This window comes from Balearica regulorum, chromosome 13 (genome assembly GCF_011004875.1).
Source record: "Balearica regulorum gibbericeps isolate bBalReg1 chromosome 13, bBalReg1.pri, whole genome shotgun sequence".
NCBI classification, from domain to species: domain Eukaryota; kingdom Metazoa; phylum Chordata; class Aves; order Gruiformes; family Gruidae; genus Balearica; species Balearica regulorum.
This window is the reverse complement of record NC_046196.1, coordinates 2,635,645-2,743,569: the sequence shown is the minus strand read 5'-3', so window position 1 is coordinate 2,743,569 and position 107,925 is coordinate 2,635,645. Positions and strand designations below refer to the sequence as shown.

The 107,925-nt window shown below is 50.5% G+C and overlaps 2 protein-coding genes across 6 annotated transcripts; one reads left to right on the top strand and one right to left on the bottom strand.

The window, feature by feature from the left end:
* Positions 1–8,400: 8,400 nt before the first annotated feature.
* JPH3 (junctophilin 3) lies at positions 8,401–66,748 on the top strand. Of its 4 annotated transcripts, XM_075765688.1 has the most exons (6): positions 8,403–8,879; positions 9,436–10,047; positions 26,228–27,005; positions 47,637–47,761; positions 52,775–53,694; positions 65,167–66,748. In XM_075765688.1, the coding sequence occupies exons 2-6, from the start codon at positions 9,666–9,668 to the stop codon at positions 65,245–65,247; spliced, it is 2,286 nt and encodes a 761-aa protein (XP_075621803.1). In that variant the 5' UTR covers positions 8,403–8,879; positions 9,436–9,665; the 3' UTR covers positions 65,248–66,748. The 4 variants fall into 4 exon arrangements, 3 of the variants coding, with proteins under 3 accessions (XP_075621804.1, XP_075621803.1, XP_075621802.1); XM_075765687.1 differs by having other exon boundaries at positions 8,403–10,047; XR_012837606.1 differs by lacking the exons at positions 26,228–27,005; positions 47,637–47,761; positions 52,775–53,694; positions 65,167–66,748 and adding exons at positions 11,072–11,238; positions 11,338–11,434 and having other exon boundaries at positions 8,403–10,047.
* A 6,644-nt stretch (positions 66,749–73,392) lies between these two features.
* Positions 73,393–101,630, bottom strand: KLHDC4 (kelch domain containing 4). Of its 2 annotated transcripts, XM_075765325.1 has the most exons (12): positions 101,393–101,630; positions 99,883–99,974; positions 98,784–98,862; positions 97,715–97,813; positions 94,499–94,635; positions 87,078–87,170; positions 85,993–86,152; positions 79,232–79,313; positions 77,294–77,502; positions 75,530–75,932; positions 74,278–74,394; positions 73,393–73,967 (listed from the first exon to the last, which is right to left on the bottom strand). In XM_075765325.1, exons 1-12 carry the CDS (start codon positions 101,489–101,491, stop codon positions 73,792–73,794), a joined length of 1,746 nt encoding a protein of 581 aa, XP_075621440.1. In that variant the 5' UTR covers positions 101,492–101,630; the 3' UTR covers positions 73,393–73,791. The 2 variants fall into 2 exon arrangements, with proteins under 2 accessions (XP_075621440.1, XP_075621442.1); XM_075765327.1 differs by lacking the exons at positions 94,499–94,635; positions 98,784–98,862; positions 99,883–99,974; positions 101,393–101,630 and having other exon boundaries at positions 97,715–97,818.
* Between the last annotated feature and the right edge of the window lie 6,295 nt (positions 101,631–107,925).

Here is a 107,925-nt window from a genome sequence, read left to right as displayed (position 1 = left end):
ATCTCTATTGCTACAGTCCCAACAATTCTGGGAACTACCACCACTGACTTTCTGAACACAGGAAAATGCCCTGTCCTTACCATTTGCAATGCTCAAAGCATTTTCCAAACATTCATTATTCACATAGAAATTCATGCATCAGCATCTCCATTAAAGCGAAAACGTAATCTAATCAGGTCCAAACTACTTTGTTACTTGGTTGATTCCTGAGTGTTCACGGTTTTAAGCTTAATGTTTGGCTTTGCTGAGGCTGGAGAGCCGCAGGCGATCCTGCGGAGAGGACAAACCTGCCTAAAATTGCCATGGTCCGAGCTGGCGACAGGAGTGGCTGCACCGATGCACGATGAGCTGCAGAGCACCGACAATCTTCTGTTCTCCTGAAAACTGGGAAAGGGCCTTATTTCTTCCATCAAGAGCAAATCCTGATCCCGGCGGTCAGAAGCGGCATCTCTTCCAAAGGGGCAGAGCAGAGGAGCGAGCGTTTCTGACCGTGACTGTGTGGCAGCGGCGGTACCGCCTTTCTGTGGGTCCTTTGCAAAACACATATCTGCCTCAGTTTCCCCATTGGCAAAGTCAGATATTGGTATTCAGTCCACTGGGAGCTTGAGAAAAAAAAAACCAGGAAAGCCATTTTGGCCAATGCTTGCAGCCTTCAGCTCTAGAAGTCCTGGAGTTCTTATGAGAGCTTTCTGAATTACAAAAGGTGACTTTCTGTGGCTGTTAAGAAAAGCTGGAAAAAAACAAGCTCTTTCCAGAAAACACCCCAAATGTCCCCAAAACAAAAAAACCCACCACCCTCCGAATTGTTTATTTTTTTTAATAATTCTTTCAACGCAGGTTGAAGCCCGTCTCAAGCCTGAGGTGGGACAGACGGAGCAGATGTGGCTTTTGCTGCGAGGTTGGGCAAAGCTTTGGGAGGTAGCTCGTCCCGGGTGGGCAGGCTGACGAGCCCCCGGCCCTTTCCACCATCGGCGGGCGGGAGCAGCTTTTGCACGTGGCAGCGATGAACATGGAAACCGGCATGCCAAGTCATTTTCCAAAGCAGGTTTCTTCTCTTCACATTATGTCAGCCGCATTTCCTGACAAAACCAGCAGGAACACGCGGGTGACAGATGTCCCTTAATTATCGGCAGCGTTCCCGCTCCTTGGTCTCAGACATAAAATTCAGAGGCTTGAAATGAAGGCCGTGTTTTGTTTGGTTAAGACTGGCTACCTCGGTTTTATTTACAAGCATCTTTCAGCGATGGAAAATGAGTCGCCTTGGGTTTTCTGCCGTGCCAAGGCGTATGCCAGACCTCCAGGAGAGCGGCGGGCAGGCTGGCAGGGTGGAAAACAGGGGGAGATGTGGGTGGCTGGGGAAGCCAAGTCCCTTCAAATAAATTACGGTACTGTATTGCCCATTGCAGAGGTTTGCCACCTGGGATGAGAAGGGCAAAGCAGGGCCGCTCTGCATGGCAGGCTGTGTCTTGGAGAGCCATCACCGTGAGAAGGATCTGGGTTTTATCATGAACAAACAGCTCGACACACATTTATTGTAGGCCAATCCAGTAAAATAAAAGGGCAAATGAGACATCTTGGGGGGGGGAAATCACATTGTTTTCCTTTGGCTTTATTCTTTGGCTTCCAAGATCACGGTGGGCACAAGCTACCTCCGTCCTTCAGCAAACATCGCAGAGGGATGGAGGGAGGGAAGGAGGATGAGACGCCACCGCCTGCGGAGCCACGTACTGCTCCTTTCTCCTTGTACGACATTTGCTCCGCGGGCCTTTACACAGGATAGCAGGTTGATTTTACCAAATACAGTTGCTGAGTATGTTCCGCAGCACGTAGGAACTCAAATCTGGCCACCATCCATCTACCAATTTATCTAAACCTGCAGCAACATGTTTTTTCCCGCAGCCTGAATGCCAGATGACCCATATTAGCTGCTCATCTTTATTGCAAAATACCTCCTGCACACCTCTGCCTCCTCTGCATCCGTCCCGACTTGTTTGTCCCTTCCAGCTGATTGCAGCCCTACTCCTTCGCTCCTGAAAGTGCACGAAAGGAGGAGGTCCCTGCCTGCCTGCCTGCCTGCCTGCCTGCCTGCGGTTCCCACACTCCCCAGCTCCTTCCTTCAGGCTGCCTGATGGGTGCTGGGGAGAATATAGGCCTGGGGGAAAAGATCCATCTGGCCATAAGGAAGAAAGCATCATAACACATTCCATGCTCCCAGCATTGCAAATCTCCCCTCCCATGTGCTCGGTTGATCAGGATCAGCTTCTTTGCTGCTGTTTTTGTGCCTCTTGATTTCCACACGGAAACTGGCTCTATTTTTACCCAGCTAAAGCTGATTAGATTTGCAGTAATTGGCAGGATAAACAGACACATACTGTATGCAGCAGGTTAATGCGATACATTCAGTGACCAGTAAATGCACTTAGCCCATGCCCAGCACAGAGAAGCCAATCAAGGTAATTTATTGTACACATGCCTGTAACATGCCCATTAGCCGTCCCCGTCCTTCCTCTCTCTGCAAACCCATTTCCCCTCTGAGCCAATGAGGGTTATTGCAGAATGCAAAACATTTCATCGTTTTCTCCTAAGCTCTTCGCAAACCGGTATTAAACCCAAGGACGGGCAGGAGTTTCTCTTTCTGGTTAACCCAGGTCTTGACTTTTGTTGACCTGTGAGAGATTATTAGCCTTGAAGCAGCCACATATTAAAAAAGAAAAATGCTACTTACAACTCAAAGGCTGACCTCCTTCAAGTAATGTAATTTCCAACCATTTCAATCACTTTCATAAGCTACAATCTACCGGAAGATTAGCAGTAGTCCTGCTTGCTGCAATATCATTCTGTTCTTTAATTGGTTTTGGGGGTAATTTAGCTAGAGACCAAGTAGATAAGAGAAAACTTGGGGACAACACCAGGTGATTGTATTCTCCTGGAATTCAGTTTACTGGGGGGGAGGAAATAAGCGGGAAGCAAAAATGAAAATCATTCCGGTTTCCAAAGCTGCGTATTTCAATCCAACGTCGTTAGACCTGGGGAATACTCTGCCTGTCGTCCTTGGCGGTGGTGGCAAGGTGGCGGCTGTCCCACTCAAGCCCGGGAGAGACACGCGAGACGAGCAAGCCTTAGAAAAGTTTTAATCTATTTAATGCAGGCCCCGTTGAGTTTGTATTGTCTCCCGATCAATCCGTCGCGTGGGACCAAGCCAAGGGCTGTGCAGAAAGCTGCGGATATTGCATCGGTGTGGTTATCTCTACCTAACACCCTTGTAACCTCATCGGTGAAAGACGGTGGGCTCACCACTGCCTAATTTCCCTCAAACTCCTGTTTGCCATTCATTACATCACCCTCTTTTAATTCTCTATCTATTAAGTTCAGTGTTAGTGGCTCCATTAATTGTCCAAGAACCCTCCCAGGCTTAAAAGCTTAAAATCAGCTTCATCCTGTTCACTCCTTCAAGTGTGGGCACGGCGCTGGCTTTTTCCCAGTCCTCTAGTACTTTCAACGACCGTTCCAAGACCTATTGAAAATCACCATTAACTATCCAGACAGCTCCTTGGCCACCTCCTTTACTGCTCTTGCAAGTTATTCAGATCTGCTGGTTTAAAAATATCGAGCTCCATCAGCTTGCTGTTCAGCGTACCTCCTATGTACTCTTGGAAAGTATTTCATTAGCACGTTGTCTTTTTTTCCACCAGATACCAGGAAGAAGCCTGCACCGAGCATTTCTGCCTGTTCTCTGTTATTGATAAATCTCCCATTTCTCGGCCCACTGCTAACGCAAGGCTCCTTTTCTTGAAAATCTTGGAAAATATCCTTCTGTCTTTAATTTCCCCAGCTTCTGAGGTCTATTAATTACTACCAGTTTCCCTTTTCTTCTTTTTGTGTGTTTATATTTTATGTGTTAGTCTTGGCGGCTCTTTCACTTCCTTTCCAAGCCACGTTGGTTTTTTTAACAAAGATTTCTGTCTGCGTTGCTGCTTTTGGGGTAAAATATTCTTAAAGGCTTCTCCCTTTTCAACACATTTTTCGTTTAAATTCTTTCTCCAAATTGATCTGACTTGTAACTATTTTCTGCTTTGTGAAACAGGGCCTTTTAAAGTGCCAAGTATATATATGTATTACTGCTTTGAGCTTTACTTCATTTGCACATAACAAATGTAATCAAGCCATGATCGCTTGTGCCTAGCACAGTGAGAAATTCATCTTCACCTGCCAGTATGAGGTCGAATGTGGAATTCCCTCATGTTGGAGGCAATATTTTTTTGCATTAGGAAATTCTCTTTTTTTTATTCCCCTAGAAATTCTAAGGATATTTTAATACCGGCAGCTCGAGACCTCCAGCATCCGTCGCTCAGTCTGAAGTCTCCAGTGATCACAAGATTTTTATTTGATGTTATGCACGTGGCTGCTTAAAGAAGCAGATTGTGTCAAGTCCCTGCTGCAGCGTAGCGGTCTGCTGCAGACCCTTCTTGCTTCATAATATATTTCCCGGGATACTGATCCAGAAACACTCTGGATCATTTATTTCCATGTTGCTAATGACTTGGAACCAGCCTGGGACTGCCGGCGCTCAGGAGAAGGAGTTTGTCTGCTCTCAAACCAGTCCCGGCGGGATACGGATCAGGACCAGCAGATCGAGATGTCCAAGCACGAGTGGAAATCAAATGGAGAAGGTGGCTCTACCACAGGGCTGCAATACTCCGGCCAGGGAGGTCTCCCCGCCACCCTGCGGCGTTGGCAGCGGGGCTGTGGTGTGTATTCAGGAATTCCACCTCGTGCCGGTGGTTTTTGCCGCTGCAGTTAATTCTCTTTGCGTCCTGTGATTTCCCAATTGTATTTTTTTTTCGGAGCGAGCGTGGAGCGGTGCCCCCGTTCCTCCTCCGTTACGTTATCACGCCAACGTGCCCCTGGCTTGGCTGGCCAGAGTAACCCCAGGAGCTTTTCCCTTTGAGATGGAGGTCAGATGAGCTCTGCAGCCCCACCACGGATGGACTCACCCTGGGAAAACACAAACCTCCCTACACGGCTTAAACAACCTGGTATTTAATTCCACATTTAGCTGCCTTTTTCCTTTCTTTCCCTGTGAAATAGGGGTGATTTTTTTTTTAAGATTGCTTTGATGTGCTTCCCCTTCAGCATCATTCGGGCATCCCCAGGAGCTGCCTGCAATTTGTGAGGTCCTGCGAAGCCCTGCTGCTAGTGCCAAAAACCCATCCTCCCCCGCGGATGGTGGCCCACTGAGTTGAGAAGCCTTCGAATCGCACCTCGCGGCTGGGCTCGGGGAGGCCGGCACGCCGGCCCTCCTCCTCCTCTCCCCATCCTCTGTTGTGCTTCACAGGATCAAATTCCCAGAAAAAGCTGCCCGCCGCCTTGGGATGCTGGAGATGTTTTTCTGGGCAGCTGGACTTTTAGAGATATATCCCGCTGTTCTCACATGGAGGATGCAGTAGGAGCATGGATTCCTCCAGCTAATCCTCCCTCTCCCTTTGCTCTGTGGCAGGTTTTTTCTGTCTTAAGCATAGCCAAACTTTCCAGCAGGTTTTCTGCGAAGGCTGGGTCTCCCTGATACCCTTGTTTTTCTGAACCACTTTGTACATCAAAACCCATCGCCTGCATCCCCATCGCTCCCTGAGCTGCTCCCTTGGGCTGTGCCCCGCTCTTTGCAGGGCCAGGCGGGTTTCTGCACACAAGGGCAGGATGGGATCCACCGGAGAGCTGCGCCTTTCCACCAGCGTTTGGGGTTTTTTTGTCTGCAAGGCACACCAGGAATAGGCAGATGCTAATTTTATTCTCTATATTTTGCCTCTGTCCCGCTGCCCAATGCTATTTTGTATTCCCCCATCCACGCTTGGTTACTTATCATAAGCTGATTTGCTTTTTATTGTATTTTTCATCATTGTTCTTTTATCCCAAACGTCATCTCACTCCCCTCATCCACACATGTACCAGGTTATTAAAAAACCCCAACTTGACAGCCTTATCTAACACCATCTGTCCCCTTCGAGGACATGTCTCCAGAGTTAGTTAAATGTCCTGGAGAAATCCCACTGCGGTTTGAGGGCAGCCCAGCTCCAGCTCCGGCACGGCAGCGTCTGCGGAGGTCAACTGGTGCTCGCCGGCAGCAAGAGCATCTTCCAGAGGGAAAAGCCCGCTGGTATTCAGGGCTGGTGTGAAATCTAATCTGGAATTTCCTCTCCCTCAGCCTCCCGCACATCAGCAGCACCAAGGAAATATGAACTGGTCTGGAAAGAACTCCCCAAGGCAGTAGGGACTGCAGACGATCGGGGCGTGAGTATTTCTTTTAAACTAAATCCTGACCTTTAGATAAAGTCTGGGAAAACCAGATTTATTTGGGGATAGGCTCAGGGACAGCAGCGTGGCTGTGTCGGGGCTGGCCACGCGCCACGATCGCCTTGGTGTCTGTCATCCTCCATCCAGCCCCTTCCTCTGGTGTTCCCACGATCTTCCTTTATCTGGCAATTTTCAGAGCCTCCTGAAGCCCATCTTAAACCCTTTAATAATCAAGATGGTCCTTTCTGACCAAACCCTCCACTCCAGCCACAGGGCAGCAAGACAGGCTACGGGCGCACCACAAAACCTAAATCAGGTCATCAGCAGAAGATGAAACACGTGGCTGCATATTTAGCGTAGAAACCGCTCCCTCGTAGGACACAGAGCTGCTGTTCCCCAAGTAATACTCATTTCAACCCAAGAACCATCCTGTACTTGTCACTAGTAAATCTCATTCCTCTCTCAGCTTCCTCAGCAGGTTGTTATTAGTGATTTCTTGTTCACCAGGTACCATTAAACATGCTGTTACTTTAAACACCTATTTTATTAGGAGCAGCATCCCGCGTTGGTCAGCGGCGTATCGCACCTTGGTGCGTGCACGGGCATGAGCCTCTGGTCTCTGTACCCCACTGGACTCCACAGAAAGAATAGCTGGCCATTAATTAACATGCCAATTAACATGGAAAACTACTTTAACTGCGTAAAACTACTGAGAAAACAAGAGAAGGGGGCTGGAGTTTCTTTTTTTCTCTGCCAAAAATTTTATATGTGTTTAAGCAGCTTCAGTTGTAGTGTTTTTCTTGGAAAGTTTGGGGGTTTCCACCCAAAGTCTCTCTCCATGTAAAAAAAAAAAATGGGAGTTTGTGGTTGCCAAAAAATGCAGTACCTGAAGCGTGGGATTTTTAGAAAAGAAAAAAAAAAAAAAACAAAACCCAACAAAAAACCCCAATGTATAATGTTCTTGCATTCACAAAGGACTCGGTATAGTTTGAAAAGACATTTTCAACTGAAAAAAATGCTTCAGTGGGAAAATTTCCACCCACTCTGGTTGCATCTCTTCCCTCCAGCTCTGAGAGAGAGGAAGGTTTTCTTCCAGACGAGGGTGGTGATGTGTTTCAATGGATGGACAAGAAAATGCGTCGATATAGGAAAAAAAAAAAAACAACCTGAGTGGGAAGACACAGTCTGAAACTTCCTACTAGGTGGGCAACCGAGGCAGGTACTGAGCGTAACCATCCCTTCCAGTGGGGATGCACGTGCCTAAATCCCGCAGATTTCCATCGCCAGGGTTTACACAGCTCATTTTTTTTTTTTTTTTCCCTTGGCGTCCTGGCTGAGCCGAGTCTCCAATCCGAGTGGACAGTCTTGGCTAAAAACAAGCACTCCAGTAACGCCGGTGGCGATGGCAGGATGCAAATACGAGCTGGTGTGCCTGGCACTCCTACCGGAGATTTTCCGGAAGAGCTGTGTTTTCATACATTGCCCAGATTTTGCTTTATAGGAACTTGTGAGCATCTTTTTAATTTTTCTTAAACAGAGCTCCCCCTTTAATACTTGTGTATTGATACACCCGTGTGTTAATACAGATATATACATATGCACGCGCACAGACCCGCAGAGACGCCCCGATACTGCAAATATTTGGCACGCTTAGAAGCCGGGGGGGGTGCATCCCAGGACCAGGACCCCGCGTGCTCCAGAGGCACGAAGCGAGCTGTCGCTGCTGCCAGGGGATGATTTCACATCTTCAGCAATCCCAGGGGGAAAAAAAAAAAAAATATATATATATATAATCTGCGGACAGGACTGGCGAGGGCCTCCTGCTGTTTCGGCCCTTCCCGATGGATTGGAAGGACCGCGATGAGATGCTCACAGCGTTGAAGGGAGGGGACCGAGGTGCGCAGCAGCCGGGAGGGGACCCAGCCCCGGACCGCTGCCATAAACCCCGAGCGACAGCACGGCCTTTTCATGAATAAATAATTTGTGTTGCAGTCGCAGTGTACTGGACCAGGCACGGAGCAAAGCCTGCCCAGAGACTTGGCGTTGGCGGCGCCGAACGAGGCGTTTGGCCCTTTCTCGTTGTCCTCCCCCCACCCCAGCCATCCACCTGCAAACGGGGACCCCCGGGTCTGGCGGGGGACGGCCACCCCCTCGTCGCATGGAAGAAGCAGCGGGAGAGCGGCGGGAGCTGGGCAGGGGAGAGATGAAGGGATAAATAAAAACCGGGGAGCATCCCGCAGCCGCGGCGGGGTCTTGGGGGGCTGCGGGGGGCCGCGGCCCTGCTGGGGCGGGAGGCGACGGCGACGCAGTTCCTGTCCCTTTAAATCCACCCTGAGCCGGGAGATGAGGCAGAGCAGAAAGCTCAGGATCCCTGCTCATTAATAAGCAGGATTTATCCCCGTAGGGAACCGGGAAGGTGGGGGGAGGCCGTGGGGAGAGCGGGGCGAGCGGAGGCCCTCTGCCCCCCCCACCCCCCCACTCCCTCCCCCGACCCCCAGCCCCTCACCCCGGCATCCAACCTCTCTCCGAGCATCCTCCGGCCAAGATGTGGGATCCGCCGGGCGAGGCGAGCGGGTACCCCCGGGAGTGAGGTTTGCTGGGGGCGGGTTGGGGAAAGAGGCGGGGGGGGGGGGGGGGGGGGAGAGAGAAGGAGGAGGATAACGGAGGCGATGGCGGGTTTTTAGGGCGCTGGGGTGCGTGCGCGTTGCGAGGGCCGGAGCGGGAGAGGCTGGGGGAGCCGAGCGGGAGGGCGGCAGAGGCACCGCATTGCTGCTGAGCCGCCCCGCCGCCGCCGCGCCCGGCCCCGCCATGCCGCCGCTCCCGCCGCTCCCCCCGGCCCTGCGCCGGAGCCAGGCTGGGCGGCCGGGCAGCCCGAGGTGGAGGTCACAGCGGGGGCTGTGAGGCGTCCTCCCGTCGGGGTGCGCTGGGCTGCGGAGCGCCGGTTTGGGTTTATTTTTCCTTTTCCTTCTCTTGGCATTTGGCCTCTTTTTTTTTTTTTTTTTTTTTTTTTTTCCTTCCCCCCCACCCCCGTTCCCTGCCTTGGATGGTTTTTAGGTGGAGTCGTTTGCACCAAAACCCAATAGCTGCTGCTGTTCTTGCTGCTATTTTTTTTTTTTTTTTTTTTTTTTAATGATACTGTTTCCACAGCAGGGGAAGAGAGAACTGATCCTGAACATACTCCCAGAGAATGAATAATCACAAGAAACTGGCTTAAGCAGCTCCCTGGATCTGGTGCATGATTTCGATTGAGTTTGATTTGATTTGATTTTTTTTTTTGATTTTTTTTTTCCCCAAGTCATCGTTCGCATTTTATTTTCTGCCTTTTTTTTTTTTTTTTTTTTTCACCTTTTGGGGGATTTGCAAACCGAATTACATGCATGTCCAGTGGGGGAAGGTTTAATTTTGACGATGGAGGGTCGTACTGTGGAGGCTGGGAGGACGGAAAGGCTCATGGCCACGGAATCTGTACCGGCCCGAAGGGTCAAGGTGAATATTCGGGCTCCTGGAGTCACGGCTTTGAGGTGCTGGGGGTCTACACTTGGCCCAGCGGCAACACTTACCAGGGCACCTGGGCGCAGGGCAAGCGCCATGGCATTGGCATGGAGAGCAAGGGGAAGTGGGTGTACAAAGGAGAGTGGACCCACGGATTTAAGGGACGATACGGGGTCCGAGAATGCACTGGAAATGGGGCCAAGTACGAAGGCACCTGGAGCAATGGATTACAGGATGGCTACGGGACAGAGACCTACTCGGATGGAGGTAGGTGCTGCATCGATACCTTCCCGGCCGGGGCGGGCGGTGGTGTGTGGGTACAAACCTCGGAACGGGGAGCCTGGCTTTGGGCTGGAGTCTGTGAGTTTGCAACCCGCTAGCTTGGAGCGAGGGATGCTCATACCCTGCCGGAGAGGAGGAACCAGCTCAGCACGGCATCGGCCCAGCTCTTTGCCACAGGTAGCCCCATATGTTCAGTGGGTCTCTGGGCACCGGGTCCTCCCCCTGGCTCTCCTCGACCAGGCTTTTTGGGGCCGGGAACCGGCTGCGCTGGTGGGGGGGGGTGCCCAGCTCTCTCCCCGGGGCGGGGGGGGGGGTGTGGGAGGACGGGGTGGGCCAAGCCGTGGGGAGACGACCCGAGTTGCACATGGGATTGGCAGTTCTGACTGCACCACTGGAACCTGTAGGATTTGCGTTGAAGCAACCCGGGGCAGAGGGGAGGCGAGCGTGCGGGGGGGATCCAGGACAGATGGGTGCAGCCCTGGCGCCGCAAAGGCTTCCAGCGAGGGGCTGGGGGGTCTTTGCACACCCTGCAGCCCCTCCAAACGCAGCCCCACGCTTAATAATACCAGGCAAAAGACTTTAATTCAGACAAGAGTCTTACATTCCTAGTTTACGGCTTAATGCTTAGCATAGGGGCTCAGAGGGATCACCAAAGCTATTCTCTGCCGTCAACACGGCTTAACGAGATGTTGAGGGGAAACTAGGATTAAATTAAAAACAAGAAAACCCAACTGGAGCGATCAAAAAAAAAAAAATTTTGCTGGACTAACAAGCTTTAAGGCTGAACTAGGAGAAACAGCTGGTGCTGTGCTGTAAGTGGCTGTATCATCCTCTCTCATGTTTTGTGGCTACTTCCATCTAAATTGCCACCATAATACAAGGCAGGCCTACCTGCCGGCACCCAGGGGCGTTCGGCAACGCTGCCCCGTTGTTTTGCTGGCAAACATGTCCATCTAGGCTCTCTTTTATTTTATTTTATTTTATTTTTAAAGATGTTATCGTTTTCCAGGACTGCTACATTAAGGAGATTGCAGTGTTGATCAGCTCCATCGCAGCCTTCCCGAAAGGTGCTGCAAGACCTTTCTCTAGAAAACCCAGTTTGCTGCTTTGTGATTGTACAGGGAGGCAAGATGAAACGTTACCTGCAGCTGCTCTTTTGTGCTCTCAAAGGGAGAGGTGGAATGATCTCTTGATTTTTTTTTTTTTTTTTTAATGACAATTTTGTGCTGGTGGCTTTCTCCTAAACGAAAATATAGCTGCAACCTTTTGTTTCAGCTGCCTGGAATAATGCTGGGGTCTGAGCTGGAATCTGCCGGGTGTGTGTTTGCAAGCCGTCGATAAATCCCAGGAGTCCTTCAGTTGAGAATAAAGCTTGGTCAGAGATTAATCGCGGTCTCCCACGTTCAAAGCGGTCAGGAGGGGATGCTGGTGGCGGGGCGGGGGGGGGGGGATTCTGCGTGCTCCCAACGCGAGTGCCGTCGCCCTGCTCCCCTCCTGGCACCCAGCCCCTGCCGGGGAGGTTTGCAGGAAGGCAGACAGAAGTCTCCACAAACTACAGGTCTCGGAGGGCTGGGTGTTGCAGAGCTGGCCCCGTCCCCGGGCACGCACGTGCCCGCACCCCGGCACGCTTCCCCCTCAACTGCAGCGCAGCGGTTTTTGGGGAAACCTGGGGAGCATCTCCAGATCGGGGTGGCTTATCAGCAGTTTCATCGTTTCTGAGAACCTACCAGAAGCAAAGAGCTTTTTCTTCCATCTTGGCAGGCCAGCCCGGCTTCTCGGTGTTTGGGGACCGAAAAGCTATACTGCACGGTTGTCATTTTAGGAGGAGGGAAGAGGATCAGGGGGAGAAAAGGGCAGAGTCTGTAGCAAAATGCTCCCCCCCAGGGACTCTGCAGACCCTCCTAGGAGGAGGGGACGGCCATGCTGGGAAGATGCAGAGCGCTGGTACGTGTGGCCAAGCCCACCCTGCTGCCGGGAGCAGGGACAGCCCGTGCACGCCCCGACCGGGCTCCTGCACCCCGGCTTCCCCCCGTTTGGGCTGAGCAGTCACCGCAGAGCGACTGACCCCAGCCAAAACTGCACTTTCACCAACTCGGTGGCAAGTACCCAGAGGCCACGGGCCTTTCCCAGTTATCTGTCTGCATTCTGGGTGGAAAACACCAGAGTTTGGCATCTCCAGCCTTTCGGACACCGAACCTTAATGAACTTTGCGCGTTTGGATGCAAGAAGCTGGTGTGCGCGGGAGCTCTGCTGGAAGGGTGACTGCGTAGCTGTGGCACAGGGGAGGCAACTGTTGGGAAGGATGTTTCTCATTAATCTATTCAAGTTATTACCTTCATCAAACTGAAGTATCCTAGAATCCTCGCCCCAGCATCTGTCACTTGCCACCCACAGATAAATATTCATCCCTTGCATATTTTTTATTTTTTTTTAGCACATCAACCAGGGCTAGGGGATGGGTCCCTAAATGCGCAGCGAGGCTCAGGAAGTGAGGTGCCCCAGAATTCATGGGTTTCACTCCAATTTTACCATTTCCTTGCACAATAGTGGGTAAGGGCGAATCTCGACGCTCCGCCAACCATTGCCAGCGCCGTCTTGGGGAGCGATATTTTGCATGACTGATGCACACGTGTTGATGCGTTGGGCTTGGACGTAGGGTACGGCATGCGGTGGCCTGAGCCGCGTCGCCACCCCCTCCCCGCCACCACCGTCCCGGCTCTCCTCATCGCCCCGGGTACCGTTCCCCCCCCGCTGCCCAGCCCCACGCCGGGTGCTCACGCCTGCCACGCACACACGTATGCACGCTTCCCCCACATGCAGCTTGCAGATCTCGCACCTCCCACGTGGACACACTCATCGCCATGCACACACGCCTCTCCTCCCCACGCCGAGACGCCGCTTCGCCCCTCCGCTTGCATACCCACACGCACGTGGTCTGCCCCCAGCCCGGCACCAGCGCTCTCTGACCCGTGCACGCGCCGGATGAATGCAAACAGCGTTCCCTGCGCCGCGTCCGTCAATGCAAACCTATCGCGCAGAGCCCAAATAAGCAAATACGGCCTCGCTGTTCCCCTGGGAGCCCACGCTTTGCCGAATCTCCCTGGCACCGCTGCACGCCCGACCCACGTTCTTGCACCTGCGGCACACGCGTACACCATCCTGGCTTTCCCGTGCGTGCGTGCGCTCACTCGGACTCCCCCCAAACCACGATACTGCTGACAAATCCTTATCCTTCTGCCAAAAATCCCTGCCCCCTCCTGCCCCCATCCAGAAGCACCCTGATATTACATAAACCAGGCTTCTGAGGACCGCTTCACTCGGGTGCTGGAGTTGCACCGCTCGTTTGCTGGGCCCGATTCAGCCCGGCTCCAGAGCAGGAGCAGGATTGTACCCTTGCTTGAGGTGAAAGGGGCTGCATCCACCTGGATCAGCACCGATGTGAGCCGGGGCCGCTGCCGTCGCCCTTGCTGGAACTGGTGGAACCTCTGGAGCAGAGGGTTGGAGACCTTCTCCCGTTGGAGACCTTTTCCTGAGCAGGTCTGGAGACATCTCAGCTGGTTCCTGCCTTTCTGTAACTCCTCGGACACTTTGGAAATACTCAGTGATTTTACCCTGGGGACAGTTTGAGTTGTAACTGCAGCCTTGCTGTGGAAATCCTGGGCTTCTGCATTGGGTTTGGGTTTAGCTGCTGCAACCATGGCCGTGGGAGCGGATGACATGGGGTGGATGAAGAAAGCCCCAAATCTGCTTTCACCCTTTCGGTCCCTACCAAAGCTGTTTTTCTCCTCCCTCCACCTCTGCCCAGCTGAGCATTTGGGATCCAACACCGGACAGGGGCTCGGGGAGGGGATCAGCCCCTCGCTCGGGTCCCCGCTGCCCGGCCAGCCCTCGGGGAACGGCTCGCAGCGGTTCCCGGGTCTGGAGGTGTCCGCGGTGCATCGGGGCCGTGCCGGGTCCCTCCTGCCGCCGCCCCCTCACCCCATCCCAGGTGACCACGTGCTCCACACAGCCTTGTTTCTCGGGAGGGCTACCCCAAAACGGACGGGCGGTCGCATCGTGGTGTTCATCTTGTGTAATCCTCCGTGCCCACTCACCTAAATGAATCATCCCTTTGATAGGTGAGTGAAATATAATTAGTGTTTTCATTGTTAGCACCGTGTGAGTAGGCAAGTGGGTTTTCTTGGCCCGGGCTGGGAAATTTTTGTGCTTTGCAAACGACGGGGAGAGGGAAGCAGTGCGGTGGGAGCTGTCGGCGTGGGCTCTCTCGCAGCCTGTCCTGCCCGGGCAGGAGCCGTGGCAGGTCCGTGCCCCACTTTCCCTACCTCACAGTGGCACCGGTGACACCTCCAGCCGGTGGTGTCTCTTAGCAGGTGCACCAGGAGCCACCAACCAAATGGCTTTGAAGTGGTTGAGGAGATGAAAAACAGGAAATATTTTGCAAAAGCAGGTCCCTTGCCAGTGTAAAGGGTCTCTCCGGGGGAGGGGGAATGGACCGGGAGATGCCGCAGGGGGACCTGCCAGTTCGGGAAGGGGCCGCAGCTCCCTCACCTGAGCCAAGAAGTAGTTTTGGATGAACCACCACCGGCCGGTGCCGCCGAGGGCAGGGGCATCACCAAGGGCTGCTCATGCCTCTCTCCTTACCGGGGTTTTTCACAGGTTCCTCTACAGCTGCAGGGAACCAACTGGGGAGGGCAAATTTCCATGCGATCTATTCATAGCGCAGATGTCAGAATTACCTTAAAAGTATCAGCTCTCGTCTTATTTTGCTGCCGGGAAGGAATTGTTGATGCGCTTTAAATAGTGGGTGGAAACAAGCAAATACAAACGTGCCCTGATCCCCCGGTCCTCCCGGTTCCTGCAGAATCCAGGCACAGCCCTAGCGGGTGCTAATAACCCCCCTAAGAACCTGCTAATTAAAAAAAAACCCAACAACTATGAACTTAATTTGTGAAGCATCTTGCTGTTTAGATTTGGTACAGAAGATGCTGGCAGTGCAACGGTGGTTACAGGAGAGCAATAACTGAAACGTCGGGACACGCCGAACATAGAGAAATGAATCAAAATACTAAATGAAGATTCTGACCAGTGTCATTAAAAATAAATGATATGAAGTCATGGTAATTACTTATCTCACTGGAACATGCTGCTTAGTTTCAGGTACAGCTCAGGACAGAGGAAGAAGGATTTTGGCCCCGGGGAAAAGTACAGGAGATGATAGAAATTGCCAGACAGGCTTAGACCCCAGCTCCACCTTCTCGAGGATTTTGTCCGGTGCGTGATGCTCCAGGGGATGGCGGGGGACCCCCACCTTGGGGCAATCTGACCCCCTTTCCCTGCCTCTCCCTGACCCATAATAGAGGGTGACTTAAGTCCTGAAGCACAATTTTAATATCCTTTGACTGGGGATGCTGGGATGGGTTACCCCAGGGTTTCTCGCAGCTTTTAATGCAAATCTCAGGATATTTGATTTGATATCCCATGGGGCTCCTCGTGGTCGGGTGACATCTGCTCCTGTAGCTGAACATTTTTTTTCCTTGAAGCTCCAGCTTGTGGAATCATGTGATTCTGCAAGATTTTCAGCTTCATTTTTTAAAGCAAGGTTTCCACCCAGACTATTGCAGAAAAGTCATTCTTATAGGCTTGGAAACCAGCAGACGAGAGCTAAAAATGCCTTCTGTTTAAAAATGCCTTGATTTTAAAATGAACCCGATTCATTTTGAATGCTCTGAGTCAGGTAAGGCTGATGTAGATGAATGATCTGTATTAATGTAGGCATGACTTGAAGATACAGAAGCCGGGCAGGATGGGGTTGGTGATCATCTTATAGGGGGCAACGCTGTGGTTTAGCATCTGTCCTGTGAGATTTTGCAGTTTTGACCTGTTGGGGGTCTGGGTTTGGCATTGACTGAAATCCTGACCAAGAAAGGGTATTTTTGCAAGGGTTTGCAATAGTTACAGGAGACCCTTGATACTAGTTTCCCCTGCAATAAGCTGTTTAACATAGAATTAGCTTATTTGACTGTTAACAGAAAAGGGGAACTTGGAGAAAAAAACCTACTTGGATGGCAAGTGTTTATATTTTGGGGTTTGATATTGGCTTTTCACAGACAGATTCTGGCCTTTGAATCAAAAAAATCCTTAAAAATTGCAATCGATGCATGAGCATTCCCTTAGAACAGTCACTCCCAATATTATTCCCTGAAGAGGTTCCACTTACTCTTAGCATACAGCAGAGCATCATGAATTTTCATGAATGAGTGAACAGCCAGAGCAAGATCCCAAAGTCTGCAGATATTCGCACCATGATGATCACTAGAATGATATGATTTCCTGCTCAGGGCATCACTTTTTGGGTCTGCAAGGTGTTTCCCTGGACTCAACAAGGGATTGATCAGTTATTTCTCAGGAAATAAATAAACCCTGCTCTCGCCTTATCCCGTCCTGTGCCGTCCCCGCTCCTGGTGCAGCCTCGTGTCCCTAATCCGTGGGGAGCTCAGCCTCATCCCATGCGGCTGAGCATCTCCCACACCTCGCAACGGATGCAGCCCTCCAAAACCCGGTGCCGGCACGCAGCGCCGTTTGTGAGCGTCGGAGAATTAGCCTTTACTCCCGTGAGCTCTGCTGAGAAATGGGGTGAGATCACAGAGTTTGCGATGAGGATTAGAGCGCTGGAGGATTAACGGACTAAGCATTAGCCCGATTTCACTCTGCTTTGTGAGAGGAGCACATTAGCTGTAATAAAGGTGCTGAGTGATATGTTAATGTGTTTCGCATCCCTCGTGCTAAAGCCTCATCCTGGTTTTGGACCCAGTCGGTGGTCCAAAATCCACACGGATTCAGCTGCCCTGGGCAAAACTATGGGCCCCATTTCACCAGGGGATGATGCTCCCTTGATTTTCCCTGCCTCTGGCAAACCCAGAACTTTCCACTCCCAGGAAGACTAGAAATTTCTTTCTTTAGTTCTTTTCTTTTGAAAAGCTCTATTTCCCCTGACTCCAGGACCTGGCGCTTTAAGAAAAATCATGACTGGCCTGAGACGCATTATGAGCTCCTTCAGAATTAGCGATGCTGAGATTTGATCATCATTATAATGGTTTGAAGCATCTCTCCAAATGCTGGCTGGAGAAGGCAATCACTAACGAATGCAAACGGGCTCGGGGAAGCAGGCGCTACAGAAACAAGGAGAGGGAAGAGGGAGGGGATGCTCGGGACGGACTTGTGTTTTCCTGCAAATGGAGAGCAAATTGAGTTTTTTCCCCCCTCGAAGCAAATAATAGCCAAAATGCCTCAGAATCCATGGTCGGGCAAGCCCGAACGTAGTTGCGGGTCTGGGGGGATGCTCCTCTCGCAGATGTTATCTGAGCTGAATTTCCATATGTGATTTTTTTCCTGGGGTTGCTTCTCCTTAACATTATACGGGCACGTATTCGTCACTGGCCAGTCCCTGTGGAAAATGGCTTAATTCCCGCAGCTGGGGTTATCTTCAGAGGGAGGACATCAACTCGGGGCTTTGCCCCGTTCCCTGCCCTGCCGCAGTTTTGCTGTAGGCTGTGCAAAGCCACTTTGTGCCCGCAGTGGGAGCGTTTTGGTGGAGGAGCTCATCCTCCGTCTCGCTCTGTGCCTCAGTTTCCCCTCTGTAAGTGCAAATACCAGCAGTCTTTGTGATACCATGACGCACATTAATGTTTACCAGTGAGGAATGTAGCTTCGTTCTGCTGATCTCCTGACTGCAAAGTGTCTTTGGGGCAGGCATCGTGGCAATGCGAATATAAAGGACTCCCCACGTGGCATTCTTGCCACATCCGAACCTGCCTTTCAGATGATTTTCCCTATGGAGAACGGTTAAGCAATCCCTGATCTGTGGCATTTCAGCCAGAGAGTAACTGAAATTAGGTTGTGATTTGCATCCCCAGAGGAGGAGGCAGGTTCCCTGGCTGTGGCATGAGGCTCTATAAATCCCTCTCCTCTCTCCAGCCCCCAGCTCCTGCTCCTGCAGAGGTGCCCAGCGAGGTGCTGGCTCTGCCAGCCCCGCACCCATCTCTACCTGCTTGCCAAGTGATCTCCTGCGGTCCATCGTCCAAACCCAACAACTCCACTGGTTCGTTTCCTTAGGTGGAGCGTCCCTGCCATTTAGCTTTAAAAAGTGCAAGCTAACCGTGCTGATAGGAGCTGCAGACGTGTAATGATTTATTATTTCTTGAGCCTCAGCAACAGCCTTAATGCTACCCAGCACCCAGGCAGTAGCAAAGCAGCCCGTGACAGCTCTGCTGTAGCCCTCTCTGCTCTGCTCTTCTTCCTTCTCCTTTCTCTCTTCCCCTTCTCTCTTCCAAGGATGCCTAGACCTCGCCGTGCCCATCGTGTATGTATGTATCCAGCCTCACATTAAGCAATATGACTAACATCCATCACGTGTTTGTGCCTGCAGATTATATTTGCATACTCAAAAATCCATACTTTATTTCTTCCCCTGTGTAAGCAGTTACCAGAGCATATTTTTGGCAAATTAGCAGCCACAGCAGAAGCATCTGACTGTGCTTTTAGCATGCCTTGGTGATGGTCAGAGGCATGGAGAGCCTTGGCAGGGCTGAGGGGGGAAGATAATTTGCTGCTGATGCCGTATCCGTGCGGCGTCGCCCACATGCACCAGCACCGATTCCCACCTTTCGCGGTGGGCAATGCAGGTGGCAAGTCCTAGCCCTCCATATCATGCCAGAGCAGGATACAGGTGACCATCTGGGGGACGACTGCTGCTCTCCGACCATCAGCTGGGGACGGGGCAGGGAATGCAAGTCACCCAGTGCAACGCCTTGTCCTGCTGCCAGGAGTGGTAGTGCAGAAGGACGGCTCGTGGGGTGTCTTGGCAGCAAACGTGCCCCCCTGTGCATGCTCAGGAGGACCCATACATGCAGGCAGCACTTTTGGGGGTCACATTTTTACCAGCGAGGTCCCCTGACTGCTGGGCATCAGCCGGGGTGACCGACAAGGATGTCCCCGTTATCTCACCATCAGGACCGAGGCTGAATTCGCATCCTCCCCTCCTCTCTTTTCTCTCATTCATCTTCTCTTTGGGATGGATGTTTCTGAGATGCTAAACATGATTTCTGCATGAATCCTCCCTGGGCCTTTCTGATATCGAATAGCTGGAAAGGGATATCTGTAAAACTTGCTCCTTGTATCATAATTCAAGAGACTGGCCCAATTATTGCCATCAGACATCTTTAATTACTATGCTGCAGAGTTCAGAGATAAGAGGGGCGGTGAGCATACCAGGAAGGATCCTTCACGAGATAAACTAGCAATTTGCAAGGTCTGATGACTTCTGCTCGGTTTTGAAAAGTGGACGGGCACTTCGGACAACTCAGACCCCGTTCCCAAATTTCACTGAGTGGCGAAAGCGAGCTGGGAGGTTTGGAACGCTGCCGTCGCCGAACACAGTCACCGTAACAGGCGGATCTGGCTGTGCATCAAGGGTGGGACAGAGGCTACAGAGAAACCTGCACCCGCGCCCGTGTCACCGGTTATTTTAGCTCACCTGGAAATACCTTGCGTTGACCTATGACAGTGGGTTATTGGTGGGGTTTTTAACTCGGTGTTACTGATGGGTAAGGAATAGTTTTCTAAGCATTTGACTTTTTCCGAGGTCACGTTGTGATAATAATATGTATGTGTCCGCGGGCCTCAAAATGCTTTGCAACATCCTAAATAACTGCTTGAATTTCTCCGTGTGAGAAACTGAAGCGGAGCAAGGCAGGGCAGGTCTGTGCAAATCTCCCCATGTGCTTTACCCCGTGTGCTTGCGGAGGGCTTCGTCCTGCAGGACACCGAACCGGCCGTCTCGGTGCGGGAAAAGCCTGCGAGCAGCCTTCAGTCCGTAACGCTTGTACTTAATGGTGTTCCTGGACTGGGGCCAGAGGGCTCAGCAGCCTGAAAAATGCCAAATCCTTGGGTATGGGGAGAGGGAGGAAAGAAAATGCAGCCATTCCAACCCAAAAAATCCTGACTTTTGTCTCCTTCCAACACCATGGTGAAGATGGGTCAGGTTTATATCCAAGCGCATGATCCCACCTTGGGCCGAGGGAAGCCCCACGTACGTTGCGGGGCTGTGAGCAGCCCATCATCCTGCCTTGGGGCTTCCCCCCCATATTGTTCAAAATCCGCCTATTGCTCCAGCGTGCCCTAAGGAAACTCCTGGTGCTGCTTATTTGTCTGACAGCCAGATTGCCCCGGGCATCGTTGTTGGTCTTCACCATCTCTCTGTAAGCAGGAGAGGACCGTGGGTGCCAGGCAGACCCTCAGCAAGCGGCAAAGCCGGGTGCTTCCACCCTCCAGCATTTCTCATCGTTACCTGCTGAGTGCAATGCTGTAGGCAACCTCCGTCCGGGCCAGAAAGGCCGTATTTTCTAGATGTTTCAGGTCTTCTTTCCCTCTGCATCGCTTTCTTATGTGCAAAAGGCACCTGGTATGGAGGCAAATGGCATCAATGAAGTGACTCTTCTTCTTGCCTGAGGTTTCAGCCCAGTGTGCTGCATGTGGGAAGAGCAAGCCAAGAGTTGGTTGCCTCTTCCCTGCCATGGTGGAGACCTCATCTGCAAGAAGGAGCAGCTCCCTCCACAGTCCTGGACCCACGAACACCCATGCAAGCCCCGCTGCAGTGGCTGTACCCCAGGGAGATGAGCTGGAGATGGAGACTGGTCTCCTCCTTCCCCACTCCCCAGGAAAATCCCCAAAAACTCCTTGGCAAAGCCAAGGAAATGAACAGAAACCCATTGTTCTTCCTGGTGTCTGTGATGCCTCAGATCCTCCCGGAGCACTTTGCAAACTGGAGCCAATTAGTCTTCCCAATACCCAGCTGAATTGCCGGAGTGCTGCTGCGTTATCCCCGTTTCCAACAGGGAACGCGAGGCACAGAGGTTGCACCCAGCCATCTCACCACCGGCTTTGCACGGGGTCTCACTCACCTCCCCGTTTCTGCAAGGTGCAAACCAGGGCGAACCCTGATTTCAGGGATTTTGGCATTATGGGGACAACAGGAGCAGCCCTGCAGACTCTGCTTTCTTCCCAGAATGAATTTTAACCTCCTGAGCCAAATGCTGAGAAAGCGCTGAATAACTGCAACAAATTAGATTACTTTTTGGTACGTGTCGTTTCTCAAAACGTATGATTTTCTGCTGGAGCATCAGGAATGATGCTTTGGAGGCCAGTGACTTCCCGCTTTCTGCTTTCAGCCTGGCTGGCTCCAGCCAGGGATGGGGCTCCGCACAGTCCTCAAGGCAATGGAAATTCCTGCAGGAGTTTTAAAAGCCATTTGGAAACAACCCAACCTTGCTTCAAGAGGAGCCAGACAAAAAAATTCCCCAAACCCAGGCTTAAAAGCACAAATGGCCAACAACCCCATTGCCCATTTTCTTCCCTCCATGTTTCCTTCCCATCCTGACTTTCCTCATCGTTCTTGCTAGCCCGTTCCCTTTCTCACGCCCCATCTGCTGTTTCCAAAAGAGGAATATTCTCACCGATCCATCTTTCAGGATGACTTCAGTTATTTCCTCCCAGCCTCAGGTTATGCCCTCTCCTTATCTCTGCTCCATACGTGTGCCATACATGTGGCCACATCCCCACCCTTCTTGGCATCACCTTTTATCTTGGCCAAATCCTGCTGGAGTGATTACACCAGGAGTCAAGAAGTCTTCCCCGGGATAAAACCGCAGCAAACAAGAGCACAACCTGCTTATCCCCTCGGGTCTGATCTTGCTGCCATTACAAAGAATGGCAAAATTCCCATTCCCAGGGCAGGATCAGACCTTCTTTTCAGCAGGATGGTAGTGGTGGCTGAGATTTCTTTGCCTGGCTCTCCAGCTCTCTCCTGTCGTGCATCTGTCCACGATTCCCACCCAGCCCTAGCCCTGGCCACACAGCTCGGCTGCCTACAGCTGCCTGCACAATGCTGCCCTGGCCACGGAATGGATGCCGCATTTTCCCCAGTGCAATCACTCCATTAATCTCATGCAATTAATGCTTTGGGAAGCATTTTGCAAATATTGATAGTAAGGAAAGAGCTACAACACAGAAATGGTTGCTGCTTCAGTTGTATTGCCATAGTAAGGCACAAATTACCTCGCTCGGGAGGATTTTCTTTCCATCTCCAAGACTTTCTCGGCTGCTCTTTGTCCTTTTTGCCTAGTGCAAAAGGGCCACACGGAAGTGGGATGGATATTTGTGGCATCTTGGAGTCATCCATGAGAGTGACCTGCATGGCTGGAGGGAAGACGTTGGCACATTTTCCTCCCCAGCAATTCTCCTCCATCACGGTGGCTTTGCTTCTTTTCCACGGTGCCCTGGCTTGGGCAAAGCAATCAGCCTGTGGCCAGGATTGCAGTAGTGTTGGCTTGCTCCCCGCTTCCCATCCCAACGGAGGAATAGTCCGCTCTTACCCACAGGTAAAGAGGGCATCTGCTCTTCTGCCCTGACCCTGGGAGGTGCTCAGCTCTCCACATTTGCACTGAAGTCCTTGAGGACCTCTGTTCAGCACCTCAGCAGATCAGTCTGGGGACTTTTTGCATCACACGTGCTTGTCCTGTTACACCCAGCCCCGTCCCACACTCCCCGCTGCACGGGCTTCCCGTTGCCCGCTCCCTGCTCACCTCCCTGGCTCTGACACAGCCGTAGCTGGTCCATCCTGGCACGTAAAGTGGAAAACCATAAAATCCTGTTTCCTCTGCAGGGAGGAAGAGTCTCCCGGCTCCTTGTGAGATTAAGCTTTGTGCATATATCTGCAAATGTTCGGGGGCAGAGGTTAAGCTGAGCAGTGCAAGGGGAGGAGGTGACAGTGCTTAGCAATGCAGATCAGATGGCTCTGAGACCTTCCAGCATTCGTGGCCAAATCCTGGGATATTTAAGGGTTTAAAACGTAATCAAGTCAGATGAAGGAAGGAGTGCTGTTTGGGTGAGGGAGAACGGATGAAATCAGCTCCTTGGAAGGAAGCGCTTTGATCTGCTAGTGGCCATGAAGGTGGCCAGATGTCTCACTGGCCATCGGGGAGGTGACTCTGGCCTCCTAGGCAATCCCCAGAGGCAACCCATGCTGCTGCCTCCAGCGGGGAAGCAATCAGGAGAGCAACGGTATCTATGAAAACAGACTTGGGGTTCGGGTTTTGCTCTCTGCTGGGAGTTGCTCCGTGATGCTGGGAGGGGAGAAGCAGGACGGGCCAGCTGGATGGGATGGCTCCTCAAGTCCTTGCATCCTCTGCCTCGAAAAATCAGCCTTGCCAAGGAGATGCAGCAATTGCTCCTGGCAGCCGTGCAATTCTAGGAGCAGGTTTTAAGGCCATGCAAAGATGACAGCTTCCAGGGCACCTCTGCCTTGCTGGAGATACGCACAGGCGCTCGCTGCAGCTGTAACCTGCTGTGACCAATTTGCCGCCTCTGCTCCAGCTGAGACGCGCTGTCACGCCTGCTCCAAGAGCGCTTTGTTCTGCTCTTTGCTGCTGCCTCTGGTTTTCAGCAAAGGGCCGTGCTTGCTTTACGGTGCTTCAGTTTAATCCGTTGGGGTTTTTTTTCAGCTGCAGATTTGCTAGGGGACACGGAGGTCAAGGGACCTGCCTGGGGCCAGGGGCCAAGTCAAAGGATTCAGCCAAGGGAAAGGGAGGACAGGACGTGGTCAGGGCAGGCTCTGACGGATCTCATGCAGGACCTTTTCTCCCTGTCCCCTTGCCCACACTGGCATCTTTCCCTGAAACCCGTTGAATCCATCTCCAGGGGAAATGGGATGGTGAGCACGGTGCGAAGAGATCCCAAGCCATGCGGGGGTCTGCCTTCGCAGGGGTGCTCGGGGCGTTGGAGGAAATCTCTCTCACCCAGCTGCTGCCCGTCACCCCCAGTAGGTTGTCCTGCCGAGATGCTCTGGGAGGGAGCCAGAAAGGGGAGCGAGATGGTGCAAGGTCTGCAGGGGATGGACGGATGGCTTGGGGGACTCTGCCCGGCCACGGGCTCCATTCCAGGTGCCGTTGGGCACGGGAAGAGCTGTGGGTGCATGGCATCGGTTGTTGCCTGCTCTTGGGGACACCAAAGAGGGCTGCAGCGGGGCAAGCCAGGCTCACTGCTTAAACCCAACCACAGGATGTGTCTGACGTCTCCTCCGAGCTGTTTGCCAGCCATCTTGCTGGCTGTCCCCTATCCTTCTCCCTGCCAGCCCTGCCACCACCTCCTCACCCTGCCCTGACAGTGCTTGCCGTAATCCTGGAGCTCTGCCTCCCTCCCCGGTGCTAATCCTATAAACCCTCGGTAAATCCTGCCTGCTTGGCCCTGCCTCTCCATGCTCCTTCTGCAAGGCAGTCTTCGTGGGGTCCCCTAGCTTGGGACTGGCATTTTTTTGGGGTGCACAATGCCATCACCCAGATAATATAGCACCTTGGGGGGGCTGCTTGCATCGGAGCACCGGGAAGGATGCCCGAGCCCCAAGGGAGTTTGTGCAAAGTGCTGGCAGCTATTAGATAAGACAGCTGATGCACCCCAAAATGCACCCCAAAATGTGCCTGGGTGCTGGTTTCATGCTCTTGGGAGCAGTTCCCGTACTCAGTGTGAGCTGCTCCAGCCCATACCCACCTCCAGAGCTACCGCTGAGCCCCAGGGACCGGGCAGTGGAAACCCCTGAGGGACTCCTGGGGGTAGGATGGGGATGAGGAAAGCAAACGGAGCAAAAGGATGCATAGCTGTAGGGTTGGGATTGCTCCTTGCAGTGAGAGTAGGGTTTATCTGGGATGGGGATGGCCAGCACAGCCCGTTTTAATAATCCTTTCTGCTGGGCTGTTGGAAAATGTTGAGAAGGAAAATGCTGCAGCAAGGTGGATAGCTCTCAGGGAACAATATTTTAGCAGCCAAAAGAGCCGGCTCAGGTGGACCCGACCGGTTGCTCATGCCTACGAATCACAGCCTGATTGCTAAGGGCAAGGAGCGTTTTGTGCAGAGAGGGGATGGAAAGCCTCTATCAGACCCAGCCGGCAGTAATCATCCGGGCCGTTGTCATCGGAACCGTTTCGGTTTGATTCCCACAGGGTTCACTATTTCAGCAAGTCTATTTTAAGACTCCTTTGGCATGTGGGAGTGGGGCTGATGCGAAGGGAGGCCCCAATGCTGCAGGGTGCTGCCCGCGCCCATCCCGGTGCCGGGCCCTGCTCTTTGCATCGCCGGCTGGGGATGGGAGGCAGCAGCATAGCCTGGGGCTGGGACCAGCCGCAGCATCCCAGTAGCACCAGTACCAGGTGAGGAGCTGTCCTCGGGCTCATCAATCCCCATGAGAGCTTAGGTGGGAGGTGAATCACCGCATCTCGAGCTAGCCCAGAGCAGATTAAGCCAACCTAAGAATAAAAACAAGCCCCACAGTTCAACCAGCTGGGATAAAATGAGAAAGCGTGCCAGTTGCCAAGCTCCAGGAGGGGAAGGGATTATAAACCCCGGGCAGATTATCACCGCTCGTTTCGGTGCCCGGGGCAAGTGTTATGCTCCGGTTGCACTTCCCAGGCTGGATGGGTTTCTTGTGCCTCCATCCCCAGTGCTGCGGCGAGATCCCGCGTGCATTTCATCCCACTAACGACCAGTTCAGCAACTCCAGTAAGTGCCCACGCAAATGTAGGAGTTCAAACAGGGGCACGTTTCCGAGGAGAATAACCGAATGGATCTCTCCCTGTGAGGCCTTTATTTCTATAGAGCTGCTCCCTTCCGCTGTGTGCCGGATGAAAGGCGCTATGTATATAAATAAATGCATTGCAATATACCATCCGCTTTGATCACTGCCGGCAGCACGGACGGGCTCAGAGTCTGCTCCCAGATAACAGTTCCCCTATCTTGTCTCCCTGTCCCTTCCCTTTCAAATTAGGGGTTGCTCTAAGGGGCAGTTCCTTGAAGCATCGCTCCCCGTGCGCTGGTGCCTTGGCTGGTTTCTCATATTTCCGCGCTGCAGCTGGAGCGCACGCCTGCGATCCGACCAAGATGTTATTTTTTTTCCTCCCGCAACGTGACATTACAATCCTTGTCACGGAGGAGGGACTGGGATCCAGAGCTGCACTTTGCTGCTCCCACGAACGAAGGGCTCGCAGAGGAGTTTGATGCAGTTAGTGGTCCGCAGGATGCCAAGCCATGAACCCCTTCTTTTGTTTTTGTCTCCTTTTCCCAGGGACGTACCAGGGCCAGTGGGTCGGAGGGATGCGCCAGGGTTACGGCGTCCGGCAGAGCGTTCCCTATGGCATGGCTGCGGTTATCAGGTCACCCCTGAGGACGTCCATCAACTCCCTGCGCAGCGAGCACACCAACGGCACGGCGCTGCACCCCGACTCCTCGCCGGCGGTGGCCGGCAGCCCCGCCGTCTCCCGGGGTGGCTTCGTCCTCATGGCCCACAGCGACGCCGAGATCCTCAAGAGCAAGAAGAAGGGCATCTTCCGGCGGTCACTGCTGAGCGGGCTCAAGCTCCGTAAGTCCGAGTCCAAGAGCTCCTTGGCCAGCCAACGGAGCAAGCAGAGCTCTTTCCGGAGCGAAGCCGGGATGAGCACGGTCAGCTCTACCGCCAGCGACATCAACTCCACCATCAGCCTGGGCGAGGGCGAAGCCGAGCTCTCCGTCATCGAAGATGACATTGACGCCACCACCACCGAGATCTACGTCGGTGAGTGGAAGAACGACAAGCGGTCAGGCTTTGGGGTGAGCCAACGCTCGGACGGGCTCAAGTACGAGGGAGAATGGGCCAACAACAAGCGCCACGGCTATGGCTGCATGACCTTCCCCGATGGCACCAAGGAGGAGGGAAAGTACAAGCAGAACGTCCTGGTCAGTGGCAAGAGGAAGAACCTCATCCCGCTGCGGGCCAGCAAGATCCGCGAGAAGGTGGATCGGGCCGTCGAGGCGGCTGAGCGGGCGGCCACCATCGCCAAGCAGAAAGCGGAGATCGCGGCGTCCAGGTAAGGTGGTCCATGTCCCAACACGGCGTCTTGGCACGGGTGCCACCCCGATGGGTGCGGTTTGATTGGAGAAGTGGGATGGGACTTTGTGCGATAGTAGGTGCTGGGTGGGGGGGTATTTCAGAGAAGCTGCTGGAGGCAGGTGAGCATTGCGGTGGGCGTCTGCTGGCGCAGGCAGCGGTCGGTGCAATCTGGACCCCGAAGGGTGAGCGAGGAGCATCCTGGAAAGCCAAGCTGCTGGGCTTGCCCAGGCCTCATGGGTGGTGTTCAAAATGGGGTGGATCCAAGCCGAATTGTCCCTCTGCTAATTCTGAGCGAGCTGTGGATGCACGACCTTCCCGCACCATCCCTCGAGGCCGTGCAGGGTCACGCAGAGCGGTGCGTTCGCTGCAGCCTGTGCAGCCGGTGGCTGCACCATGGTGGGACGGCACTTGTGGGTCACTGTGTGGGGCTCACAGGCTGATAGCTGTCACTTAGGAGGTACTGGGGTATTTACTGAGTTTTTTCCTAGCCTCTTTAATAAGCAGGATGATACCCTTAGCAGAAGTGCTCCTGAGATGCTGTTGCCCCATAGCCTCTCTCTGACACATAGCCAAGAGAAACCATCCCAGGGTTGGCCTGTGCTGGGAGGATTCCCAGTTATTTCTTTTCCCAAAAGAGGTTTTGAGTGGAAAAGCAGTCAAATCGCTGGCTGCAGCTGATGCTTTGGGAGGATTTGCCCTGCCTGAGGCTCTGCTAGAAAGCAACAGATCTGGGGGCCCAAACAATCCCTACAAGCCTCAAGAAGCTCCCACTCCTCAGACTGGCTTTAGCCATCATGGAACCGCCCAGTGATTCAGAGCAGGGATCCGATTCACCTGAAAACCAGCAGGATTGGGGAAAAAAATGGTTCATGTCTAATGGAGGTTGAAATAGGGTCCAACTCCCAGCTCAAAGCGGGACCAACCCAAGCGCCGTGGAGCTTCGTGACTTGCAGCGAGTGCCCAGACAAGAGGTGAGCCAAAGAGGAAAGGCTCCTCTGCCGAATTCAGGGCCCTTCGGATCACATTTTGGGGATGGTTTATTACAGCATGGTTATTCCTTTCCGGTTTCTGAGCGAGCGCTACACATAGCAGCCAGGCTGGGGAACAAGGGCTGGGGCTAGGGGAAAAACCCAGGTACCTCCTCAGCTGCCTGTGCTGGATTAATTGTTGGGTCTGGATCATTTGTATGCAGAGTCACACTTGAAATCTTTATCAGCACGTCTGCCGATGACTTATCTGCAATGTGAATGAGACTCCCAGGCCTGCTTTGGGAGCATATTTGGGCTTGATGATGTTTTCGAGCTGATGTTGTACCAAATTGTTGTCAAAGCTTTGGGAAAAAAAAATAATAAAAATCCCCCTAGACTGCCAGGTAGGAAACAGACTGCAGAGCAGCGGAAAGACCAGATCTTTCCCTGTGATCTGGGGATGTGAATGCTTCAATACAAAGGCCTGAATCCTGGAAATGGGGAGCTGTTGTCTGCCGTGGGATGCCGGGTCTGAGAACCTGAGTGTCCTCTGTCCCCAGGTGGTAAGGGTCCTGGAAATCCATGAGAGCGGGAGTTGGAAGAGATATGACCCCCCATGTTGGAAATACTTTAATGAGCTCTTGGCATATAATGTTCCACCTTCTAATTATGAGAAAGAAGGGAAAAAAAATGAAATTAGATAGCAATGCCTGGCCACGAACACCTTCCTTCCCTGTACCGGCCAGGCTGACGTGGTCCTGAGCTCTGCTGGAGAGCAGCGGCAGTGCCGGGAGGGAGGATGCAGCCTGCGACCACGCCTGTGCATGGCGGAGGAGAAAAGGGGTCCCAAAGGACCCCTTCAGTCATCAGTGACGATGCAAAGAAAGAAATGAATGGGAATGCACTCCATCGAGGGTACTCTGGCAGAGACTGAACTTGGTCCCACCAGAAAATGCTCCGTGAGCAACCTCCATCCTGCAGCCCGGCTCCCGCCACCGTTTGCGCTCGGTTTTAACTAGTCTGTTCTTGACTAGACACACGTGGAAGCAAGCCGGCGCCGGGAACCCAGGGCTTGGCTCTTTTTATGGCACAGCCATCGCCTCCGGTGCACGAGGGCTGGTGGTGTGTTGAAAAGCCCTTTATTGATCTGCACAGCCCATCTCTCGCTGCACAAGCCGGGGACAGACAGACTCCGACGTGACGCGCGCTGTGCATTAGCGCTGGAGTACCAACCGTGAATGACATCCGTCCCGGGAATTGTTGCTGCCTGTGTTTAATGGCTTACGCTGAGGCCCCAAAACCTATCCACGAAGAGCCAGACCATTCGGCTCCAGCCGAATCGCAGGATTTAGGCTTTGCTGGAGACACGGGGACGGTGGGATTAGGTGGGCGTACAGGCTCAGCCTCCAGGTCTTGGGTTTGCAGTTGGGCTGCGCATCGGAGAGGCCCGAGGACCTCAAAATGCAAATGGGGAGAGCTGCTTTGTCTGAAACCCGTGCTCCTTCAGCTCGAGCTCTTCCCCATTGCGAGGGTTTTTGCACGGACGGTCTCTCTTCGGCTGCATCCCAGCATGCAGAACCAGAAGAAAGCAAGGTTTTACAAACCTAGAACCATCTAGAAAGACTTTCATATAATTATTCGGATTAATTTTAAAGCTTCTAACCACTCCCCTGCAGTCCTCAGACCAAACCGCGTTGTCCAAACGGAAAGAAATGCACAAAATAGGCAATGGGTGTATTGGCAGAGGAATTCTGATGCTCGTTTCGGTGGCTTTGAGGCTCAGGGGTGCTGTAGTCCCCATCTGATACCAACGTGAGCTCTGGCTTACCAGCACCTGGGAATTTTATAACAGCACTGGTCTCTGTGTGTGTGTGTGTGTGTGTGTGTGTGTGTGTGTGTGTGTATTCTCTTCTGTCTAATAATATGGCTGAGTTCATTCTGCAGCCTTTCCCTTGGTGGGGGAAAATATGTGCCCACCCACGTATTTCATTAAATTTGTAAGAATTCAGTATTTTTGAAAATTCTACCGCTCTGTCAGATTTGGTTGGAATTGGCCAACACGTTCAAAAGTTATTAGTGTGGGAGTGATGGCATATAGATACATAAACAGCACAATCACATAAGTAAGCCCCATTTCCGAAGGAAAGTAGGCTAAAAACATAGTGTACTGAAGACAAGTAAATTGGATTCTTAAAGTTGTTTTAGTCTGAACAGAGCACAATGTTATCTGTGACACAGAAAAGTAAGCTCATTTAAGGAATAGTTTTTAGGTTCAGAAGATGATTCTCCTAAATTTTCTTCAATGCAATTAAAATGAAATAACACTTTCTTTCCTCTTATATCTCCCGCTTTGAAATAGTTTGTGTGAAGTCGATGGGCGACAAGGGGGTCTGAAAACCTACCGTTGATATCAGCTATGGATTTTCAGAGATAGCCAGAGAGGGATCCCTTTTCCAGCCTGTTTAAAATGAAAGTGCAGGGTGTCCTCTTGGTGCTGTGGGGAGCTTCATTTTCCCCTCTCATATGAGCCAAGAGCCGTCACTCTCTCTGCTGCTACCCTGGAAGGATGAAGGATGCACTGGCGACACCGGCTCCCATCTCCTTAGTGATGACGTTGCTATCTAAGGCAAATTGTCCATAGGCACTGGTGTGTCACGGTCAATGAAAGCATAATATCCAGGCAAAGGAGGTGGGCCAGGAAGCTCATCCTCACCCCTCGGCTTTCGGCAGAGCTGCTGGACGTGGAGGATAGATGCTTGGGAGGAGCTGAGGACCGACTCCAGCTCCCAGCGACGGATGATGGTAGTTTTAATGCAAGGCAGACAGACCCTAATTCTCTCCAGGGTTTCCTTCTGCAACCACAGTTCAAGGTTTTGTAATTAGTGGCTGGACTACTGATGAGAGGAAGGTCCTCAACGGTGCTAGGGATGTGAGTCCCAGGGATGGGCGGCATTTGGCAAGCACTCGGCTCATCTCCAGCACAAGGTTCATGGGTCCCCGTTGTTCAGCACCTTAAATAACTGCTCCTCGGAGCAGCCGATGCCCTAGCACCCCGGAGGGGATGCTGTTCTCAGGTTAGTCCTAAGTAATGCACTTCCAGGCATAATTATAGCCGAGGCATTCATCAACAATGAGAAAAATATAATTAAGCTCAATAGTCTCAGGAGGAGTCGGGCTACAAATTAGCACAGTGTCATTCAACTTCAGAAAGAGAAACTGGAGGGAAAAAAAAAAAAAGAAAAAGGAAGTGAGTAAAGACAACCTGGCAGTGAGAACGGGTAAAGGAAAATGTTTGGACTCAGCATGGATGCTCCTTCAGGATGCTGCAGCGAGGGTGAAGCATCCGTCCGTGTTTGACGTACAATGGGGAGCAGGAAGGCAGGAAAAGCCCCGGAGAGCTGAACAGCAAAGTGCAGAAGGTTGTTTGAGCCAAACAGGTATTTTCTTCAGAAAAATGGAAATGCAGCCCAGGCAAAACCCACAGAAAAGAATAGATTCTGCAGTTCTGATCCCAAACATTTTAAGTTGCGGTAATGTCACTACCGGCAGTACGCCGAGCCATAATAATGCTGCTTAATGCTCTCTCAGGCCTGTGCCTGCAGCTTTGCAATTGTACTTAGCCGCGTTTGATTTAAGGTTTCTGCTGGCTTTTCTGACGCCTGGGGGAGGTGGCTGCGGGGCTCCCGCATTAGTCTCGCCCTGATCCCCGCCTCGTGCTGCTGGAGGGGCTTTCGCTGCGGATGGAGAAGGGGAAGGAGGAGGGACGTGGGTTAAGGGGAACGCTGTGGCCCCAGAAGGGTTACGTGTCCCCTTCCTCGGGTCCGGATGACAGGGAGCAGCCGGCATTGGACTGAAGCTGAAATGGGTCACAGCTGAACCAGCTGCAGGGATGGGGCTGAACGAATGCTTCAGGGATCAGACCAAGCATGTCAGGACCTCCCATCACCTTGTCCAGCCCCTCTTTGGTCGCCTCTGGGTCTAAGGGGAGGCTTTCCTCCACTCATGGCCCCTTGAAGAAGTGCTGCTGCCCCCTTCCTTGCGGATGCAAGTGTTTCAGCATCCGCAGCACGGTGTTTGCCAGCTGGAGCTTGGGGCTGTGCAGGAGTCACCTCTACCCATTCGTTGGGGACCGATGGGGTCACTGACGGCATCACCCGGTACCCACCGAGTCTCATGCAGGGAGCGCACGCACCCTCCATCCCTTCCCAGTCTCTCCATCCTTGCCTTGAGGGGCGCAGAGGACAGAGTGACCGGGAGAGGAGCACAGAGGGGATGGATGGATGGATGGAAGGATGGATGGAAGGATGGATGGATGGATGGATGGAGGTGACTCGAAGGCTGAGGTCAGCTGGGACAGGAGGTAATTCTCTTTATGGCAGGATTTTCTTTTTCCTTCCTGCTCTCTCCCCCCAGCCAGGCCCTGTGCAATGCAGAGAGGAGTGAAGCCCGGGGCTGGCAGCCTCCGTGGACAGAGCTGAGCTGCGGCAGAGCACGCCGACTTTCCTTCCTGCCAGCTCCTTCCCTCTGCCACCTCCCTCCGCTCCTCCTGCCCGGGCACAAGCTCCTGCGTGTTGACAGGGGTCAGGCGATACCGCGGCGGCAGAGATTAGGATCAGCTGTTATTCCTCCCGTTCGTGTGCCGCTGTCAGCCGGGATGACACGGGTACCTCTGACTCACGGCAAGCACAATTTCCACCTCTAGTCCAGGACGCTCGAGGAACGGCAGATCGCCGGATGGCATCCCGCAGCATCACATCCCATTACCCATTGCCGGCTCTTGTGGGACCTGCTGTCTGCACCGTGACTGTTTAAGTCCTCCTGCAATGGCAATTTAATAACGTCCTGCTCAGACAGGACTTACAGCATTAAACCCTTTTGCGGCTGTGTCAAAAGTCAGGACTAGCTGGCACGCTCGTACAGGGCCAGCTCTGCGTGTCCCCGGCTGCCACCCCGCTGCCTGCCTCTGTGGTGCAGAGGTGGAGGGGCACATCCGTGCACAGACATGAACAGGCTGGGACGTTAAGTGCCTTTCATAGGAATGATGCTTTACAAAGTAATCCGACTGGAAAAACCTCAGCAGGGTCTTTTTTAGCTTCTAGAAGAGCAGCTCAGCATGGGTTTCGCTAGCCCTTCTCTTTTCATTGCCCTCCCACCGCTCCCAACTCAGCGGCTCCCATCGCCTTTGCCGTCCGCTGAGCTGAATATGAGCTAAAACACCCCGGCTCCGTGGCCCAGGTGTACAACATGCATTCGTATCATCATTTCCAACATTGCTGGGTCATGATGCAATAACACGGGCAGAGCGGAGATTCACAGCCTGTTGTATTTGCTGTGATCCCGGCCTGCTCTGCTCTCGTCCCCGTGCTCATCGGGGAAGATCTCCGAAATCCGTGTGGTCCCGTCAGACACGGCAAAGCGCAGCTCGAGGGGCTGGTTTTGCCATGGAGTGAAGCAGGAGAGGGGTTTTGGGATGCAGGAGGAAGCGAAAGGCCCGGTGGCAGAGCCGGGATGGGAGAGCTACGCCGGGGCAGGAGCGCAATGTGCCGGTGCCAGAGCGTGATGTGCCGGTGCCGGCTCCGCGGTCGCCTTTGCAGCGGGACCAGATGGAAACGGGCAGGGATGGCACTGGCCGGCAGCAAGGCAGGAAGGATGGGAGGGTGATTCACTCCTGGCAGCCGCTGCTTCCACGGGTAGGGGCTGCCCCGGAGAGCTGGGCAGGAGGTGGGGGGCAGCGTGGGGGGCCGAAGGGGAGGCTGCCTCCTCCTCCTCCTCCTCTCTGGCATCGCACAGCAGCCCCTCGCAGCCTGGATCATCTGCCTGGTTTCTAATCCAAACCTTTTACCGGCTTAGTGCACGGGCTGAGCGGCCGGCACTGCCGTCCCATTGGGGCTGGACCCAGTGCAGAGTCAGCCCTTCTCGGGAGATGGTGCGGGATGATTTCAGACCCCTGATCCGTGTTAGATACCCCCACTCCTGCCTGCATAGCACAGGGAAGAGGGGATGAGCTGAAGAAGAGGATGGTGAAGCCTCTTCTTCACGCTGATGCCTGCTAGCTTTTGGGTGGAGCAGCCCTTCATCAGATGGGAGTGAAAAAAAGAAAAAGCCAACAACAACAACAACAAAAAAGCCAGCCCCTGATTTTTCCTTTCTACTGCTTTTCCTATTCAACGAGCAGAAACTGCAGTGTTGCTTTTCTCAGCAATCTTCGGGAGGGGAGAGATCCTCCCCCAGCCTGCGCAGCTGCCTGGCAGGCGGGCTGCCTCACAGCCCCATCGCTCTCCTCCATCCTCATCCTCACCCTCCGCAGGGTGCTGGGATACCGGCAGGGGTACACACCAGTATCTGTACACACTGCGGCCAAGCCCAAGGGCTAGAAGTGGGGGGCGATGACTGTCCCACCACCCTAAACCCCACCAAAGGTGTCGGTGGGAGCTGCTGCACCATGTCCCTGCCCGCTCCCGCGCTGCACCCCGGCGATGTTGCACCCCGAAGCTTCGATAGCAGAGGAGAGCTGAGGGGAAGGTTTGGGGTCCCTATGCTGCAGCTACGCTGCCTTCCCCTCTCGTGAGAGAGGCCTGAGTGCTTCTTTCCTCTCCCAGCTCCCGTTTTGGGTTTCTGGCATGCGTTCCTGCCGGCTGCCCGCCCCAGCCGCCTTCCCACCTGCTTCCCTGCAGCAACAGCCCCAACACCCCCACGCTCCTGCCCCCCCCCGCCACGAAGCCCCTTCCTCCCTGGAGAGAGGCAGAAGCAATATCAGGAGCGCAATTGAAATGAAAATGCAGAGCTGGGCAAAAATATTGAGTATTTTCCTTGCTGGTGTTAGTGAGCGTTGCTTCCTCCCACAGATTGGGATGCTGGGAGACCGGCACTGCCGTGGGGGGAGCACAGCACTTGGGGGCTCCCGGTCCTGCGATGCTCTTGTAGTCGGTTTGAAAAGCCTCGAGCAACGACGTTTCTGTTTCCTCCACGCAGGACAAATGACAAGCTGTCCTCGCTTCCTAATCCAGGAAATTAAAGGATTTGACCATAGACCCTGCTAAGCGAATTTCCCCCCCAGAAAATCCCAGGGGGATTTAACCCATGGATCCGACTGATTATCCCTTTAAAGTTGTGACTAAGAAAGGTCCCAATTCTTCAGGGTGCTGGGCACCCTAAAATCCCATCGTGGCAGCGATGTGGCCGTGCCCGGTGCTCAGCCCGCCATCCGGCGAGACCTTCTTTTCAGTGTTATCCCACCTCCGCCACCCCTTTCCGATGACGGGCAGCAGCCCTTTGCTGCCTGCTCGCTGCCAATCCGCCCCGTCCCGTCCCCGTGTGTGACCCTCCAGGAACGTGCCACGTTATTTGGGAACTGTTGGTTTTCCTTTGGGGATCTGCACGGGACAGACCCTCTGGGAAAGCGGTGGTGGAGCCAGGGATGCTGGTGAGAAGGAGCTGTTCCTATGGGAGAGGTGTGGGGCAGGATTCGGGCAGGGGTCGGTGGCCCTTGGCTCACCTGAGTCGTATAAATGGCCTCTCTGGGGAAACGGGCTGCAGCCTTCTCTCCGTTATCTGGCCGTGTCTGTCTGATCTGTCTCTCATCGCCATAGCACGGAGGTGAAGCATAAATAATTAAAAGCCCAGATTCTCTCCTGGCAGAGCCGGGCTCTGAGTCCCTTCCCCTGTTGTGCTGCTGGCTGCTTAAGTGGAAATTTTCACGGGCTTTGCTTTGGAGGCAGCGCAGATCTGCAAACCCAGGGCCGTCTGCCGGCCTCGGGGCACGTTGGCATTTGGGGACCAGAAAGGGCACCCGCCGCTGCAGCGCGTCCCCAATGGCAGCATCCCATGCAGGGGATCCCATGGGATGCTCGGGGTGCACTGGGACGAGCAGCGCTCGCCAGCTGCGGCTGAAAGCCGGGTGCAGGCAGGCAGCGGGGCTGAGCGGACAAACCCCCCTGCAGAGCCAGCAGCTCCTGCATGGCCGCTTGTCTTGAGATGCACCATGAGAAGTGAGGTATTTGGGGGTGCAGGCTGGCTTTTGGGCTCCTAGGTGCTCAAAACCCCCAGGCGACCGGGAGGAGAAACCCAGGCAGGCAACGGGGATGGGGAAAGTGGCTTCTTCTGGGTGGGCTCTGAAGTTTGAGGCAGGCAGGAGCTGCTCGTTGCTGTGGCAACTGGGATGATTTATCCCCCCCAACACTGGCAGGACTGTGGCCAGGACTCGCACGGCAGAGGGGTCTGCCCCCCCCCCCCCCCCCCGGCCACCCAGGGCTGAGCACCGCCCCGGAGGGACCCCCAGCCCCTCTCCCTCCTGCCTACACCCACTGGGGCTGCGGAGGATGCGAGGGACCTGGCGACATGTGCCATAGGGCCGGGTCAGCCCCAGGCAGCGCTCAAAATGATGAGAAATTTCCCCAAACACCCCTGTCCCCTCCGTCCCTCCCCATGGGGACCGGAGCTGCAGAGACCGGTGACAGCAGCTTGGCACTAAACATATTTCTGCAGCATTTTAGCATCTGATGTTGCTTTTAGTAGGACAGATTTGGTGGGTACCGTTTCCAGCGGAGATTTCTGTGCAGGTCTGTGTCCAACCAAACTCTGCGCCGGGCTCATCTGCACCGGGGGGGGTGGAGGGACCCTGGGTTTGGGGCACAGCCAAGCAAGGTCCTCGTCCCTACTTGGCACCTTCCAGGGTGGCGTTAAGCAACAGGGTTAAGGGGGTGCTGTCTGTGGCACGCTTTCCTTGGGGAGCATTTTTACTCTGGGTTGGCATTTTCTCGTCGTTCCTGGGGGTTGCTGGTGTGCAGACGTGGGAGCTGGATGTGGCAGTGGGGGATGGAGACCATGCTGCCATGTCCCGCACGTGGTTCTCTCCAACCAGCTGCTTCGGGGCCAGTTGTCTCTTAGAGCAGAGAGCACCCTCCCCATTATCGCTAGGTCCGTCCTGGCGAGGCTGAATGTGGCAAGAAGTGCACGGAGCGGTGCCCACCTCCAGCATCTTCCTCGGGGTGGGGAATCGGCCTCCTCCCAGCTGTGCGGAGCAAGACATGGATGTATTTGTTTGCCAAGCATCTCTTAGGACCCTGGTGGTAGAAATACGTTTTTCCATCGCTCAGAGGACCGGACGGTTTTACCCTATCCCTTAGAACCCTGTCACATCACCCAGAAAAGAGTCCTCTCTTCTAACCCACGGGGCTGGAGGTGGTGGAGAAGTCCCGAAGGGTGAGGCTGGATATCAACCACCTCTCCTCCGACAGCTGGAGAGCATCCGTCAGTGTTCCTGAGGCCATTTCAGCTCCATGTCTTGGCCTGAGTCCAGACTGTGCTGGAACTAAAATATTAAGTTCAGTTAAACGAGTTTGTTGTTGACTCTGGATGAGTTTGGGGTTTTTTTTTTTTGCAGTTTGCTCTGAACTGGGTCGGGTTTTGCCATGGGGTGTTGGCTGGTTAAAATGGTGCATGGCCAGAGGTATGCCATGGATCGTCCCTGTCCATCAGCACATCACCAGGGGAAAGGAGAACCGTGAGCTCAACGCTACGCTGCCTCTTTCAGACTTTTGTGGCTCCAACAGCAGAAAAAAAAATCGCCTGGAAAGTTCATTTGCCAAACGTCTGTTTTGCTTGAGGTGACCAAAACTTGTGAAACTTCCAGAGAGTTTCAGCCAAAAACCCAAACGAGGTGAAGGGTCAGGAAAGGAAAAAAAGACTTTTCCTTGAGGTTCTGTTGTGTTTGCTTCAGAATTTGGTTTGAATCGTTCTTTTTTAGGCAGCAAAATGAAACTGAAAATAAATCAACAGATCTGCTTTGCTCGCTTGTCATCACCTCCTTCACCTGGAGTTTTTTTGCTTGAAGTCCCCAAATTGTCTTAGTCTGAGCACTTTTCCCGTGGCTGTAGGGAAGGGCCCCTGACACTTCCCAAAGGGTCGGGCTGTACCAATGGCTCCTGGAAGGGATCTAGGGGCTTCCCTGGAAGCAGACCAGAGGCTCCCTCGGCTCCCTTCGCCCATGGCCTGGGTGAGTTTCTCTCTCTGTGCTGCATTTTGCACCTTTGACATTGAGGTTTCCACCGTACTCTTCATCCCGTACGTGGCATCAGCCGACCGATGAGGTCAGTGTGAAAAACAGGGAGGAACGGGCTGTTCTGGGGAGCCTTCTGGTGATGGAGGCCAGGGTGGGATGCTGGTGGTCCACCAAATCCTCCATCTTTTGACCTGCAGCCTGGGGAAGGTCATGGCAGGAGGAGGCACCTGGTATCCTGCAGGTCACACCAAGCCAGGCTTTTTCTAACAGACTTCATCCATCCCACAAAGGTTGTTCCAAATTTGTGGCTGGACTGAGGGCGATCATGTCCAAACCACATCCCTACCCTCCCCGTCTCCATAAATCCAGGCGGACGGGTAAAGTTACACCAAGCCACCTACCCAGACCCACCATGGTCAAACCTCCCATCAAAAACCTGGCATTTTCCCGGCACAACGAGCAGGAATGAGCTCGCAAGGGTTTTGGTGGTGCCGGCTTTGGAGCCAGCCTTGCCCGGAGACAGGGCGATGCAACCGGAATGCAGGATCCAGCCTGAAGTCATTACAGTCAGCAGCATGTACAGCCAAACTCAACGCTACACGTGTCCAAGCAGGCTGAGTTATGGCTGCTCGGGGAGCTGTAACTTGGCCTGTTGTGCATTTAAAAATCTCCACCCGAATGCGGCATTGATGTAGGGCTTTTCTGCTGTTCTGTTTTTGCATTTAATACAGACAGTATAGATCTGCAGTGTGCGGATGATCCAGCGCTGCCCAGGTTCCTTGGAGATTTTTGTGCCTTCGCTTGCTTTTTCTTGGGCTTTTTCTTCTTTTATTCTTTTTTTTCTTTTCCAAGGGTTGTAACTGATTTCTTCCAACCTGTTTTGCCTCCTGCCTGAAAGTGGCAGGCTCGTTTGTAATGAGCTATTTTTGCACAGGGTTAGAGGAGCATTTGTGGCGTGGATGTGCCTTCGGGATGTGCGCATGGAGGGCTGTCTGCCGGCACCCTGCGAGAGCAGGGGGTGACGAGGGGCACGTCCGTGTTTCCCATTTCCATTATGTACATGGCCATTATGTACATTTTCCATTATGTACATGACAATTATCCAGTAAAATCATGGAAACCTGCCCCATCCAGAGCAGGACAGCTGGAAAGCAGGCAGCATCCCCCCTGCTCACTCCTTTCCCTTCCTTGAAGCTAACTCTTCCCAAACCCTGCTCCGAGCGGGTTCCTGCAAGCTTGGCACCACCACCCATCACTTTCCAGAATATAACGACATTCCCAGCATTGCTGCAATTATGTCATGCTTTCCCCAATTTATAAGAAAAGGGGAAATTCCATCCCCGGAGCCAGAGTTCGTTCTTGCTGCCTCCATGTCTGATTTGGGAGAGGGGACTGTCCCAAGGTCGGCTGCGTCCCGGGGGCAGCTCCCTGCCCCACCGCTGCCCATCGCTCCGTGATTGAGCCCTTTCCACGGAACCAGCAAAGCGTCGGGTCCAGAGCAAGCCCAAACCCGTCTCCTTTGGTCGGTCAGGCTGGGACAGCAGTGGGGACGATGGCATCAAAGCTGTCCTTTTCCCAAGGCAAAGCCAGGCTCCTGCGCGCGGGTCTGGGCTGGCAAGCACCGAAGCACCGGGACGGGCAGGTACTGCCTGGCCGCCTCGCTCACCTGCATCCTCCATAGCTTCATTACAAGTGACAGATGGCAGGAGGCGAGACTCCCTCTCCAGATGTTAATTATCTTGTGAGCTGTAAATAACATCTCAGGGCAGCTCGCGCATCGTCTCTGGCGCGAAATACCCATCGGCTTTGCCCTTGCCGAAGGGGCAAAATATTAAAAGGAAGGAAACCCACTGGGAGGGAAATACAGGGGTCTGCTTGGCTCTGCTTATTCTGCGTGTCCCTTGGCTGGAGAGAGATGCTGGCAGCCTCCTGGCTAGCGGTGGCAGATGTGCCTTTGGGTACCAGCTCCACCTGGCCCAGCCCTTTGAAGTTTGATTTGCTTGTGCCAGGCCTGGCATTTTTTTGTTAGCAATGACAGGGATAAAATAAAGAGATCCAAGGAACCCCGTGACCAATTTGGGATGATGGCAATAAGGCAAGCTGGAGAGGATCGTGGTGTTACGGTCCTTCGGCCACTCTCATCCTTCTCCACCGGGAAGGATGCAGCTCAGGGTCCCAAGGATGCACAGGGATGGGAGAAACGAAGATGGTCACGATGCACCTTACTGCCTGCTGTGGGCTGCCGTTTGGGCCATGTTTTTCCCAGGATTTTGGGGACATTACATTTGATTGTGGCCCATCCCTGTCCCCCAAGTCATGGTGACTTTGTACCATTACATGTTGTGAATTCAGTTCTCCAGCAAAACTCATTTTATCTCCTTAAAGGCAAGGCACAGGACAGAAGGACACGGCCTGAGATATTTTTTCCCTTACTTGGAAGGCAAGTGATGCCTTGGTGTATTTGCTCCCCATTTGTAAGCTCCAAAAATATAAAGGTAGAGAAGAGTCTGGCACAGGTGCCTGGAGCAATGAGCTAAACGGGAACTGGCTCCATCCCTGTTTCCATGAATTTTGGAGACCCCGCATGTGCTGTGCCCCAGCTGGGACATGGGCACCGGCTCTCTGCGAGGTCTCCCAGCTGGCTTGGGAATGGTTTCCCCCCCATAACATTACATTTCCCAGTGTAAAGCTGCAGGGAACCTCAGATTTGGGCTTTTGACCACAACATTTTCCATGCTTCTCTATATTTCGCTTTCTTGGGCAATAACAAACACATACCTCAAGGTATATTTTTCAAGATTAAAGGGTTCGACTATTTAATTATTTTTTTTTAATTCATAACTTTTCTCTTGAAATGTGACTTTCAGAGCAATTTTTTCAGAGCCTGCAATAACCATTCCCTCTGCTCCGTGCCATCCCAGCCACCTCCAACCCTTCCCTCTCGCTGTCTCGCCGATGGGAGGTTTCCCGCTCCTCTGCCCGGTGCTCATTGCTCCCCACCAGCACACGGAGCTCGGGCAGGGATGCTCCATCCTCCCACCCCAAAATCTCCATCCAGAGCCGGGAAGTCTGGCAGCGGGCGCGGGGAAGCCAGGCTTTCTCTTTGCTATGCACAGCACCTGCTTTCTGTCTGGCTGCAAAGAGCCAGAGCAGACGTTTTTGGCTGCATTACATCATGTCAGAGGTCACATTAGCTGCTTTTTTCTCTTGATTAAGAATTCCAGCGATGGGGGGGAGGAGAGGGTGGAGGAAAAAGCAGACGGAGGAAGCGGGCAAGGCAAATATGCTTGCGATAAGCAGGTAAATGGGAATTTATGCACAGATAGCTAATTGGTGTGTCTAATATTCCACCCCCTGAGTACCGGCACTGTATTACTGCCTTCACAAATCACTCAAGGCAAGCCTAGTGCAATAACAACCAAGCCAGGAGAGCTGTGAAAAGAGTCAAGCTGGAATTAAGAGTGGGTTTTATCGGGGCAATAAATGCCAGATAGGGAAAATAACAAACAGGTTGTTAATTGCTGCCATCTCCCCATTCCCTGAAGGAAATGTCTAGACAGAGCCTGGCCCTGGGTCACGCCTACCCCGGCCCTTGCGATCAGGTTATTGCACCGGTCTTTTGGGGCCGGAGAGGTGCTGGATGCGGGATGCTGTGCCCGATGAAGGCTGCCGAGCCAAAGCCCACGTTGGGGGGCAAAGGGAGGCAGGACAGGCGCTGCAGCTCTCCCCAGCTCTGCCCTAAATCAGAGATGCTCCTGCAGAGGTAGAAGCCAGACAGTCTGCAGCGGCTATTAATAATTCAGTCCCAATTTGTCCCATCTAGGAGAGCACGAAGACCAGCCAAGCCTCCCCTCCTTGCAGGCGGGGTTTGAGATCCTGCCCCGAGCAGGCAGAGCCTCTTTCCACCTCTCATCCCTCCCCGGTGCTGGTTGCAGCTATCGATCCCACGCCGGCACAGTCGGGAGCTGGAAACGCCTCTTCTTCGCTGCGCTCGGATAGCCTTGGGAGAGGGTTGCATCAGCGCTCGCCCCTCTCCCTTCGGCTCTGGGGTTCAGTTACCGTCATCGATCACTCGGGGACTTTTGCTTTGTGTTTCTTAGCGTGTCTTGGCTTGATGCAATTAGGGCTGGATCCTGCTCTCCGCTGTGCCAGTGGGAGTGTTAAATAACCCCTGGTGGGTCAAGACAGTTGAGGGACTCGCGCTCATGCAAGCCTCGTGTTTGCACATGGGGTGGTTGGACTGAAAAGCAAATTTTCCTCGCCTCGTCCAGCCATCCCCTCCCAGGACAAAGCGCATCCCAATGATTCCCTCTGCATCTGTGAGCCAGCCCGGCTGCTCTTCAAGTGCAAAACAGAGCTGGGGTTGGAGGGGAGAGCAAAGCACCGAGTCTGAAACGCCCTGAAAATGCTCTCTCTGAATTTTTCCTGAAGTATTTTCTTGCAGCTAGTGTATGTTTTAATTGAATTTTGCCATTTGAAAAATATACGAACCTCTGTAATGGAGGGAGAAAACATTCCTCCTATAGGAAGATAAAGATGCATTTAAAAAAAAAACCAAAAAAGCTGCCTGATTACATATTGACCTGAGAGACAAAGTGAATCCAATGGAGCCAGCCTGGCCCCTTAGGAAAACTTGAGGCTGTTCATTATGTCCCAGGATGAGCTCACTGGCTGGTTAACTCCATCCTCGCCGCTTGTGAGTGCCTCCAAGCCATCAACACTCATCTGCTCAAGTGAAGTCTTCAGCAAAGACAGCACGTGGCGAGTTTGCGTATTTTCCATGAAAATATGGACTGCGGGGTTTTCTCCTTTTTTACGGTAGGAGGAGTTTTAAAAGCTGCACGGAAGAAGGCTTTAATAATAGTTTTAATAATTTTCTTTTTGATCTCAGCTTTCTTACTTCATTTCTAAGCTCTGGACAGTTAGATCAGTCTGTCCATCACTCCAGCCCCTCCATCCGAGCTAAGCAAATGCAAAACAAGGGGGAGAAGACAGCAAACCCCTGTAGAGTTACCAGCAGCTTGATTTTTTGAGCTCCCTCGCAAGAGGGTTGATTTGTAGATACACAAAAAAAGGTAGAAATGATTAAACTCTAATAGTCCTGTTGAAATCAGCTCGGTACTGAGCCAAGGGTTTAGGGCTTGTTATAATCTCCTAGGTGCTCCTGTGAAGGAGTTGGGACTATTTGGAGAGCTCAGGAGAGGTTTCCGTCAGCTCTCGGCATGGGATGAGGGAGGGCTGGGGATCTCCATCCCTGCGGTGGGATCCCAACAAACCCCAACAATAAAGCAGCATTTTTGTATTTCTCTGTCAAGCCTACATCCCGCTGAGCAAGGGGTCCCCCAGCCGAGCTTTTTGTTCACGGGGACATCGGAGAAGCAAGGAGTTTGCTTGCAAAAAGAATGGAAAACCCCCAGCAAGAGCTGCAATGTGAATTTTGGAAAATGGACCTTCTTTTCCAGAAATCTTGCCCATATCATGCTTTTCTGCATTTAAACCATGAATAATGCAGATTTCCCCCTGCATCCAGCACATAGCTTCCTTTGGCCCCAGACATACTGTTGCTCAAAGTGTCTGCTACCTATTTTTTTATTGAAGAAGAGCCTGGTTTTCATACAGGAATGCAAGAAAAAAAGGAACAAGGATGGTGAGACCCTCATCTGGTTCCAGCTCGCCCTTTACACTAATACTGCGCTCAAAGAAAGTCCGATGGAGGTGAAGGATTCAGAAATGAAACAGGTTTCTTGTGACACCGGGTGCCATCCGTGCAATTATGGGCATCGCGCTTACGACTCCTGAACAGCCCCATCTCCATTCAGAAATGTTTCTGGTGGTCTGTAAACTCGCTCTAATTTCAAGCCTAATTTTTAAGCAGTTTGTTCCACTTGTTCTGCTGCCAAAATGGTCCATTAACCTAAACTCAAGCCTTGCCTGGTTTTAATTTTGCTTCATTTCTTCATGAAACCCTCAGGTGCCACTGATTTTCCTGACAGCTCACCCTTTTTTGGCTAAACTGTCCCCGAGCACCAGATTTGCAGCAGAAGCCCTCGTGTCGGCTCCTCGCTCACGCAAAACCATCCCGGAGTCGCTGTTGGTGTTCCTAAAAAGCCAAGTTCTTCCCTGCAAATCAGTTTATTCCAGCTTCTTATAGATTAGCCGGTGCTGATAAACTTGGCATTACGAACCACTCGCAGGCATTATCCCTTCTCAGTTCTCGCCAAATCACAAGAGATCTGCAAAGATTTACAGAAATCTGTTTGGTTGCGATTTTTCCCTGCCTCCTGCCAGCTCTTCTTGCCAATTTGACCACTTGCCCGGTCATCCTCCGAGAAGAGTGAGTCAGCTTGGCAAAAAATTAATAAATAAAATATCCCAAGCCAGTCCCAGCATGGACTCCCTGCCCTGACCCAAAGCGGGCCCGTGGGTCTCAAGAGCTATAAACCACCCCCCACCATCACCCCTCTGACTCTTCCCAGCCCCACCCTTGCCCAAACACCCTCCCCCAGTTCAGCTTGGACGGTGAAGTGCACCAAAATGTGATTTAGAGGTTGTAACTATCCTCAAAAGTCCCTCTGCGCCTGCGTGTGCTGATGTTCAGAGACGTCCCGGCCGTCTCCGTCACCCCAGGATGTGTCGCTTCTTCTCCCCTACTCGTCCATCGATGGCAGAAGAAACCCAGTCCAGCAGATGTGCAACTTTTAATCAGCTCCGATAAGACGAGAGGGACACTGTGCTCTTGCAAACAACAGCTTTTGTCCGGTGGGCTCGTTACGGGATGGTAACGAAGGAGTGATGCAAGAGGACCTATTTAATTCCTCCCACCCCTGAGCATCCCCAGCCTCCCCCTCCAGCTGTGATGAATCCATAGGGAAGGATCCAGCCTTATTCTGACTGTGGTTTCCAGGATGATGCCTCTGTCCGGGAAAGATTTATGGCAGCGCTTTCGGCAGGAGGAGAAGAGTGATTTGATCGGGGCCCAGCCATGTGTCGCGGAGAAAGGCCTGCTTTACAAGGAAATAAACTCAAGCAATTAACTGGGGAATTAAGATTTAGCGCACGCTACGAGCAGCAGGCATGTATAAAGGAGACAGCTGTTAAATTTAGTATGTGACAAAGTCATGCGAACACTAACTGGATTACTTGCATTTATTTGGGAATACTTATGTATTTTATTATGCGACGTATAGATCATCATAATTCTGCTTTTCACTCTGACGGCGCCTCTCCTCCAAGCATCTTAGAGAGCATTACAAACAATTAAGCCTGCCTGCGCCTCTGCGCAGCGCTCGACGTTATATCCGCTTTGTGGGTATTGAGTATCTTTTAGATCGGAGATGGCTTAATTAATGTGATTGATTTTTAACTCTTTCTGGGCTACAGCCCCTAGGTGCTGCTCTTCCTGGGCTGATCCTGGAGTCCACAGGAATGGACTAGTCCAGAAGTCGCTGGAGCGAGTTTTCCAGGGATGGAAATCCATCCATCCATCCATCCATCCATCCATCCATCCATCCATCCCCCAGGGATGGCGATTTTGACCCATTTTGGTGAAAAAAGGGGGGGTGATGAATGCTGAAATGGGAAGCGTGGCTCGGGTGGTGGTTCCACGTATGCTCTTCCAGCGTACCCTCCCGCTCTGCAGACACCTTCTTGTGTCCCCAGGACAAGATGCTGCTTTTCAGCATCTCCAGCCTCCTTCCCTGGCAAGAAGTGACGGATAACTGCCTCCAGTTGCATCTCCAGGGAGGAGTTTAGGGAGGCAGCGTGTAATCCTGCCTGCTGAGTTTGGTCCAGACACTATCAGACATTATTAATCCTTTGTATCAGGCCAGCAGAGACTGGCAGCCTGCTCTATAAATGTGCTGCAGTACGGGAGGGACAGTCCCTTCCCTGAACAGCTTCCAGTCCGAGGAGACGGCAAAGGGATAGATGGATGGAGGATCTTCGGGAGTCGACATCCAGACCACTGAGAAGCTCCCGTGGAAGATGCCAGCCGTTTTAACAACCTCAGAGGGTCAGCATCTTAATTTTAAGCCTCAGGTAGCACCGTCCTTGGCACTGGGGTGGTTTAAGCGGCAGGTCTGATGCCCCAGCCTTTCCCACTGACCACGTCTCTGCCAAAACCAGGAGCAGTTTGTGCCTCTTCTCCCGGCAGTTTGCTGCAGCTCCTGCTCGGAGCATCCCTGATCCTCCTAAAAGAGCTGAACTGGGATATCTGCCAGGGCACGGGGTTGGAACATGCTTGTCCACTCCTCCAGCCCTGCGTGAGTGTTGAGCAGAGCGAGCACTGGACCCAGAGGGGGTAAAAAAACCCATTTAAAACCAATTTTTGGTTGCATCGCTCGTGGGGGACCTGCAGGACCTGCAACAGCATCACCGCATCCCCTCCACCACCTTCGATAGCTCCAGGAGAACAGGTCGTATCCGCTCCCTCGGCTACTTCAAAGCAGCCAATTTATATAAATAAAGCACTTATTAGAGCAAAGACAACTTGTCAGCACTTGAAAACAAGTGACAGGTTGGCTCTGGGAGCAGGGACCAGGCGTCTCGCCCGGGCTCAAAGAGGTGACGGCACGCAGACGCACGCACACACGCTTTCATATCCCCAGTTTGTGCTGCACGATGCAACGCCAGGCACATTACTAGCCCTATTTTCCATTTATAGGAGCCTGTCAGAAATGGCACTCCTCTCCAAGCAGATGTCGAAAAATTAGAGGGAATTCAGAGAGCGGCAGAAAAAAAAAAAAAAAAAATGATTAAAGGAGATGGAGGGCCTGATTTTGGAGGGAAAAGAAATCAGCTGAGCTATTTATAATGCTGCCTGCACCAGCGTGAGTAGGAACAGGCATTTTTTTTGAAGTGCCTCGATAACTCAGCTAAGGGGAAGGGGCAAAGCAGCCTCAGAAGGATGCTCGCACGGAGGGGCTGTATAAAGGTGTGAATCCTGAGGGATGGCATGAAATACCTCAGACACGAGTATCTGGGGAATCGCCGGTAACGCGTGAGTGCAGGGGACAGCCACTCACCCAGAGCGAAAAAACCTGCCCCAATAAAGGTGTGTTAAGGGCGGTACCGATGGCAAGCCCCCGCTCCTGCATCTCCTCTTGGTGACAAAGCGCGCTTGTATTTACATCCAGCGTTTTACGCAAGACGTGTGGTGACGGGGGTGGAAATCTTCGTTTTTTTCACCCAAAAGCAAATGGTTTTGGTTAAAAAAAAAAAAAAAAAAAAAAAAAGCAATGCTGGCTTTAAATTCAGGCCTTCAGCCCCGGAGGCTGGCAGGAGATGCACGCAGAGGTTTCTGCAGTCATCTGCCAGGCTGGGGTCCCCCGTGGAGGGACGTGTGATGGAGGGGACCACTGCTTTGGGGTGACGCATCCCCAGGGGAACAAAGCAGCCTGTTCCTATTTCCTAATTGCCTGAGCAATTTTGCAGACTGAGAAGCAGTTCCTGAATGTTTTATCAATGTAACATCACCTATTCCCCAACGAGTCCCAGGTCCCGGCGGTGGCTCCTCCATTGCAGCCAAAGGGGGGTTCAGAGCAAAGGGGGTTTTTTGGGGGGACAGTTGGGGTTTCTCCATGCCTGGGTCTGCAGAGGGAAGCTGCCTAACGTGGTCCTTATCTCTCCGGTTGCCTTGCAGGACGTCTCACTCCAGGGCCAAGGCGGAGGCGGCTGTGACGGCGGCGCAGAAAGCTCAGGAGGAAGCGCGGATCGCCAGGATCACTGCCAAAGAGTTTTCGCCTTCCTTCCAGCACAGGGAAAACGGTCAGTGCGTGCAGCCGCGCCGGCCGGCCCCGCGGACGCGGCTTTTGCCCCGTGCCGCTCTCTGCCCCTCTCAGCCCCGCAGAGACCCAAAACCCCCAAAAAAGAGCCCTGCTCGGAGGCTCGGTCTGTGCCCGCAGCTCCCGGTCCTCACCGGGACCCTCCGGCTGGGAAACCGCCCCGTAACACCGGCTGTTGGGGGTTTTAGCACAAGGCTTTCAATATTCAGCACTTCTACTCTGTGCAGTCTTGTTGTTACAGGGATCTCCTCTTTTTGCACCAAAACACCCCCAATTTTTTAATACGTAGTCCTCGATGGTTGCATAGAGAATACCCAACAAACTCTCCGAAAGCAAAACGCAAACACAAACGATCCCAGAGGCAGTCACTGATTTTACCCCCCGTGGCTTTTATGGTTCATGATTGCTTTTGTACCTAACCCTTCACTTGGGCGTGCAAGTCAGTCACATGTGCGTGCAAAGGTGTCAGGGAACGTGCATTTGAGATATTCCCGGTGGCTCTTCCATCCCTTCAGAGTCTTTGGTATTTCTTGCCGGTTTGTCCAAATTTTTGCTCATTGCCAGGCGCCTCGGGCTCAGCAAAGGCTCGGGGAGGAGGAAGCTGAAGCGAAGCTGCGGTCGGGCAGGGGTCTGCAGCCGGCGGGTGCATGGGGAGGATTCACCCCACGAAGGCTGCAGAGCAAGAGGGGCTGCTGCGAGTGGGAGTGGAAAGCTCCGAGTCCCCACAGCAACAATTAACATAGCAATTAATATATATGAATGGTTTTATTCAAAAGTTTTCCTGCACCGAACCCTCATTAGGAGGCATCTATCATTATTTTCTCCCCCTTCCAGCTCTCTAACTGAAGATTACTCATTCGGCTTAATTGCTCCAGGGGCTGGTGCGGGTGACTCATGTCGGCGGTGCCGTTGCTCGAGGCCAGGGAGAAGGAATCGTTGCATCTTTTGGACCAGCTGGCCCATGCATGAGTCCTCACTTAACCGCAGCGCAGAGTCTGCGGGGGTGGCTGGGGGCATCCCACGGCTCGGCAGTGACGAGCCAGACGGGGTTGGAGGTCTGGCTCCAGCCGTGAACCAGCCTGAGCTGGGGTGCTGTGCACGGCAAACCCCCACCCCAGGCACGGCCAGGTGCGGATGGGCATTTCGGGGCGCGGAACATGCAGAGCCCCTCGCAGCCGAGCACCGCACAGCTCTCTGCTGGCTGGAAGAAGGCGCAGCCCTGTTAAAACACCCCTCGGCATTTCTCCTCCTGCAGAGATCCAATTTGTATGTCGGAGATCTGAGCTTTTTTCACAGGGCTGCGCGGTCCCAGGGGCTTCTTCAGCCCTGAGATATTCCTCATCTCCATTTCCTCTTGCCAAGAGACTTTGCTGTTTTAAATCACCTCTCGAAAATATATTTTTAGGTAATACATTTTTTACTAGCTTCTAGCCGGGGACATGGTGCTTGACTTATGCTGGGGCTTGTGTTTCTGGTGCTCACGTCTGGGTGGGTTGTGTGTGGGTGAAGGGCGGGGAGGGGAAGGAGTTTCCACTTAGAGCACATTAAAAAACAAACACACCATCCAAGACGTGTCGGGAAACCTGGGAGCAACCGCGGATCAAGTCAGGCAGATAATAGCGGCGAGCGGCCGCGCCACCCCACAGACCCCGTAACCCCAGGCTGCAAATGGCGCTGGGGGGTTGGGGGGGGGGCAGCTGGCTGGGGGGGCCGGCAGCAGGGACGGGGCGAGCTGCTGCCACACCGCACGGCGTTGCAGGGGCTGCACGGGCCCGTCTTGCAGAGCGTCTTGCCACCTCTGTTGCACAGCGTTGTGGCGCTGGATGTGACTCCCTTGCACAGCATCATGGGTGCTGGATGTGCCCCCCCCAGCCCTGCACAGTGATGTGGGTGCTATATGCCACCTGCTTTGCACAGCACCACGGGTGCTGGATGTGCCCTCTTGGCACAGTGTCGTGGGCGCTGGATGTGCCCGGCTTGCACAGTGATGTGGGTGCTATATGCCACCTGCTTTGCACAGCACCATGGGTGCTGGATGTGCCCCCCTTGCACAGTCTTGTGGGTGCTGTGTTGCCACCCACCTTCACAGCATCACGGGGGGGTTCATGCCCACCTCAGCCGCAGCCCCGCAGGCATCCTGGCCCAGAGCATCCCTGCAGCGCAGCCCCTGTCTGAACAGACGCAGACTCTGGACCGGCAGGCACCGGTACCCTGCATCACCCTCTCCCTTGTGGTTTTTCCATCCCTGTCTGCCAGCGGGATTTTCCGTGTCCCCATCACTCTCGCTGCGGTTGTGCCTCGCCGGTTCCTGGCTCTGCCAGACGCCCCTGGCTGTGGCTGCCAGCGGGGCCAGTGGATGGGCTGGGTGGTGCTGGTGAAGTGGCTCCCCCAAGGTGATGGCAGCACGTTAGTGGCAGAGGCAGGAGCTCGACAACGCTCCTAAATCCCGTACGTGGGTCCTCAGGGTCACCACAGCACCCAGGGACGTGCGTTTGGCTTTGAAGACTCCGTGGCCTGGCACGGCTGCTTCAATCCTGCTGGAAATCCAGATTTGGTGCTCCGCATCCTCCTTCGCGCTCTCACAACCGTTCTTCCAGGAACATCACGTGCTCCGCCACTAATTTTAGCTCAGAATAATTGTTGCACATCCTCGGGTGTCGAAAGCCGGCAAGACAGCACCGTGCATCTGTCGAGTTCCTCCGCAGGGAAATGCCTGCATCCTCGCAGGGCGCCGGGACTGGAGGGGCAGCCGTGCTCCAGCATCACCAGCCCCTGCTCGCCCCAGCCAGGGGCTGCAAAACTCAGGGGATTAACCCATGGAGAGGCGGAATTAGCTCAGCTTGTCACAGGTCCGGGTGGGAAAGATTTGGGATGAGAGGGTGCTTAATGACGTGGTCCCTGGTGTGGGTCTCTGGGATGAGGATGCTGGAGCATCATTGGGCTTTCTCACCCCCATCGCCATGGGGCTCGGGGGGGCCAGGGAAGACTGGGGATGGAGTGAAGGTGCAGGAGCAGCGAGTGTAGCGAGGCTGTGGCTGGTTGTGCCATTGGAGATCGGCTCTGGAGTCACCGGAGCTGGTGGGAAGCTTTCAAGTGCCTGCACCTCCAGCCTGAGGTGAAATGGGAAGGTGGCTGGAATGGGAGCATCTCAACAACACCCCCAAAAATCAGTCTGTATTGTTCCCCAGAGACAGTTACTCTGCATGAAAATGGAGGGGGTGAACTCCACGTCCCTCCTTCACCGCAATTTCTCACCAGTACGAGGATTGCTCAAGGGCCCCAGATAAATCCCGGGAGGTTCAGTCTCCCACAGACAAACAGAGACACAGGGAACGAACAAAAACTGAACTATCTGATTATTGTCCCAAAACACAAACAGAATTTTCTGTGGCAAATAATACAAAAAAAATTGACACTCCTTAGAAGACAAATTTCCCATTGAGAAATTGCTTCTGTAGGAAATTTCCGAGCAGCCTTGCTACTGTTTACCTTCGATGGGGACATCCATCCCCACGCTCCTGGCATCCCCTGCGTGTATCCGGACCACGGCGTGGTGGGACGCGGGGACGGCTGCGGGCAAAGGCACATCCCGGCAGCAGCAGCAGCTCCCCAAGAAGATGCGATAGAGAAAATTACTCAGCAGAAGTGATTAGAACAGGCGCTTCAGAGCATTTATTTTTAAACCATGGTAAGAAATTGAGTTCTTCCTTTTTGAGACTCATTTCTTGTCTAGCCATAGCAATTGCAATTAGATGCATTTCAGGGGCATTAGGCAGTTAATATATTTATCAAATTATTCACGTAACTTAGCATGGCTTTAGCTGGGAGCAACTATGCCTTGAGAGGGTAAAATGAGAATTAACCACTATTAGCTTGCACCCCCTTGAAATAATTTGGTGTTTCATCAGTGATTAATAAGTTGCAAGTTTTTTTCTAATTGTCGGGAGAAGCAACATGTTTCTTGCCAGCTGGTCACCTCCAGCAGAAGACACTCAAATCCCCGTCCCCAAGTCCCTGTCCCCAGGGAGACGCCGTCTGGGGTGTGCGCGGGGTTCAGCGCGGTAAAGATAAGATGACGGTGTATATTGTACTCATCTCGCCCTGACCACGCTGCCTTGCTCCTGCCTTAAACGTGTGAGGCACCTCCATAACGTCCAGCAAGGTGGGCTGAGTGGGGAAATGTCCATGCCCTCCTGGTCTGTACGGGGCAGGAAAGCTCTTCGTTATATAGATTTTTCTTAATGAGAGGCTTATGCATCTGCCCAGATGAAACCATCTCCCTCGGAGAACTCTGAGGTGAGAATCCCCTCCTGTACCTCTGCAAAGCCGATGTGTTTCCCGTCCAGGGAGAGGTGTGAAGGCTGTCGGCAGTGAGCCGGGCACGGGGTGATCCCAGCAGCACCCGGCAGACGTGAGCACGGGGCATGGGGGGAGCCGCGGGCTGCCCCTGGCTCCATCTCAGAATTTCCTCTCTCATGCTGGCAGACTGATGGAAAAAGATGGTCAGACGGAGCCCCCCAAAGACATCAATGGACACGGACATAACCCGCTTTGTGGGGTTAGAGTGACTGCGTGCACGGTGCAGGAATGGTGCCGTGGAGCAACGTGGGCTGTTATTTTTGGGTTTACGGCAGTGGAGAAACGCAACCCTAGTGCAGAATAGCTCTGTCTTGGCAACACCAGCAGCCGATGCCAAATCATTTCCCCGAGCCACCTCCCGTGCCGGGCTGCAGCCGCTCGCACCGCGCTGCTCTGCCGATGCCGGGGGTGATCGCGGGTTTGGTGTAAAACCCGTGACCCCTTTTCCCTTGGCTTCGTAGCAGAAGCTGTTCATTGAGCTACGCCGCTGCTGTCCTGATCTTGCCCCGCGGTTCCCCTGCCGTCCAACACTCTCAGCCCTATTCTTTGACATGAAAAACCTGGTGGGTGCCCACAGAATAGAAATAATCCTGTTGCATTTCTCTCTCCTTCTCTCTTTTAACAACTACACAAAAAGGGCTCGAATGCCAGAGACCGAAGCGCCAGAACTCGAGCGATGACATTGAGGTCCTCTCCACCGGGACGCCTCTCCAACAAGAGAGCCCCGAGTTGTACCGCAAAGGGACCACGCCGTCCGACCTGACTCCCGATGACAGCCCGCTGCAGAGCTTCCCTGCCAGTCCCTCCTCCACGCCGCCCCTGGGTCCTTCTTGCAGGAACAAGAGCGCTCACTTCTCCAGGCAGGTCTCGGTGGACGAAGAGAGGGGTGGGGAGATCCAGATGTTGCTGGAGGGACGCGGCGGGGATTATTTGCGACCCAACAGCTGGAGCGAAGAGAAGGTCGGCGGGACTCGCGGCATGAGAAGCGGGACGCTGCGCAGCGGTCAGCTGGGGTCAGCCTCCGTCCCTGAAGACTACAGAGGTCGGAGTGGAGGACACAAACATTCGGCCTCCAACCACAAGCAAAGAGAGAGGTGGACAGATTCCCCAGCCACGGTTTCATGGACTTCCCACCACAGGTCCCACAACCACAGCTCAGGGAGCTCCAAACTGCTTGAGCTAGACGAGGAGAAGATGAGCAATTACGAGATGGAGATGAAGCCCCTCATGAGGATGGATTCTTATATGCAAGAGATTCACACCCAAAAAAGACACTATAGCAAAGGGGGACCCTGCCGGAGCATGGCTGACGACCACCGCGGGGAAGAGCGGGGCTTCGGGGTTCAGAGACTGAGGTCTAAGTCCCAGAACAAAGAGAATTTCAGGCCAGCTTCCTCTGCCGAGCCCACGGTGCAGAAACTGGAAAACCTGAGATTCGGGGACAAAGCTGAACCTCGGCTACTAAGGTGGGACTTAACCTTCTCCCCGCCACAGAAATCTTTACCTGTTGCACTAGAATCTGAAGAGGACAATGGGGATGCGCTCAAATCCAGCACGGTAAGTAGGCGAAATTGTGCATTGAAATCTGGCCGAGAAATCTGGTGCAGAGCTGTTGTGGTACAGCAGCGGAGCGGAAAGGGAGGTCGCTCTGCCGACTGAGCTGAACCCCAAATTACCGTGGGTTTGTGCCTTGAATCCCCCCTCCTCCCTTCTCCCATCCTGCGTAAGAGCATGTGCTGGAAGTTGGTGTGGGGTTTTCTCTGCAGACTGTCTCGGTGGGAACAGCAGGTTTTTCGCTGGAGGATGTGAGCAGCAAGTTTGAGTTTGTTTCGCAATCCAGCCCCGGGGCCAGCAATAAAAATACATTATTGCTGGGGGTTTGAGCATTCACCTGGTGGAAAAGCTGCAGGAGCGGGCAAGGTGTTGGTGATCCTTCCTTGTGGTTAGATTATGGCAACAGAACTTCCCGCTGGCCCGAGAGCATGGCGGGACCCTCTTGCAACATCGGTGCTTAAATCCTGGTAGCTGGGCATTGCATCAACCTGCAGCGGCTCTCCGTCGCTCTGCCGCTGTGTGATGGCGCTGCCGAAGCAGTGGCCTTGTCACCACGTTGTACTGGAGACCTGACCCAGGCGGAGGAGAGAACCGCGGTCGTGGAGCAGGGGACATTGCAAAGGGGTTGCATTCCTGAGCCGACCACTGCTCGCGTTTTCCTCTACTGATCTGCAGCGCAGCTCGTGGTTTTTGGTGGGTGGATGCCGCTAGGCTGGGGAGGGGGTACAAGCACCTCGGTGGGGGCTCTCGGCAAACTGCAGACAAGAGGGTGCAATTCAGGAAGGCAGGGAAAGGAACGGGCAAGTACAGCAAGGGCAGTGGGCTATTAGAGCTCTGCAGACCAGGGTGATGTAGCAGATTACAGTCCACCACTCCACTGTGAAGAGCACAAGTACGCTTTCTAAGCGGGAGCATAGCTCGTGGGACGTGGGGGATAAGCCCGTGAGAGACGTCCAGTCCTGGGCGCCTTGTTTCGGGAGAGACAAGGACACGTTGGGCACTGACAGCTGGCTGATGGGAAGAGCTGGAGGTGTTCAGGCTAGAGAAGAGGAGACAGAGCGATCTTCAAACACATAAAACAGCTGCTGCAAAGTGGAAGGGAATAATCTATTCTCGATGAACAGAATTAATGGGCTTAAATTCAAGCATCAGAGGCAGTGGTTAGCCATTAGCCATTACTAGGGAGTTGAGGGCTGGAGTAAATCGCCCGGGGAGGCCGTGGTGGCTGGAGGGAGGGGGTGGTCTAAGACCCGGTTGGCCATCTGCAGCTCAGATAGAACTTGGACAGGGCTGAACCTGCCCTGGGAGGAGGCTGAGCTGTGTGATTTTTCGGGTCCGTCCCAGCCCTGCTTTTTCATAGTTCCTGACCTTACCACTGAGAGCAGCTTCCTCACTTGTTCTCCCCGTTGGTTTGGCGTTGCTAGGAGAGCTGAGGGGGGTCTGACAGGAGCAGCGGGGAAGCCACCACCGCTCCAAATTGCCCCTTGTCGAGTCGGTGCCAAACACAGGGCAGGGCTGGAGGGGTCCCGTGCGGCTGGATGTCCCACAGCCCAGGCCAGAGCTCCGCAGGAGAAAGAGGAATCTGTAACTCACAGGTGGTGACATTCCAGGCTCTGGCAGAAGAAAGGAGCTAAACCTCCCTGTCAGGGTAGCAGAAGATGATGCTTGGTTGTTTGGGAGACAGGGATCATGAAACCGAAATGACATTTGTCAATCACGCCAAAAGTTTGGGCTAGAGGCATCGTGGTCCGTAACGTAGGGGTACCGCTGCCGTACCTACAGCACCCCCGCTCCTCCAGCCGCTCTGCCGGCAGAGCAAAGGTGTCGGCACCTGCAGCCAAGGGATGAGAGCGAACGGGTGGGAGAGAGGAGGGAGCGGTGACATCTGCAGCCCGTGAGCCGCCGGGATGCAGGAAGGACTAAACTACAGATCTGCCACGGTTTCCCTGCCGCGGCTGTGGATAAATCACCCCCACACAGAGCCCTGTAGCTTTCTGGCTTCCTATTCATCCTGCAGGCTTCGGCGCAGGCTCGAAAGCACCCACACAGCATTTAAGAAGAGCTGAACACAGTGTGTTTGCTGGTGGACTGCACCATAGGACGTGTCTTGCCAGTCCAGAAAAAAAAACCCCAAAACAAAGCGCGGCCAGCCCTGAGCACACACCGCTGAGCAACCAAGCGGGCGCCGAGGCCAGAGCGGGCTGTCCTTACCTGCTAGCGTAGATGCTTGTGAAGCACTAGAGAAATGACAGGCAGCATTAGGAGCCTGACAGGCTTTCAGAGGGGAAAAGCAGCAGCAGTAATTGCACGGACATCAACCCCGTTGAAGTCTGTGGGAGTCGCAGATGGTCCAGCACCTTTCGTAACGTGACCTAACGCGGTGGCAGGGAGCTGGGAGAGATGCGGGTCCCAAAGGAGGAATGAAACCGTCATTTCTCCTCGCTGAGAGCCAGGCGCTCCTCGGGGAGATCGCTGGCACAAGCAGTCCCAGCATCTCCCCCCCACCCCCCAGCCCAAGTTGGGGCTCCCACCTCGCAGACAGACCCCAGCCAGCACGCCGGAGCCATCGTACGTAAACCTCCCGCCCGGGGAGGAGGGCTTGAGCTGCAACGCCGGAGGTAAATAGCCACTAATGCAACATAACGTTAATGGCTATTTCGAATGAATCCCGGGCAATAACGAAGGGGCACAGCCTGCATGGAAAGGCGCACAGAAAAGCCATTAGGATGCACATCATACTTTTTAAGTGCTGTAGCTGTGAAGCAGCATGTTCAGTTTTCTCACATTCATAACCGAGGGTGGAACAGATGGTGAAGGTTTGGGAGGAAGCTAATGTAATACAGAGGAAGAGATAATATGTGGATTTAAATAACCTACAATGCCAGCAACAATTTGTTCTAGCAAGAACTGCACCATGCTAGCAGGGTTTTGTCCGTGTGGCCTGGCGGGGAGGGGGGTCATCGAACGGGAGCAGGGGAGGGAGGTGTAGGAGAGGACTGGGAGGTGCAATGGTTTGTGTTCCAACCTCCTGCCTGACGCCGTGACCTTGCCTGCACCTGCCGTCAAGGAGCTCAAAGCATTTCAAACCTCGGCGAGAGCAGGGAGTCCCTGAGGAAGAGGAGGGGAAAGCTAAGGGGGAAGGATTTATCCCCCAGTCCCCACATCCTCCTCCCTCGGCGCACACAGGGCACTCGCATGCTCAGTCTTGCAAAAAACCCACTGCATCCCGCTCCAGATCCTTTCACGCAGAATTAAGGCTCCCCAACTTCCCCAAAGCCCCATTTCTCACACCAGCCTGAAATACCCCTCCCCTTCCGACTCCCAGCAGCTCGCCTCCAGCGTCCAGGCGAACCGCAGCTCCCGGGAAGGGCCGGCTGTGCGCACGCGTGTGCGTGCACGCGCGTGTGCCCACGCCGTTTCAGCTTGCATGACAGCCTGCTTCCCTGTGATCCACAGCACTGCCATCTGTGAAGCTGCTCCCTGAAAAGGGCATTTCTCATCTCCCAGACAGCTGGGCTGTTTCGGAAAGGTGCCTGCCAACGATCGGGAAGGATGCTCTTAGCTGAGTAGGGCTATTTTTGCCCTACCTGGAGTATCCCTGTGCAGAACTGAGGTCACCCTCACAGGTTAGCTTGTTTTTAAAACAATCTGCCATAAACCGGCTCTACGCACGCCATCGACGAGCCCGGTGGGTTGGCTCGGCGTTGGAGTGCCAGCTCCAGCTTCGGGAGCAAGCACGCCTCTGTCGCTGCTCGCAGGAACGGGGTGGGGATGCAGGGCTTGCAAAAACGCAGTCTGAAAATTATCGCTTCTCTCCCCACACCTCTTGATTTCTATCTGAGAAATGAGGCTGGAAGGGCTGGGGTGGTCCCTTGGTGTCCAGCCTCTTGCAAAGTGTGCCCAGGTGGGGATGAAGACCTCTGTAGAGGAGTCAGATGTATAGGTTGCTATATGAGCTATAGGAACTTTGTTCTTCTCCGTCATTTTTCACCAGTCCCTTCAAAAGAGGCTCCCAGAACCCCCCTTCATTGAGGCTGCACATCAGTAATTGAAAATTGCTCTTATAAAGGTCATTTCTTGAGGCCACCACTCAATAACATCGATGAAATTCAGCGCTGCTTGGTGTTCGCTATCAGGGGACCTTGGGGTTTTGGGGTCATCAAGCCGGCGCTACAGTCATATAAACGCTTTAAAATTACATGTAAAGCCACCTGATCTTTCTGTGTCTCTGTGTGCACTGACCCCTGCACGCACAGAACAAACTCACATCAATTGTCATTGTTTGGGCGGATGAAAACGGAAACCAACGTGCCAGGACCGGTGTCGGTGTTGTCAGATTAAGGGACTTAGATGAACGTCACCATCCTGTCCTGCCTTCAAGGCCCATGAGGTGCAGAGCTCAAGCCCGTGCCTGAATGCTTCACAGGTTCCTAGAGCCTTTGAGATCTAAAATGGGAAAGGAAGAAAGGAATTGTTGAGACACTGGAAAGGCAAAGAGGCTTTCTAAAATGCCAGCAACCCTTTTATCCATCAACACAAAACACATTTTTAGGGTTGGGGGGAAAAAAAAAAGAAAAAGAATACATCTCCTTTTCTGCAGGTGCTGAACATCTGCAGCTTCTAAAAGGGAAAAGAAGTGTTTTAGGCACAGAGGTCCTCAGCATGCCTGCGAGAAGGGCCGGTGCTCAGGCACGAATGGAGCCTGGCTCATCTGCCTGTCCTCATTTAGCAGGAGCAATCACGAGTATTTAGATGAAGACTTCTAGGGACACATTGTGGTCTCACTAAAGGCACCCTGGAGATGTGAGGAGGCTCGAGACTTGGCCCTTTAAAATCCCCCCGTCTCATCTCACCGAGAAAGCCCAATGGTAGGGCAGCAGCCAAAAAAAACCCCACCCCAGCCACCCCTGACATTTTCTTCCATTGTCACATGCTGTCGGATAAAATCTCAGTGGTCTCAGCTGTTTGCTGACGGTGCCGCTTCATGTTGCAAACAAACCAGGGGAAACAGCCGCAGCAAATGGAGTTTGCAAGACATCTGGTGGGTTAGGGATCTCAGAGAGACCCCCTTGTCGCCTCCAGGTACCCGCCGGAGAGGCGGGGAGGGATTCCAGCAGCTGCAGCATCTTCCTCGCTCGCTTTCTGTGCGAGAGGCGTATTTTCCATCAAGATATTCTGAGCAGGTTTTGCTGTCGCTGGGGAAAGTGAGGAGGAGGCAGCCAATCTGCAGCCGGCGCAGGGCTCTGCCGGAGCACGCCGTGCAGCCGGGGCCGGGGCCGAGGGAGGGTTCCCGGGCAGGGGGCTCAGCCCAGGCTTCGGTGGAGCAAGGAGGGGCGGGACGGAGCACGGCAATTTGCCCCAGAAATGGCACCTCCCTGCCGACGCGGGCGATGGATGCTCCCTCTTCCAGCGGCTGCAAGGTTATTCTCAAAGGGACCGACCTCGGGGTGAAGCGTTTTCTTCAGAGAAGTTAGGCACCGGTAGCCCTCAAGGGTGTAAAATGAGATAAAAATAACAGCTGGCTGTTACCTCCGTCCCGAACCCCGCTGTTCGAATGGTGAAGCTGCCCCTGCATCTCAGACCCGGCTCGATGCCGTGCGCAGAGATGCTCCATCTATCTGCCTTTGGACCAGTCTGCTGGGAAAGGGCTCTGGAGACTTTTTCGTGGTTAGCTTCCTCGAGACGAAACCCTGTGGCTTATCCCTGTGATCCTCTCAGTCTTCCCACTTCAGGTTTTTCCATTATTTTCTTTTCCCCATCAGGAGCCTTCCCCAGGTCTCCAAACCCAGGCGCATCAGGGTTTCCCTTATTTCTCCCGTCTCACCCAAACAGCTTCAAACCCCAATCCCAAATGGCCGTGGCACTCACACGCGTCCATACAAGTAGAATTACAAGGGAATAAGGAGCAGGATGGGTCCTGCAGCCACCCGCTTGCCATCACGCCTCTAGAGATGAGCCCGGTCTGAGCATCGCCGCAGCGTGCGCAGGAAGAGCTGTCACACGCGCAAAGCGAACGGTTCGGGGGATGCCTCTTTTTAAAACAAATAATAATCGGAAACTGTTCTTCTCTAATCTCTTTCATGTACAGACATCGCAGGCATTACTTGTAACAACATGGGGTAAATAAGGTTCAGAGAGAAATGGGATGCTTGACTTGACAGCGTCCTTTTAAAACCCTTTTAATCTCAGGGGCCCTTTGATGTACCCGAAGAGAGCACCTCACTGACTTTGCTCCTGTCATCCTGGATTCATTTTAGGGTTTTAAGCCCGACTGTACGTCTTCTTCCAGCTTTGAAAAAGTTGGGGTCAAACACTGGCTTTTGACCGTGTGAGAAACAAAACTCTTAAAAATATACATAGAGCTCCAAACCTACAGCTTGCTCCCGGCTACGCAACGTGAGGCCCGAACCAGAAGTGACAAAATAATTTATTAAGAGTCACCATCTCGGGACAAATCCCTGCGTTCATTTTAGCCACCTTTTTTTTTTTTTTTTTTGTCTGCAGAAGCAGGTTTTTCCGTCCCACCCCACTCGGTTGCACACTGGTATCAAGCGCCCGTCCCTCTTACACGGGGACGTTCGGCATCTCCTGGGCTCCCTTCCTCGAGTCACGGGAGATGCTGCAATACGCTGGAGAAAGCAAAGCGAATCCCTTATGTTTCGTTTGCTAAATGCTCCTTAACCGTTTCACAGCAGCCTGTTCCTGGCAATTATGTGACAATTCAGCACAAATGTCACGGAGCTGCTAAGTTTTCAGCACTTTCTGCAGTGCTGAGGCTGGAAAACAATGCGTATATATTTTTTGCTGATCCAAGTCCTTAGTAATTACACTTAATAGATCCCAGAGGGATTCCTAGGTAACCTGCACGATGGTTTCCATGGCAGAGAGACAGAGCTTGTACCCTACCATAACAGGTAATAATGGATTGTTAATGCTTAAATTAATTATGCTACAATTGTATTTGTAAACCAGCTGTCCCTTGTATTCCCAGTAAGACTCTTGAGTTGCTACACAACAGTCAAAGGATAAAAACAAACAAGGCGGAGGGGCAGAAATGGTGGTGCTCGGCCGCAGCCACCGTCAGAGCAGTGGTGTGCCAAAAACCGCAGGCTGGAAGAAACCTCCGCTCATTACTGCTACAGCTATGATTACCATTATTACTTCTGTGCCATAACAAGGGTTTATTCACATTTTAGTGTTTCCGTGGGTTTGGGTCTATGTCCCAGCGCTCTAAACTTTGGAGGAAATGTTAAAGTCCTCGCAGACGATCCCTGTTGATGCAGAAGGACCTTTTCTCCTAGCTAACGCTGGTGTACGTTGCTCATCCTCGGCAGATGTTTTCCTCCTCCTACAAAGGAGCCCAGGGATCTTATTATAAAAAAAAAGAAAAATAAAAAATCCCAGCCCCGGAGCTGCCTCGTTTTGCTGATGAAATTTGCCATCACCCAGTATGCTGGATGATGCTCAGGCGCACCAGAACTTGATTTAATTTTTCCTTTCCCGGAGCCAGGCTGGTAACCATTCTGGGTGGGATTCATCTCACATCACTTGGTCTACAGACAGCCTAGATGGTTCGCGCAGACTAGATGTCTAACGTTTAGACAGCTACAACTGGGTGAGAGGACGCTGCCAACTGGCGTCTGCTTCCCAGTAAAGCAGGTTCTGGACTGGCGGGCACTGTGCTGGGAAGCAGCGCGGCGTTTCGCGGCGGAGCCCCGTCTCCTGAATGACAGGCAGGGTAGTTTAAACAAATCTCTGCAGTTCCTGACGGCCTGCTTTAGCACTACTATTTCAGGGCTAAAGAGAGGGTTGTAGCTTTAAAAAAAGAAAAAAAAAAAAAAAAAGATGAAAAAGAAAAGCTTTGCAGCCTGCTTTGCTGCCTGTGACACACAAACCCCAGGCTCGGAAAATCAGCTCGACCTCTGGCTTTCCAGCACCCCAGAGCCTGCGATACCGCTGGCCTCGGGGATTTCTTTGGGCTTTTCTAAGTCTCAAGAAGGCCGAAAATGAAATAAAGCATTGCTGAACGACTAAAGCAATGTGCAAATTTGCAAACCAAGGGCTATTGCTCCTTTCTAAATGGGGGTGGCTCACGACAGAGGGCTGGCGTGTGGCGTGAGGAGTTGTAAAAGCTGCTAGTTCCAAAACGCTGGCTGTAGCTGCAGTGAAAGGGAGTTCACTGACCTATTGCCAGGCTGGGCTCAGCAAAACGTCTCTTCCAAAGCACAGACCCAGAAGTGATTCATCTTCTGCCTGGGCACTGAGCAGGAATCACTTCTTAGAAACAGATGACACATATCCCAGGACATCTCTGCCATCAAAGGGGAGAAGGGCAAGCGTTTCCTCTGAGCAGAGGTTAAGGCACAAAGACCTTACAAGTTAGAAATAAGCCAGACATAAGCATTTAGAAGTGCCTCAGGATTCGTAATTGGAACTAAAACAGAAGATTCAGAGTCGCAAAGCTGCTTATCCGCCAGCTGCCACAGGCAGGACTCCAGCCCCTGCAAAGATACGCCGGCGTCTCACCGGGGGGGGAGCAGCCGTACCTGCAGTCGCTGCGTGGAGAGCCCTTGTTGGAGTTAGCGTGGGGAAGAGGGCGTCAAAAAGAGGGAACTGTAAAAAGGAAGCAGAATTTGTAGGTTGTCGGACAGTCGGATTTGAGATGCTCAGTTTGCAGAGACCCCTCCCGAGTCATCCATCCTATTTCTGGGATGCTTTTGCTGGCAAATGTGGAAGAGCACGCATAGGCAGTGGCAAAGCAAACATTTTCTCCTGCCTCTGCATTGGGCAGGGGATGCGAGAGGCAAATAGGTGCAGACTGAACCAGGGAGCCGAGCTAAACAGTTGTGCATAGGAATCCAGTTGCTGCTGATGCAAGTGGGTATGTGCGTGTCGAGTCCCCCCATTTTTCTAGATGAGGGCACGACTTTTGATATACGGGTGTATAGATGAAGGGCATGCTCCCCGGACACCGTCCCATCAGCATCCTCTGAACACGAGTACCAAAGGGTTGGGATTTCAGTGCGTCCAACGGGTCCATCCCAAAGTATCCGTGTTTGTGAGGGTAAAGCTCAAACACCAGGGAATTCAGAGGCAGCCAGTTGAGCTCTATGCCTTTTGTCAGGGAGGAGAAAGCAGCCTCCAGATTATCCCAGGCTCGTGTCAGTTGGTGCACAAAGGTACGGAAACGGTCTAATAGTCTGAGCAGAGCGAGGGCAGAAGTGGTCGCTGCTGCTTTGGCAGAGGAAAGCTAACGGCGAGCGGACCAAGGCTAATGCAAGTACGAGCGAGAGCGGCTCAGTCCTCCCCTGGCTGCGAGGTGGAGGGAACCAAATGCATTTTGTGCCTCTGTGGTGCCCTGCCAACAGAAACAATGACAGTGATAATCACTTGCAATCTGTTATTATATTAACACGAGCTCAAAAATCGTAAAACCCAATAATCTTTTGAAATGAAGCTAAACCCCCCCAAACGTAAATAACACACCGCATCGCAGCGCTTGGCAGCGGCGAGGCCGGGGGGGTGGGGAGTGGCAACAGGGGGGTGGTTTCTGCCTTTGAAAGGCTTTGCGTGGCGCAGGCAGAGAGATTTGCTGGAAGCAGTCAGGCGTGGATACCTGGCTGCCAGGAGAGGCTCTCTGCAATCCCTCCCTTTGGTTGGCTTCCTTTGACCCTGTTGCTAAGCTACAAATATGCCTTTCCAGCAAGCTCCAGCATCCTCGCTCCCACCCACTCCCAAATGCGAACTGAATCAGCTCAGAAGAGAAACGATCTCTGGCCAGCAAGGAGCTTTTTTTTTTTTTTTTTTTTACCTTTTTTTTTTTTTTTTAACCTTTTTTTTTCTTTTTTCCCAGCAGCTCTGCAGAGTGGTACAAGGACTGGCTTAGAGAGGGCGCCCACCCCCGCCCCATGCCAGCCCGACAGCCACGGGAGCTTTGGTACAAGGACAGAGCATAGGGAAAAGCATTTCTACCATTCCAGGCGATTAAAGCTGGCACAGCTCCGTTGCGGCAAGAATAGACAAGGATACCAGCTACTCCGAGAAATAGCTACCACCTACCTGCACACAGGCTTGCTCACCCCGATGCGAGCCACGTTAACGCTTTAGGACAGCAAATGTTTTACGGTAGGGACGAGGTGGCAGGGTGGATGTTTTTCTGACCGGTGTTCTGCAGAAGGATGCGTTGGAGGGTTGTCTGCAGTCCTGACGCCGAGCGGACTCTTGCTGTCGTTGCTGGGGTGCTAATAGGGTCCAAGAGCCGCCCCTTCGCCAGGCCCATCACCAGCTGTCCGGGCTGCCTTTACGTAGCGGATGGTTCTGGGGCGGTTCAGCCCAGCCCGTGGTGGGTGTCCGGCACAGGCCAGCTGTGATGCGGGTTGCTGCGATGGTTCCCACATAGTCCCCAGGAGCTCAATTCCATCCATAGGAACCTCGGGAAAGATTATTAGAGCTTTCCCAAAGTGTTGCCTTCACGTAGACCGCCGTATGCTGGCCTGACTTTTGCCACTGTCGGAATACCTGTACCAGCAATCATCCTTACTGGGAAACATCCTCTGAAGCCTCCCCCAAACCACCCCCAAACAACTATATGACCCAATACAATCTTCTTGTTTTGTTTTGTTTCCTTTTCATTGACCGCTCCGGGTAAGCAACTAGTTTTAGTTATGCTTTTAAGGCCAGATTTCCATACGCATGACACGGTGGAGTCCAGGAACAACTACTGTCTCAATCGATGTGTCCGGTGGGTGTCCCTCCGGGTGTCTGCTTGGCAGACGCTGGGTCCGGAGCTCACATTGGGACTTAGATGCCATTTGTGCTAACGCATGACAGTAAAGAGAGTCTGCCCCGAGACTTGCAGGTACACACGTGTCTAGTGGGGCAAGTGGGTGGACAGTAAGGGTTGGAGTGGCTCAGAAAAGCAGGAGCCCAGCAGCTTTGCGGTCACTCAGGCATAAGAGGGACAGTGCTACCAGGGATGCTGCGAGCCCCACGAGTGCCTTGGGGTATGGGTGAGTGTGGGGAGGGAGAAAAGGGGCTCCCGGCCGAGCCCAGGTCATTTCTGTTGGTGAAACAGGAGGGGGGTTTTGTCTGCCTTTGCAGAATCAGAGGGCTGCCCTGGGAGGACATCATTGTGCTTTGGTAAAAGCCCGAGGGGTGACCTGGTATTGTCACCGGGATGGGGGCACCGGATCTGGGTTTAGTTCCTGCTTCTGCTGTTTGCTCACCTCTAAGGGGGAGATCTTGATTCACGCCTTCCTCGCTAAGGCAGCAGCCTGCAAAAATTCAGCGAGGGTTACCGGGCGCTTCGGGATCATTTGCTGGAGGCTGGAAATTGGTCGTTTGGGGTCTGCTCGTCCGCAGACCTGCCTGCCCTGCCATATCCCGGACCCGGCGCGGCGCCCGACCCCTGCTACCAGGCAACCTGAGACAGATTTTCAGCGTGTCTTCTAACTCCTCTCCTTCTTTCTCTTCCAGGGCTCGGCTCCCATCCTGGTAGTCATGGTGATCTTACTAAATATTGGAGTCGCCATTTTGTTTATTAACTTTTTCATCTAATTCAAGACTGTCTTGTTTGCAAAAATAACAGTTACATGTATGAATGGGGGGAAAAAAAACCAAACAACAACAACAAAAAGGGAAAAAAATCATAACTCGAACTGTCCTACGACAATTTCCAAGTCTTTTCACAGAAGAACAACAAACGATCGAGTCTCACTCACAGTTTGCCTTTTTTCCTGGGTAATGTTTTTTGGATTTTAGCCAAAATTCTTTGCTTGTATAACACTATGCTGTGTGGCATGGCAAAATGCTATCAACACTCTGCCCCCCCAACACTGGAGAGGATGAGAAGGAATCCCAACAAAATAAAACCTCATTTCCCTTCCCCTCACCCCCAAAAAATATATTCGTAACAACAGTAATGAACCCCAAAATGGAGACCAGATGAGGGCACCACGGGGAGATTTTTTTGAAGTGTGTACGGGTCCTGCGATGCTCCAGGCTGAGTTTCCCAGGGAAATCCACAACAGCTTTAATGATGAAGGAAATGGGAGAGAAAGGCAAAATCAGGCTTTTCTTCCTTCTCCCTTCGCGAATGGAGAAACGTTGCTGTATGGAGGAGGAGAGGAGCAGGGGGCAGGCATGAACCCCGTCTAGATGTGAAAGATGGGAGAAGGGCAACGGGCCCTATTTTGTTATTTGTTTTTAAAACAGAGCAGCAATTGGTATTTTGCTAAATTTCTTGGGGCGGGGGGGGATAGGGAACACAAGGTGCGAGCAGCAGCCCCACCACCCTCCTGCCTTCACTCCTCCTCCCCAGGCTGCTCCCCGCCGTGGCAAGGCTGGAAAACCACCCAGTGCTACTTTTAATTCACAGCCAATTGCTCCTGGGTAAAAATGTATACCCAGATTCCCCCAAAAAAACCTTGCAGGCACCTTCAGCACCACGAATTGAGTAGCTGCCGGTCATCGTGCCGGGCTCACCAACACGCGAGGAGCGGCGTTACTTGAGCATCCCATCCCAAACACACGCGTGCACGGAGATGCCAGGGAGCAGACTGGTGGGGAGGGACTGGGGAGAGAGGGCTCGATTCTGATCCACTTAGGATAAAATAAAATAAAATAAAAGCAAAGTAAGATAAAACTGTTTTTCAAAGGCATCTGGGGAGGAGCACTGGAGCATGTCCCAGAGAGGAGGGAGAGGGTGGTGGGTTTGTCTCTTACATCTTGCTGTGGACTGTTTCAGACATCATGCTTGGGCTCTGAGCATGTAGTATTTTGCACTTTGTAATGCAGGATGTATATTCCAGCTTCCAACATGTCCCTGTAAAAAAAAAAAAAAAACAAAAAAAAAGGAAAAAAAGAAAAAAAAAAGAAAAACAAAAAAACAAACCTCATTGGCAATGGCAGCCTCTAAGGATGTATTCTTTTCTTTTTTTTTCTATGTCACCTAATTTGTTCGTTTATACCATCTTTGTAATATGCCTGCCTTGATTTTCTCCCCTCCCCTGTCCCCACTGATAATATGCATACTCATTAAAGATGCCGTATCCCTGTTCTGAGCTGTTATGGTCCCAATCACAAGAGTGCGGTCTGAGCTCAATTCCTTGGAAATGGCTGGCGTCCCCTCGCCTTTCAAAATCGACTGTACCGTTCCCTCCCCTCCCCACGCCTTTCCCACCGTGGAGATTGGCTTTGCCGGTGATCCACCACCCCCAGGTACGATTCGAACGGTTTGGTTGGGATTTGGTACATCCAGGGACCAAATTCCACCCTCAGTTCTACCCACTGCAGCTCCGTTCAACGGGAGGAGGGGCGCGAGCGCGGCAGCAACCCGAGGGTGGGATGAAACCCGTTTACAGATATATTTGGGGGGAGGAAGGAGGGAAAAAGTCCTCCTCGACATTTCACATACAGAGTTGTTGGGTACAGCCCTGACTTGTGGACTCAGCTTTGCTTTGCTTCTGTTTTAGCTGTTTCTCTGCTACCTTTTCAGCAGATTTCTTATTACACTGCACTGGATTGCTATATTTTTAACCAGAAATAAACTAAGGATTAGAGCATGTGCCAGTTAAATTCAGTTCTTTTCCTTACATGGTCTTATTCCCTCCTGTCACAGTTTTTTCTTCCTCTTTTTCTTCGTTTCCCTTTTCAGGGAGAGGGCTATGGGTGGACAGGGTAAGTGATAACTGAAGGTAGCGAGATCCCAGTAACTTTACTTCATTTTCCACAGTAAGTGTCCATCATCTTTGCACCTCTGACTTTGTTTGTTTGTTTTTTCCTTTTGGGTCCTTAGTCATCTTTTTTTACTCTTGAATGGTTGCTGCATACTTGAAATGAACCAAGTAACAACACATTGTGATTGCAGCCCTAGGAACTCATCCACGTGTTTTGTAATCCTGGTTGCAATTCTTTGTAAAGACTCTCGAGGAGGTTATTTTTGTACATTGAAGTGCATGACACAAAGGTCCCGCCAGGAGCAGGTTCAACAGTTACATGCAAACACAGTATATTTAGATATCTATAAAACAGCACAAAACCACCTCTCGTTATCAAATAAAAGTACTACTGATTTCATGACTAGCTTTTTCACACTGGTGACCGACTAGTTATTCCTGCCCTTGCCCACGTACCAGCAGTTATGTACAAACACAAACGCAACTCGGATTTTTCATCTCTTTGTTCCACGGGATAAAACCTCCATCGAGCTGAGGTTTGTTCAGCATGGAAGATAGCCGAAGACTAATATTAATTGGCTCCCAAACCACGTATTTAAAAATAACGATTCCTTTATTAATCATGGGGAGCTGAGCAATTTATCTTAGTTCTGGGCTTTTCACGTTTGCCCAAGGCCAGAAATATTCTTGAGAAGTAGCCCAGAGAGAGAGGCAATGCAGTATATTGCCCTGTCTTATGAGCCCTGGATTCACACATATCTACCTAAGGCACATTAAAATGACTATCATCGTGGCATATAAATCTATGTAAATTGTCCATACCTACTGTTTTATGTCCACACTGACAGATGCATGCGAACAGCTGAGGGTTTGTATCATTTTTTTAGACTGCAATGGTTATTTTTATGTTCCTATAGTGGGAACGAGCAGCACCTGAAACACAAGGAGGAGCTGGGGCTCGAGGAACCAGCCCACCTCCTGCCATCGCAGTAAAGCCCTTGGGAAAAAGCCGTGTGTCCCTCCGCGGGGACACCCCGGTCCTCCGGCCAGACCCCACCTGTGCGAGTGATGGGCTGGTTTGACACCGCATCTTTGGGGAAGGCAAGAAGGAATACAAAAAAATCTTCCGCCTGCTCGTGCCACGTCAGCTTCTCACCAGCCCATCTGGCGTCTGGTTTGCTTGTACCCGAGACCCAGATTCTCCGAGCGCTGGGACTCTCCAGGGCCTGATCTTTCAGAGATGCTGAGCTGCTGCAGCATCTATTTACCTTGTGTGAAGTTATGAAGCCTCAGTACTGCTGGGGAAAAAAAAAATAAAAAAATCCAGACTGCAACAGAAGGGGATGAGTGAGAGGAGAAATAATGTCATATCGATGATGAAGGGCTTAATTGAAACCCAAGGACTAATTACATGTCCTGACAGGCTTTCGCAAGTTACGGGAGGATGGAAAACTAGGAATTTTTTTTAAATTGTCTTGGGGTGAGGTGGGCACCAGGGATCTGTGCTAGAGCAGAGGCTGGACTGGATGTCCTGCCCACGCTGCACAGCTTCGCTGCATGTGGGTAAATCGTTCGCGTGAAGATGGGCTTTGCAGAGTCTTGTGGTGATGAGTTTTCCTGGTGCAGGGAAACAAGTCAACTCCTCACACAGCCCCTAAACGAATTCCATCCCTCACGTTGCTGCCCATCACTGACCTTCACTGAGGCTCCCTGACGAGCTCTGAGCAGAGCAAGCACTATGTAACGTGCCTTTGAGTAACAGATCCACCAGGACTATGCTTCCCTCAGAGGCATTTCAAGCTCGTGAGTTCCTTTAATATTAGACAAAACAGACCAACAAACCCACAGGCACCTAGCTTCAGCGCTGCCACCACCCTGTTTTTCCAGGGTATGCGTAATCACCTAATTACCATGCCAAGCCAGGGAATTTCAACAGGCAATGAACCCCCCTGGCTACTAGTCAGTGCCCAAAGGTCTGAATACGTAACTCAAACGCATCGTGAGCTGTGTCCCTTCACCCGCAGCACCTCAGAGGTCGTGCTCCGTAACGTTAAAGGAAACATCCCTTTCTAGATATCGAAAGCTGCTGAGTGTTGCCCAGAAGTTTTTGTGGGATGGGAGGCTTAGAAATGCTTGTGGTGGGTTGCCCATTCCCCAGCTGGAGGTGTCCGTGGAAGATAAACTTTTGAGAGACTTGCATGCGTGCACAGGTATTATTTGCTCTGCCACACTGCTACCTAGTAGACTCACAATCCTTATCATCTATTTGTTTTTATCCCCAATTTGAGTACACTATTGTACACACGATTTGGGTACACCATTGATAGCCTAGCTAGGCTCAGTGTCTCTTACAGACTCATTTCAACATGGTAAGAACACCCAAGCCCTCACCTCTCCATAAGAGCAGCCACCCCCACCCCAGCAGCAGCTGCATTTCGGTATCAGGTGTTTGGCCTTGTTGGAAGGGAGAGCTGCGAGAATTCCTTCTGCAGGCAGTAAGAGCACTGCTCCCCAACCCCTTCAGCGCGGAGCACGTTTCAAAGCTCTTTCCTTGTTCATCTGCACCACTGAGACACTGTGGGGTAGCAATGAGGGATGCTGCAGCTGTTGGACCAACAGCTGGTTCGCAGCAGAAGCTAAAGCATTTGATATGCTCCCATTCCCACTCCCCCCATCCCTCAGAGACCTGCATTTGCAAGAACGTGTGCGTCTTTAGCCTTTCTGCCTTGCTGACAGACACAACGTGCTCAGGGCTGTTCACTACTGGTTGGACCCACCCATGGGATCGCTGCAGCAAGAAAGAAGTTCTGCTGATACAAAACAGACAGCAAATGAACCCAGATTCTCTCCAAGATGAATGAAGAAGGATGACATCAGCCCAGCTTGCGCAGAGGACAACAAGCCTGACAGACAAGCGATTTGCCAGCAGAAGAGTTTGGGACTGGTTTATCCCCAGAAGCCACCACAGCAAGTAGGCAGCGCTGCGAAGAGACAGCAACTCAGCACAACTGAACCAAGTCCTTGCTATTAGCAAAATCACACGAGCAGAGATGCTAGGGACGGTCTTTCCATCTACAAACAGCATTTATCTCTGGGTCAGCCCAACTGCCCCAACTGCTCTCTGATAATCAAACTCCACAGCAAGGTTCATTCGCTTCCGCGCCCCAGCCACGCTACACCACACACACTGACGGCGGGGAGAAACAATGCCATGTGTTACAAGCTAAGCTCGAGTTAGACACTGCGTTACTTATAGTGCAATTACAATATGTGTGTGGCCCAAAAGAAAAGGGATTACTAAATACATTTTCCTCAAAGAGTGAGTAAAAAAACCCAGTTACTTTCAGCTTTGTCTAAGCTGAAAAAAGACCCATCTTGATTGTTTCCAGGTATAATAATATACCGAGGTCTCTTTCTCCTATGTAAATGTTTATACGTTCATCCCTTTACAATGAGGTGGGCAAAAGCAATGGTCTGATGGGTGCCAAAGGAATAATTGAATTTTATTTGGGTGTTCATATATTAAAAAAAAGTACAAAATGTTCTTTGTACGTGTCAGACAAGAATAACTGCTCTTACAACAGACACTGCTGGAATTGCTCAGTCCCTCGTTTTCCACCAAGTTCAAGGCCTGGCCTTTCTCTTGGGTATCACTATAGGGAAGCCACGTCACTGATGTGTGTCTGCCTGCAAAAGCTCACCTTCCTCTTTAAGGTACTTCTGGACCCAATACAAGAAAAACGACCAGGTATCTGATCCAGCAACCCTGAACAGGCTCCAGCGGCCTTTCAGCCAAGGCTCAGAGGAGTAAGGTATTGTTAGAGGTCGATATCAAAGTATCATAGTCTGCATTTCTTAAGATCGTGGCAGAGCCGTGGCATTCTGACCTCCTCTGCAGGCACTTCATGTAGTAGTAATAATCAGTCATCCCTGCTCTGGTGAGAAGTTTTCCTTTTTCTCAGAGGTTTCATTCACTCAGCCAACACGTGACAGCTTCCAAGGCTCCCACAGTTACACCAGAAGAGACAGGCCAGGGTGTTCAGACGGCTCTTCGGCTGTCGCTGGCTGCAGGGCTCAGGGGAGTGCTGTGTTTGTGTTGTTCATTCTGCAGATTCATCAGAATTAATTCCTGTCGCAAGTCCAGTGGCTGCAAATGCTCCAGTGAGAACGGACGCTGAGTGGGTCTCAGTCCCCGTGCAGGCTGTTCCAGACAACTAAGCCTCAATTTCCAGGCCAGGACAGTTTGCCATGGCAGCATCCCCTCATCATACAACCAAAGGATGGCCACCAAAGCCTCCTGAACCAAGCCATATGACCACCCACAGCCTATGCTGGCTCATCCAGAACCATAGCTCTGGGAGGAACCGAACCAAGCTGAACACCCAGGTCAGCCCAATTGCACAGCAGAGCAATGACAGCTCTGGGGAGCCAACATCTCCCCTGCAACCCACCCCAAAGCCTCCTCTCCCTCAGCAGCCAGCGTGCTCACTGTGGGAAGCCACATGAAGGCGCTGCTGTGCCAAGTGAAGGAGTGGGACAGTTGTCCCATCCTGACTCACAGGTTCCTTGGAAGCATCTCTTCCAGTCTATGCCTTCTCCCATCATACTTAGCTTGGCACAGAGCACAACCAGGACTACGTTCCAGAGCCCTTGAGGAAAAGATGAAAGGAAAAACCTCAGATTATCATTGCACACACTCCAGCTCATCTGATGCATCTGGTTCCCCCATCCAACAGTGTCTCTACTGGAGAAGGGGGAGGGAGAATCTCTTCCTGCTGCTGCAGCAGCAGCACTGTACAAAACTATCCTTCATCCTTGGCACTGCTGTAACTCAGTTTCAGCTCAGGGAAAAAAATTCTTTCAGGGTGTACATCTGTATTTGGAATGATCAGAAGGCAAATATAAAGTACATCTGGCAAAAAGTGAGAGTTCCCCTCTCTGGTTGGGCTTTTGGAATGGAGCCCTGTGCGCAGATACTGTGATTTTAAATTGACTATTTTTCAAATTAAAAAAAAAATAAAATAAATATAATAATTTTTTTTAAAAAAATCGGCAAATGCAACTGAGTGGCAGATTCCCCAAAACTGCACAGAAAGCCACGGACATCATACACGCACAAAGGCTCAAATGTCAACGGGATCAAGGTATTGTAAATTAACCCTAGTGACAGGACAAGGCAACTGATGCTGTGAGCCAAGCAAGCGCTACGGATTCTTTCCTACGTTACCAGTAAATGGTTTGTTTTCACCTCTCGCCTGTTATTTTACATGGAAGGTACCTCCCTATCAAACATGTTTCTATCTTGACAATTAAATCACATTGGCAGCCTACTCTATTTAATCATTATTACATGCTAATTAGCCTTGCAGAACCTAGCACCACTCTCCTGAGAGCTGGTTCCCCAGTGATGCCCCTGCCAAAACAATACCCACAGCACCCTGGATTTCTCTGCACGAGGACAGCCAGTATGTTCTGGTGTCAAGTCAAGTCACCACTTGTTTGCTGCAGCAGACACACTTGTATCCCATCTGTTGTCCCTATGGACCACAGCACTGCTCTGCTGGAAAGAAAGCGATGTCTCGAGGAGAGGGGCTGAGTCAGGAAGCAGTGGGGGGAAAAAATCCTTTGAGAGTGTCAGCCCACTCCCTCCTGTTCTCAACATGCCATCAGGTCTCAAGGCAGGACATTTCACTGGTCATAAACAGTTCACTTGTAGGACAACTGCTTTCTTGGTCAACATGTGAGAAACTGAACAAGGAAAGGCAAAACCTGCTACAGCTAACATTGAAAAGGAGATTTCTACTGTTACTACTTCCTACTGTTACTACTTACTGTTACATGGCTCTCATATGGATATAGTATGAAAGGACTCTCAGGTTTCTCCAGGCAGAGCAGCCACATCTCAGGGCCGCTGGTGCACCTTACGACCACTAACTGAGTATTTCACAGTGGGAACAACAATCCTTCTTCCACAGGAGGAGAAAAAGTAGAAAAGCTAGGATGGGATTCACTGAGAAAACTAAGATGATGTAACCATTAAGTTTATTGTAGAAACCCTTGGAGACATGTTCTGGCCCCCCGTCAGGGTAGGGAATTTGGGACCAGTGAACCATTGTGATGTGCAGTTTGTCTTGACAGACTCAAAACAACTTTTGAACAAAAATATGACACTAATGTATACACCAGCCTCAGCAGAACAAGTGCTTGGACAGCAATCTTGTTCCTCAAGACCCTCCCACAACCTCCAGGGGAATAACAGCATATCCAGAGCATTAACCAAGTAGGCACCCATAGAGTAGGCAAAAGCTGGAGTGCCAGGACGCCTTCTGGACACACGGACTGCCTGGCACCGCAGGCTGAGTACAGCGGAGCTAACCACTGCTCCCAGCATGTTTCTTCACTCATGGAACAGCCTCAACAACATCTAGACTGAATCTTCATAGAAAGTCTTTGCCATGGCATGTGCCACTTTTACCACCTTCTTCTCCTTGGCATCCGGGCCCATGTTGCTGCGGGCTAGTTTAATCCAATACTGCTCTGTCCTGGCCAGATAGTCTGCGTGCTTCTCATCAGGCTGAACAGATGGGTGCTGCTCCTCTCCTAGTACACAATGGGAGGAAGACAGAAAGAGAGGTCAAAAACAGCTAATGAAGGCAATCTGCTCTTCCATGTGTCAGCCTGGCCACGACTACTCTTACAGCTAACACATTTAAATGTAATACCTAAATACCTATCAGTTGCCAACGAAATTTCTCCTCTACCGAGAGCAGTGTATTATGAAAACTTTGCTTTAGCTGGAAAACTCACCCAGATGCCAATGAGGCCTTCCAGGCTGGCAGCAGAACCAGCAGGTAGTGTACTAAAACCTGCTTTATATTAGCATGAAGATAACATTCATCTTAATCATTACCTTCCTCATCTTCACTCTCCTCTTCAGAGCTCTCCTCTTCCTCTTCCCCTCCCTCTGCACCTTCCACACCATCATCCTCTTCATCCGACTCTGATTCCTCCAGCCATTCTTGTGCTTCTTCGATGAGAAAGAAAATACAAGAAATAAATAACAAGCTGTTTCCCACTCCTACACCCAGAACTGTTCTGGAGGATGCCAAGGCAAGGTCAGACAGATGTGCTGCTGAAGAGCCCTGCTGTACTCATTGCCCTCACAGATCCACCCACTGTTCAGGGCCTGGATCTGATGGGGAGCAGTGGGAAGAGATGAAATAGAGTCAGGAAGGAGTGAACAGCACAGAACAGCTGTGGAAGAAAAGCTGGTTAGTGTAGATGCTGACAAGAGTCAGCTCTCCTCCCTAGCACTTCACAGTTCCGTGATCACAAGCAAGGGTCCTTCTTTTCTGCCCTTCCTATCACACGCAGACTGTGAGCTCCCACAGCAGGGGCACCCTCTTTTCATGTCTCTCTACAGTGCCTAGCCTGTGACCTGGGCTGAATCACTTACCCACTACCATAACACATATGCTGCTCTCAGATAGACCCACAGTTTCATTCAATAACGAGCAGAAAATCCATCAAATCCATCTTCACTGAGGTCTCTCAGGTGATGCTTTCTGCAACACCACTGAACACACTCATGTAAGGACCATGTAGCCAGGAATTCAGGGAACTGACTTCTGTGCTTGCCTCATCCCCTGAGCTAGCCTTCCCAGCTTGGGAACAGCCCAGCAGGGTATTCAGAGCATGCAGCAAACACACTGCACATTTAAGGTACAGAGAGACCCTAGCTAAAGCCCACATGCTTTGCAGCACCCAAGACCCTCACTGCCCTGAGAAGGTAAGGACAGGCAAGAGCATATATCCCTGTCCTCTGCGAATGGACAAGCATGGCACAGCAGGACTTCCCAGGCCAGAACTTGCCACCACTGAACAAAGATGCTCTGTTTACATGGCTTGGTTTTCAAAGCAGACAGACCGGAGCTCGCTCTCTACAGTGATCACAAAGCTCTGGACCACACAGGTTTCTGCAGTGATGGTGACTATACGACTGCCATATCACATACTCCCAAGTTTTTTCCTGTCCAGGAAAAAACACTACTCAAAGGCTCATCACCACCCCTTGAGGAAGCTCCACAGTTGTGGGATTTTTTCCCCTAGTGTAGTGTTGCTACACTAAAGGCAGAGAGATCAATCCCACCATCAGAACTTACTTGGATCCATCTCCACTAGCACCTTCCATTCTTCCATCTTATGCAGGTCGATGCTGTAGAGGTCACTGAGGGTGAACTGGCGATCACCCACCTCAAACATTCCCCCATACACATAGAGAACCCCGTGCTTCACTGCCAACATGGCATTCGAACGTGGGCATGGCTCCACTTGCTGGCCCAAAGCTCCATCTTCCCCCTCCTCCTCCGATTCAGACGTCTCCTTCTCTTCTGCAGGTCCAGAGATCACCTGCTTGATTGTCATGACAGTCCCATCTTCTGCCACCACTTCTTTGACTATCTCTACTGGGCCTTGGGGATGTTGCTTCTCCATCTCCTCATCTTCAGCACCTTCTGCCTCAGCTTGTCTGCCACGTCTTCGCTTCCTCTTCTCTGATTTTGGTCCCTGTTAACAGGAACAAGGAACAGAAGGAGACTGCGTGTGAATTGTGCGCAGCTAATAGCATCTACAGCAGTTAATACAAATACTATGGAAGCTGCTGGGTGACAGCAGGGAGAATTCAATTATTTTTCAGTAGAATTGTAAGTCTTGAGTGATAGGTGAAACCTCCCACTCAACATGAACTTCTACCAGCCATAAAACAAGGAGCAATGAAACTCCTAGAGAACCCATGGTGTGGAGTTGCTTCCTCTATTAATGGCAGCATGTGCTGAAGAGACAGAAAACAGCTCTTTTGCTCTCAATCTTGCAGGTGAACGCAAACGCACACAGAGTCCACTAGTCTGTGACAGAAGCAAGAGAAAATAACCCACCATTTTGTGAAATCAAAACAATTGCTGGGTGCTAAATTACAGTGCATTACCAGGAAGCACTTCAGGTCTTCGAAGTACTGTATGAAAGGGCTGGAAAACAGTCAGCTAGGCAGGCAGCAGCAAACAGCTGAGTGCATGTTTACCTATTATTATGTGATTGACTTCTCCTTTTTGAGAAAAGAGCCAGAAAGAGTGGGGGTGGAAAGAAGGAAGTTCAACCAGGTTATTTGCACCTCACTTCCCCTTTGAGAGTGGTTCAAAAAAAAATCAAAAATCCAAGCTGAGGGCCACATTTCTCAAGTTTTTATGAGCCAAGGTTAGTATTTCATCTCTTCTAGTAGCTCAGCAACACTGGGGAAAAGAGGGAGGGTTTTTGATCCCAATGCCACACAAGATCTTTTCACAGTAGCTTTTACTGAACTATCTCATGTCAGACTTACACATCCGACCCGGAGCTGGCCTCCAGTAAAACACCATAACTAAGTTTTTGTGCTGCTTTGTTTCATTTTGCATTACACAACAACGGGGCACATACAGCCTGACTCCTGGAGGAGGGGGATTGCCTCCTGAACCACTCTTGCTTTATGCCCAACCATCAGGGCTCATAGGCTTCATCTCTCCCCAAAAGGGTGACAGTTTGCATCGCATCATGGAAGCAGGGCACGGAGAGCACAAGTAGCTATGTGGCGGGGAAGGAGAGGGGTAGCATAAAGTTAAGACAATTCAGTTGATCTGGTGGCAAAAACCTGCTAGAGTTGCACATCCCCAGCTTCATTTCTACAGTCTCTCCCCCTCTTCACAATCAGTGGGTCACAGATCAAAACAGCAGCCAAACCTGGTGGCTCAGCTTCTGGAGTACCCTGAGTTATTAAAAATAGAGGTCTGCTCCACACTGCGAGAAAGCTGTATGAGGCCAAAAAAGGCCCAAAGGACATGTTTCAGATGATCAAGGAGAATGAACTGAATATATCTGTGTTATTTTTAAAACGAAACCTTTAGCTGTCCAGGAAACCAGCGGTTTTTCCCCATGTCATAGAAATAAATATCGTTGAAGAAGTCTCCTTCAATGCTCTCTTCCTCTTCTTCATCGTGCACACCTCCAAACAGAAGGGAGCGGTTATTGGGACCAATTGCCACGGAGAAGCCAGACCTGGGAGTGGGTTTCACTCCGGACGGGTTGAGCCGACTCCACGCCCACTTTTCTGGTAATGGATAAAAGCAAATACAAGCATCAGCAAAGGAGAATCCTAAGCATTTTCATACCTTCCAAGGCCCTTCAGTACTCCAGCAAGTAACTTAACGACCTTTTTTGTAGCAAGAAAATGCACCTCAGTTATCCCATGGAGCCCACCCTACATCAATTCTCGCCACAGGCCCCTTCTACTACAGTACCTTGTCTGCCAGCTTGCACCACTGCCTTAACCTCAAGAATAAGTACGGTTAATTGTAAGGAGACCCGACCGCTCTTTAAAAGGTGGCTCAGCAGCAGGAGAAGGCTTGTGCTCTAAACCCTCCACTTTTGCTCCAATCCCTTCTACTTTGGGTTTAGAGCAAATCCCTAAAACGTAGGCTGGGAGAAGCATATGCACTGGCTAGGCACTGTGTTTCCGAAGGAACCACAACTTCAACGAGATAAACTATAAATAGGACATAATTCAAGCAGGGTCTGGAATCCAGACAATATATTATGACCAGCCTCCTTCCCAAATCCCACTTTAAGATGGCCGGGTTTAAGGAAATCAGTCACAATTTCTACATTTTAGAAATTCAGCTCAGAGAAGATTGTCCTGTTCCCTGAGCCAAGGACAAAATACACTCTTTCTGAAGGAAAGTGATGGAATTCCTATTCCTGGGGACATTCACAGATAAAACAATCAACCAACCACTCCTGATAATATCCCTGCACTAGGCAATCTCATGAGATCTTCTCTCTGAAGAGTCTGTAAGTAAGCCACCACTACGAAACAGAGTTTGTCAAAACATGAATTTCCAGTGTGGAAAATTCTGAAATCCCAAAGATTTTCTGTTGTGAAACAGAAGAGCAGTGATCAAAATGTCCCAGAGAACAGGAATTTCAAAATGCTCTTTTAATTCCCTCCCACACATAAACCACATAAACCAAAAAAATTCCTAAAATATCTTTTCTTGCAGTTTTTCCTGAAGCTCCTGTGCAGGCCTGAGCTTCTCACATAGTTATGCAAGGAGCCTGGAGACCCTCCACTCCACTCATCATGCTGTGAGCTAGAATTGATTCTCTGACAAAAAGTATCCACCAACCTTCCTCCAGAGCTCTGTGAACTTCTCAACCAGCTCCAATCCCCCTGTGTTTCACATTTACCATTTACTTTAACTCTGAAGCCAAGTCACCTGGAGCTGAGAACCATGACTCCTTACAGCCTTTGGTTAACCAGAAAGCTTTGTTCAGCAAACCAGACAGAGCCTGATCTTTTCAGGCAGTAAAGTATGGTATGAGAAGGCAACAGAACTGCTGTGCAGCATACAGTCTGCTCCAGCAACAAGCATCTCCTTCCCATTTCCCTTCACAGAGCGGAGCAGCGAGGAATTCTGCCTGCACGTGTGATGGCCCATCTTCCTTCTCCAGCACACATAAACAAAAAAAGAGAACATAATTCCTCCAATATCCCCCTGAAACTGCTGTTTCTTTCACGCTGGCCCCTTTCTTTTTAAGCTGGAGTCACAGTACACAAATGCACTTAGCTACTCCTGAGAAGAAGAAACATTTAAATCAACTCATCTGCTGTGTTTAGCCCCAAAGCAAACGCTAGGGCATAGTGCTTTTCATTAAAAGGGAAATTTTGTCCTAGGGTTGGGGTTTTTTGGTCAGTTATTCAAAGGAAGAGAGAAGATTTGCATTCACAGTCCTGCAGCATCACTTCCAGCACAGCCCTCCTAGCTGCAGGAGTAGCTTACCTTCCTCCTTGCCTGCACCTTCGGTCTTCAGCAGGAACATATCTGTATGCAGGGTGCCTTTGTCAACATCTTTCTTAATTCTCTGCAGAGAAGGCAAAGACAGGGATGCTCAGTGAAACAGTTTCAGTGCCTCAAAACACAGGAGGTCCAACTCTTGAAGGCCTAGAAAGTCACCCACGCCACAATGGCAGTATGTGCCATCCTGGAAGGATGGAAGGAAGGGCAGCACCAAGGAAACAGGAGACCCAAGGTACTGCCTTTTACTCTGCCACAGACAGTATCAGGTGCTCTCAAGGGACTAATTTAACATCTGTGCCTCTGCTTCTCTAGCTGTAAAAGAGAGCAGATACCCACTCCGCCAAAGTGGCACACGACAACTTTCCACAGGGCTTGCAAGGCCCTCTGGGATTCCGCCCTTGAATGTTGAGAGAGTCTGTGCTGTTATCATTTGCAAGGCCCAAGTTTAAGTACAGAACTGTGAGTAGCACACAGACTTTCAGTCCCTGCCACACCCTCAGTGCGATCCCACTACAAGAGAAGCCGAGGTGACAGCTCGCTCTCTGCATCACAGCCCGACTGCAGCTCTCATTTTTAGCATTCGGGGCCCCACAGAACCTTGAACAAGAGGGTTTTTTCTCCTAAACAGAAACAGAAGCCCCACTTCCATACTTCCTACTAAAGGCAACAGCAAGACACCAGCAAGATCAGAATCAAGCCTCAGTTGAGGCAATTAAATGCATCATTTTAAATGTGATTTTCCCTTGCTCCTTTCACTGCAAGCCCCTGTACTCCAGTACTCATAGCAACATGCAGCATTTGGAAGCAGCACTATGCACCACCACTGTAGGAGGTCTTTTAATAATGTCATTATCCACCCATCCCTTCATGCAGAGCTCCTACTTCCTTCTAATTCCCTTCCTCCTGGAGGCAATGGCATTGCTATGCTGTGTAAACTGCTTCCAGGATGCAGGCAGTGGATCCCAGCAGAAGCTGGGAGGGTGAGGTCCAGTCCTTAGTAACAAGAGCAGAGCTTGGGTGCACGTGAGAGGACAACAGCAGGGTGCTATCCTGTTCTTGCTACACATCTGTACCCAACCCTGTGCCTTGCGCTTGACAGGTTTTGTTACTGCAGGGTATGCTGGGTTGTTACTGCATGGCCAGTTTGGTATTCAATTCTTAGAAAGGCAGAAGAGAGGAAAGTGTGATAGGAATTGCACAACAACAGTGTAACTTGGATGATGCTGAAAAGCCCTGGGGAAGGCTGATAATGAAGTGCCGGAGGAAACGGGAGAAGTCTGCTTGCAGTGCAGCAAAAAAGAAACTTCAGTTCACTTAAGGACCAGGGTCTGCCTGTGGGGCTGTCTTGGGAAATGTGTTAGTTTGGGGCCGTGGCTCACGTGTCTTCCTGCTCTCCACATGCACCTGAGCACGCCCATTAGTGAGCTGAAAGACACACACTCTTCCAGACAAGGTGTCTACACTGGAGACATCCTCTTCTATGCAACCACTTCAATGACGTCAAGAACTGCGCTATTCCACCTACTGTCCTCAAGCAACAGCACATTGAGCACACAAGGGACAGAAAGTCCTATCTTCTGAATAAGAGGTTACACAGTGATGACTGCCACCACCAGTTCTCCAGCGCATGCAAAACAAGACAAGTTTTTGCATTGGTGAGTGGTTCTGAGGCATAGTTAGAGGAGCTCTGGTGTTGGAGACATGGTTGGAGGGGCTGGGAGCTGCCCACTTTGAACAGACCCTTGAGAGCGAGCCATCAGGGCAGGAAGGAAAAGAAAGGCCTTGTAGGAAAGGTGCTGTTAAGTATCAAGCACACTAATTCACAGCCCCGGCAGTGCATGCATTGTGGCATCTACAGCAGTAGCACTCAAGTTCAAAGGGCTGTGAGTCACTGTGCCGAGCAAGTGCCATCCTCTGGCAACGTCACACTTCGCTGTCTCTGTCACGCAGGTCTAGAGCAGCAAAAGTCACCAACGCACTGCAGGCTGTGGACAGCTGAGATACAGCAGCCTTTTTAGTCCGTCCCTCACCTTAATCAAACACCCCTCTAAGCCTCTCCGGAGCAAAGAGCTGTCAGGGATGGATGGGCAGAGGAGGGGGAGGGAAAGACAGGCAGGAGCCTTCACACCTTATAGCACTGAAGCGCACGCCAGTGACTGCAAAGTGCCTGTCTGCTAACAGTAACGGAAACGGTGCTTATTTCCTCCTCAGTCCCAGGTAGGCTGCAGTTTGTTCTTAAACGCTAGACAGAGCGCACTTTCGTATACGGAGGGGATGCACAGGCCGAAGTGTGCAGAAGCATAGTAAGATGTGCACTGTCTGCACAAAATGAGGGGAAATAGCAACTACTGAAAGAGCAGTTGGCTTCACCGTTGTACAAGCTGCGTAGAATAACTGCATTATTTTTCTCCTGAAAACCACATGGCTCCCTGTAGTAAACATGCTGCGTGTGCAACATGACAAAGCTTCTTGGGCTGAGAAAACCCCAATGAGGTGGAGTGGGAGTTAGTTATTTGTTCTTAAAGAGATGCCTGTTTTCCCCAACTCACACTGGCTCAAAAGCAGACACTTCACCAGCAAGCTGTACACCGCTACAGCAGAGATCAATCCCCTTGCACCTGCTTGCCCTGACCAAATCACTCAGTCACAAGAGGCTCCTGTTCCCCTCACTGTCCTTACTGCCTTGAAGTTCCAGGTGTTTGCTTTCAAGCATAAAATTAGTTTGGATATCCACAGCCTATTGTTTGCACACACAGGTACATTAGGAAGTTACAAGAACTGTAGGTCCACTGACAGACAGCAAGACGCCTGTTTATCCCACTTCGAAGAGCAAGGAAACTGAGGCACGGAGAGCTGTTCTTGAGAAGAAGGGGAATTGGGATTCCCCATGTATAATGTGCTAAACACGTCTGATAAAGAGAGATCAACAGTGGCAAAAAACATCCAATTAGCAGAAGCCCTTAGCAGGCAGAACTACAGACGGAACCAGTCCCACCAGACCTTGCAATTCAGGCAAACGCTGCAGCCCTGCCACAAGCAATCTCCCAGCAGAATCCAATTCAGCTTTGCAAAGCTTGCAACTAAAAAAAAAAAAAAAAAAAACCCAAAAAACACCCCAAACCCCCCAAAAAAACACCACACGCTAGTCGTCTTTGGCATCCGAAAGCCTTGCACACGTTAACGCCAGCCCTCCCGTGGCTTGTAGGCCGCTTGCACCTGCAAGGTAGAGCAGCGTTAGCCTCCAACACCTCCCGGCTGCATTCGCTGTGCCAGTCAGGCACAGTGCGCTCACGTTGCCTAGCAATAGAGAGGTCTCATTGCTTTATACAGCCAAAAATGCAGCTTGCGGCAGCAAGCCCCATCCCCAGCATGAGAAACGGGTGAGGACATCTTTAAGATCAGCAGGAGAGCAAGTCTGAGCTCCTTGTGAGATTTTGAGGTTCATGTTAGGCAGAGCTGACAACATCCACAACATTTCCTTCTGTAAGGGATTGTAGAAGTTGCCTTTATCATTTCTAGGCTGAAGATGAAACAGATGAACACAACAGGGACACCACTGTGTTAAGAATTGTGCATTTTAAAATATCAGGCATGCTCTTGACAATTCGTGCGCCAACATCTCAAGTTAGTTGCACTCAGGGTTCTAAAGCTCCTTTTTAACCATTTGCATCCTGGTTGTTTACCACTTGGTCAGCAAAATCTAGTGGCTGGCACAGACAAAGGCATGTCTGGGTACCAAGGTTCTTGTCCTGGCTCTGCCCGCAAGTGCATGGGTACTCTGGAGTGTGTTAAGAGGAGTCACTTGATTTTTTCTGCCTCCATTTCTGCCTCCATTTTCCCCAACTAAGAGACTTTCTTATTCAGGTCATATGAAGGGAATTCAGCAACATGGCCCGGACTGACAGATATTACTGAAAACTGACCATCCGCACTCAGTTCTGCATGCAAGTCCAGCAAATCAATGCAGGGACCAAATCTCTCTGCTTCTGCCTTCCCGGCTCACAACGCCTGCTGACCAGGCCGAGGACAGGCACATTGATCTCCCAACCGGGGAACGTCCCTGGCTGCAAGCCGATAGTGTTGCTCAGGCTTTATAGAGCCCCAACAGCCAGCTGGGTACAAAGATGCCTACAATTCCACCTATCGCCATGAATCTCCTGGGCTCACATCTCTTTTTGCCCAAGGCAGCGTGCATTATCCACACCGCACAGCTATTTTGGTACAATACTTCAAAGCAGATTTACAAGGGCTAAGGGGACCACAGGATATAATGCATCAGAACTGCTCATCGCAGAGAAGCAGCCTTGCCGCATCACAACTCTCCTCCAGCAGTGTGACAGCCGTACCATGCCGGTACTAAAACAGAGGAGCTATTCTGATTTCCACTCCTCTTCCCTCCAAACCAATTCACACCATATACATGCCTGGTAGCAGCTCTGGCCTCAGGAGGCCTCCACACAAATGTGCACCTTTTTTACAGCACATGTACAACTCAGACCTGCCCCATATTAGAAGAGAAGACTCTACGTGACTTGGTGAATGGCACTTTGCTTGGACACTTGCCTGGTTTCGTATGCAAAAATGTCCTCATAGCACTCCTGAATGTAGCATCTGCTTCTCTAATTGGAGACAAGGAATAGGTCTTCTCCTGTGCCTGCCCAGCTCCAATTAAGTATTGCTTCCTCTACCATCTACCTCTTATTTCTCCCAAGAGTACCCCAGCCAATGACTCTGGTGGGGGAGTACACAAGCCAAACACACTTTCTTCACTTCAAAGTGAACCCAGAGAGACTCAGCTCCACCATCGGCTATAAACAGACACAACGAGAGTTAAATAGCCACACATTAATGAAGTTGTGTTTCTCCTAGAGGAGCTAAATCTTGCTGAATTAAATTTTCAGGAGCATGCTACATGTTTGCTGCCTTTGCATCTCAAGAAAGCTGCAGAGAAAATTCTGTCCAGTGCTTTGGTCAGTTTGTAGCTCGATTGCACCATTCCTGCCTGAAAGTTGTGCTACAGAACACACAAGCAGAGTCTCTGTGAGGAATGGCACATCAGAGAGAAGCAGACTTAGCTCTCTACATTACAAAGGAAACAGACTCACAACAGGAGTGGTCGTTTTCATCTAAAAGCTGTTCTCCAAGCTGGAGTGGAACTACACCCAGCTCTCACCCTTGCTCAACACCCTGCATAAAGGCCGAGGGCAGCTTTGCATTCTCCCATCACTTCTACTTCATTTTTATTAGCTCAGAAGAACCCACAGAATTGTGACAGAGCCCACCCTTGTAAAGTGGAATCGAACCAACTGCAAACATGCATCAACTTTTATATTTCTGTGGGGCCTGGTGTGCACTTGAAACCCAGATGCTTTCAGTAGCCATGACAGATCCACATCTAGCATAGCATGGAGGCTCACACTTCCTTCCCACCCTCAAGAGTGAGGAAACAGGACAGAGAAAGGAAGAGGACAAAGCCCTTTCGGGTAGAAAATGCCTCTACATTGTTACTGCTATTTAATCAAATGTACATCTGATGAGATAGAGCCCTAAGCGCAGGCCGTGAGGAGGCACAAATGCTTCTAAATATATAGACAGACTATCTTCTCTCCCCTTTCCCTGCTTTTCTTCTTTGTTCATTTATTCACATCAGAAGAACAACACGTCCTCCTCCCCCAGCGACGCACTGCTGGAAGCGATGCCTTTCCACTGAGACAGTAGCAGCAGGATCCGGGTCTTCTGTCTGCATTCGCAACATTAAAAGCTTTTGCAGGAGCCTTTTGCTCAATGAAATATTTACTTCCTCCCTCCCAGCACAGAGACAGGGATACTTGGTCAATGAGGACATATGGTCTAAAGGGCTATCCAGTATAAATTACCATGATTAACAAAGCAAGAAGCAGAGCAGAGGAAACCTGGTGCTCATCAACAGTCGTCTTTGGCTTATTGAGTTTGCTAACTAGTGCTGGTTCCTTAACCCTTTCACTGATGCACGACAATACAAGTCTCCTGGCAGCTGCTGCTTTTAATCTGCAAGTGCTGGAACACGGACGAATACTGCCCGAGAATGCTTTAAGTTGGCAGTAACCACCACTGTTGCCAAAAAAAGTAATTTCTCCCAGTTGCTTATTCCTACCTGTGTGCTATCATCTCCTTATATTGGATTAGATTAGCAGGGAAAATACAAAATTCATTTTAACTGAGATAAGCTCCTCAATTAGCACAGTTGCATGAAGAAAGGCGCAATTAGAAGACAAGATGCCTCTTCTGGTAGTAGCACTGGTTCACAGCAGCCTGAACCATCCTGTGTACAAACAGTCCAAGGGCACAACTGTACATTCACTTCAAGCTGGCATATCCACAGGCTAACAGGCGCTCTCATTACCAGTGCTTTTCGGACATCTGGCAGCTGCCTGACATCCAGAAACGTCGTCAGTCAGAGCAGCGGGCAGTTATGTGATGAGATCACCAAATCTTGCACTGGATACAAGGCTTATGAAACTCAGCAGAGGGAAGTAGCAGTACAGAGACCTCGATTTTGCTCTCCCAAGCTCTAAGCCAGCTGCCCTCTCCAAAAAACACAGGACTTCACAGCCAACACAGGTCAAGACCATTGCATCAGCCCCACTCAGGCAACCTGAGTTTGTCATGCTTTAATTTTCACTTTAGCCCCTTAGTTTTTCCATTAACTCTTCAGTTTAGAATCCAGGAAATACTGCACCGGCTTACCACAAAATCTCTCCTACCTGTTTGGAGTAGCCTCCATAGATGATTATGCTGCCCTCAGGACTGGTAGCCATTTGACACCCGGATCTTGGAGCTGGCCCAATCCCCGATGGAGCCAGCTTGCTCCAGGTGAAGGAGTCCAGGTTGAAGGCATACACATCGTTGTAATAGATGTAATCTCTAGGGAGAGCAAATTGGCACGTCACAGGTTTCTGTAATGGTCACCATTTAGGACAGGATAAAACATCACTTCAGGAACAGTACCAGGAACCTCTGAAGAGGTGCAACACCTTATTCAACATTCATGGCTTTTCTCCTTCCCTAGCCGTTAACAGCGTACAGGAGATTTGTTCGGGTGAAAGTTACTATTTCAGTGCAACAATTTGCATTTGACAAAGCTCCTTTAAGCAAGACCCCTCTGGGTTCTTTTTTACCTATGTCACTCCTTACTACAACAGAGGTTTCATCAATTCTTTCCACTTAACACAGCCCAAGGTAACTTAAACCAGAACACAAAAGATCAAAACAGATTAGAGATATATCTGCCTAGGAGGGGTGGGAAAAACATACATATGCTCTGTTCTCTTTCTAGTAGTCAGCTCACATACTGCTAGTGGAAAATGCTCTGCACAGGTTAAACTCCCAAGGACACAGCCCAATCTAGGGTGGGCTTTGCAACTTGCACTGTGCTCCCAGGGACTGCAGTTATGCTGCTTACTGTCTCTGCAACAACATGTAGCTCTCTTCACAGTCCCCATTACAGCGTAGCTGTGACCTCACATAGTAGGCGAGAGCCTGCTGGAGAAGATGGTTCTAGGAAGACAAGGCTCTTTGACAAGATTCAGAGGCCAAAAGTGATGTATTGAGCTTTAGGTACAAGGATGAGTTGCTACTTCAGTGGTTAGCTAAGTGGTAAAATAGTTTCTCAAACACTTGAAGACTTTAAATCAAAATCACTTGCCTCTCTAACATAAAAGTCTAGTTCAGCAACAGTACCGCTGAGGATAATCCTTCCATTAAAGCTCAGCTTTCTGTTACTGGTGGAATTCTGTTGTCTTTTTTAACAAGAGGATTCAGTGCCATCAGCCATCCCGCAGTAACCCACCTTGCACTCTCATGGAAACCTCCAAAGATGATCAGTTGTCTTTTGCAAGCAACCATTCGATGTCCACTTCGTCCAGAGGGACTCCCTGATGCCCTGCAATGCAAAGAAATTCCACTTATCAGCAAAATTCCCTTTCCTGTTAGTATGTCAGTCCATTTTTATTGAAGCCACTGGCAGCTGAGCTGGTTGAGTTCAGCTTCTGTTCTCCTGGAATGGGAAACCATGGGGAACTTCATTGCCTTAATATATATGTATGCTTTTCTCCAGAACAGTATGTGTGCTCTTCCTCTAACTCTTGGTATTTGCAACACAGGCATTCTGCAGTAACAAATTTATTCCTAGTGATAATCCATCTAGTCTCTAACAGCACCCAAAGTCTTGAAGTCTTTTCTGCTATGACTCAGGAGCTAATTTTTCAGGAGAGTCTAATGAATAGCAGTTAACTCCCACAACTGCAAGAAAGGCACTCCAGAGAGAGATGTTTTCTCCAAGTACCAAGTAAGAGTCAGAGACTGGTTCTGACATCCAGTCTCCTTCAATGTCTTAGGGAATCACGTACCCATAGCATCTTCACTCATCTGCCTGCAGTTAGGATAGAACATCAAACTAGTGAGAAGACTTTGGAAATTACTTAGGTTTCCTCAAGAACAAAGGCATTGCAGCAAAACAAGTCATCGTTATTATCTTACACATTAAAAAGCAGCTACACATTACTGCTCTCCTCTTTCAAGCCTTCCTGACCTTTCAGTTAAATGTGCCACTTCCATTTGCAGGAACAAGAAACAACACCCCATCTGTCACATCCAAAAGCTTCTCGCAAAGTCAGGCAGCTGGCAACGACATTCCTGAGAGGCAATGAAGATGCACCTTCCTTCATGTTCACCCACAGACTGAGCATCATATGAGAGAGAACAAAAGAACTTCAAGAACTCTCAAAATAAAGGCAACTTGAGGCCAAACCACAGAGAAACAAGGTTTTGCTTTGTGTGTTCTCTGCCCCCATGGATTAATCTATCACATTTTCCTTCTCGCTGAGGAGTCTCCCAAAGTGCACACAGTTAGCACCACTGAACTCAGCAAGACTTCACAAACAGGCAGCGTTAACATGTGTTAAGTGGTTGCAGAATCTGGGCCTAAATAAATAAGAAACCTGCTCACCGTTGAAAACAATGGCAGAACCTAAATCCACAACCCTACTGCTACACTTTAACTGGCAGCAGGCAGCTGTAAAGTGTGGTGATAGATTTCTGTGGAGAGAGAAAATGAGGGCCCTTATTCACCATCAAAAATGACAATCTCACACCAGTCATAATGAAAAACTCCAAGCAGAACAGCAGCGTTTGGGTAAGACTGAATTAATATTGATTGCTTAGACTTTTTATTCTAACAGAGAGTAGGGTTTTCTAGGCATTTACTGGATTTTTAAGTACCACCCTGCAGAACAGCACCTCTAGTATTAATTTCATCAAGATGCGAAATCATTATTTTCTCTTCTGCAAAAAGCTCCCACATTATTATTCCAGAGGATGGCACCTTTTAAAATTTTTTTTTTTTTAAAAGAAGGAATTAAAAATCAACATTAGCAATAAAATCCTGTTCTCAGAGAATATCCTCTGCCTTGCTTCTCCAACAGGTTTCCTCCAAGCCAAAAATCAATTCTGAACAATAAAAAGTTTATTCATTGATGCGAGCGTTTTAATAAATAAGTTCCTAGAAGTGTACAAGTGTCACAAACAAAAACATTCAGTCTGAGACCTGATCTGAATTTGAAGAAGTTTCACTGGCATCAGCACCACTTGTTCTCACTCACAAGGCTGCTCTCCCCTTTCTTGAGAGTACATACACAAGCTACAAGAACTGATGCTGAAACACGGTTCCAGGAGGCCTCATCCTGCACAGTATTGTATCATCTCAGCTTCCCTGGCCTTAGTGTTACACAATGCAGGAATCAGCTATAAAGGAAAGTTTATAGTCTTTGATGTAAGGACATGCCCTCCTAAACTTACAACAACTGCTCTTAGAAAGTATTTTTACATAGAGCTATTCATACAGCCAAGGTCCTTTGTCCCCAGTCTCCAAACAACACTGGAAAAACCAAATGGCATAGTCAAGCAGGACTGCCGGTAACGTAGAACCATCCTGCCACTCCAGAAGGCACTCGCTGCAAGCTCAAAGACTTGTTTCGCAAATGCAAACCGTCTCCTTTCACCTGTATCATTGCTCATGGTCCAAAACAAGCATTTTGGAAATGGTTTCACAGACTTTATGATTAATACTCTACTTCATGGGGTTGACACCAGAAAGCAGACATGTGGGAGGGAGCTGTAAATTCTCCAGACTTTTTTTAAAAATAGATTAAAAGATAAGTCTGGATAAGGACTGGCTCTACACATGAACAGCATGAGTCTGATCAGAACCGCTCCATAAGGAATTCGCTTTTGCTTGTAGAGTTAATCTGGGACTTATAGTAACGTAACAGACCTGAATTCAGCCCCCAGATTCAAGAATTAAAGACTTACATGTCACAGTTGCTACAGACTGCATATTCGAGCTACCTTTTCATTCATTCCTTCCTTCGTCCAGAGGATGCTCAGATCAATCTCGGAACCTTTCCATTATAATAAAAGTCATGATGCAGAGAACATCCCAACAAAGGGGCATTTCAGGACAAAGCACTTTTATCTTCCAGTATTTGAGGCAGCTGAAGCCCAGGACTTCAGTGTTCAATTTCACATCTTACACTCGTGAATACAAACAATCGTTCCGTTCAATGGCACACATAGAACATCCATGTGTTTGTATACTCGGTTAGGAAGTATACAAATGAATACACAATTGCCACAAGGCACAAAATACTCAAGTCAAATCCTTTGCAAAGTCAATCAACAGTTGTACCTTTGGATCCTGATCTACCAAAGAACAAGCTCGCAAGGCTCACTTCTGGGCTGACAGAGGAAGCTTACTCAATGCTACACCAAAATAGCCTTCTTTTCTTTAAGCACCAACGCACCTTTCTACGTTGTGTTGCAGGTCCTGATCTTTCCGGTGCCGGCACGTGAGCAAGAAGAGCCGTCAATCAGAACCAAACCTATGCTGAAAGGCATGCTGCACTGCAGAGACTGCTCCAATTCTCTCTGTAAACAGCGTTAAACATACGCTTGTGAAACGCTACCCTGAAATATTTATAGCACCACATCTCACAAAACTGTTATGGGAAGTATCATTAACATTCCAGTATTAAAGGGAAGGGAGCTATACAGGCTCAAAAGCAAGACAAAGAGCCACACAGAGGAAAGATCTAACAGTTCCCAAGCACAACCCCAAAGCATGATGCTCCCTGTCTCTCTTTGAGGGAGTGCACTGGGCCACAGAGAGCTGACTAAGAACGTTCTCTCTGGGAAGGAATAAGGGAATTAGGCTAAAATATTGCTTAGCTCCAAGGCAGAGTAACAAACAGTTCATGCACTGAGGCAACCTTGTGCATCACACACATGGTAAGGTGGTTCCAATAAGTCAAAGTCAGTTGCTGGCAAGTCTTCTAACGGGCTGGGATTTGTTGCGTTTGGACTGCCTTTACACATGCAAAATGCAAGTAAGTATTGCTAAATATAACAATTTTTAACTCTGTCAAGCAGACTGGCAGCACTGTGCTCTGTGCTAGGAGATAATGGAGATCCACTTCCCCAGCAGCCTCTGCAGACACAGCACAGGGATCTTACAGGGATGAGTTATTCAAGGTTTTCTCTTCAAAAGTGTTTTACAGTCAAGCCTCTTATGGCACCAAGATGGTCTGTAGCATAAACTGAGGCCAGGAAGAACAACATAATTGTTTGAAATCTAAGCTGTGGGGCTGGAATAACTAATTTCCTAGAACTGCAAGTTCAGATCACAGCAGGGTCTTCTTAGCTATTCAATCCACACAAACCACTCCATTCAAACCCACCTGAAACCAGGCACATGATTCTTCCCATGTGGAACAGAAATAGGAACTTTGTCTCTCTTGTCCAGACATTTCTTAATGAATAATTACGTTACTCTATTATTTGCACTAATATGAGGTCTTCCAAGCCTAATTGAGTTTAGGCAATACCCCAAATATCTATCACCAGCTATTTATTCAGGTAACACTGCTACCACAAGGGACACATGGAATGATTGCTTGGCCTGCTAAGTGCAGGCTTGTTGTACCAGGGCCAGTGCCCCAGCATCACCCACAAACCTACACAATCTGCCCCCCGCCATTTAGTCTTCCCAAACGTGTTCACTCTCCCAATAGCACTAGCCCCTAAGCTGACCCTCACTGTCACCAGTCATCCCAGCTGGTTAATGGCAATCCAAAAGAAGCAAGTGATTGACTTCAGGCAGACATGAGAAACCCATGTGGAAAAATGACAGCAGCAATGGGGTTCCCTTGCAAGAAAAGCAAAATACTGAAGGAAGTGAAATGCAGCATGTGTTATGATCATAGTTTTAAAAGAAGTAGGAAAAAAATCCCTCGTACAACTCAACAATCATCTCTGCCCTTTCCTCTTCCCCCTTCCGAGCAGACTGTAATCAAGATGCCATATGGAAAAGCAAAGAGGCAGCAGAAACTTGATTTTCACACTCAGTCAGGTTAGCATTAAAACAAAGACATCCCCTCCCAGCCTCCTCCGCCAGATGCCTCATTAATGCAGCTCTTGGAGCTCTGCCCAAGGATGGGGAGGAGATGCACTTTGTTTTATTTGAACACTGGGACCAGGACACAGGCATTTTCAAAATTCCAGCAAGGCTGAAAGACAGACGTCCACCCAAACACATTGGGAAGTTCAAATGGAGTAGATCCTGCATGGAGCAGGGAGAGAGAAAAGATCATCTCTACAGGGCACTTTCATCCATATAATTTACGATGCTTACTTAGAAAATGCCTATCCTTTTATCTGCTAAGAACCAATGAAGTATCAATGTCTCCAAATGCATCCTTCCACTGTGGCATGGCAGTCAAGGTGACATGTGACAACCAATACCTGGGGATGGAGGGTAGCTTCGGGCGGCTTGAAGAGTGTGGTACCGAGACCTTGCTCCCTAGCTGGGACTAGGAACTCGCCTTGCCCATCTGGCTCCCTCCTCACTAACTGTAACAACCCATCACAACAAAACCTCTTGTCGTGGTTTTAGTCCACTTGGGGCCTGGGACTGCTGGGAGCATCCTACAACTCGCAGAACACGCAAACTTCATGCTCAGCTCCAGGAAGAGAACAGGTGCTTTTGGAGTGTAAGTTACACTCAGCATCCCCATGGCTGCTCTCCCACATGGGATAAGATGCGGGACGAGTAGAGACTCATAACCACCTCATTTCCTCTTCCCAGGCAGGTCAGGTACTGCAGCATTTGGTTTGGGAATGGAAAAACCCTAAATCAGCTCTACAGCAACACATCTGCAAACCCACGAGAGAACAATTTGCGCCATCAGTGGTGGAGCTAACGAAGCCTCATCTGGATTCTCCGATGGCTCACAAAAAACAATCTCCCGCCCTCGCTCTCCCTGCAGCTGGGTATTAACGCTGCTCTCCGGTGAGGATTTTTTCAACCAAGAGTTTGGTTGAAATGTCAACCCTTTCTCTCAGCAGGGACTCTATGGTGAGCATCACTTCCTCCCCCCCGCCTGCTTACATGAAACTGGTAGGGACGTAATGCATTTGAGTTCATCCCCTTTATTTGGCTGAGATTGAGCAAGGGATTCAGAAGTTATTTTGGGGGAGTTGGGAGGGGTACAGTCACAGTCATTACGTCAGCTTCTGCCTAACAACAATAGGCAAGATCAGCCTGCACAGTGACAGGTCTTTTTAATCCTTGCACCTCTTAAAGAGCCCTCCATAATTTTGGAGGGTTTCTCTCACCCCACTTCTCAAAGACAAGCAGGGCTCACTAGATTAAACCTGGTTTCCTGTAACATGACAAATTACAGCTGTTATTACATTAACATTGCCAGGTCTGGAGCCAAGAACCACACTGATGGACAGGAACCAGCCGCTTACGAATCAAACAGTTTTCCCTCAGCCTCCCAGAGCAGCTCAAAAGGACGATCCCTGGATTCTTGCAGAGCAGTCAGCTGCTGGGATCCTGTGCTGTGAAGCATCCTTCTAACCCAGCCTGGTTCAGTCTCCTTGGGATTTTCTGCACTTTGGCTTTATATGCCCCCCTGCACCTTCCCCATCAGAGTCCCTTCAGTGCTACATTAACATTAGTAAAATTAAACCTCCAGATTTTCCCCTTGTCAGGCAGTATCAATGTTACCATTTTGCAGGAGGCAGGGGGAAAAGGCAGACAGGCGTGATGACTCACCGTGTGGCCTCAGGCATGTGCCAAGGCAGAGCCAGGGTATCCATCTCCGCACAGCTCAGTCCTAAACCACCCTCTCAATTACTGTGTAAGAAGAGACAGACAACAGGCACCCACACTCTGTAAGCAGGGCAAAAAGTGATCAACTTAGGCAGATTTAGGGCTTTGCACCTGAAGGAAGGACACGGAGCTCATAACCAGGAGCTCATCAGGTCAAACAGCAGATGAGCATGTTCAAAAGCTGTTGCTTTCCCCAGTGCCACCTCAAGGGTCAGCTGCACGGGAGTTCCAGCCCACCTGAAGCTCTGCTCTGACTAATCCCAGAGTCAAGACAATCCCAAATTCCAAGAGAAAGCCTATGTCTAAGTCAGAACCAAAGCCACATCTCCTGCCTCTCAGTCCACTGGATTACCCACCAGACCTCTTCTTCTCTCATGCAAGTATAAATGTGAGCAGCAAAACCGAGAAGCCAAAGCTTAAGGAAACATTAGCGGAGGACTTCAGGCCAGATCCACAGAAGATATTTAGACACCTTAATTCCTGTCAAAAACTATCAGGGCTTTTGGGACCTATTTACTTTGACAGGTCTGAATTATTGTCTTGCTTATCCCAAGGAATCTTGAGGCAGCAAATGTAAGTTATCAGGAATTGGCGCTGTGGATAGACACAAGATACAAGCTGTCTTCTCAAGCAATGGTAAAACTGGGAGATCCTGGTCTTGTACAGCCCAGCCAGGAAGAGCCCAGGCAGACGGAGCAACAAGTATTGTTTTGAAATTGGACATCTACACCTGCCATGGCTGGGAGGACAGAGTGCTGCTCATGATACTCTTTCCTTCAGTTAAGTAACACCCGAGCACACCCATGGTCCAAATATCACATATTAATAACTTTGGCCTCAATAGACTTGGAACACATCTCTCATTTTCACTTCTTTCTGGGAGCTGTCCTCTCCACTATTTCTAGGATGGGCACCTCTATATTCAAGGGAGAGGTGAGCGGACTGCAGAGAAATCAGAGCACTATATCAGGAATCAAACTCAGATCATGCTGGCAGGGTTCCTCAGGAGGTCAACATCGACTTCAGAACACATCACTTACTTGATCTGCTCCCAGGTCTTGGTAGCCAAATGCAGGACCCAGAGATCCTTGTAATGATAGAACTGTTCCCCATTTGGAGATGCAAACTCCCCGCCAAATACCCACAGCTGCCCGCCAGCTGTGGGCACCACTGCCGCCTGCCAGGAGAAGAAAGAAGAGCTGTATCAGACAAGGGTTCAGACACCAGAGACAGGAGAACGTTATCAGTCAAATGTGCAGCTGCCTCCAAATACCAGAGAGCAGACAAGTGGCAGCGGCTGCTGCTGACTTGCTTTACAACAGCAGCTCTCCAGGGCTGAAGGAAGGGGAATTTTAAATGTAAGTTACTCCTTGCTTAGCACACCTTCCCTATAGCAAAGGAAAGTTGGTCTAGGAGCTGGGCTCTTCCCACCTCCTGACATCTTGAATTCCAGTCCTACAACTTCAAAGTTCCCTGGGAAGCATCTCGGGATTTAGTTTAACAATAATTATTCAATTCCCTCTGTTCACCAAAAGGAAACCTCTCCACAGCTAAGACTTGGCAATATTTCACCCATTCTTTAGTCACATAAATAGCTCCTGCAGAAGACATACTGGGGCTGATGAACTCTGAGCCATGGGAGGAAGACGGGCACTTCCTGCCTCCAAGACACACCTAACATCCCAGCACTGGGCAGGCAGATTAACGCAGGGAAAAGTATTTTGGAAAAGGCCATTAATAGTGCACAGTTACCCTTTGCAGTTTTTGTAGATTATAAAACAACAAACAGTAAAGAAGCCAAGCTGCAGCACAAGTCCAAACCTGACTCTTCCCAAGACCTGAAAAGCATTACTGCTTCCTCTGAAGAAAAAAAAAAAAAACAGTAAAAAAACCCCAAACGCAAAAGGAAATGCATAGCATTTGGACAAGAGGAGACTTTCTGATTTGATTAGGGCAGGTAGCAGAGAGGAGAGTATCACAGGGGTTTTTTAATTTTTTTGCACAGAGCAGCACTAAAACACTGTTGCGATGCAAGCCGACAGGTAAAATGAGGGAGAGAAGAGCAAGACTCTACTTCCTTAAAATTATCTGTGTAAGGACTAAGGAAAAAGGAAGGAATCTCAAAAAGGAAACTACATGACTGTGCAAATTTCTTCTTTGACTGGGAACTCTTGGATTGTTTAAACTATAAACAAATTCTTCTGCACGTGTTTTTTCCAGGGTACCTGTCACAGATCAACATTGGGATAATGATCTCTTCCTTCAGAAGGGCTTCATTACCTGCCTGTCTTTCCCAGCAAACAGCAAAAAAGATTTTTACTATCTGACACATGACCATGCCCTGATATAAACCAGCCTATACATGCAACGATTAAACACATGAGAAAATATGGGGTGTGTTTGCAAGTAGTCTTTGCGGGAACATGAAGTTACCTAAACAAAGGGGACACATGCCCGATTTTCATGGGTATCTAGTGCTTAAAAGCTTAAGGGGAAGGTATATGCAACAGCCTGCTCATACAAGTGTGTAACCTTTTGAAGAGCTGGCTCGAAATCCATGACATAGCCAAACCTTTTCCTTAAACAACAGAGAACACCCATCCATAGCTATTCTCACCTCAGCTCTGTTGAACTGATGTAATGAAGTCAGTCTAACTCAGAGGATCGTGTGTCAGAGACCAGAGATGACAAATAGGACTGAAAACAAGCACGTACAAACCCACAGAGACAAGTTTACCTTTGAGGTAATGCAGAATATGCATTAAAGTCACAAGGAAGACAACAAACCAGTCAACTAATGAGGGTGAACTGTCACCTGTGTGACTATAATTACTTATCAGACAGAAAACATTGTTGAAGCAGGACTCCTCAGATAGGTTTCTCATTTTATTTCCGTTGTAATCCAGTTGCAGCTCCCCGATGCACAGCCTGCCTGCTCAGTTCCGATTCAGCTGCTAGACAGCCACCTGCTGGCTACCAACACCCCAACAAGCACCTCTGAACTCCACACCCACAAAGCAATTTTGGTTTTTCAAAATGTTTGAATTTATGATTTCTTTGTGGAATTTGCCCTCTGAAATCAAGTTCAAGCACCACAAGGTAGCCCAAAAATCAAGTCAGAACCTTTGAATTCAAGAAAGGACACACAGCTCAGAGCAAGACTGGCATTTAGGTGTAGCATAACAGGGGTATTTGAACCTAACCAGGGTATTGGATCTTACCAGGAAGCTCTAAAGAGCTTTGGCCATGGGTAGGAAAATAACATTCGCATCCTGTATGCCAGCTTTTGAAATCTACTGGTCACCCAGCCACTTGCTGCGACAGGTAAGATAATCTTATCAGCCAGGTGGTGAGGGCCAAAGACCTGCAAAAAATACAAGTCTTTGGTCCAGTTTCTAACGTGCAGGTGTCCACATAAAGTAAACAAACCCAAATCCTTCATCATCACAACCAGCCAGTGACCATAATGACACAGGCACAAGAGAGGTGAATACTAGCAGAGAGGCACGACATCCCAGGGAAAATTTAAATGACTTTGTCTATTGCCTTTTCAGACAAAAGAAAAAACAGCCCAACTTGCAAGGAAAAAAAAGAAATCACAACCCAAAGGCAGGACACACACAATGAGTGCTAGTGGTCCATTGTGTTGTATAGCTGGGACACTTGGCAAAGCCCAACTGCTACGTGTTAGCAGGGATACCCTACAGTAATGGGTCTTTGACATTGCTAGAGTGGCAGTATTCATAATGCGCATAGATGTAGACCTGTGGGCATTAAGGAAATAATCACGTACAGCAACTCTGCCATTCATAGCACTTTGGTCAAATTCAAAGACATACCCTGACCAGCACTTTGAAAATTCAGTGCCATCCTGGGATCGTGGATGGTTGAGCTGGTCCCTATATAACGCAGCAAAGAGCATTCATCTTCAAAAGAAGAGTCTCCCCCATGAGTCCTGTCAACCCAACAGATACAACCCCAAATCTTCATTCCACAATTAACATTTCCAGAGGCCACCCAGTGATCGGAGAGCACAAGCACCTTGGACAGGCCTGTACAGGCCCCCTCAGCAGAACAGGTGAAGTGACACCAATGGCAGCCCATTACAGGGAGAATGAAGAGAAGCCAAAAACCCTCAGGGGAAAAAACAAACTAAAACAAAACAAAACAAAACAAAAAAAAAAAATCAACTCCCATCCATCTTTAGCGCCACGTTAGAACAATTCCAACTGCTGCTCTGGCACCCAGTACTTTACCTGGTGAGCACATCGCCTTGGTGGTGGGTTGGGGATCTCTACTTTAGACCAGCTGTTCTTCCGGATGTTGTAAACATACAGTTCGTTATACAGGTAGGTCTGTTAGAGAGGAAGAGAAAACACACATCAGCACAGCTCTGCATTGGACAGGGTCAGTCCGTCCAAGCACAGGCACCCCTGAGGGTTATCTGTGAGTTTAGCAGAAAAGGAGCACAGCACCAGCTTTGCAAAGAAACAGCTCACCTGCCTCATCAGGCAGGGAAGGAGGACAACGACCTCCTCCACCAGACTGGGACTCAGCAACTTTTTCAAGACTGATCCACTGGACTGGACTGTTCTTTTCCAAACCCTTGGTTAAGCCTGTGACAGCTCAAGATATGAGTACTTAAGAAGTTGGAGCTTAACACAGACGTGCAGGTTAAAGTTGCCCAAACTGCTGCTCAACTCCAGAGACACGAGCAGCTTAAGGTAGTGAAGCAAGCAGAATTAGTTTAGCACATCGCATTGGGTGACCCTAAGGCGGCCAAATATCATTGTCAGGCTTGAGTTTTCAAGTTACAATATGTACAACTTCTCAGGGTCATGAAGACCAGTTTGTCTCCAAGAGCACAATAAACACTTGGAAGTTGCAGAAATTCAGTGACAAGGCTGCCCACTTGCAAATATTTGCTACTGCACGCACCTCCAAGGCAAGCAATGCCTTGCCAGTAGCAAAACTGCAGAATATCTTGTTTTGAAAGGTGGAAGATAGAGATTTTTCAATAGTTATCCAAAAATGAGGGGCAGATATGACTACAATTAAGTCTGGAGAAATCATGAAGCCCTGAAATATTTATGCCGAGACAATCACTCTGACTCCTTAATGGGTTCTAGCATGTCTCCTTCCTGCCAACTGTTCAGGCATGAGACAGTATCACGGCAAAATTAAAAGGCTATTTTGCTCTCATTCAGGGACAAATACATATTTTATGACTGCTGCCTTGAATTTCACTCCAAATGAGACTCATGCAAATTACAGTAAAAGGCAAGGAGAGGGTAGAATAAAGAAAAAAATGGAAGTATACATTACTTTTTGACCATTGAAATATTCACCTCCAAAAAGGATCAATTCGTCTTTCTCAGGGTGGGCAGAAAGGGAGCCATTCAGCCTGCAAAAGAAAGAGGGATGACCAAAACAGTAGATGCATAAGAGTCTTGTAAAACTCAGAAGTGTGCAGCCTTTAACTCGGCTAGCACTAGCACCTCTGCCCTCTAGCCACAAAGCTCTCTCCATCATCTGCCAAATTACTAGGCTGTGATATTCACCCCAAGGCTAAAAACTTCTCAAAGAAATTAACTTCTTAAAAACTTCCAGCAAGATTAATTTGACACTGTCTGAAATCTTCTCCTATTTTAGGAGCACACGTTACACTGTCATTTAACACGCCTTTTGACGTGAGCTCTTGAATTTTAATGCTGGTGTGTCAAGAACAAAAATTAGTTTTATGGGGGCACATAACTATGGGTAGAACTGGGCTGTCTCGTATCAACTTATCTGCGTCACTACTCTGCAGTCGCCACTGGTCCTTGCTCATTTACCAGCCACCAAAGTGTTCTGCGCCATGTGGAGACAGATCCCTACCACTCCCAAGGAGGAACTAACTGATGACTGTAACACCCCTGTGAGATTAACAGCAGTGTACTGACCTGTCCCACTACACAGAGAAGAAAACAGGTATCACAGAAAAAGGCAGTTATTTAATCAGCCACAGGAAACAGAAATACAGAACTTAGAAGTATGTGGACCTCAAGCCTACACTTGACAAAGTGTCTTATATCCCATGACACATCCTTTTGCCTCTGAAGTCCTTTCAGCTTTCTAGTCCAAAATCAAAACTTCCTCTTAACTTTTGTTTGTCCTCAAAGCCCTGTTATCTAACCCTGCTTTGCCTCCTTTAAGTGTGCTGATGGGATGATTAAAAAGTGGATTTTAAGGCCAAAAAAAAAAAAAAAAAAATTTTGGTCCTTTTTTTAACCAGAAATTCAATATAGTAGATATAACTCCAGATATCAGCTATGCCAGATATTATGCCTTCCACTCTCGGGAAATAACTTCACATAAATAAATTTCATTAAAAGACAATCAGCTGCTGTATAAGTGACAGCCAAAGTCTTATACGATCTCTTACCTGGGTGAGGGAGGTGGGCAGGATGTCTCAATTACTTGGGTCTTTTTAGCATCTAAACTCTGGAATTCTGCTATCAGGGCTTCAAGATCCTCCTGAAAATAAAAAGCCAGACATGAGTTACTTGACATGCACAGAGCCATCTGCACACCACACGAAACCAGCACTCACCCTCATGATTTCCCTTTTTAAAAAAAAATCATCTGTTTAGGTTCCCTTCATTCAAAAACAAGAGACGGATGCTGAGTACTTCCACATAGGCTTTAAAGACTGGTGTCCCCTAGAATTCTCACAAGTTGCTCAAGAGAGTCCTAAAAGGATGGTATTCAAAGTGCATTTAGTGCACATCTGCTATTCCTGCAGCAGAAACACCGCACAAATCCGCAAATAAATACAAGTCATTTAAGCCCTAAACAAAATGATGAGCAACTATATACATACATATATATATACAATCTAGCTAGTCCTCCTCTTTGTCTGCAATGGAAAAATGCCTAAATGGCACTGGAAACTCTTTTCTATTCCCAGTTCATATTTTAGCTGGAGAGAAACCTGCACCTATTTTTATTCCCTTTCAACTTCTGTCAATTAAAATCTGCCTCCAAACTGCAGATACACCGAGCTGCAAGGGCAGAAGCAGGATTGCAGCTAGAGGGAGTTTCTGATCCATGCTCTCTCCTACAACCCCCACTGCTCACCAACTCCCTTCAGTTCACCTTTCTAAAACTGTGGTCAAAGCAGAGATTTACAAAATCTGGGGATTTTGCCTCTGCAGCATCAGCTCTCCCCGCAGCTAGTATACATGGACACTGGCACCTTCCTTGTCTTAAATTTTACACTATGCTGGTAACAGCACGTTTTCACCAGGGAAAGGTAGCTGTTTTGAAGCTTAATTACAAGCACCCACTCTAGGAGTGAGAGAAACAAACATTCTCATTTGCTTTTAAGACCAGAAGGATGGGGGTGATAGAAGGCAAGAAGGGACCCTTCAACTGCATTTGCTTGTCCTCCTTGTACATCTTCTGTCACAAACTACACCCAGCTTGTCAGCAATAAGGTAAAGTCTTCCTGGTAGCGGTTTTCTTTTCACCCCTTTTCCCCTTTTCCCAGTTCCCTCACACACAGGCGCTGAGGGCTCCACAGCCCTTAGCCACATGTTGACCCGCAGGCCTGTGCAGCAATACTGCTTTTTCAACAGGACTGCCCTAACACTAACTCTAGAAGTTTCACGGGATGTGCAAACCCCTCGGCCCGCACACCTGGTACCCCACTGATGACCTGCGGGCACCCAAGGGGCTTAGCCAAGTCACAGGCCACCTGCGTTTGGATAAACTCCTTTACTTGCAACTTGAAAACCTCCTGTTTCCAGCCCACTCCTCCGGCCTCCCCGTGCCTCCACCAGCTTTCCCTCCCCAAGACCCACCGAGGGGCCCAAGGAAGCTCCGCAACGCCCCAGCGGAGGCCCAGGCCCCACGGGCCGGGGCTACGGGAGCCCCCCGGTCCCGCCCCTCACCTCCTCCTTCTTGGCTCTGCGGGACACCTTCCTCTCCATCTTCGCGGCCGTCTTCTCGGCCCCCTTTCCCTTCTTCTCCCGCTTCCCCTTCTTCCCCATGGCTGAAAGGCCGGGCTAGGCCCCGCGGGGAGCACCGCGCTCGCCACGCCGCGCTGGCCGCCCCGGGCGTACCACGGGTCGGGCAGCAGCGCCCGCTTCGGCCCGGCGCTTCCAGGCCGCAACCCGCCTCCTGCCCGAGCGGCGTGGCCGCGGGGGCCCTCTGCAGGGCCGGCGGACTCGGCGCGGCCGGCATCGGCCCGCAGCTTTCCCTCCCGCGGCTCCCCAGCTGCGGGCCGGGGCTGAGGGAGTGCTGTGGGCAGGGGCTGCCCTGGCCCGGCCCCGTGAGCCCCGCCGGGCCGGGGAGAGGCCTTAACGCGGCTCCACACACCGCCTGTCACCGGCCCTCGGAGTCCAGATCCCCTTTGGACTCATGTTCCCATTCATTCGTGCCCCGAGGAGACCGTTGAACCCACAAAATGGCCCCCTCCCCTCACACAAAATGGCCCCTCCTGGGGAAGCAAAGGGCCTAGGGGTTGCCCGAAGGCCTAGCTAGGCCTGGGGGGGAGGCCCTGCGCAGAAATAAAAATGAACTGTGGGTTGAAAACCTTGGGGATTGAGGGGCAGCACAAGTGTTTTCATTTTCAGATGCAAAGGTTTGGAAATGGGGTTTATCCAGGCTGGTATCAGAGACCTGGGGCGTTGGAGAGCTGAAGGAAACGCTGGGCACTGCAAGGTGATGCTGGGCAGCTGCTTTTTTCCCTTGATGGTGGGGAAGGAATAACGGTGATTTGGCCTTTTGCGTGGTATTTCATATGGATGCTGAGCCCAAGTAAAATTCCTGGGAAAATGCCAACTATGAACATTGAACTAGAATGTATACTGTAAATATGAGTTCAAATACATCTTTGAGCTGTGAGTTTCCTTTCATCCCCCTGTGCTTCAAAATTGCTTTTGTAATTGCTTCTCACTCCTGGAGAAGTAGTACAATCACATTCTTCACTGAATTCCCACAAAAACCTGCATTACCTGGAAGCAGGGTGATTTTCATCAGTGTCCAACCCACCACCTACCCCAAAACCAGTGAGGATATCCACTGAAGGTACAGCTCAATGCCCACCAAGTTAACCCAAACATCCAGTACATGCCATGGCAATTGCAGGATGGATCCTCGGCTTTGAACGTCTACCTACACTTGAACCTAAGATCTTGGAAACAAAGCCCCAAAGCATGAAGAGAAGAGTTGGGAAAATATTTTGAGGTTGCAGACAACATACATCCCGACCAGCATTTTGTTTGGTCGTTCTGAAAACATTGCAGTTACAACTAAAGCTGCAGCGTGTCAATGTTTATGTGCAGGAAGTAAACAGAAAGCTACGGAGAGACCGGGTCAAGTGAATGGGGCAATTTCTCAGCTGACATAAGATGCAGGAGCTCTGCTGAGTTCCCTGGCGCTGCACACAGACTAGGAAGTCTCCCTGCTGCTTCTTGGTCTTTAACCTCAAAAAGACACCGGTGTGTGAAAATGCATCCCCTCCTGATGTCTACAGGAGTTTGGTCACCAATTCCCCAGGGCCATATCTTCTTCTAACTCTTTTTAGGGGAAATTTAAAATTAAAAAGACTGCTTCTTTCTGAGACTGGGTCTTGAAGTCCTCACCAGGCATTGATTTCCCAGGGAAGCAAGGAGTCTGTCACCTCCTGTACACCCCACTCCACCTGCCCCCATTTGCATCGGCTTCTTTGGTGCTGCATCATTCGAGGTTATTTCCATAACTGAGTGTGCAGAGATCCTCTGATCTGTAAACACAAATTGCATTCTCAAAACTTGATTTTCCATATTTCCAAGTGTAGTTTCAGATGTTCAGGGTCATTTGGAGCTAACCACCATGTAGGGAACTGCGTGGGGTAGAACATTCTTGGTGTGAGTTCTCTGATCTCTTGAACTATATAGTCTAGTTTCTCATGGTTTATGTGAAAAAAGAGGATGAAAGGATAAAGGAAACTTTGCACTGCACTTTGAAAATACAAAGCACAATATAAGCATGAAACAGGGCATGAACTTCTCAGGGATAAATATACCCCTGTTCCGTCATGGTGTAGAAATCCTGCTGTAGCAATGACGGTACCTGTTAAGAGATGCCTCTTCCTTGAGGGGGCACCTTGATGGACACCTTGACTCTATAGATGAAACTGAAGATTGTGCCGTGAGAGCACCAATGCCCCAAAACATGAATTGAAGACTCCAAAGGTAACTTAGGTGAGCTCTTTTCACAGGCTTCCCATCATCCTGAATGGGAAAGGCCGCTCCGCATTCCCACGCGGCATGCACGGATGTACTCCTACACGCTCACACAAACATCTTCACCCAGCTGGCAGACAGATGTGCGGTCCCAAACATGGCTGAGTTCAGGCACATGCACACATGCTCCCACGCACAGGCGTCCTCACACTCTCATTTCTGTTATATCTCAGGGGTTTTTTTCCACTTTGTTTTGAGGAACATAGCGTAAGCTCGACTTGCCTGTGTTTGCACATTTCATCCTGCTGCTATGAAGTTGTCCTATGCTGTTATATCTGGCAGCCCGTCTCCAGTTCTGACCTATACAAAGAGCACGTGGTTTTACTTTTGTTATTTTTTTATAGTCTGGAATATGCTCATTCAACAGGATGGTAAATCCAGCTGTATCAGCAAAGTAAAGAATAACAGGCATGAAAGCTTCAGAAAAGACTCAGAAGCTTTTTCCCACAAGTCTTCTTTGTGCTCTAACACTTGATTTATTTTTCCCTTGTTAATGCTTTCTGAAGCCAGTAGCAAGGAAGGAATTAATGGCACAGATTAAGCGGGAGGACATGCTGACAGCACAGTAACTAAATCAACCAAAAATGCAACTGTAGAAAGAAGCTGGTGCGTAGAGTGTTCTGACACTGTCTGTATAGAAAGATGAGAGTGAAGATAAGCCCTGCAAACGGAGAGAACCGTGGGGCTGCTGAGCAGGGACCGCTTCAACCACGCTGGTAGGATCCACCGCAATGGGATTTAGCTGTAGGCCCTGCAGAGCAAGAGGAGAGCGCTGCAGGGGAGCACAAAACCATGCTGGTGTAACATCCGGGAATACCAGCGTGTTGGAGAAGATCGGCAGGCTCAGGGCTTGCCACATCTGCTCTGGCACACGTCAGGATGCCCAGGAAAAATTATTTTCTTTAACTGCTGTGTGGTGTATAATTCATGCAGGAAAGCTTCACGTAACGAGTCAAGAAACAGGTTCCTCTGTCTCCTCCAGGCTCAGGCTGCAATTTTCCTTCTCTGCACATGTAAAATAGGGGAAAAAAAAAAACTCACAAAAAATATAACCCCTGAGGATCTAGTGACAGCGTTTCAAAGTCATTCATCTCTAAAAGCAAATGCAACTGAGGGTCAAGGGCATGTCCATAACCAAGGCTCACTTTGAAAGAAGTCCCTCATGTCGGAACATCTGGGGTTTTATCCTGGCCATGCTTACAGTCTGGCAGAGCCCCTGCTTATGTGTGTAGCACCTGAAACTGGATTCGGACCAGGCCGGCGGCTGCTGCGAGTCAGCGATGGTACTTTGCTCCATTCAGGGCTCATTTATAACCAGAAGCTGATAATATCTCATGGCCATTCAATTGGCTTCCTGAATTTTCTGTTTAGAAATTGATGCTTTAATATCTTTAAAACAGAGGAAGCAGAGGAAGGCAGAGGCTTCCCTGGAGGGAAGTACAAAGCGTGGCTTTATTCAGATACACATCCCAAGGGACATCAATCTAAATCCATCAGCAAATTGTCACACTTGAAGCCACAAATTCTCAGTGAATCTGTGAGAGCCCTTACTTTTGCCATTCCAGGGGGACTTCATTGGATTTTCTGCATTTTTGAAAAAAAACTGCAGAGAAAGAATTAAAAGGCAAGACAGAGCAGGAGAGTGGTTTGGAAAGTCACATTTCTGATCATTAATAATGGTGCAACAACTTTCCATGTTCTAGATGAGGATGTTGTAGCATTCTGGTGTTATAGCACTAATTATTAGCATCGGTACCAGTAATAACGAAGATGGCAGCTCCGGTTAACATATAGAAAACACCTGCAGGTAAAAAAACCCCACAGACAAGGTAAAATAAATTCTGACCTGGATCCACCACTGCTCTACAGCAAATAAGTAAGAATGTCTCCACCACTGAACCAGAGCAAATGAGCATGCCTCTCCCATCTCTGAGCTCTGGTTTTAAGTGCAGATGCTTCCATTTCAGCACCAAAATGAACAGCTAATGCCTAAAATAGTAAGTTTGGTTTTACCATCAAACTGAGCCCCTCCAAGCCATATTTCTGTACACGTGAAGCCTTCCCAGCCTGGCTGGGCTTGCTTCATTTTCAAGGAATTTACTCATAGTCAAAGTGCCAGGACGAGAAGCCAAGATACAGAGCAGGAAGCATTAATATGTATTTCCTGCTGCAACATTTCACTCGTCAGTATCACGCCAGGCTCATTTGTGCGAGATAGCTCTGAATCTGAAAACAAGGACCTTTTGCACAAGCACCGGTTCTAGCCTTGAATAGAGGAGCCTTCTCAGGGTAGTAAAATATCCAGCTCAGTGATAAGGCTGATCAGCATTTTAAGGGTGGCTGTGTACTGGGAGTAATATATACTTTCTGATTTGTGTAAAACAGCTGAAACTGCCTACAAGGGTGAGGAGCGAATGCTGATTGCTTTGTACTGCCAAGGGATCCTGTTCGTGGCGCACGCACCTTCTCTTCCAGTGAGCAGCGCAAGACGGCTAAATTATTTCAGCTGTTCACGGTGAACAGCTGCCACGTGAGAAAGGTCTGCCCCCACTGTTTGCTGAACATGTCTTTCCAATTTACCACCACGCTGATAAGCACCAAAATCCAGAAATTCTTTTCAAAGAAAGGTTTTGCTAACTTAATACAAGCACAAGTGCATACACGCATACATGAGTAAGCACAGGAGGACAGGACTCCTGGAGGAACTAATGTTTTCATGCTATTCAAGTCAGCCTCTGCAAACTTCCTCATAGAACCGCCGAATTCTTCTGCATGTGTCACTGCCTTCTCTTGCTTGTCCTTTTCCAGACATCACAGATTGCTGCAGGAACTGGTCTTTGCCTCCACTATTTCATCAGAGCAGCTTTGATGGTGGTATTTCAAGTGTGTAGGGTGTCCACGGTGTCACTGAGCCATGGCAGCAGTATTTACCAGCCCAGCCTTGAAGCTGCTCCTGATTAAAATGCTCCGGCAGCTGCACAGAAAATGTCTGTCCAGCTATTGTCATGTTTCTCTGTGACATTGGCCCCCATCAATCTGCTCGAGTCAGTGTGCCAGTTCCCAGAACGTCGATGAGAAAGCAGAAATCTTAGACTGCCTTTATGTCTGTCCCAGATCTTCATTAATTAGGCTAGTGAACCATTAATTAGGCTACCTAAGCTTCTTAATCTTCTCTGTGTAAGGCAGTAGGGTTCACAATATGAGGGATGGAGTCTGGCTGATACCAGCTGAAACTTTTTCCTTACCCGTCCTCAGGCTTGTTTTGCTCTATTCCCATTTTATTTATGGGCGCGTTTAGGTATTTTTCCACTCGTTTACGTACCAAGGTGATGCGGAGGCACTCCTCTTAAATGCCAGTGTCATTGCACAGGTCCCTGGCTCACCTCACCCTGGGGTCAGGGTTTTGTCGAGTGATTGGGTTCACATGCACAATTTGGGGCTCAGCCCCGTTCACAGCACCCCAGATATCTTTGAATCCACTTTGTTTCTAAAGATAAGTATAAATAATTGGGTGAACCAGGTAGAAAAGAAGTGAGTAAAAGGAAACCCCAGAAAGCCTGGGGTGAGACATGAGTTCTGGACAGGAAAGGTCATATTACTCATAAGAGCAAAGCAGCCAAAAATACCTTAAAATCCCCTGCCCTTATGTACACAACCATTCCCCCCCCCCATTATTCAAATTCTAAGTCTGATGCAACCCAGACTGGAATGTAGTAAGACTTGCAATGGCTTTCGTGTCCCACCAGATGTCAGCTCCTCTGCAGAGAAGGGCCCTGAGCCGGCTCTCACCGCACCATGCTGCAAGAATTGCTGAGACGTTGCATCATCTGCGGAGGTGCAGAGCTCTTGCGAGTGGGAAACGGATAACCAAGCCCAGGGCGAGGAGAAAAGGAGCACAATGTACTCAAGTGAATGGAGGTTATTTAGGTGAAGAAATCCTCTGTATTTCAGTTTCTCTAGCTTTCACTGGTTCAGGTTGTACCTCTCTCTTCTTAAATCCTCAGGAATTAGGCGACAGAGAAAGCGGTTCCAGCGGGAACTCGCTATTAATCTGGTGGTTTTGCTTGACTAAGAACAAGTCCAAGCACATTTGTTTCACTCAGGGAGACTTAATTCTACCATGAGGTGCCTGAACACCCCACACTTTGTTATTGAGATAGACCATCTCTGGAGCCGGAGCGTGCAGTGCCTTTGCA

Bases quoted from the DNA above. Each gene is read 5' to 3' on its own strand.
- KLHDC4 (XM_075765325.1), bottom strand. From the start codon at position 101,491: ATGGGGAAGAAGGGGAAGCGGGAGAAGAAGGGAAAGGGGGCCGAGAAG. The intron at 97,814-98,783 runs GTAATGTATACT...CCTCTCTAACAG, and splicing joins AATATTTCAATGGTCAAAAA to ACCTACCTGTATAACGAACT. The intron at 77,503-79,231 runs GTAAGCTACTCC...ATCCATTACCAG, and splicing joins AGGTGCAGGCAAGGAGGAAG to AAAAGTGGGCGTGGAGTCGG.
- JPH3 (XM_075765688.1), top strand. From the start codon at position 9,666: ATGTCCAGTGGGGGAAGGTTTAATTTTGACGATGGAGGGTCGTACTGT. The intron at 27,006-47,636 runs GTAAGGTGGTCC...GTTGCCTTGCAG, and splicing joins GCGGAGATCGCGGCGTCCAG to GACGTCTCACTCCAGGGCCA. The intron at 47,762-52,774 runs GTCAGTGCGTGC...CTACACAAAAAG, and splicing joins CTTCCAGCACAGGGAAAACG to GGCTCGAATGCCAGAGACCG.